Consider the following 144,179-nt stretch of genomic DNA (forward strand, 5'->3'; position numbering starts at 1 on the left):
CAATCTTTCCTATCAGGCCTAACTATTTTCTCAAGAATGTGCTTGATCTCTCTATTGGACACCTCTACTTGACCATTGGTCTACGGATGATAAGGCATGGCATCCTTATGAATAATAGAACACTTCAACAGTAAAGCCCCAAAATTCCAGTGCTTAAAATGGGAGCCACCATCACTAATGATGGCACGTGGAAATCCAAAGCGATTGAAAATTTGACTCTGTACAAACTTAATCACCACCTTGTGATCATTGGTTCTCGTGGCCACTGCTTCAACCCATTTTGACACATAATCCACCGTAACCAAAATGCACTCAAAGTTAAAAGGTGAAGGGAAAGGTCCTATGAAATCTCTACCCCACACATCAAAGATCTCAACAACTAGAAGAGGATTAAGGGGCATTATGTATTTGCGAGACATATCCAACTTTCTAACACTGGACACAATTGCGGCAAAAATCATGGGCATCTCTAAAGATAGTAAGCCAAAAGAAACCACTTTATAAAACCTTAGCAGCAGTTTTCTTGCCACTAAAATGCTCTCAATATGTAAGAGTGTGACAAAGGGTAAGAATACTATGAAACTCACTCTATGGGACACAACTACGAATAATCTGGTCAGGACAATACCTAAACAACTCTGGATCCTCCCAATAATAGAACTTCAGTTGTGAGAAGAATCTATCTTTCTCTTGCTTACTTCAGCCATCGGGAGCTTCCCAATAGCCAGGTAGTTCACTATATGTGCAAACCAAGGAGAAAGAATATGAGAAATCACAAATAATTGTTCATCAAGAAACGAATCTCTAACCAATTTAGTGGTGGAAGGTGACTCAACTAAGATCCTAGAAAGATGATCTGCTACCACATTTTCAGAACCTTTCTTATCCCAAATTTCTAAATCAAATTCTTATAACAGAAGAATCCATCTAATCAACCTAGGTTTGGTGTCTTTCTTTGCAATTAAATTCCTAAGAGCAGCATGAAAAGTATACACCACAACCTTGAATCCCAGGAAATAAGATCGGAATTTCTCAAGAGCAAACACAACTGCTAACAATTCTTTCTCAGTCATAGTATAATTCAATTGAGCTTCTGAGAATGTCTTACTGGTATAACATATGGTAATAGGTTTCTTGTCAACTCTCTATCCTAACACAACTCCAACAGCATAGTCATATGCTTCACACATAATATCAAATGGCAACGACCAATCCGAGGCCTAGATTGCGGATGCTATAAATAATAAATCTCCAATGGTATGGAAGGCTCGAAGGTAGGCATCATTAAAGACGAAATGTGCATCTTTGGCAAGAAAATTGCACAAGGGTCTAGATATAGTACTGAAGTCCTTAATAAACCGCCTATAGAAGCCTACATGGCCTAAAAATGAACGGACCTATCGAACAGAAGTGGGAGGTGGGAGTTTGGAAATCAAATCAACCTTGGCTTTGTTAACCTCTATCCCAATTTTGGACACAATGTGACCTAGAACGAAGCCATCTTAAACCATGAAATGGCTCTTCTCCTAACTCAGAATCAGATTTTTCTCTATACAACGTTTCAAAACTTTGATTAATTTTAAGAGACAATCATCAAAAGAAGACCCAAACATAGAGTAATCATCCATGAACACCTTGAGAAAATCTCCTACTATGTTAGAAAAGATAGACATCATGCACCTCTGAAAGGTGGCGGGTGCATTACATAACCCAAAGGGAATCCGTCTGAAAGCGAATGTACCATAAGGGCACGTGAAAGTGGTTTTCTCTAGGTCTTCAAGACATAGAGACCTGATTATAACCTGAATAGCCATTTAAGAAACAGAAATGGCTTTGGCCTGCTAATTGCTCTAGGATCTGATCAACAAAAGGCAAAGGGAAGTGATCCTTATGGGTGATAGAATTCAATCTCTGATAATCAATGTATACCCACCAATCTATGGTTGTGTGAGTAGGGACCTTGTCACCCTAGTTGTTCTCAACGACAGTAATGCCTGACTTCTTAGGCACAATTTGAATGGGACTCACTCGTTATTAAAGATAGGATAAATAATGCCTCCATCTAACCATTTCACCACCTCTTTCTTGACAACTTCACGCATATTAGGATTCAATCTCCAGTACACATCTAGGAAAGGTTTAGCTCCATCATCACAGTAGATATGATGCATACAAATTGATAATACCTTTCAAATCAGCCACAGACCATCCGATGGCAGCCTTATATTCCTTAAAAACATCCAGCAGTTTACTTTCTTGATCAAGTGTCAAATTGGAAGCAATGATGACAAGTAATGTCTCATTTGATCCCAATAAAGCATACCTCAGTGAATCTGACAATGGTTAAAGCTCTAACACTGGTGGAAACTCAATAGAACTCAATGCTGGCTTCTCAGCCAAAGGAAAAAGGGGCTCAAACTTGATAGTCCAAGAAGCACAATCGGAAAAGGTAGGAGCATCTAATAGAGCATTAACCTTTGCAGTGTAAGAATCAACATCAAAATCATCACCTCCAAAGAAGGTCAAACATTACTGCACTGAGTCATTTGTTAATATCAATTGGGTGTACTCTGCTGCCACCTCATCCATCACATCAATGGAGAAACACTCATCCTCACATTGAGGCCCTAAAGAAGCATTTAAGATGTTCAATCGGAGCTTCTTATTACCAAAGGAAATGTCTATTACACCTGATCTACAATTGATGCATGTATTTTCCATTAGTAGGTGCTTCCATGTCAAGAACAAGGAAATCCACAGGAAAATGCATCTCATTGAACTTAACTAATACATCCTCACTAAAACCTCTAGGGACTTTGATTGAATGGTCAGTAAGTTAGAAAATAACCTCTGTAGATTTCAATTCTCCAAACCCAAATTGATCATAAACCAAGCCAGGAAAAATATTCACACTCGCCCCTAGAACAAGGGGAGCACGCTCAATGGGAAGGTTCCCAATAGTGCAAGAAATGAGAGGTGCTCCTGGATCCTTAAGCTTAGAAGAAAGTTTATTCGACAAGACTGCACTCACTTGCTCAGTAAGATGAACATTTTTTGGAATATAGGTCTTCAGCTTATGCTTTTGAGTAAATAAGGCTTGCAATGCTTTATGGCATCTAGAAGAGGAAGGTTGATGTAGAATTATTTGAATAATTCCATCTCTTCCATTCTCGACCCCCTTCTTGCCAAATACAAAAAAAGAAGGAGATTCTAAACAAGAGGGAAAAGGGGCTTTAGGCATATAAACAATAGGGTTACAACCTCCCCCAACTTGTTCAATCTCATCATCCTTGGAAGCTTGTGGAGCTTTAGGATTATGGTCTGGACTCATCTCTTTCTCAAAATCCTCTGCAGGGGAATTCTGTTTAGGTGTTCCCAATATTTGGCCATTCCTTAGAGTTATGATTGCTTGGGCATGTTGATGGAAAACTTGATTGCTAGGCTGACTCTTGGGATTTTCTATCACTTGATTTGGTAGTTGACCGTCCTCTCCCCTACTGATGGCGTCAGCTAATTGACCCAATTGAATTTCTAACTTAGTGAGGGATTGAGTATGGGAATGTAGAGTTGTGTGTTCTGGTCCAACCCATTCAAGGCATGCATCACCTTTTTTTTCTAATGATGAACTCATAGGTGGTGGTGGAGGTGGTTGCTGCGCATCTTCATAGGCAGTTTACTGATTAGAAAAATTCTTCCCATATGGTGGATTTTGGAAACTATTGAGTTGTTTCCATACCAAATTGGGGTGGTTCTTCCAACCAAGGTTATAGGTCTAGGTGTCACACCCCACTCCCGGCCGACCCAACTTACCATTACGAATACCGGCGGTGTGACTAAGACACGTACCTGTCTTACAAACCTACCAGGATCTCTGATAGCACTACCTTAATATTTTCACAGTCTCACATCACAAACCAGTATAAGCAGCGGAATCAGAGTATAGTAGCGGAATTTATAAATAAAATGGGGAGACATCGAATGGTAATATAATAGCAATAACCGAGTTATTCTATTACATTCATCCATGACATATACTATAATCTCAAGAAAATATACAATCCACGACTATATCCAAAAATATCACAATATAATGTACAATCTCACGATGCGGCATAAGCATAGTGGTCGCAAGCACAATCCTCATTGTACTCCTCCACTTCTGGCATCTACTAGTCGCTCACACCATACTCTGACCCAGAAGATACTGGATCACCCACCATCGGCACCATAATACCTGCATCATCATCTAAAAAGGGGTGTATATGGGGGGTGAGCTTTCCAACTCGCTCAGTGAGGGGTGGGGTCAAGCACATCCGAGCAAGTTAATAACAGCAATATTTATGATGCATGATTATGGAAATTAAACACATAGTCCATGATGCTCGTGATGAAGTTCATTTATTTATTATCCACCTAACAATACAAACTAAGTCTGGTAAATGCTACTACGGCGCATTAGGCCGTATCCCTTGTCTCGAAAACGACATTGACTACGTAGCGATACAAAGCCTAGCCATGATTAGAAGCCTATCGGTCCCCATATGCGTCCATGGGTCACCTAGAAAACCCCTGATAACCCCCTCCTGGCAGTCACAGCACCGGTAACACATCTGCCACACCGGACAGGTTCCCACCTCCGACAACAACCACATCGTACAGCAGGAGTGGCACTTCGGGAAGGCTTATCAAACATACCACAATAGGTTATCCAAAACCTCAACCCCTGTTGGCAAGTGTGCGTAGCATAGGGAGTGATACCTAACCACATATATACTACATGCCTTCATAATGATACAGTTAGTATGGATTACACGATACTGGAGAGTATGGATTACACGATACCGGAGAGACCTTGGCCACAAAGTGTAACCCATCTCCAAATATAGTCCCGGGTACACGATACCAGAGAGACCTTGGCCACAAAGTGAAACCTGAGACTGTTTACCTAATCTAGCATGCAATAACAGTTGAGTATGGACTACGCAACATCGAAAATACCTCTGCCATGAAGTGTATCTATTTCCAAATGTAGTCTCGGGGTACACGATACCAGCGAGATCTTGGCCACAAAGTGTAACCCGCAACTACAACTAACTCTAATGCACATAATCAATGCATGAATGCAATATGCATACAAAAATCACAGCACCGGTACCACCTCGGCCACGTCGGATTTTCATCTCACACACACACCCATCCAAACACATGGAGATCACAGTATCGGTACCACCTTGGCCACACCGGATCGCGTCATACATTTCCATACAATTCATATCATGATCGTAAAATGACAATTTCAATTAAACATATAATTCTAAGTATATAAGCAATTAAATAATTAATAAATATTTTAAAAAATAAACACAGTCCATCCCTCACCTATTTTATGATCGATCGTTCTCAGGTTCAAGTATGGCCACCGATCGATCAATTCAATTCTGGCTTTAGGACACGTGCGAGTCACTGCCCTAGACACGAGGGGATCATACATTAGTACACATCAGAAACATTGGGAGGGACCCACACAGGTCACCCCCCAAATTGTACAGACACTGTCCCTAAGTGACAATACTGTCACCAAAAACAGACACCGAAAACAAGGCAATTTCACCAAAAATATCAGACCTACTTCTGATGGAGGTGACAAAGAGCACATAAGGCTCCAAGTCCACTGGAAATATGCCACCAAAAATAGACCCAGCGGATCCAGTGGACTATTTCCGATGGAGGTACAAGGCAGTCCAACAATATGGGGCTTTCTGGCTTGGGCCCGATTATCAGAATTTGTTCCATGGAGTTTGTAGGGGATGCCCCTAGCATCATTCTAAGCCAAGAAAATTCCACTTATAATAAGCCATTTGGGAGATACATCAATCTAATGATCGAAACCCTAGTTGGTCTTTTGGCATTGCATGTTGTCGGAGCTCACCGGGCTTGGTTCAAGCTCAGCAACAACACTGGGAGGGCAGAACACCCATCCTACAACCCTAACATGGTGTGTACACCAAGATACCACCCATACCTAGCTTTTCCTAGGTCAAAATGAAAAGAGAGAATGGCATGGGAGGTTGCACTTACCTCCAGTAGTGATTCCGGCAACAAGGCGGCAGCTGGCACTAGGGTATGCCTTCAATCCCCTCCTTCTTCCACTTCTTCTTCCTTCCTCTCCTCTTTATCTCGTCTCTTAAATTGGGCACAAGGGAAATGAGGAAAACCTCATTTCCCAACTTATAACTTAAGTTGGGCCTCTTTTGAACCAATCGGCTTAAAATGAGTTTTGGGGCACGAAGACCCGCACATTTAGGTCCATAAGGTGTTCACATCAAGAGGAAGGTGTGGAGGATGATTTGGGATCATCTTGACCCATTTACGACAGTAGCCTGTGGACCAACCAGAAATAGGCACCAAATTCATGCCCAGGCTGCTTCTGGTGGCTTGTTTCCAGTGGTCAAGACAGCTTGCTGTCCCAGGGTTAGTCTCGCATGGGTGGTTACCCTCGGACATGCCCAAGGCTCAACAATTATAATACATGCTGGAAATCAAGTGTGGGGAGTCGGGTCACTTACCGTCTAGGATCGGAAGGTATGAATCCCTCCAGCTAGATAGGCATGCAATGCACGAACATATGGGGTCATCTCTACCCCTTTGGAAATGTGCAGCCGCGAGCCAAAACCTGATCATACCTCAGATCTCCGATCCAAGGCCTGTCACAACAGTTTTAAATTAGATCGGATTAGGGCATGGGTGTAACACTAGGAATATGGGTCATTGCCCAGTTTGGATAAACTCCAAGCAGCCTATGCATGCTCTTGAACATATTCATGGAATTGCACTACTTGAGGGCAATCACCCACATAACTGGCACAAAGGGCACATGCGTCCTGATAAGTGGGAGCTGGGGTAGATTACCTAAGATTCTGCCCCATGGACAACAAGCAGTCAAGGTTTTCAGAAAGCATGTCCACTCTAGTGTTTATAGCCACAGATTGCCCTACCTCATAGAGGCCACCTCTCTTTTGGGATCCAATGGTGGGGGCTTCAATCCTAGAGGCTGACACATGATGTAGGGAATTTTCACTGGAAGTTTCAAATAATTTCTATGCCTCATCCTCACTTTTATGCATAAAAGTGCCTCCACATAAAGCATAAACTATCTGCCTATGTCTATCTGTCAGTCCATCATCGAAATATTGGAGCAACTACCAATTAGGTACAATATGATGGGGACACTTTCTAATTAGATCTTTGAGTCCCTCTGAGGTCTCATGGAATTTCCGACCATTAACTTGTGAAAAGCTAGTGATGGCTCGCTTGATTTGGTTAGTCCTACCTACGGGAAAGTACTTCTTTAGGAACTCCTATTGCATTTGGGCCCAGGTTTCAATCACTATAAAATCCAAAGAATTAAGCCATTGTTTGGCTTTATCCTTAAGCGAAAATGGGAACAAGGTCAACCTAAGGGCATCTTCAGAAAAATTCTGGATTTTGATAGTAAAGCATATCTCCAAAAATTCATCTAGGTGCTTGTAGGGTTCCACATTATTAAGTCCATAGAAAGATGGGAGCATATGAATGATACTAGACTTGATCTCATATTGTGTGGCCTGAACAGTGGGAACCCTAACACATGAGGTAGATGTATACGTTGATGGGGTGAAGTGTTCACTCAGTGGGCATCTTACAGGTCTATTCTCATCTGCCATTTTATTTTTTCGAATTAAACACAAAGTTCTCTTAAATTCGGGGTCCAAATTGGACAAGTTAAGATGACAAGAACGACAACCATGCATCAAGCCAACAACTACGAAAATAAATAAATAACTAAAAATAAAGAATCACAACCAAGATGTGCAAGAGGGATAAATGTGAATTCAACGAGTGGGATGAAGATGTGCACTCTTCTTGCTTTGCAACCTGGGCTACCTACAAAACAAAATAAAAGCAACTTAGGCTGAATTAAACTGAAACTAAAAAAGAAGATTAAAAAATCAGAAATTTAAACTAAACAAAATAAAACAAAACAACTAAATCAATCTTAGTAAACCGCGCTTCGGTTCCTGGTAATGGCGCCAAAATTTGATCGCTGTTGTGAATGAATCAAAATAAACCCTAACTAAACATGAAATAGTTGTAAGAAATGGGTCAAACCCACAAAGAATTATAAGGCTAAATTTACTAAGATTGAGGTAAATGTTGTTTTGAAAATTACAAGGCTAAATTTACTCAAATTAAACTAAGTAAGCCAATTAACAAAGATAAGAATTAATGAGAAGAAACTATCCACAGGTTTCGAATTCATTTTGGTATTATTACCAACCTCTAGTTCATACTTCGGTTCACCGAAACTACAAGTTCAAATACAACCACACAAATCTAGTCTCTAGCTACCTTAAGCATAACCTATCTTGTCAAGCACTATCGTCTATCGCTTTCTCTTAGCACGCTTAGTTTGATTGGTTAAAGGTTATCGTTAGTTTATGCCAAAAATCAACATAAAATAACATTGTTTGAATAGAATAACTGAATCACAAAGACAAATATTCTAAACTAATTTAATTATAAAAACATCATCCACAATGGGAAGTGGTGGTGATGGAACCTCGGCGCAATGGCAATGATTCTATGCATTACTGTCCAGGAAAATCCGTCTCAAAGAAGGTGTGATCCAAGAAGAAAGGAGAACCATAAAAAGAAAGAAAGAACCAAAAAAAAAAACAAAAAAGCAAGGGATAGTGTGTGTGAAGGGTTGATATGGCAGCCTATATCTTAGAGAATGAGTGTGAGGAGTTCCCAAAAGAGAAGGACCAAGAAATATATATGGGAGAAAAACGAGGGAGGGGTGCGCATGTAAGATGTGACCAAAGAGGAGAGAGAGATGAAGGATTCGATGAGATGGGAGAGAAAAGAGAGAAATTATGGGAAAAGATATTGATAAAAGAAATTAGGGATTGGGATTTTAGGACAAGGAGAGAAAAAGTAAAAGAACAGGAGTCGTGAAAGGAGACGGAGTCATGGGCTGAGTTGTATTAGGGGAGAGATTTTAAGGAAAAGAAGCATTCTAATCTATTTTGGACAAGGAGAGAGAAAATAGGAGAGGGAAGAAGAGAATGGCGTGTAAAAAAGGAAGAGAAGGAGAACCATGGGTTTTCTCTCTCTCCATAATTTCCTTTTTTTATTTTTTATTTCTTTTATTCTCTTCTTCTCTTGGAAATTCCAACTCTGCCCTTGATCATTTGCCCTTGCTTTTAGACTGAACCACCTCCATCCATTTAGCATCAACCTGTGCACATCTCTTGAAAACCCTGCAAGCATAAAATATCACATTATATAGCCAAATTAATCATGAATATCCAACTAAAATTAACAATTAAATAGTAATTTCATGAATAATTACAACCCGATCAATGTTCCTATGTATGTGCATTAATTGTAGATTGATGCAAGCATAGTCTGTGATAGTCAGGGAATCGTTCTTCAAGGCAGATCATAACCACCACCTACCTAGGGATTTTTTGAGTCCATAGATATTCTAGAAGGTCACTCCACCTATTATTCAAGACTATCAGGCCATATTTCTAATGGTTGAGTCAGGAGATTCTACCAAATCTCCATTCCAAACCCTAAAGTTGGGTTTTCTACCCTAACCACACAACCTAAGCTTGGGAAGCATATTCTTGGGTTATATGGTGTGCACTGGAGTCCCACAATCACATGGGAGTACACCCATTCAAACTCCAAGCGACAACATTGGGTTTCAACTGAAACCCAACCAAAACCCAAACCTTAGGTCATTCTAAGCCATATAATGAGGAGGGAGAAATGGGGAAAGGATCAACAACCTTGGTTGTGGATGTGTGGACAGAAAGCACAATGGAAGCCAAGTTCTAAGCCTCACCTCCCCTTGTTCTTCCCTTCTCCTTTCCTTTCGTAGAGATTTGAGAACCATAATCAAAGAAGAAGAAAGAAAGAGACAAAAGGATAAGGGAAGAAGAAGGGAGACGGCAAGGGAGAAGAGCAATAGATATATATATATATGCAGCAGCCTCCCTCCATCATATACTTATATTAAATAGATCTAAGTACAATCATAGGTAGAAAATGAAATACAATCCTAGTCTAGCTCTAGTTTAGGAAACTGGAGATCCAATCTAACTAGGAAGGTAAACAACCTAATCTAACTTGGAAACTAACTAAGATAACCATATCACTATGGGGCGAAGGTGCGAAGAATTAAGAACACTATTCGGTCTTTAAAAGATGAAGATGGCATAAAGATATCTAGGAAGGACCACCTGGAAGAGTATGTTAGTGGCTTCTACGAAAACTTTCACAAGCAATTTCCTACCCTGGAACATTTGGAGATGCTTGAATGTGTCCCAGAGGTGCTGACTGAGCATGATAGATGGAAGTTGGACGTGATGCTGTTTAATGTGGAGATCAAAGTTGCAGTTTGGGATCTCGATCCTGAGAGTGCCCCAGGTCTAGACGGATTCCCAGGTATGTTCTACAGAGTTGTTGGGATATCATCTCAGAAGATATCTGTAATGCGGTTAGAAATTTCTTCACTCAAGGCTTTATGCCGCCTGGTTTGAACAGTAACTTCCTTGTTTTAATTCCGAAGATAGAGAGTGCTATGTCTCTTGACAAGTTTAGATCGTTATGCTTGGGGAATTTCTTTTGCAAAATTATTTCTAAAATTTTGGCTATTAGACTGTTTGCTTTGTTGCCAAGACTCATCTCAAAGGAGCAGGGTGTAATACCCCGCTTCTTAAACCCGGTCTGATTTCGCGGTTGAACCGGTTTAACCATGCAGGAACCGAGCCAGAGGATATTAGAGCGGGTTCCTTATGGGCTATGATGGCACGGGTGACCTTTTTAGATGATTTTGCAGGTCATACATCTGAGGAGCAGGGGGTGGGTCCCACACTCGAGTTTCCTGAAGAGGACTGGTGGACTCCTGAGGAGTTTGAGCATGGCATAGACTGCTCGTGCAAGAGTTGTGCTGCAGGACAGCAGTTCTGAGGCCGAGCTGAGCTCCACCCTGGAGGCCGTGCTGAGCTCCACTTCTGAGGCCGAGCTGAGCTCTTCTATGTTATGCCGAGCTGGGCACAACCCTTGATGTCGAGCTGAGCTCCAGCCTTGATACCGAGCCGAGCTGTGTACTCTGATGATTTTGATGATTTCCTGTATATACTTGATATTTGAATTTTATTCTTTTTGTGTATATATCATGCCTTCGGGCCTAAATGTATATATTTATTGTATCACAATTCGGGTATCAAGTATATGGGATTTATTCACAAGTAAAACTTAGTCTTCCGCTGATCTGATGAGCTTATGTTAGTGTGTGTATGCTGTGGTGGAATACAGTATCTGATGATCCTGACAGGTTTGGGTTAACCGGTGTTAACCCGGTCACCGCTCCGGTTCAGGGTGAACGGGGTGTGACATAAGGGGCTTTCCAGAAAGGGAAGATCATCCACTCTAACATTATTCTTGCTTCTGAGCTGACTAATACGATGTTCTATGTGACCAGAGGGGGAGGAATGGGGCTAAATATTAATATCCAGAAAGCATTTGATACAATTTCCTGGAGCTTCCTCTTTCAGGTTTTAAGGAAATTTGGTTTCTCAGAGAAATGGGTTTCTTGGGTTCACCAAATGCTGGAATCTACTAGGCTTTTTGTTCTATTGAATGGAGGGATGCTTGGGTACTTTGGGGTGGAGAGGGGCTTGAGGCAAGGAGATCCCTTATTGCCCATGCTATTTATTGTGGCTGAGGAAGATCTTTGTTGAGGGCTTAATCAGCTCGTGATTGAGAAGAAGGTTCTCCTACTCAAGGGGCCTTGTGGAGCGACTACTCCTGCTCATAGTCTATTTTCAGATGACATTTTCATCTTTGCTAACGCATCAATCAGGTATGTCAGACATTTGAAGAGCTTTCTCCAAAGGTATCAGGATTTTTTTGTTCAGGTGATAAATTTGGAAAAAAGTAAACTTTTTATTGGTCCCATATTGCCTCAGAGGAAGCAGTTCATTGCTGAAGAGCTGGGTATCCCTCTCTGCTCATTCCCCAAGAGATATCTCGGGGTGGAAATTTTCAAGGGTAGAGTGAAAAGGAGAATGTGCTGCCTATCATGGATAGGGTGAAAGATCGCTTGACGGAGTGGAAGGGGAAAATTCCCTCTCTGGCATTGGTTGAACTAGTGAAGTCAATTATTCTGAGCATGCCCACTCATAGTTTCACTGTATACTGGTGGCCAGGGTCTCTTATCTCGGTTGTAGAGAAGTGGAATGCAAAATTTTGCCTGGACGGGTGAGATGGATTCTTAAAAAAAAATTTTAGTCAACTGGGATCAGTGCTGCAAGCCTAAGGAGGAGGGAGGGCTGGGTTTACGTAGATTGAGAGAGATTAATATGGCTATGCTTAGTAAAACTGCTTGGAGAATAAAGCACGAAGACTCAGTGGCTAGTAGTTTTTTAAGAGCGAGATTTCTCAGTAAGGATGGCAAGCCTAATAAAGGATACAAAAATTCCTCTATCTGGCCTGACATTAGAAGAATGTGAGATTACGTTTCCACCAAGGAGAGATGGGTGGTGGGAGATGGCTATGATATAAATTTCTGGAATGATATCTGGGTTGGTCAGGCGGCCTTGGATGATAGTATTGACATGGAGGGAATTGATCCCTAAGCTTTTAAAGGAAAGGTCAATGGGTTTATTGAGAATTTTAAGTGGCGGATCCAAGCTGTGCACCCTCGACTTAGTAACATGATTGAAGTTGTTTTGAAGATCCCCATCCCTGAATATGATTGTCAAGATAGATGTGTTTGAAGTTTAACGCCAACAGTATTTTTAATTATAAATCAGTGTGGGAAGACTTAAGAGCGAAGAAGCCTACAGCTCCTTGGGCATCTTTGGTTTGGTGCAAAAGATAACAACCTAGAGTATCCTTATTAGCTTGGAGGGTGCTTCACGAGAAGCTTCCAATGGATGATTCATTGAAAAAAAAAATCTGTGCCAATTGCTTCGAGGTGCGGTTTATGCTACTCTGATGAGGAATCAATGGGGCACATATTTAAGGACTGCCCTTTCTCTGTGGAGATATGGAGCCACCTTTGCTAGTGCTTCAACTTTAGATGGATAGTCCAGGGGTCGTTGCTTGATATAGCTCAGTGGTGGAAGTGGAAATTTAAATCAGTATGTTGTAGGAAGGCGTGGAATATGGCATTTGTCACAGTTTTGGATCACATATGGAGGGAGAAGAATAAAAGATTATTTGAGGGTAAAGCTCGACTTGGCAGGTATGTTCTGAATATGGTGCTTGTGGACATCAAACTAAACAAACCAAAAGTCAAGGGTGAGATCAAAACCGCGGCAGACCTGATGTGTTATAGGTGCTTGGGAATCCCCACTCAAGAAGAGGTTCAGAGAGAAATACTGGAGGTTTTTTGGTGGAAGCCCCAAGTCAATTGGGTGAAACTTAATTTCGATGGAAGCTCCATGGGAAATCCAGGTCGCTCTGGTGCAGGTGGAATTTTTCGGGATCATCTTGGCAGGGTCCTAAGGACCTATAAATTATTCATGGGCGTTACTGGTCTTCCAGGCTGAAGTGGAGGGCCTCATGGAGGGGTTAATGCATGCCAAGGAAATGAACATCAAGCAGCTATGGGTGGAATCTGATTCTAGCTCGGTAGTTTATGCAATTCAACAAGGAACGATACCTTGGTTCGCTCTTCAGCGATGGTTGTTTCTTCAGCCATACCTGGATAGCATCACTTTGAAGATCTCCCATAACTATAGAGAAGAGAATGTTATCGCTGATTTTCTGGCTAGAGATGTAGCTAAGACAGGAAGCTCGAATGAAAATGTGGGCTTGCCTTCTCATATTTTGGATACCCTTGCCAGAGATGCTGAGGGTAGACCTCACTATCGGTTCTAATGTGCTTTCCTTTGTCCTGCTAATGGCAATGCCGAAGGTGGGAGCCAAGGAACTACTTCTGGTGTAATTTTCTTAAGTTTTGTATTGCTTTGGAATTTCCTTTTTTAATGAAATAATCTCCTTAGCAAAAAAAAAAAACCATATCACTATGGGTACACTCCCTTATTGTGGATACATATACCAACCCTTTTCTTTCTTTCTCCCCCTCTCACGTTTTGGATTGAAATAGATGAGCCATAAAAGCTCATTTCTTATACATAGTCAAAGCCATTGAGGCTTATTTGTTTGGGAGAAGTTATTTTCTCCAAAACCTTTAAATCCTCGGTTGGACTATGCACCCCCACCACCTTGGCCCCATAAGGTGTTAATGGATCTATTACACCTAGCCTCCTATAGGCTAAGGCATGCGGCACTGGATTTCCAAACCCAGTCAACTCATCTCCATCAGGATCACAAAGAACAATCACTTACCTCACAAATGCCACAAGATCACTACTACAAATCAGAGTATGCCTATAAAATCATAATTATATTCTACCACTAGTGATTCACTACAATGTTATCATATCAATATACACGACCCATTTACAATCAACCGACTGGTTAAAATATTACATCATACAAAATTATAAATATAGACATAAAAACAAATATCATCTACAGCTCAGTGTCGCGCAAACACGACCTCACAACAATTGCCAAAAATCAGTATGGCTTTAGCTTCGGTGCCCCCATCTAAAAACAATAATTCACATGGGGTGAGCTACAAGCCTAGTGAGGGGGTGAGCAACCAAACCTACACATCCATCCATGAATGTTTTAGATGCAATGCATTCTCATCCAAACAGAGTACCTGATGCAATAGTGCACAACCACATGATTCCATTTTTATTACACTATTTATCCTAATTACTAAGTTTGTAATTGGGACTTAGTGCTATAAGCAACATAGGTGGTACCCCCTCCTTGGTACGTCGGGGTCAGCGATATAAGCTAGTTGCAAGCAGGAGCAACCAGTTTCGGAAAGAACCTCGGTCCCCCTAGCCAACCTCTAAGAAGTAACCCTGATAGTCATGCGCACAATACGTTGTACCACGTTGTTTGATAGCCATTCATATAGTATGTTGTACCATGCTGTGCCCACCTTGGATACAATACGTCATATGCCGGGCATAGTAGTCTCGTCATACCTACCATTGATTGGGATTAGCCAATACCTCACCCCCAATTGGCAAAGGATTATAGCACCAAGCATATGATCTTAGCCCAATGCAATCTAAGTGCATAGAGTTCAGCCAATGTCATCCATACATCTACATACACAACCCTGGGCACACGGTACTGGAACAAACCTCGACCACATCGTGTCCCAGTTCACCAACACACCCACAGTCAATCCACATCCACAACCACAAGATGAGGAGATCAGTGAGTCTCCTAGCATCATCCCGATCAGCAACTACTATGAAATCCATAGCTTGGAATGGAGTCCAAGTGGCCTACAAGGATAAAGAGTCAGTATTGAAGTAGGTTCAACAAGAAGATGTAATGCAAGTATGAAGAGACAAAGGAGCCATACCTCAGAGAGTCGATTCAATACATCTCTCCCTGTGGTAGAAAGAGGTAAAGGACCGCGGATAGTCTTGCCCTTCCCCCATTTCCTAGTGATAGGAAATCTATCATGTTCCCCATCTACTAGGGTAGGGTAAAGGAAGTTGAGATGCTCATGCACCCATGGCTGAAAGAAAACACAAAAAAATAATAGCATGAAGCAAAGCAATGAAGGAAATAAACACAATAAAGCAGCATATACTTGAAGGATGTAGGAGGCTCCATAAAGACCAGGGTCACCACAGGCCAGGTGGTCCATCATCCTGAGGAAGTAGGCGTAAGCGGCCCCACCCCAATCGTACTTCTGGATCCCCTAGAGATCTTTAAAGAAATAGGTAAGCCGGAGATCGACCTTGTTCGATTGGGTTGCTGAACAAGCACTGGCCAACCCAATAGAAAAAGAAACAGCGAACGAGATCTTTCTGCTCATGAGTGGAGGACATATCAACAGTAATGTTGTCCTAGGCCTTAGGAACAACAATAAGGGTGACAATGGCATCCAGAGAATCAAAACCAGTGAGCTCTAGAATCTCATACCAATCAAAGGGGATGGAAAAGATCACGGGCTCCCCACTGAAGCACAACTAGTCAGTACATGGAAGCATAGCGGAGTGATTGTCATCTCTCCCACCGACAAGTGAAAGGTATTAGGTGCTCGACCACCATCTCTCGGCTAAGGCCTGAGTAAGTTCAACATCCAACTTTTGAGCATCCAAGTGGAGGCATGGACGAAAGGGCAAGTTGCGAGCCAGCCACCGCATAAGGGGTGGAGTTGGTTAAACCACTCCTCATGGATAACCATGCCTCCAATATGAGGGCTCCACCCCGTCCTATCATAACAGGTAAAATCTCAACACAAACATCTTAAGCATAAATTATGCACACACATATAGACTGCTCCTTTTTGGTTTTACGTCATAGAACAACAAAAGTCAAGTTGAAACTTTAGCCAAAATCCTACGTGCTCAGAGAAATTATGATCATTGCAAATTGTATAAAAAAATTGTCGAAAGAAATTCAAGAGTGGAAAATATTATTTAGAATTCGATAAGGAAATGTTGATGGAAGAATATGAATTGGAGATTTTAGGGTTGAAAATGTAATAAGGGTAAAATGGTCTTTATATTTAAGGTGTTTTAGTTCAAGATGTAATAAAGGTAAAATAGTCTTCTCTATTTCAAAAACTAACACCTCACTCACGGTCTTATGTTTCAGGGGACAAAACATAATAAATGAAACACAGGGGTGGATGTAATTAGGTTAAACTACAGGGGAGGTATATGTAATTTTTCCTTATATATATTTATATAGATCAGGGTTAAAATCAGGGCTAAGTTGGGCCTAGGCCTCAACCCAAGCTCGGCCCAACCTTGACATAGGGTGTGTTTTTCAACCCTAACCCGCCCTTAGGGTAAAAAAATCTTAGCCCAAACCTTGTTCGGGCTTAGGGCGGGTTCAGGCCATCAGGGCTGAACTTACACCCCTAGGTCACTAGTAGGGCTACAATAGGGCATGGCAAGCTGGGGTTCTTAAAACCCTAGCCCAACCTTGATTCCCATTAGTTGGGTCCAAGCCCCCCTGAACCATTACTCAGGACTTAAATGCTTCAACCCACGCCCAACCCTGTAAGACTTAGCCTAGCCTAGGCCTACCCTGATTGGCCCTGGGCGAGGCTAGGATGTCCTTGATTGGCCCTGACCCTGGTTTGCCATCTAGAGTCGGGTATACCTTGACCCTAATTTTCCATCAAGGGCTAGGTATACCCTAACCCTGATCTGCCATTAAGGACTTGGTATGACCTGACCCAGACCCTACAAAATATGAAATAACTAAAAATTCATTTGACTTTGCATCTAGATCCTTTAGAATTGAAAAGTAAAATACAAATTAAATCTTAGATAAGAATAAGTAGTTTATACAACCACGGTGGATAATGATTACCAAACTTAAAAAATTGACTATTGAACTCAAGAAATCAGGTTCGGGTAGGGTCACAAACATCAACCCATTACTTGCCCTGACCCAAACTTGATACCAAAATTTTTTTGAGGGCTGGCCCTCAGGGCCAGAATTTTTAGGCCTAGCCCTCTGTGGGCTTAGGGCGGGCCAATGGCCGCCAGGGCCATGCTGGACTTCCACCCCTAGTCAATACTGATGTTGATCAATAGCACCCCCCGGCCTCGCTTCTGAAGATATTGAGATATTTAGATCCCTCTCAACGATCGTCTTAGAACTCCATCTCCTTCCCCGATCTATCTTTGAGTAGGCTTCACACCTAGATCCGACAGGACAGCATCAGTCGAGTGAGCTTTGAAAAAAAAATTTCCCCTCTTATTCCCTTTCGTCAAATACGTGTTCCCATTGTAGTTTTGCGGATCGATCTGTACACGATACGGTACCTGTGAAACTCTCTCTCTCTTTCTCTCTCTCCTCCCTCTGTGAAATTCTCGATTTCTAAAAATGTCTGCAAACGTTGAAGAATCAGAAGTACGAAAAGGAAGGACACCGGAATTGCAAAACGGAAGCGAACCAGAGACATTAATCGTTGCTGATTCCGAGGCTTTTGAACCACAAGTGGGCAACATTGGAAATGAACCAGACATAGTTGCGGTTACAGATCCCGAGCCTGTTCAACCTGAAAATAACAAAGACGGATCCAACGAGGTAGTAGAGGAATCTCCTGTGGTGAAGGAAATCAAGACTTCCGAGAGTCGCAAAGATGAAGGGAACCGGCAATTTTCCATGAGAGAGTTATTGAATGAATTGAAGGAAGAAGGAAATGAAACTCCCGATGGGGAATTGCGGAGAAGCCCAAATGCTTCTGATGGAAAAAGACATGAGGGAGGCTCTCCGTATAGGTACGCTTTTTTTTTTAATCTGCTAATTTCAAATTTCTTCCATTTTAGGAATATTTGAAAGAATGCGATGCTCAAGAGTCTCAGACAGCTCTGTTCACGCTTGGTTTGCTTTTGGATTTCAGTTCTTTTGAGAGGCGTAAATAGCTAGCTCTTAGAAAAATGTAATATAACTTTCATTTATTAGTTGGATCTATAGGCTGTTGATACTAAACTTTGGAATTAATGGAAATAGGATGTCTACACTTGGTCCATGTAGAAATGTGTCTCTCAATGAAGAGTTGGTCTTGTCCTGATGTTATTTTTCTCTTTACCCTGATGTTTGAGTGATGTCAGCTCATCTAAGCATATATTCCTTGTGCACTCGAATGTTATTTGTCTCAAAGTAACTTCTTCAGGATGCTCACCCCATTATAGCAGTCTCTGCAAATGCATTTTTCATTATTACTGTTATTTGGTCCATCTGGAACTCATGATCTATTCTATGGCAAGAACTATTTTTATGCATGTTTTGGAATGTCAAACCAGTGAAAGGCATTGGCTGCCAAATGTTTTTGTAAGCTTGTGTTGTACCTCTATTGTTTGTCACTCCTTTAATTCATTGTTGTCAGGGTGACAAGGCTAACCTACACTGTGGCCAGGTGCCTAGTTGCTGCGAGGGAGGGTGGGGGGGAGCGGTTTAGATGTTAAATATGGTATTTCTTTTAGGTCCCGTTTGATTGGAAGGGTCTTGATAGGGCGGGATGGTTGGGGTCGGATAGTTGTACGAAATTTCCCACCCCAATTAAGTTTTAGGCCGTTTGTTTGTCTGGGGTAGGAATTACAGAAAACATCATCTTTTTCTTGTAGGCCCACGTGGCTCAAGGACTCTCCCACCCCATCCCATCATAAAGTCTTGTCGATTTGGTGGGACTTTGCGGAAAATCTCTGGAATTTGATTCTCCTTGTTCTCTCCCCTTACTTTCCTCTCCTGTCCTCCTCTTTTGCAATCCAGCCTCCACTATTGACCTGCAACTCTGCGTTGAAATGGGTAAAAACAAGAACTCTTCGTTGAACAAATAAGAAAGAGATGTTGGGAACCTACAACTGAGAGAAGCAGATCAAAAGCCAAAAAGAACAAATGCATTCAATTGAAGTGAAGAATCCATAAAAAATGTAAAACCATCACTAGCCAAGGGCCGTTAACAAATTCAGCAGAATCAGATACACCCAAGAATGATTTTTTTTCCCATGTTGAAAACCCAAGAATGAGATTTAATAAGAAGAAATGGAGATACATTAACAATGAAAGACGCAACAAGGTTCATCAAGACAAAATGGTCATAAATCAAACACAACAGGAACACCAAGAATTCTCCAAAATCCAAGCAGAAATTAAACACAATCCCAAGAAAAAAGTAGAGGAAGATGGGAAAAAAAGAAAAAAAAAATCCCCAACACATTCTGATCTGAAAAAAATGTAAGGGAAGTTTGGATCATCGCACCGGCTGAAGATTGGTGAGGAATTTGCGAGTTCAGCAGTTATCATCAACATGAACTTCACCATTTTCCCGAGCTGATTTTGGATGAATGCGCCCCCCCTTCTCTCTCTGGTTTTTACTTTTCTGTTCTTTGCCCCACTAACATGTAAGACCTGGCCTGACAACTAGTCCACCCCACCCTCCCCTCTAGACAAATGGGGCCTTATGGGAGAAAGAATGCAGGCAGGCTACATAATGTATGCTAGCACCTCCTTGTGTCTATCTCTCTCCTCCTTTATATGAAATGACATATCTACCGTCCTAGACATAGGGAGATGTAATTTTGAAGGGGTTTATATGCAAAATGAGATCTTTTTTTCTAACATGTCAATATAAGGGGTAATGATAAAAGGGAGAGGGAACGCTACCTGGTTGTGTGGGCCCCACGCTAGGAGCGTGTGCCCAAGCATCTAACAGGGGGTGGGATGGTCATTTAAGTGCACGATTGGTTGCATTCTTTTCTCCTAAAATAAAAATTATATTCTTTAAAGTGTTAACAATTGAAATCCATTTGGTCTTATTCTTTTATGTCGACGGTGAAAGAGGTGGTGGTGGTTGCAATTTGAGTTTGCGGTACATTCCTCCCTCCTTTTTCTACTATGATGGCGGTGGATGGTGCTGGCTGTGGCTACCACTACAACCTTTGTGGTGGTAGTGGTAGTTGCTATTGCTTTTGCTCATTTTTCTTATTTTTCCATTTTCTTTGGATTTTCTCCCTGTTCACCTTTTTTCCTCATTTTCCCTTTTTCTCTCCCTTATTTTCTATTTGGGTGCCTTGAACAATATGTCAGCCGCTCACCTAGGCTATGTCGTGACAACTATGCTTTATTCACATTTCACAAACATATGAGTTTGTTTAAGAGATTGAGCAGACACCAGTGATATTCTCAAGTTGACACTGAGAGGGAGGGGGTGAAACAAGGTCTCCAAAATTTGTCTCGAAATTCTTGCAACACTAATTTCCTACATACCCTTGGTATTCCCAGCACAAATCTCACTCCCCAACACAGGCACTGACAACCCCACTTTATTTTTCGCAACTCTGATGGCACTAGCACCACCTCTCACACACTGACAGTGTCCACACTCTCGGCGCTGTTCACACTTCCAGCACAGTGTACAAGCATTAACAAGGATTAAAGTATCTGTATCGGTCGCCGTATTGGTCGGCCAAAATTAAGATACGTATCGGAGGGTATTGTATCGTATCGGAGATACGCTAAGATACGCTAAAGATGCGCACATAAATGGATAGGAAACACTTTTTTAAACAATTCTGCATAAAAAATTTGTTAAAAAAAGCTGTTAATATGATGTATTATGCATAGACACTAAATTGAGGATATCACACTCACTGTTAGTTAAAACGGGAACGGAAAAAAAACAGAGACGTACGGTACGGGTTTTAAACAGATAAAAACAATAAACGGTACGGTAAAAAAAGGTCAAAAAAAGGGAATGGCAAACGGACAAAAACGAACGGTACGAGTATTAAACGTGTAGTTTTAAAAAAACGAATAAAAAAGGGCAGTATACTCATGTAATTTGAGAAATTATTACCTGTATACCTGCGTCTAATGTTCTAAACTACAACATAAATTCAGTAATTTTCTTCTATGGGCTACTACTACTGTAGAGTGGTCAGCTGGAAGTATTTTTAGGTTCTGACCATGGAAGAGAGAAGGAAAGATGAGGTAAGCAAAGCTAAAGAGGGACTGAAAAGAAATCTGGGGAGGGCTGACGAAATCTTTGAGCAATTTATTTGCGGTAATAAAGAATCATAAATGCTCAGGCACATTTAGCCAAACTTATTGTGGGGTTTGTAATGTTTGTACGGTGGAAGTGGGTCTCCTCTCCCCTAATGGTTAATGGGAAGCAAAGGAAGGCCTACCTATATCTATCATGCCTATTCATATCTACTTACAGGACTGCACATTTCTCCATGGGGTTTGAACTTTGAATCCTCTACAGGAACTATAGTACTAGTAATGATCATGATCCAACAACTCCCTCACTAGTCTCGAGTCAGCGGATCTAAAAATTAGGGGATGCATGGTGTTACAAATACATTATGATGACTGTAACAAATAATAGAGGGAAGAAGGACCATCAGGTAACAAAACAGGGAAGAGAAGCAGAAAGAAGCTGGAATTTCGATTTTAATGGTGGACCTCAAGCAACCCAGTTCGTTTCAACTTTCAATCCTCTCCGAAAGATGCTTGGAGTTTCGATTTCAATCTCGAGCAGATTTGATGAAGTCTTACTCTTGAGGTTCAGCGGCATTTGACGACCTCTGCAGTAGGAGAGGTTGGGCAATCTGATGGGTCTGAAATCTGAATGTTTGATGGGAAAAAGTGAAAAACCAAAACCCTAGTTACCCTACCGTGTTCCCTCCAAAATAAATAGGGGTTTATTTTTTTCTAATAAATATGTTAAAATTCATATTTTACCCTTAAAATCCGGATACGTGTTTAAAACGGCATTTAAACAGATTTTTTTATCGTTCCCATTTTTTCCCGTATTGTATAACATCATATGGCAAAACACTTTTTAAACTGATAAAAGCGGCAACCGCGTTTTGAACGCATTTTTGCTAACAGTGATCACACTAAGAATTCAAGGTTTGTAGTTGTCCCATAAATGTAAAATACTTGTTCCCAACCTTGATTTCTACTTTAGTTGGAGAGAAATATGGCTGTCAACAACTTTGGAACAAAAACCCCTAAAAAAATTGTGTTTTTCTGAAAAATGACCCCACCTTGGCCATTATATGACCGTAGCGCATTGTATCGGTATGTACCGGTCGATACATATCGATACTCACTGATACATACCGAAATGTACATTTCACCTCGATTTTATATTTTCCATAGAGTATTGGTACGTGTCGGTGCGTATCGTATCGGTGGTGTAGCAGTGCGTATCGGTATGTATCGTAGGATATATATCGATACGAAAGGATTTAAAAAATTCCATGTATCGTATAGGTGTGTATCGTATCGATCGGTTAAATTTAAGATATGTATCGGAGGGTATCGTATCGGTATTGGAGATACTTTAAACCATGAATTTATTATCAAATGGTGGGAGCGGGTGGAATGTGACCCAAGAAAATGGCATCTTGACTGAGTTCTATCATGTTCGAGCAAAGCACTGGATCTAGGCTCGATCTAGTAGAGCGCGGTGCACGAATTCATCAGTCGTTGACCATTAAAATTGCTCACACCAACATATCCTTTATCGACTTATCATTGCCTATATGTGCTTCTTCTCCCATGGCTCAGTGAGAACCATTCGGTTGTCACAACTTACCATCGTTAAACCCATCGTGTCGTGATGGTTTGGTGCATCACGCACCTTATGCATTCTTAGGGATTCTTAAGGGGCACTCTGTGCAACAACAACAACAACATCAACAACAACAACAACAACAACACAACTTGGCCTTATCCCAACTAAATGGGATAAGGCTGTTAGATGCCATACTAGGGTTAAGACCTATCTTTTGCATGTCTCTCCTTACCAACTCATCAATGGTCATTTTCGGCCTGCCCCTAGCCCTTTTAGCCCTGTCCATTTGAACCTGGTCGCTCCTTCGTACTGGTGTATACAAAGGCCTCTGTTAGATATGTCCAAACCATCTTAATCGACATTCTCTGAGCTTATCCTGAATTGGGGCAACTCCCAAATCAGCCCTAACCCGGTCATTCCTCACTCTTTCTCTCAGAGTTTTGATGCACATCCATGTCAATATCTTCATCTCTTCCACACTCAACTTATCTATATTACGCATCTTGACTGTCCAACATTTAGCACCATACATCATAACTAGTCTTATGACTATCTTGTAGAATTTCCTTTAAGCTTTAGAGGAATACGTCGATAACACAACACTCCAGACGCCTCTCTCCACTTCATCCATCCTACTTTAATTCTGTGGGAGCGTCAATCTAACCTTATTTAAGGTAGAGCCCATATATCTGAAATAGTCACTATATGAGATCTCCCTCCCCTCATTTTAAACCCCTTCACTATCAGTCCTCAATTGGCTAAAGTTACATATCATATACTCTGTCTTCGTTCTAATTATCTTAAGACCTCTTGATTCCAATGTAGATTTCTATTACTCCAACTTATCATTAATCCTTGTCATTGTTTCACCCACTAGAACAATATCATCAATAAAGAGCATACCACCATCTCCTTGAATATTCCTGGTTAAATCATCCATTATAAGCGTGGACAGATAAGGGCTTAGTGTGGATCCTTGATGTAACCCGACAGTAATTGGGAACTCATCACCTTGACCTCTCGGAGATCTCACACTAACCACTGCATCCCCATACATGTCTTTAATTATACCCACGTATTTGCTTGACACACCTTTCTTCTCTAATACATAGCAGATTAAATCTCTAGGGACTTTGTTGTAGGCCTTTTCTGGATCTATAAAGACCATATGGAGATCCAGAGATCCCTCATGTATGTTCTAGATTTTTCCATAAGCCTCCTAAGAAGGTAAATTGTTTCTGTCGTTGATCTCCCAGGTATAAAACCGAATTGGTTCCCTGAGATATTAGTTTCCCTTCTTATGCAAACTTCTATTACCTTCTCTCATGACTTCATAGTTCATAGTATGATTCATAAGTTTTATGTCTCTATATTATTGTAGCTCTAGATATCGCCTTTATTTTTGTAGATTGGGACAACAATACTGCTCATCCACTCATTAAGAATCTTTCTCATGCTCATAATCTTGTCAAATAACTTAGTTAACCAAACAACCTCATTTGGTCCCAAACTCTTCCACACTTCAATTGGGACCTCATCTAGACCTGGTGTCTTCCCTACCTTCATCTTTCTTAGAGCTTCCTTAACCTCGATCACTCCTATCTTACATACATATCTATGATGCATGCTGTCAAGAAGGATTCTCAAACCACTCCTACTACGGTTTTCTCCATTAAGTAAAAAAATACTCATCCCATCTCCTCTTTATGTCCTAATTGTTCACAAGCACTCTACCATCATCACTCTTAATACATCGAACATGATCGAGATCCTTTCTCTTCCATTCCCGTATTTTAGCCATCTTATAAATAACCTTTTCCCCTTCCTTGGTATTAGATTGTTGTGCAAGTCATCATATTTCCTTGCCCTTTATAAATAGCCTTTTCCCCTTCCTTGGTATTAGATTGTTGTACAAATCATCATATTTCCTTGCCCCTTGCTTTCCCCACAATCTTCCTTGCCTCGTTCTAGCTGGCTTATATCTCTCTCTTTATCTTCAACCACCCTAGTCCTTTGCTAAATCTTAAAATTATCCTTCTTAATCTTGATGGTTGCCTGGACTTTCACATCCCACCACCAAGTCTCTCTAAGGCCCAACTGAGTACTCCTAGACACCCCTAGAACCTCCTTAGCAACTTTCTTAATGCAATCCGTCATCTCATTCCACATCGTGTTGGCATCCCCTTCACAATCCCACTTCTCATACTTCACCACTTTATCTATAAAAGACCCCACAGACTCTCCATTCAATCTCCACCACCTTACCTTAGGGAAAACAAGTTTCCTTGGTTTATTCTTCGGCAAACAGAACTACATGTCTAAGATCAATAATCTATGTGAGAAGTTTAGCTTTCCCGAGGGATAACCTTACAATCCTTACACATCCATTTGTTGGACCTTCTAGTGAGGAAGAAGTCTATTTGGGTGGAATGTTAACCACTATTGTAGGTAATTAAGTGTTTTTCCCTCTTAGCAAAAAAAGTGTTTGTAATAGATAGATCATAGGCTGTCGCAAAGTCCAAAACTGAGGTCCCATCCTCATTCCTCTCCCCAACTCCATATCTTTCATGAACCTCTCCATAACCTCTCTTATCCCTACTAATGTGTCTGTTTAGATCCCCTTCGAAGATAATATTTTCACGTTGTCCAAAACCATGCATCAAAATATCCATGTGTTTAGAAAATTGTAGCTTACAGCTATCCAAATCCTGCTTGGGGTGCATATACATTAATAATGTTGAACATCTCTTTATCTAACACCACCTTTATGGATAGAATCATATCCCCCTCCCTTTTAACATTCGCCACATCGTTTTTTAGGCCTTTATCCACCACTATGCCAACTCCACCTCTACCACTTTGCTCTCCCAAATACCATAGTTTGAAATCATCCAACATCTTAGCTTTATTAACTTTGCATCTAGTCTCTCGGATAACCTTCTTATAACATCTATCAACTCCAAACTCTTACCTGTCTGTGAACCAATGTTCCAAAAAGTAGATCAAATCCTCTGTTATGGGCAACATTCTTGTTGAATAAAGCATTATTGTAATTAAGACTATATTTGGACTACTTAAGACTTATGTAAGGACTAGGACTACTATTTTGTTATAAAGGAGGGACTGTGCCCATTATGGCACAAGTCCATATTCCCCAATTCTACATAGTATTAGAGCAGGTGTGATCACCAAAAACCCTATACCCATTCTTCTTCTCACTGTTGCCAATCTTATCAATAGGATGCCTTCACGGGTACTTGGTTTTAAGAGTCCCATTGAGTTGTTATCTGGGTCTCGTACTTTTGTTGTTCCTCCCAAGTTCTTTGGTTGTGTTTGCTTTGTTCGTAATCATCAGGTTCCGCGCAAGCTTGATCATTGTGGACTCCGGTGTATTTTTTTGGTCTATTTTTCCACTCAGGAGGGATACCGGTGCTATCATCATCCACCTTCTCGATGGATCTTTATTTCCATGGATGTGTTATTTTGTGAGACTGAGACTTACTTTCCACCTCTTCAGGGGGAGTCCTCTGTTGGTGAAGAGGTGATTCAGATTCCTACTTTTGATTGTCCTTTATATCTTACCATAGATGATGGTACTACTCAGAGGGATACTGGAATAAAGACTACTAGTTCAAAGGTTCCCATTAGTCCAAAGGTTACTGTTCAAGGGGAGCCATTAATTTAGGAGCAGGAGGCTCCCATTAAAGGGGAGCCACAGATTCAACAAAAAATATAGGATGGTCCAGTGATACAGGTTTTCTCTCGGAAAGAAAAAGGAGAGCCGAAACTACTACTCATACTACCATTGCTACTCCATTGCTTCATGATCCTGAGTCTTCTCTTCCAGGTATAACCTTTCTCCTCACTTTTGATCAGTCTCTTGATGTTCCTATTGCTCATAGAAAAGGTAATAGGACTTGTACTCAACATCCTGTTTCTAATCTAGTGTCATAAAATGCTCCCTCCCCATCGTATCGTGCATTTGTGTCTTCCTTGTCCTCTGTTTCTATTACTAAAACCTGGTAGGAGGCTAATGTAGACTAGGACAGGGGTCTAACCAAGTCTTAACTTCAGGATCTTTTAATTAGAATAACAACCAGAACCAGCCCAATAAAATATACGAAATTCATCGGCCTTAAGAGTTCAGAATTTTTGTAACTGAATAATCAGCCAAGGAATTAAGGACTTAAATCACCAATTAATAAGACTAAACAATGAAGCATAAGACCAACAACCAATCAGCGACACACAGCACAAATTGATTCAGAATTCTGGGTAGAAAACAGAACCGGCCGATATAGGGAGAAATTTCAGAACAATTAAATCCCTGGTCTGATGTTCCTCAAACTAGGATCGAACCATCCTCCTACTAGGTAGCACACTCGACTAGAAGATGGGAATCATCAGACGACTGGATAGTCTGATCAGAGAAGGATCGATTGGGAGAAATCTGGGAATTGTAGAACCAGAAATTAAGAAAGTTCAGATCTGTACCTGGCTGTAGAAACACAATATAGTCTTATAAATACCTTGAAAAAAGAAAGAACACTTGAAAGGAACCTCTTGGGCTTCACACCACAAATAGTCAATTGGATCAAACACCAATTCCTTCAGCCTTGATCAAACACAAGACCACCGCTTTTATCACACACAAAACAAACTCAAAAGAGCAACATCAACATAGCTTTTTCAGCTTTTTCATTCATAAAATCGTGGGGCTTAACGGGAGCCTTCTCCTTTATTTATAATAATGATGGTGGTTTACAAATAATAGAAACTCACTTTAGTTTCCAAAACTGAAATAGGAAACTAAATAAAAGCAAGTCCTCTAGTTACTAAAATTAAAAATAGAAACTAGGAAAATACAAAGACTGAAATTAGATACTAACTTTTAACTGAATTTAGAAACTAACTAATGACTGAAATTAGAAACTAATTAACCCCATTAAAGCTCGACTAAAAAGGTAACTAATGAAAAAAAGAAACTAACTAGTAATCCCTTACTCAATCTTAGAGCCCCTCTTTTAGACCTATAAAAGTGGCCAAATACAATCCAAACCATATGGACTGAAGGCCCTACGCTTATTCCTAATAAAATAAGCCTATTTTGGTTATTAATCTGCATCAGAGGCAAATATAGAACCTAAGTAGAAAGAGGCAATGAATAAGGAGATGAAAGCTCTTCACAAGAGTAACACATGGGATTTGGTTGTTCTTCCCCTGCAAAAGCGACTAGTTGGTTGCAAATTGGTGTTCACGATCAAGCATAATGCTGATGGCATTGTGGATCGATACAAAGCAAGATTGGTGGCAAAGGACTTTACTCAAACTTATGGGATTGACTACCAGGAGACCTTTGCACCTATAGCAAAAATGAATACAGTTCGAGTTATCATCTCCTGTACAGTGAACCAAGGATGGGAGCTACAACAACTAGATGTCAAGAACGCCTTTCTCCATGGAGAGCTGACTGAAGAGGTGTATATGGACATTCCACCTGGATACTCTAGTTAAAAAACACAAGGCAAGGTGGGTAAACTGAAGAGAGCTCTGTATGGATTGAAGCTATCTCCCAGGGCATGGTTTGGTCGTTTTCACAAGGCTATGATTGCTGTTGGATTTACACAAAGTTCATACACTATTTATTAAAAAGGTGGGGGATTAGATTACTGTGCTGATAGTATATGTGGATGATGTTGTTGTTATTGACAATGATATAGATGAAATCTCTAAGCTCAAGGCCTATCTTGGTAAGGAGTTTGAGATAAAAAACCTAGGAAGTTTGAAATACTTTTTTGGCATTGAGGTGGCACATTCAACTAAGGGTATTGTTCTATCCAAGAGAAAGTATACCTTATACCTCCTCTCAAAGACTGTTATGTGAGGGTGTAAGCCCTTGGGTACTCCTATTGAGGCTAAGTTTCATCTCAAAAGCAAGGAAGGTTAACCTGTTGATAAAAGTCGGTATCAAAGACTGGTTGGAACTTGGAAGGCTCATATATCTATCCCATATAAGACTAGACATAGTTCATGCAGTAAGTTTGGTGAGTCAGTCCATGCATGATCCCTATTCATCACATATGGACGCTGTGAACCGGATTCTTAGGTACTTGAAGATAGCACCAGGAAACGGCATTTTATTCTCTCCTACAGATCATATGAGGATTGAGGCATACACTGATGCTGATTGGGCAGGTTCTCCAGATGATCGTCACTCTACCATTGCTGTACATTTGTTGGTGGTAACTTGGTTATGTGGCATAGTAAGAAGCAGTCAGCTGTGGCTAGATCAAGTGCAGAGGTTGAGTTTTGAGCTATGGCACATGGGATTTGCGAGCTACTTTGGTTGCAAAGTCTCCTTCTTGACCTGGGTGTGTCTATTCAGGTGCCGATGTTATTATATTGTGATAATAAGTCAGCTATTAGTATTGCAGACAACCCTATTCAACATGATTGTACCAAGTATGTCGAGATCAATGGGCATTTCATCAAGGAGAAGTTAGCGCAAGGATTGATCTGTATTTCTTTTGTACGAAGTGAAGATCAGTTAGCAGATGTTCTCACAAAGGGACTTAGTAGTAAAACTTTTTATTTTATTTTGTTCAAGTTGGGTATATGTGATATCCATGCACCAACTTGAGGGGGAGTGTTGAATAAAGCATTACTATAATTAGGGCTATATTTGGACTACTTAGACTCATGTAAGGACTAGGACTACTGAACTGTTGTAAATAAAGGAGGGATTGTGCCTATTAGGCGCAAGTCCATATTCCCCAATTCTACAATTCTTAACTTGCCCTTGTATATGTTCTAAAGTGAATCTTTGTCATGCATCATTTGTGTGGGATTCCTAGGCAATAGGATAAAATGACATAGAACAAAGAAAAGAGATAATGAACTGTGATAAAAAATTACGGGGATCCATGCAAAGGGTGGGTTGGCTGGATATAGTAAGGTGTTGGTTGCCTACTTAACGCACCAAGGTAAAGCTATAAACAAGAGGATACAAGTGTAGAGAAATGGCGCTTAGCACATTAAACAGGGATTCTCAGCGTATAAATGAAAAGCACAAGACATAAACACAGGATACAACGTATGATACAACAAGATTCTACACAATACATACAACAAACCAAATCACTATATACCATATACAAGACAATATGGAAAGACAGTAAATCTCGATATCAAATATAAGTAAAGAAGAGAAAATGACTAATAACAAAAGAACTAAAACTCTCAAAAGCCTCTCACCAATTAACTCGAATAAAGTTGTAAGAGAAGTAGATAGCACAAATGGCATACATAAAAAAATGATACCCAGACATTGCAGATCAAACAAAGCAAGATGATGTTATAGATAGATACAGAAGTAAACAAATGAGCATTTATCAAAAGCATACAGAAGACAACAACTAGTAATCCAAAAGTAGATATATATGCATATAATGTCAATGGAAAAGGGAGTGAGGGAGGGGGTATCTTGTTGGTGTACGACGTCTTGTATTCCGTCGCAGTTTAATCCAGAGAGTACTGGTGCAGCATCTAGACAGGCAGGACGGCGGTCTAGCTAGCCGGTTAGTTGGCCGTGGGGGTTGCAAGGGGGCAGGACGCCCCCTGCATAGCAGGGGGTAGGGGGCATAGTCCCCCCTCGAATTTTTTATTTGAGGGCAATTGTGTACTTTTCGGATTAGGGTTTTTTTCGCTATATATTTGTAGCGAGGGTTTCTTTCTCTGTAATGCAAGCAATACTGAGAAGTGTGAGGACGAGCGCTGTAATCCTATTCTCCATTGATAGTGAAGCAGGATCTCATCTCACCGGGGATGTAGGCAACCTTGCCAAACCTCGTAAAATCTGTGTGCATTGTTTGTTCTGTTTTTCCATTATCTTCTGCATCGTTTTAGGGTTGCATTTCTACAAATTGGTATCAGAGCTCTAGGTTTCCGTTTTCTAGGGTTTACTATCATAATGGCAGAGAAGGGATCGAATGTCAAGTATGATATCGAGAGGTTTAATGAGAAGAACAATTTCACCCTCTGGCATCAAAGGATGAAGGATCTTCTGATACAGTAGGGTTTAGCGAAAACGTTGTTGGGGAAGTCAAAGAAACCTGCAAAAATTATTGACGAAGATTGGGAAGAGATGGAGGAAAAGGCGGTAAGTGCTATTCGATTAAATCTTTCTAATGATGTCCTACAATATGTTGTGGGTATCGAATCTGCACTGCAGTTATAGGCGAAACTTGAAAGCATCTACGTGACGAAGTCCTTAACGAACAAGTTCATGAAGAAACAATTGTATTCTCTATAGATGGAGGAAGGTACGGATCTATTAGAGCATCTTAACATGTTCAATCAGATCGTAAGTAAACTTGCAAACCTGGAGGTTAAGATCGAGGATGAAGACAAGGCGTTACTGTTGCTGTCGTCGCTCCCAGAATCATATGATCACCTAGTAACGAATTTATTGTACGGGAAGGAGACCCTTGGGATTGATAAAGTCGCAACTGCTCTTATGTCCAATGATACAAGGAAGAAGGCCAGTAGTACGAAATCTCAAGGAGAAGGTCTTTTTCAGAGGTGACAAGGAGCAGGAAAGAGGGAGATCAAATCAGAAGGGATCTGGGAAGAGTCGATCGAAATCAAAAGGAGTAAAGACAAAGGTCTCTTGTTACTATTGCAAGAAGGAAGGTCATCTGAAGAGAGAGTGCTTGAAGAGGAAGGCGGACTTAAAGAAGAAAGGTGTAGATAAGGCATCTGAGGGAGCTAGCGTGGCTGACAGTTCAGATGGAGATGATGGAGATGTACTCTTTATATCATCAGGTAAGAATCAACCTTTTGATTCTGGATGTTCATATCATATGTGTCCACATAAAGATTGGTTTGATACATATCAACCATATAATGGTGGGTCTGTCCTAATGGGGAATGATGCTGTATGCAAGACCATTGGGATAGGCACTGTCAAAATCAAGATGTTTGATGGGATAGTAAGAACCTCAGCAGATGTGAGACATGTACCAGAATTAAGGAAAAACTTAATTTCTTTGAGGGCACTTGACTCAAATGGCTGCAAGTACATAGCAGAAGGTGGAGCTCTCAAAGTTATTAAGGGTGTTATGGTTGTCATGAAGGGACAACTAACAGGAAACCTATACAGACTCATAGGGAGCATAGTTACAGGTGAAGCATCTGTGACTACAGATGCAGTATTTGATACAGATGATACCTATCTGTGGCATATGCGGTTAGGGCATATGGGAGAAAGAGGATTGATGGAGCTTCATAAAAGGAAAATGTTGAAGGGAGTGAAAACTTGTAAACTAAACTTCTGCAAGTATTGTGTGTTCAGGAAACAGTGCAAGGTTCGTATCAAAACTGCAAAACATAAGAGTAAAGGGGTGCTTGATTATGTACACAGGGATGTATGGGGTCCTTCAACAACAAAATCTAAAGGTGGGGATTACACGTCACTTCACGGTTCCAAAGACACCACAGCAAAATGGTGTAGCTGAAAGGATGAACAGAACACTTCTAGAAAGAGCTCGGAGTATGAGGCTAAATGCCGGGTTGAGCAAGAGATTTTGGGCAGAAGTAGTGAACATGGCATGTTTCCTCATCAATAGGTCTCCATCAAAGGCGATTGATTGTAAAATTCCTGAAGAGGTATGGACATGAAAACCAGTAGATTATTCTATTATAAAAATATTTGGTTGTCCAGCCTATGCGCATGTTGAGAGTGAGCAACGTTCCAAGTTAGACTCAAAGTCTAAGCAATGTATCTTTCTTGGTTTTAAGAAAGGTGTAAAGGGATTCAAGTTGTGGGATCCAAGTTCACAGAAAGTTGTGGTTAGCAGAGACGTTGTGTTTGATGAGTCTCATATAGTGAAGTCAAATTACAATTCACAAGCAGTTGATGAAATAAAGAAGGTTCTACTGTGCAGGTGGAGTTAGTGAGTTAGAAACAACAAGAGAGAATGAGTCATCAAGTGACTTACCAGGACAACAGGAAGCAGTAGAAGTTCCCTATACTGTGGCAAAGGGTAAAGGGAAGCGCTCACAAAGCACCTATGTAGGTAAGGTGATCCATCTTCCTACCATGATGCTTTGAGTGATGACACATGATAAATGGATGCAGAAAAACCCAAGGGAAGAAAAATCATTGGGTGTAAATGGGTCTTTCATAAGAAAGAGGCAGCATCTGAGAAGGAGTGTGAAAGGTATAAGGCCAGACTTCTTAAGAGTTTATGGCCTTAACAATCTCCTAGGCAGTGGTAAAGCGCTTTGATTCCCATATGATGAAGATTGGCTACACAAGAAGTGAGCATGATAGTTGTGTTTATTATAAAGTGTCAAGTGATAATTCCATTATTTTGTTGATGCTTTATGTTGATGACATGCTCATTGCTGCAAAGAACAAACATGATATAGTCTCTTTGAAGTCTTTGTTGAGTGCTGAATTTGAGATGAAGGATCTTAGTGCTGCTAAGAAGATCCTTGGCATGGAAATCCTTAGAGATAGAAATGCAGGTAAACTTTGGGTAACTCAGAAGAGGTATATTGAAAAGGTGCTAGAGCGTTTCAATATGGAAAAGGCTAAGCCGGTTAGCACTCCGTTAGCTGGCCACTTCAAGTTATCTGAAAGGGAATGCTCTACAACACATGAGGAGGTGGAGCAGATATCTCAGGTCCCTTTTGCTAGCACAGTTGGGAGTCTCATGTATGCTATGGTTTGTAGCAGGCCGGATTTGTCTCATGCAGTCAGTGTTGTTAGCAGAGACATGAGTAATCCAGGGAAGGAGCATTGGAATGCAATTAAGTGGATCTTCAGATATTTGAGCAAGACTAAAGATATAGGTGTTATGTTCAGTGGCAAGGGAAGTTCTACAGAATTGGCAGGTTATGTTGATTTCGACTATGTTGGTGATTTAGGCAAGAGGAGGTCTACTATAGGGTATGTGTTTACATTGGCTGATGGACCTATATCATGGAGGGCGATGTTTCAGTCTATAATTGCATTGTCCATTACAGAGGTAGAGTACATGGTGGCAGTTGAGGCTGCCAAGGAAGGAGTCTGGTTGGCTGGACTGGTTCGTGAGTTGGGGTTGGAGCAAGGAGGTACAGTGTTACATTGTGACAGTCAGAGTGCCATACATCTTGCAAAGAATTAAGTGTTTTATGCAAGGACAAAGCATATTGATGTGAGATTTCACAAGATCAGGGAGCTTGTGTTAGAAGGCAGTATTCACCTGAGAAAAATTCATATAGATTTCAATCCTGCAGATATGTTTACGAAGCCAGTTACTATAGAGAAGTTTGAGTCCTGTTTGGACTTGATTAATATTACTCGTTGTTGAAGATGAGGGACACACCAAACAGGTGCGGGTTTGTACCTCTAATAAGGTACAAAGATGAAGACGTCTACAGGTTATCTTTGCAGGAGGCTCGACAGAATTCAAGCCAAGGTGGAGATTATTGGTGTACGATGTCTTGTATTCCGTTGCAGTTTAATCCAAGGAGTACTGGTACAACACCTAGACAGGCAGGACGGCAGTCCCGCTAGCCGGTTAGCGGGCCGTGGGGGTTGCAAGGGTGGCAGGAGGCCCCCTTGCATAGCAGGGGTGTAGGGGGGTGCAACCCCCCGCTCGAATTTTTTATTTGAGGGCAATTGTGTACTTTTCGGATTAGGATTTTTTTCGCTATATATTTGTAGCGAGGGTTTCTTTCTTTGTAATGCAAGCAATACTGAGAGGTGTGAGGATGAACGCTGTAACCCTATTCTCCATTGATAGTGAAGCAGCATCTCATCTCACTAGGGACGTAGGCAACCTTGCGAACCTCGTAAAATCCGTGTGCATTGTTTGTTCTGTTTTTCCATTATCTTCTGCATCGTTTTAGGGTTGCGTTTCTACATATCCCTTATGGTCAAGTAAAAACTTTACTGAAAAATCTAGCACATTGTAGGCCACGCCCCGGGTTGTGTCTCAGCAGTAGTGATGCGGCGTTGGGATGCAACACTAACCAGGCAAATGGGAAGTTGCTTGTAGGGATGGGGATGGGAGCAGGGATAGTGTCATGAAAGCGGGAGTGATCGGGGTACCCATGGTAGGCTAAAGTTGAGATCAAGGAGAATCAAGGAAGAGGGATTAGAGCTGCAGGGAGAATCAAGGAAGATAGGGTAGTGTAAATCAGTTGGTGGGGAGGAGGAATCAGTGGTGATGTAGGGATAGTGGTGTTAAAGAGAGCTTAGGGCAGAGAAAGTGTCGGAAGAAGGGTAGTGAATAGAAGAGCCGGGCACAAAGAAACCGTAGGTATAGAATCATGGGGTGTCGAGAGACAAACGGGCTATGGGGAAGTAGGGTAAGTTAGCAGGGGCAGAGTATTGGTGGGGCGAAGAGTTCAGGTGGAGAGTTAGAGGTAGCAGGTTGGTCGGGGGTTATTTGCTGACTCGCAAGAAGAGGAGAGAAAATTGGACGAGGACGAGAGAAAATCGGAGGTGGGAAGAAGAGAAAATCAAGGTGTGGGATAAAACAGAGGAGAAAACAGGAGGGGGTTTCGCGAAAAGAGGGAAAATCGGAGTTGGGAGAGGGGAGAAACTCGAGGGGCATGAGATTTATTAGAGGAGAAATCGGGAGGGAGTGATAGCCAAATACGATGTAACAGAGTATAGGATCAAGTTGAAAACGAGGATCCAAGAGAGGAGCAGGGGGAGAAGAATAAGCCTCATTTTATGTCCTCATTTCTAACCATTACCACTCATCCTTCTCAACTATTACCACTTATCCTTCTCTGACTATTACCACTCATCCTTCTCAATGTCCTCATTTTAGCTACACTAAGTTTGTTTATATTTTGTTTCTTTATTACCCAACATTCAACTCAATACATTGTTATTGGTCTTATAATTGTGCTATAAATTTTCCTTTGAGTTTTAAAGGAATACATTGATCACACAACACTCTAGAGACACCCCTCCACTTTATCCATCCTATTCTAATTTTGTGTTGAGAGAAAAATTGGAGAGGATGCATGAGTGATGTAATTGATCACCCAACCGTTTTATTTATATAAGAAAATTAGAGTCATAACAAGAATAAAAGTCCTAACCCAACTAGGAGTACATGTCCTAACCCAAAGGAGTCATAACTCATCCAGGAGTACAGGTCATAACTCAATTACAAATACCCTCTCCCATCCAGCTGCCCCACTCTAAATAGGGTCGGTGAAGGGGGATATCCCCATAGCGTCCTATATTCTAACACTACCCCTCAAGTTGGCGCATAGATATCACACATGCCCAACTTGACTAAACAAGAATGAAATATCTTCCCAGCTAAACCCTTAGTGAATACACCCGCTAGCTGATCCTCAGATTTCACAAAGGGTACACAAATCAAGCATGCGTCTAGCTTCTTTTTGATGAAATGTCTGTCAATCTCAACGTGTTTGGTACGATCATGCTGTATTGGATTATGGGAAATACTGATAGCCGCATTGTTATCACAATAGAGCATTATAGGAAGACGAACATGCACACCATTTTCATCCAAGAGTGTGCGTAACCACAACAACTCACAAATCCATTGTGCCATAGCATGTAACTTTGCTTCAACATTAGAGCAAGTTACCACATTTTGCTTCTTGCTACGTCATGTGACAAGATTCCCACCCACAAATGTATAATAACCTGAGATGGAATATCTGTTAGGTGATCCAGCCCAATCAACATCTATATAGGCTTAAACTCTAATATGATTATGAGGAGATAAAAGAATCCCTTTTCTGTTGGTGTATGATGTCTTGTATTCCGTCGCAGTTTAATCCAGGGAGTACTGGTGCAGCACCTAGACAGGCAGGACGGCGGTCCCGCTAGGGTTTTTTCGCTATATATTTGTAGCGAGGGTTTCTTTCTCTGTAATGCAAGCAATACTGAGAGGTGTGAGTACGAGCGCTATAACCCTATTCTCCATTGATAATGAAGCAGGATCTCATCTCACCGGGGACGTAGGCAACCTTGCCGAACCTCGTAAAATCCGTGTGCATTGTTTGTTTTGTTTTTACCATTGTCTTCTGCATCGTTTTAGGGTTGCGTTTCTACATTTTCTTGGAGCAGATCAAGTACCTCAGGATACTTGGGACTACTTCCATATGGGAGGAATAGGGATAATGCATAAATTGACTCACCAAACTATCAGCCACAACAATATCAAGCCGAGTATGAGAGAGATAGATCAGTTTTCTTACCAAGCGTTGGTAATGCCCTTTGTCAACAGATTCACCCTCATTTTCCGTGAGTCATATAATTAGCTACCATAGGTGTATCAGAAGGACGACAGCCCAATAAATCTGTCTTTGACAATAAATCAATGATGTACTTCCTCTAGGATAGATAGATGCCTTTAGAAGATCGAGCAACTTCAATCCCAAGAAAGTACCTTAGCTTCCCAAGATCCTTTGTTTCAAACTCTCGACTAATCTCAACATTGTCATTCCCTATCACCACAATGTCTTCCACATAAACAATGAGAATTGTAATTTTATCACCAGACCTCTTTATGAACAATGTGTGGCTGAAAAAAACTAAATCAGAAACTTAGCTTTGATACCTTGTTGAGAGCGAAATTGGGGAGAATGCATGAGTGATCTAATTGATCACCCAAGCCCTTTATGAGTACAAGTCCTAACCCAAACAAGAGTGCATGTCATAACTCAATTACAAATACCCTCCCCCATCCAGCCGCCCCACTCTAAATAGGGTATGTGGAGGGGGGAAATCCCCATAGTGCCCCTGTGGCACACATATCCTATATTCTAACAATTGTGTACCATCATCCTCTATTTTTCCCTTTTTATTTATGGTTAAACCTAGGTACCTAAAATTTTCATTTTGTAGTATCTCCCTATCATCAATTTCACCACATTCCAGTCCTATTGTTACTAAAGTTACATGCCATATATTCTATTTTTGACACACTTATTTTCAAACCTTTTGATTCTAAGGTTGATCGCTTTAGTTCAACTTTGCATATCTCCTTGCTTTTGTTTCATCCATTAAAAGAATATCATCAGCAAAAAGCATAGACCTCTAGGGATTTGATCCTGAATGTCTCTAGTCAGCTTGTCTAGGATTAGTGCAGATAATTCAATTGTAATTGAGAATTCACTACCCATATCTTTAACTATGTCCACATAATTATTTGAACTACTTCTTCCTCTAAGGACTCTATCATTATATTTTTCTAAGTTAAAAAAGGCCATCTTATATTCCCTAAATCTTTCCATTGGTCTCTTAAGCAAATAAATCAATAAAAATCTATTGGTTATACGAAATATTAGTTTCATGTCTCAGGTGGGGGTTTCAAGTACTCTCTTCCATAATTTTATATTATGGCTCATAAATTACTCTATATTTATCACAGCTTTGAATAACACCTTTGTTTTTATAAATAGGAATCACAATGCTTATCCTCCATTCATTTGACATTTTTCTTGTGCTCATTAGTAGAGTTAGCAACTTAGTTAGCCAAGTTATTTCACTATTCCTAAGCTCTTCCAGACCTTTAATGAAGTACCATCTAGACCAATTGCTTTACCTACTTCGATCTTCTTGAAAGTATCCTTTACTTCAAGTATCCTAAATTTTTGTATATTATTAAGACTTCTTTTTTTTTTTTTTTTAATGGTTATTTTAATCTTGTAAAACATGTTTTCATTTAGTAAGTTGTAGAAATAGTTTTCCATATCTCTTTAATATCCTCATCATTTAATAATACTTTATTATCTTCACTTTTAATGCATCTAATATGGCTGAAATATCTACCCTTCATTGCCTTATTTTATCTAGTTTATAGATATCTTTTTCCTACTCAGATTGTTATAGAGATCCTCATATTTCTTATTCTTTGATTTCTTTATTTTCTTTGTAGCATCATTTCTAGCAAATTTATGCTTTTTAAAATCCTCCTCATCCTTAGTCCTTTGCCAAGTTTTAAACTATATTTCTTGGCCTTAATGGCTGCTTGAACTTCATCATCCCATTATCAAATTTCCCTAGATGAATATTGTTTTCCTTTGGATTCGCCTAAACTTCTTTAGCTACATTCTTAATATAAGTGTAGCCATCTTGTTCCAAATCATATTAGTGTCTCCATCAAAGTCCCACCTTTTCTTTTTCTTTTTCTTTTTTTAGAAAAAAGATTAAACAGTAAATTGTCTAAGATTTCGTCTTTAAAGTTCCACCATCTTATCCTAAAAAATAACCTCACATTTCCCATGATTCTGGATTTTAAAACACATTTCTATGACCAATAAGTTATGTTGTATGGTTAATCTCTCCCCTGGTATAAACTTGTAGTCTGTATATAATAACTTATCGGTCCTTTTAGTTAGAAAGAAATCTATTTGGCTACTATTTTACTGACTTTTGAAGGTTATTAAATTTTCTCCTCTCTTTCCAAAGCTTGTGTTTACTTTGTCTATTGATAAATCATAAGCCACAACATATTCTAAAACCAAAGTTCTCTCTTCATTTATCTCTCCAAAACCTCATCCTCCTTGAATTCTTTCATAGCCTCTATTATCTCTTCCAATATTTTCATTTAGATCTCCCCCTATAATATGTTTTCTCCTTGACTAATTCATCGAACTATCCATTGATGTGTTCCCAAATATGTTTTGTAGTATTTTCATCCAATCCTTTTGGGGTTTGGAAGCACTAGTTATATTGATTACCTCTTTTCCTAACACAAATTTAATGGATATTATCGTATCAACAATTCCTTTAACATCTACAACATTTTTTTTTTATTCTTGTTAGTATGTTACAAATATTTATTTTTACCATTTGTTATCTTTAATTCTGAATATTGTGATATCCCAAATGAAAATTCTAAAATTAAAAAAAGAAAAAACACGGCTTTGATTGTTATAAGAAATGTGTGATCTGGAATCTGGACCTGCCAGAAAATGGAATTTATTTTGTTAAATTATTTTTATATTAAGAAAATAGCTTGACCTTTTCCTTTCTTGCTTTATGTTATGCTTTCAGCCAAGAAAGTACAAACCAACAATATACGGGTCAGAACAGTGTTGCCATGGACCTGATCAATAGTGTTACTGGTGTGGATGAAGAGGGCCGCTCTCGTCAGAGAATTCTTACTTATGCTGCTAAAAGGTATGGCTAACCTTTCTTGTTGCCATTGTTTTTTTCGTGGAGGGATACTAATAGTCCACGAGTCGTATGATATTAGCTTATATGCTTTTTGTAATGATCATGTAAAAATGGCTGCAATGTTTCTTTTGTATTTCCATTCTTGAGAGTTTGTGTTGTGTTTTTCTGGACAGTATAATGAGTTAACAACTAGAACAAATACTATGTGAATGTGCAATTTTTTAATTATTGAATCTTATGAGGCCCCTAGAATTTTATAAGAGGAAAGGAATGCAACATGTTAGTGGAACAGTTTAGGACTGTAATGCTTGGATCAGCAGCCAAGCTCTTTATTTATAATAAAAAATAAGGGAGAGAGATTACAGTAATACCCCCAACCATAACCGACTCACGTAATTAGAGTAGGCTATGGTGGAGTGGACCAATATGCCCCTGCGGCATTCAATACACTAATTCTACACAACATTTTCTAGGGATGCAAATTCTTCTAGTGGTTCAATTGTGCACATTTTTTCAACCTAGCTTCTACAGGTTGATTTAGAGAGAACAATGAACTTCTCTGTCATGGGATCAAAGTTCGAAACTCGGATTTTAGTCTTGTTTAAGCCTGTCTGGAATGACCAAAATTTCGTTGAAACAGTGCATTTTTTTGCCGTGAGTTTCAATTGGTCATTTCCCCCTTGGGGGTTGGGGGGTGGGGTGGTGACGATGGCTGAAATGACCAAAATGATCGAAATTTTAACTGAAAAAATGCAATGTTTACATGGCCAAAATTTTGACCTAAACAGTGCCTATTCCTTAATTCGCCTATTATTTGGTCTTGGCCTTGTCAAAGTCGCTAAGATTGCCGAAATTTAGAGAGTTTTTGAACTATGTATGGGATACAAATGTAATATACTGGTAAAAATGTAGCATAGGAATTGGGATGGGCACTAAGCAACCTTGCTCTGATCTTATATGTGCTGTTTAAAATAATGCCATACATATTGATCTTTCCTCACTTAGCCTTAGTGTATTTAAACTATTTAATGGGAGAGCTTAGAGTTACCTATTAAACCAAAATGCATATTCTCCCTAGGATTTCAGCACTTGATCAATAGAGCAATCACAGGAGCTGGAAGAACATTCCACTAGCAACAATTGCTACGCAATGCAGCTTAGTTCTCTCTTCACAGTCAAGGGTTTAAAACCCTAAATACAAAACCCTAATCACATGAGGAGAGAGAGAGAGAGAGAGAGGAGTGGAAGCACCAAAACGCAGGAGAGGGGGAGATTTTCTGTGCAGATAAGGGTGATCTTCTCTCCGACAAGCTGTTGTTTTTATGTTATTATTATACATTTCCACAATATCTCTAAAATTGCTTAATCGTGGGATCCTATTGTGATCCGATTGAGGTTTCCTCAGCTGAGTGTATCTTTATTCTAAAATAAAGATGATTACTCACAAGGACATCTCAAATAAGATATAACAGTTCAGCCCCCCTAAACATATAATTTCCTCACAATTTAGTCCTTCCACTTTACAATATTACGTAATAGATCTATGGGCATGGAAATAATTATTGTCACCAACCAAGTCCATCGGATCACTATATATAGAGAGTTTGAACCATCGATTGGACATAAAAAATACTTTCTCAAAGTGCATACCCAGTGCACATGGCTCCCGCCATTGGGGTTTCTGGGGAGGGTCATAATGTACGCAGCCTTACCCCCACTTCGCAAGTTGTTTCCCGACTCAAACCCGCGACCACTGTGTCGTAATATAGCAACCTTACCGTTACACCGAGGCCCACCCTCTATAAAACCTTTAAAAAGTATTTCAAATTCCTTTTTAAAACTATTCTCAAATCGTGCCAGCACACCCTATAATCTTTGTCCAATAATCAAATATCTCACTTTATATTCTCTCACTCCGGGCAATGAAATCCTTATGAAGCATATGTTACATTTACTCATCTTTCACCCAATGCACTGATATATAGTTCAATGGCATCAACCGTTAGTTCGCCAAAGTTCATATTATTTAACTACAACGATAAGGATCTCCAGGTCAATAAAAAAAAAAAAATCTTATTCTTAAACAACCGACAATAATCCATTTAAGATTCTGAAGCAATTGAAACCGATGTATGATTTGTACATTCAAATTTATGTTTGGAATCACCATTCTAGTCAATGCACAATGTGACAACCAGGTGAACAAAGTGTCCAATAATGTCCCTAATTGCGAGAACTTATGGTATTAATCTGAGGGCATTCGAATGGCCAAGTATTACATTACAAATTAGTTATTATTTAAATTGTTTAAATTAGGTTTGATGGACACATAAATCCACTATCTCCCACTTGTACATTAAATCCAACCTCCCACATGCTTTAAACCTATGTTCTTAATTTTTTTTTTTTTTCAAATACATTTTGTGCCAACTCCTTAGCTAAGGGATCATATAAATTGTCCTTGGAGTCAACCTTAGTAGTGGCAACATCACTATGCTGTATTATCTCTCTGATAAGGTGATAACTCTGCTCTACGTGTTTGTTCTTCTGATACGCTCTAGGTTCCTCAGCTTGTGCAATAGCTTCCTTTGTTATCACAATATATCAGAATGAGGTGCTTGACAAGCTCAGGTACTACGTCCAGTTCAATCAAAAACTTTCTCAACAAACTCTTGTTAGGGAGTGTGGCTAACTGGGTGGGTGGTTGACTAAGTGATTACAAAAATTCCTTTTCACTATCCAACGATCACCACGACTACTTCTTTGATAGTATCAACTAAATCTGTTGAATAGTTGTTTGATTGATCAAGAATGTGTTTTGGTCACAGACCCACATATGCTTAGAATGAATTGGTTGTCATTGGCCTTTTTATTGGTCGGATACATAGCCGTGTAACACACCTTACCTCTCTACGACAGGCACACACAACCCTGTGGCAAGGTCTACCCTATGTGCACACGCATTCTACACAGAGCACTTCAATATGTCCATGCAAACAATCAAGCACACAAACACCAAATTTTAGGTTTGACAGTATGCCTACATTTACAATGCAATTGGTCACTTGGTTACAACCCAACTATGACCTTTGTATAATGCACAATACGATTTTGATAGCTACAACTACCATGAAGCACCCACCCAATTTATGCAGCTCTAATTGCAAGGGAGCACCTACCCCCAACTATCCACCGTCCATTTCCTAAATCCCAGTTGACATAAGTATGCATCAAGTCCAGAGCACCACGCTTTGGGAGCTGTTTCAATCCATATAATGCCCTCCTTAGTCTGCACACCACGGTTGAGTCTTCACTGAACTAGAACCCATCTGGATGTTCAATATATACCTCTTCTTCCAGTGTCCCATTAAAAAATGCGGATTTAACATCCATCCGTGAACCTTTGAAGCCTTTGTATACATGTAGTGCCAAGAACGTCTGGATTGCTTCAAGTCTTGCAATTGGAGCAAATTTTTCTTCATAGTCAATTCCTTCAATCTGTGCATACACTTTACTCATAAGTTATGCAGTTATTCCTAACCACTTTCCCATCTTCATTTAATTTGTTTAAAAAAACCATTTAGTATCAATGGCATTTTTATTTAAGTGTTTTGGCACTAACCCCTAGGTTTTGTTCTTCTCTATCTGGTTCAACTCTTTCTCTATTGCTTATACCCAATTCTCATCTTTGAATGCTTCAGCTACTATCTTGGGTTCTATGCATAAGAGAAGTAAGTGTTTGTTTTTGTTGTAATAATGAGTTTTAGGGAAAGTGTCAGTTGCCAAACGGACCCTAAAGGGTTTAATGGTCTTTGTAGTTCTCTAAAACTCTCTCTCCGTTGTTATAAATAAAGAGGGATGGTGTCGTATTTGACATAAGTCATTACCCCATCCAACATGGTATCAGAGCTATAGGATCCGAAACCCTAAGAGCTCTCCCTCTTCTTTTTATTTTTCACTCTTTCTCTCTCTCATAGCGCCTCCTTCCATCTGCGACTCCCTCCATCCTCTTTATTTGCCTCTCTCTCGTGGTGGGAGCTTCTTAAACCACCAAAAGGGTTTCTAGCCTCCATCCATCCTTCCCCTGGGCTCTCAGACTCTCTTTTACAATGATTTGAGAAACCCAGACCTTTTTTTAATTGATTTTTCAAGGGTTTTCATGTTGAAATTGTTTTTTTCATTGCCAGGATGATTTTCTCTGCTCGATGCTCCGATTGCCTTGATGTTTGTTGCGATTAGTGCTCCTTGTCCTTGTAGTGGTATGTATCAACCGCTTTTCCATTTGAGGTCTCTGTTCTAGAGTTTATCCCCAAAATCAATTTCTCAGGGTTTTTACCCTTTATCGATTTTTGTGTTTTCTAGCATTTTTTGATTTTTGGTGCTTCTTTTAGCTTCAGCTGGTGCCTCTTCCATTAGCACAACCCTCTTAAGTTGCAACTATGTCTACCAGCTCTTCTGCATACACTGGTGGAGACACCTTGACTCTACCCACCTTTGCTCCTTGTGCTATTAAGCATGATGGCACAAACTACCTTATGTGGTCATGTTTGATCTGTATCTCCATCAAGTCTTGTGGCTATTATGGGTACCTCATTGGAGCCATGAAGCATTTGACCATCGGTCTTGAGATTGACAAGTGGGAGTATGCCAACTCTCTGGTTATGACATTCCTTGTCAACTCCATGCAACCACAACTTTCACATGGCTACCTCCTTAATTCTGATGTGAAGATTTAGAAGTCTGTGTACGATATCTATTTGCAGGCGGGGAATGATGCCTAGGGCTTTGAGCTTTTCCAGAAGATTCATGATCTGAGGTAGAGAGGGCTCACTCTGTCACAATACTATTATGAGTTGCGAACACTGTGGCCTGAATTGGACTTCTATGAGGTGTATACTCCTTCCATCCCTGTAGATATCACCAGTTTTCAGAAGTGAGAGGACAAGATCCTGGTTTATGACTTTCTGGCAGGTCTGAATGTGGAGTTTGAGGAACTGCGGTCCCAGATTCCTACCTTGGATCAAGCCTATGTTATAATCCAACTCGAGGACAACCGACGTACCACTATACTTCCCCAGCATGCTGCCACTACTACTTAGAAATCAACACTTCTCTCTGGCACTTAGTCCCTTAGTGCAGCTCCACAGTCTGGTGGCTCTTCTACCAGGACTCTAATGAAGTGCGATTACTGGAAGCTTAATGGCTGTCCTATTGATACATTTGGTAAAGGGCGAGGGAAGGGTCATGTCAGTAGTCCTAGGCAGGCCAACCATAGTGAGAGCCCTGTCTCTGACTTTGATCGTAGTAGCTCAGTAGCCTCGCTATCATCTGATGAGCTTACTACCCTCCGACGCCTTTTGACACGTCCGGACTCTCCTGCACCAGCCACTACGAGCTTTGCTCATTCCACCCCTTCTGGGTCAAGTATCTCCTTCTGTGGCCATACTACGTCTATCCCTTCTACCCCTTAGATTATAGACTCTGGGGCATTTGATCATATAACATGCCGCTTGCCTCTTTTCTCATAGTACACTAACTTCCCTAGTAATGGTAAGGTCAAGTTGGCTATACAAGACTTAATCCACTATTCTGGGAAAGGGCTTTGATAGCTGTACCCCTTCTTTATCCTTTTCTACCGTATTGTATGTTCCTTCTTTTCCCACTAACCTTTTGTCCATTAGTAGTCTTACTTCCAGTCTTAATTGCAAAGTCATATTTTTCCCTCCTCATTGTATTTTTCAGGATCTAGTGACAGGGGCAATGATTAGCTCTGGTAGGGTGCGTGGTAGTTTATATCTGCTTGATGATGACTCGGCATTGGTCTCTGGTTAGGCTTTTTAGACATCTTCTGCGTCACCTCCCATCTCTGAGTTACTACAGTGGTATCGTCGGTTGGGACATTCCCCATTTGGGAACTTTAGCTAGGGGTTTTCCTTTTAAAAATTGTAATTCGAGTCATTTTTATATGAGGCATGTGTTTTGGTCAAACATCAGATCACTTATTTTGTTCCTCGAAATAAAAGTGCCGCTCCTTTTTCACTGGTACATTTTGATATTTAGGGTCCATCCCGTTATGTGTCTGTCAATGGTTTTCGGTGGTTTGTCTCTTTTATTGATTGTTATTCTCGGACCACTTGGGTTTATATGATACGAACCAAGGGACCTTATATTGCTTTTAACAGTTTCACTGAATGGTTTAGACTCAGTTCGGTGCTACCATTAAGATCGTTCGAAGCGACAATAGCTGTGAATATTTTAAAGGGTCCTTTTAGGGCTTACCTTTCCGATTATGGGATGATCCATTCGACTAGTTATGCGGATACTCCGGCTTAGAATGGGGTTGTTAAGTGGAAGAATCGCCACCTTTGTGAGGTAGCACGCTCTCTTATGTTTGAGATGCATGTTCCTCCCCATTACTGAGTGACACGATTCTCACTGCTGATTTTCTTATCAACCCATGCCTTCTCGGGTCCATTCCTTCTGCTCCCCTCTAGATCTTCTCCAAGGATCCGTTGCTTTTCCTATTCCTCCTAAGGTATTCGTTAGTGTTTGGTATGCTCGCGATCATCATCCTCATGGAAAGTTTGATCTTTTTTGTCTTTGGTGCATTTTTCTGGGGTCTGCTCCTGCTCAGAAAGGCTATTTGTGTTTTCATCCTCCCACTCGATGTTGGTTTGTGACTACGGATGTTGTCTTTCACGAATTTGCGTCATACTATACTGCGACACCTCTTCAGGGGAGTACTTCCGTTGTGGAAGATGTGTCGCTTCTTGAACTTGCTATCTTGCCAGTACCCGTTTCAGGGTGAATGACACTCCTACTTCACCTCGGCCAGAGATACGTTATAGTAACAGACAACAGACTTAGAGCACTACACATCCAGCATTTTCCCTATCATGCTGGCTGTCTCCTATAGAGCCTGATCTTAGTCTCCTTTGACCTAGGTAATTCTCCTTTTGTTGATCCATCCCTTGAGCTGCCTATTGCTTTTCGTATAGGCACTAGGTCTTGTACTTCACATCCTATTGCTAAAACTGTTTTTTATGACTCACTTTCTCCTTCCACTTTAGTGTTGTGTGTTCTCTTTCCTCTGTGTCAATTCCCCACACCTGGCAGGAAGCGAGTACAGACTCACAATGGCAGGTAGCTATGGCTGAAGAGATTCAGGCTTTGAAGAAGAATGACACATGGGATCTGGTGTGTCTTCCCTCACAAAAGTAGACAGTTGGGTGTAAGTGTGTCTTCACACTAAAACAGAATGCTGATGGTACAGTGGATCTGTTCAATGCCAGACTTGTTGCCGAGGGCTTCACTCAGACTTATGGGATTGACTACTTGGAGCCTTTTGCACCAGTTTCTAAGATGAATACAATTTGTGTTATCTTAGCTTGTGCCAGTTGAAGCATGCATTGTATGGGTTGAAGCAATCCCCTCTACAATACTATACTGTTGTGGTGTTCATGTAGTTCATGTCTGTCTCTTGATACCATGTTCATAGCAGTACTCCTTAAAGTTAGTCTAAATGTACTCTCCAACTATTTTTTGGATGAATAAATAAATTCATTACCAAGAGGAAGAGCATATAAAGGAGAGAGAGAGAGAGAGAGAGAGAGAGAGAGAGAGGTGGAACCAAAAGGAGCCAGCTGTCAAAAGAGGGAAAACAACATCAAGGGGTAGAGAGCCCACTAAAAGAAAGGAAACATCAAGGGGTGGGGGGGGATAATAAAGGGGGAGGCTTTAAGAGACAACAATGAGTCTGTTCCTTGGGGAATCGTGAAGTGGACAATGGCGGAGCAACCAAGTTTGGAGTTGACATCAAAGTAGATGGCTTTCCAAATCTAATCAAAAGAACGAGAATTGGAAGTCCATCTATGAAGATTTTGCTCCATCTAAATATGGTTGATGGTAGCACTAAAGGCAACCTTCCCTACAATATCACAGATGGTAGATCCACCAAAAATCATGTTAGCCTAGATCCATTCTCTAGACAAGGGGAGGATAATCCTGCGAGACGTTCAGCAGGAGCTAAAGACCCTCTTCCAAATAGATGCAGGGTCAGGAGAAGAAAAGATCATCAGCATCTTTAATGCTGTTCCAGTAAAGATAACAGGAGGAGGGACACGAATGTGTCGGTAGATGAAGAAAGACTCCTTAGGGAGGCAGTTGGAGATGCCTTGCTAGGTAGTGAATTTGTGGCAAGGGATGTGACCTTTAAACTAGATAATGTTGTGCCAAGGCATACGGCCTTTTGAACTAATGAAATCCCAAGTAGAGGCAGAGGTGAACAAACCCGAGGGGGAGAGAAGCCTAAGAATCTTATCCTCTCTTCCCCGGTGTCCCAAAGGGATGGGGGAGGGAGGACTAGATATCAGCAATGTGAAGGGGGGGGGGCTAGGAGGAGACCATCCTCCGGGGGAGAGGATGGAGGTGACTGAGATAGATTTGCTTAATCTAGAGGAATAGATGGTTCTAGGAGTAACCAAGGAGTGGACAATACCAGAGGAGTGCCAAGGGTCTAACCAAAGGGAGGTGGAGATTTCCAATGACGTAGGAGATGTCACCAAGAATTTTGCGCCAAATCCAAGAGGCATCAGAGGAGGGGGAGGCAGTCTAGAGGGAATTATTTTTGAGAGGGGAGTAGTAAACCCAAGAGACCCAAATACTACAGTGCTTTAAGGCAATTTTCTAGATGAGCTTTAAGATGTCCACAATGTTGACATCTTTGATTTGCCTCAAGCCTAAGCCGCCTTCAACTTTGGGACGTCAAACCTTAGACCAACTCATAGGATGAAGAAATTTCGAGGGCTCTGCTCCTTTTCAAAGGAAGGAACGGAGGACGAAGTCAATGGCTTTGGAGGTTGCAGTAGGGAGGACAAAAATGCCAGACCAATAGAGGTACACAGATTGGAGAACCGATTTGATGAGAATTAGACAACCAGCATAAGAGAGATGCTTGCCTTTCCAAAGTTGGAGTCTCCTTGCTCTTAATTGATGAATTCCCATTGTGTTTGAGTCTATAATTTAAGATAAAAGTGGGGAAGCATAGGATAACAGAAGAAAAGAAATAGGGGATAGGAAGAAGGTGGTAGCATAAGAGGGAAGGGAGAACAATAAGAGTAGGGGAAAAGAAAAGTACAAGATGAGGAAGAGGGAGTAGGGAGAACAAAAATCGAGAAAGAGAAGAAGAGAAATTAAGAGAGAGAGAGAGAGAGAGAGAGAGAGAGAGAGAGAGAGAGAGACTTACACTGCAAGAGGGGAGCAGTTTCTGTTTTCATTCGTTTTCTTTCCATCATGAATACAAAGGGCCTTATAACATTACACAATAAAAAAACAATTTCCTAAAATAACTAGACATGTAACTGCATATTAAACCTCTAAACAATTATTTCCTACAACACTACCCATATAACTACAACATAATAACAAAATGTTGTATAATGGTTTTGGAGTCCAAACGGGTCCTTAAAAGGTGTTTTTGGTCCTTGTAATATTCTGAAACCATCTCTTGATCATTATAAATAAGGAAGGGCTGGTCTCTGTGAATGGGCGCTCTTGGTCCAACGGTAAGGTACGAGTGTTCTGACCTGGTGGTCAAGCAGTCAAAACAACCTCTCGACATTCTTGGGATAAGGCTGCGTAGTTCTCGCCCCCCTGTGGACCTTGCACATGCGGGAGCCTCATCCACTGGGTACACGCTTTTTTTAAGGGCTGATCTCTCTGAGACAAGCTCAATTCCCCATATCAACACAAAATAAGATAATCTGACCCCAACTAAAAGTACTGATAACTACACATAAATCTGGTCATCTAGCTTAATGAAGTGACGTGGTAGCATATGTTTGCATCTCCTCTAATAAGTCCTAAAACCTGGAATAATGTCCTCATCACGACTCCTTGACAATTATGTACCATTGATTATTGTACGTTTGTTGGTGGTTATCTTGTTACTTGGAGGAATAAGAAACAAAATACAATGGCTAGGTCTAGTGTTGAAGCCGAGTATAGAGCCATGACTCTTATTGTAGTTGATTTGATGGGGTTAAACTCACTGCTGAATGAGCTCGGTTTTTTAGTTAATAAACCTATGTATATGTATTGTGATAATCAATCTGCTCGAAGGTTTAAAAACTCGTATTTCGGTTAGACTGAAATTCGTGACATATCGACCGAAACAGTGCATTTTTCATATGAGTTTCGCTTGGTCATTTCATGGGGCAAACAGCCGAAATGACTGATATTTTCATCCGTAATGACCGAAATTTCAACAAAACAGTGCATTTTTGTGACCAAAATTAGAAAAATTTCAACAGAGATGCCCGGGTTAGCGAAAGTTTGACCAAAATAATGCTGCTTCTGGGTTTCTCTTCTTGTTTCGTCTCTGGCATGACTAGTGAAATTTTGCCGAGATTTCGGTGAAATTTTAGACCATTGTCTGCTATCGATATTGTTAGTAATCCTGTCTTCCATGAAAAGACCAATCATATGTGATGGAAAAGTGATCTCCTCACCATTTGGCAGCTCTAGTTGTCAATTTGGTCACTTGTTTACCAAAGCTCTGTTTTGTAATGTATTTCTTCAAGGTTGATCCAAGCTGGGCATGTGTGATACTTATGCTGCGGCTTGAGGGGAGTGTTGAGATTACTGCAGTATACTGTACCACAAGGGCTCTATTATAAGGGAACTTTTGTTTCAGGGGCTTATGGGTAATTACCCATATTCTCAAGGGGCTTCTTGTAATATGTTGAACTTCTTTATCATAAATACCACATATTGCTCATGGGGGTGAGATATCCTAATCATATAGCTTCTATTATCTCATATTCTTTTTTCTCCTTGTCTTCCGTTTTCTCCTTTCTTCTTTCTTTCTTTCTCTTCTTCTCTGCGCAGAGACTGGTTTTCCTGTTTTTAAACTTGTCACACTGTCTACTTTGAAACCCCCTAGCCTGTAGCACCTCCATTGTAATTACTTTTTCAGGAGAAACAACCCATAAAGATATATGGACTCGGGGAAGCTTTAGGTTTCAGATAATAGGTTTGTCTTTGTTATCTGGCCCAAGAGGATACATTATAATCAGCATAGAGTTCACTACCTTCTGAAGTGATGTTTTATATAATGCTTGTCAAATCCCTTTTAAGGCTTTATGCTGGTTTTTCAAATCTACTAAACAATGCTTTGGCTGTTTAATGTAGGTATGCTAGCGCAATAGAGAAGAACCCAGAAGACTACGATGCTCTATACAATTGGGCATTGGTTCTTCAGGTTTGTAATGATTTGCTTGAATAATTTTTTGCAAGATATTTTCTTCTGTATTCTGATAAACTGGGTGAATTTAGATGCAGAGAGAAAATTCTTGGTTCTTCTCTGCACACAATGTGTCACTATGATCAGAGTCACCATGCTACTTCTCTTAGTTCTCTCTACCGTAGTATTAACATAGTACCAGAATTTTTTGCAATTGCGATAGATTAGACATCTCACTACATTATGGTATCTCCTGACGTTGGTTTTTCCATTTCTTGCTTTGGAATCTGTATCACATGTATTTTACTTTTCCGTTTTTTATTTGATGCATTATAAATGTTCTCTCTAATCATGTACTTAGGATTGTACTTCTCTGATACACTGTTTTTTCCAGTGATAATGTGCTTATGTTCTTATAATGAAGTTGATCAAGGATACTACATGATCAGACCTTCAGCATATTCCATCAATTATAAAGAGCATCGAACTTCAGCTACTCATTCTATGTGATTTAACTTGGCATGCAGGAAAGTGCTGATAATGTTAGTTCAGAATCCAGTTCTCCTTCAAAAGATGCTTTGCTTGAGGAAGCTTGTAAAAAGTATGATGAGGCCACTCGTCTTTGCCCTACCCTCCATGATGTATGTATGGATATCCTTTTCTTTTTCATTATGTTGTTTAGAATGTCTCAGCTTTGGTTTGAACTAGCGCCTATGGTGATATACGGCTACAAAGGAAAACAGTAAAACCCACTGTTGAGCACCCAACTGTGCTGAAGTGGATGTTAAAATTGATAAAGTTGATACTTGAAACAGATAACAAAACAGGTGGAACAGTACATTTTTTTAATACAAAGTTAAGTTGAATTTTGAAATTTTGATGATTGAGGAGAAAGTAGTGAGTTTAACACGAGACTTGAAATATGAAAAAAGACTGAAAAAAGGTTTGTTGCTTTTTTTAGATACAAGGGTGGGTTGTTTGTTGGACAAAAATATTTACTCATTGTGGTTTCTTTAGAAGTGTAGTTGTCAAGGAGCAAGGCAATGGAGAAGGGTAAAAAATTAAGACAACACCAACAAGGCACCTAGGTGCCTAGGTGATGCCTTGACAACCTTGTTTAGAAGCGCACAATTGGACTGAGTTTGAGGCTGAGATGTTAGCTGTTCTGGTGATAAATCTGGGCATAGTTCCGTGCTAGGATTTTGTCTTATTGCTGGTGTATTTCCTTTTATGCCCTTGTAGGGTTATGCCTTATCATCTATATTGAATGAAGTGGTCTCAACTTAAGGTTGACTCCAAAAGGTTGCAGCTCTCTCTCTCTCTCTCTCTCTTTTCCCTTTTCTTCTTCTTCTAATTTACAAGAGTGTTATGACTAAAAAAAAAAAATTATAATAATACCTTCCCATTGAAAGTTTTTACTATATATCTCCTGCACCTGACCTGCTAGAACAGCTGAAAGGCCCCAAAAATGAGGTCTTGTTGGTTGTTAGTGGACTTGGATTTGACCTTAGGCTTGCAACCAGTGGTTGACCTTATCAAACCACCCAATACTATGTAATTGTCTTGCAAAACTTTTGATGGAATAATGATGACCAACTACAACACCAACATGAGAAATTACAGATCCAAGATAAGAAAGAAAACAAGATAAACCAAGGATGTAAACATTGGAACATTCTCTGCTGATATCTTTCTGGAAGAATTTGTGATCGGCTGATCCGCTGTATGATTGATTGGATTCATTATATCTGATTCTACTTCTAATCAGGTGTTCTGGACCAAGTCATCTAATCTTGAAGCTGTTAACTTAACAGGAAAATTTATGAAGTTTTTTTTTTTTTGGATGAATAAATAATTCATTACCAAGAAGAAGAATATATAAGGGGAAAAAAGGGGGGCAGAACAGATTACGTAACCCAGAAAGGCCTAAAAAATATGGTCCTAAGGCCTAAAGAGCCAACTACACGGGGAGCATATCCGGAGGGGGGGAGGGGGGAAATGATGGAAGGGAGAAGACCCCAGGAGACAACAATGAGCCTGTTCCTTGGGGTATTTCTGGCGGGGCTGTGCTTGATAGTGCCAATTTTGGAACTGACCTCGAAGTAGATGGCATTCCAAATCCTTTCAAAAGAACGGGAGTTGGATGTCCATCTCCAGAGGTTCCGCTCCATCCAAATGTGGTTGATAGCTGTCGTAAAAGCGAGTTTCCCTATAGTATCGCAAGTGGTAGAATTGTCGAAAGTCATATCAATCCAGATCCACTTTCTAGATAGAGGAAGGGTGGGTTTATAGGATGGCCAAATGGATCTGAGAGCCTTCTTCCAGACTGAAGAGGAGAAGGGGCAAGAGAAGAAGAGGTGGTTGACATTTTCAGTGCTATTCTAGCAAAGGAAGTAGGAGGGGGAGGTCTGGATGTGCCTATTGATAAGGAAAGATTGGGTGGGGGAGACAATTGGTGAGGGCACGAAAAATAGTAAAGCTGTGGTGGGGGATGTGGCCTTTAAACCATGCGGTTTTGTGCCAAGGAGCAATCGGAGATTTGATACGAATGAATTCCCAAGCTGAGGCAGAAGTGAAGGAGCCCGTAGAGGAAGGCTTCCAAAGGACCTTATCATCCCTGCCACGATGGCCAGGAGGGATGGGAGGGAGGCCGGCCAAATGTTGGAGAGGGGGGGGGGAGAACGAGGAGGGGACCAGCCAGATAGGGAGAGGAGGGAAGAGACCAGAGAAGATTTGGGGAGCTCGGAGGAATAAATGGATCTAAAGGAGATGAGATTGACAAGGATGTTGGCTGGGTGCCAGGGGTCGAGCCAGAGGGAGGTGGAGGAGCCGTTGCAGATGGAGAAAGAGAGACCTCTGAGAGCAGTAGGCCTGGAGTTGAGAATGGATCTTCAAATAGAGGAAGCATCCGAGGAGGCGGCAACTGACTGAAGGGAATAATTTTTTAGGGGAGAGGAATAGATCTAAGAGACCCAGATATTGCGATGCTTGGAAGGGATTTTCCAAATGAGCTTGAGGATACCAACTCTCTGTTGGCATCCTTAATGGATCTAAGACCAAGACCTCCTTCAGATAGCTGGTGGGATGCAGGAATTTGGAGGATTTTGCTGGAGGGAATTATTAGCTTTGGAGGTGGAGGTGGGATGGAGAATATTCTAGACCAGAAGAGACACATGGATTGGATGACTGATTTGATGAGGACCAGGTGGCGAGCGTAAGAGAGAATCTTACCTTTCCAAAGCTGGAGCTTTTTCCTGATCGAATCAAGGATAGGGGATGATGTAGATACAACTACACTTACCTGGTTAGACCAGCATGACTGGCTGTGGGAGGCAAGGGCCAAGAAGAACTGGTCCAACCCAGGTTTTTGGTCCAACAAGGGTTGGTAATAGTTTAGTTTAATAATATGTCTTTTATTTTATCACATTTGTTTTGGGATAGGATACGTAAGAGAAGAGAGGAGTCAGTTTCAGTTTTAGAGTCCAAGTAGGAGTCATATTATTTTCCTTTATATACTTGCACATACTCAATGTTGAAAAGAGGTTAATTTATTTGAATGAAAATTATTTTGGTTTGTGCTTGTGATGTTCATTTCCCCTTTCTCCCCCTACTATTCTAGTTCTTCCCTTCTTTCCTAAGGCCCCCTCCGTCAATTTGGTATCAGAGCCGAATGATCCCCATTCCTTCCCCTTCATCTTTCTTCTTCCCTTCCCCATTCTTTGTTTTGGTTCTTCTGAGACTGACAACAAAAAAAAAAAAAAAAGAAAGAAAGAAAAAAAAAAGAGGAGTCGATTCTTCACAGAATGAAGAATCGACTCTCTCTATCTCACTGCCTCCTCTTTCCCTTCACCACTTCAATCGATCCCTCTCCTTCCCTGTTTTAGGGTTCTGGCGAGTGAAAAAAAAAGAGTGGCAGAAAGAGAGAGAGGACAAAATCACAAGACAAAAGAAGAAGTAAGAAGACGAGAAGAGAGAGAGAGAAACAACAAACAAGAGAAGAAGAAGAGCAGAAGAGAGAATAGAGAACCGAACTAGACTCTCCACCGACTTCTTCTCAGTCGCACCCCTTTCTAGGGTCCCAACAGAAAAAAGGGCAGCAGAAGAGGCGATAAAACCAGAAGAGCAAAATTTCAGAGAACAACAAGAGAAGACGAGATGAGAAGAGAGAGGCAGCAAAATACCTAAGTCGAAGCCGTTGCGAGCCACCCTACCTCTCATCGAAGTCGGGATGCCTTCCTCCTCTTTCACCGACTTCCTCTGGTTCCATCGCAGAGACCTCTTTTCAGTTATGGTATCACACCTAAATCCCCATCGATTTTTATTTCTTCTTTCTAATTTCTCTTTTCCAGAATTACCCCTCTTTAATTTTACTTATTTCCCATGCTACCCCTTCCCTTTATCTTTTATCCCTTTCTCTCCCATATTCTTACTTACGTCCAAGTATACCCCTGCACCCACACATGATATCCTTTGTGGTGTAAAGTGACCTTCCAATATTTACAATTCTACCATCCTTGCAAAAAAAAGAAAAAAAAAAAAAAGAAAAGAGTTATTTACCATTCTGCCATTGCTCTTTAAAACCTCCTTTATTTATAATTTTGCAATTATATTTGAGTGTAATCTTGCCTATCTCCACCATGGTAGCCAACAGTGAAGTTGTTCAACAGTTGAACTCCTATAAGGGAGAAACTGATGCAAAAATTGATGCTCTCACTGCTATTGTCACTTCCCTTAAGACAATGATGGAATCCATGCAAGTTTCTATTGATCGTTTGGTGGCAGTAGATAAAGGAAAAAGTCCTATTCAATCTGGGGATTCTTCTAACACCACTCCACAGGATTTACAACTTAGAGACATTCTTCAGATGGTACGGGTTGACTGAGGCCCGAAAGATCTTATTTGCAGAGGCTAAACTGAAAGGCACGGCTTGAGTCTGGTGGATCAAGCAACAACAACAGAACCGAACCCAAGGCATTGGTTTAATCACTACTTGGGCTGAAATGCATGAAGTTATGAACAGGAGATTCTTGCCTTCAGGTTACAAGCAACGCATGCATTTTAGGTTTGCACAGTTGAAACAAGAGAATTTGACCGTTGAAGAGTATGTTGCTAGATTTATTATTTGGCTACTCGTTCGGATTTTGAGTGGATAAAATATTGGTGGCACAATTCAGCTCTGGTTTGCACCCTCAACTAAATGTTGCCCTTGCATCTAGCTGACTGCCTACAATGGAAGATGCCGTTCAAGTAGCATATCAGGTTGAAGAATGTCTGAAACGCCCATACAATTGAAGGCCATTTACCAATGCTTTTCCTAGGTGTTCTAGTTCTATTTAACCATAGTCATCCCCACATGAAAAGTCAATCAACAGACCACAGGCTAGTGCTTCATCTATGTCATCTTCACGACCTAGCCGACCATATTCTCCACCTCGACGTGACTCAGACCGGCCTTGCTCCCCACCTCGGGGTGATTATGACAGGAACTCAGTATTTCCAAAGGAGGCTATTCAATGTTTCCAATGCAAAGGGTATGGGCATCGAGCTAATCAATGTCCTAACCGGTTGTTAGCATACATCGACAAAGACAATTTTATACCTTATGTACCAGAAGAGCAATCGAATACAGAAACAATAAATCTGGAGGCTGAATGTGATCCTAAGCCTAATGAGATTAATGATGGTGACAATGATGGTGAGCCTCAACCGTTCAATGTGATTCACCCTCTTTTGACTACACAGAAGATTCTCGAAGAGGACGATTGGCACTGTAACAGTATCTTTCAGACCAGGGTGCGATACAATGATAGCTTGTGTAATATGGTGATTGACCCCGGTAGTTGTACCAATGTTGTTGCTGAAGATGCTGTTTGCAAGTTGGGTCTGAAAACTGAGCGTCATCCGACTCCCTACTAGGTTGGATGGGTGAACAACAATAATCTGAAAATTAATGAAAGGTGTTTGCTCACGTATTCCATTGGTGGACTAATTGATCAGGTTCAGTGTGATGTTCTCCCTCTGAAAGTCTGTCACATCTTTCTGGGGCACCCATGGCTATTCGACAAGAAAGCCAAGCATTGTGGATATGAGAATATATACTCTTTTCAGCATAGTGGACTTGAAATGAAGTTTCTTCCAGCAAAGGATCTCTCCCCTCTCAAGCTCAAGAGGACAGTTGGTACTTTTCTCATCAAGTGCATTGATTCTAACGGCATTCTTGGACCTCATCCAAACTCGATGGAGTCCAATTCTTTTTAGAGGAGGAGATTTGATTCAGATACAGCTGCACTTACCTGGTTGGACCAACATTACCGACTGTGGAAGCCAAGGGCCAGGAAGAACTGGTTCAGCCCAGGTTTTTGGTCCAACAAGGGTTGGTAGTAGTTTAGTTTAATAATGTCTTTTATTTTATCATATTTGTTTTGGGATAGGATACGTAAGAGAAGTAGGAGTCAGCAGTTTCAGTTTTAGAGTCTGAGTAGGAGTCATATTATTTTCCCTTTATATACTTGCACATTCTCAATGTTGAAAACAGGTGAATTTATTTGAATGAAAATTATTTTGGTTTGTGCTTGTGATGTGTGTTTCCCCTTTCTCCCCTTACTATTCTAGTTCTTCCCTTCTTCCCTAAGGCCCCTCTATCAGGGGAGCAGTGGTGAGCAGAGGCCAGAGAGTCTGGAAGAGATGAGAAGGCCCAGGTTTTTGACCTGAAGAGTACCTAGGGAGAATCCCGAGATGGTAAGGAGCTGGGATCAACGATCCTCAGAGACACTCGAGAGGAAGATGTTAGATTTGAGGAGATTGATGCAAAGGCCCGAGAGGGATTCAAAGAGATAGAGGGAGGACATAATGGAGGAGATGGAGCGGGGGTTAGCCTTGGAGAATATCATAAGATCATCAGCAAAAGCAAGGTGAGTGAGCATGAGAGCTTTGCATTTGGGAATGGGAGAAATAAGATGGAGGTCATTGGAAGATTGGATGGAATGAGAGAGGATTTCAAGGAAAGAGAAAAGAGGAAAGGGGAAAGGGGACAATCTTTCCTGATACCAACAATAGAAGAGAAGTAACCAGCAGGGTTGCCATTGATGAGGATGGAAAAGCGAGGAGTGGAGATACATGAGTGGATCCAGTAGACGAAGGAGGGGGGGAAGGACGTCTGAAGGAGGACATTAGAAATGAATTCCCAGTGGATGGAATTGAAGGCTTATGGATATCAATCTTGAGAAGGGCCGTGGGAGAGTGAGATTTACGATCAAAGCCCCTGACAATTTTATGACAAAGGATGATATTATCTGCAATGCTACGGCTGGCAATGAAGGCCGATTGATTGGGACTGACCAGAGAATCAATGACAACCTGAATCTGGTTAGCAAGGATTTTGGCTATGAATTTATAGAGAATGTTACAGAGAGACAGGTTTGAAGTCCCCCATCGAGTTAGCACCATCTTTCTTTAATATGATGCAAAGAAATTGTGATTGATACTAGAGATTTGGGAGGGATTGAGGAAGAAGCTTTTGATGGCAAAGATTAGGTCATCCCGAATGATATGCTAGTAGGAGGAAAAGTATCCCATGTTAAACCCATCAGGGCCCGGGGCTTTGTTGGATATATGGGAGAGGATGACAGCCAGAATCTCATCATTCGAAGGGATGGCAAGGAGGGAAGGGATAAGGTGAACAAGAACGAATTTATTCTGGAGGTTAGGAGGGAGGGGGGAGAGGGTGGATGGCTGAAAGAGGTTATCAAAATAGGAAACGGCTTCAGATTTAATCTGAGAAGGGGAGGTTAGATCAATTCCAGAGGAGGAGATGAGATTGGGAATGGAATTGGAATTGTTTCGGGATTTGAGAGATCAGTGGAAAAAAACGGAGTTGGAGTTCCAAGCTCAAGCCATTTGATTCTAGATTTCTGATGGAGGAAGCTTTCTTCTTGAGCAAAAAGAGAGGAAAGCTCTGTGGTGATAGCTTTTTCCTCCTCAGTGAGAGAGACAATGGAGAGATCATGCTGAATTCTACCTTGGATGATGTCAAGCTTCCCTTGACAATCTTTGACTCTTTCAGAAATGTTCCTAAAAGTGGAAGAGTTCCCTTGATGTCAAGTTATTTTGTAGGATAGTTATGAAACCATTATTGCTATATGGATCTGAATTTTGGGTGACAAAGAAACAATAAATAAACAAAATAAGCCAAGCTAAGATGAGGATGTTGGATGGATGAGTAGCAAAACTAGAGAAGATAAAATTAAAAATGATGGAAGAAAAAATGATCAACATGATTTAGGAGTGCGTGACGAGTAGGGTACTTAAATGGACTAGGGTTTTAGCCAACATCTGGGCACCACGGTATTGATGATAAAATTCTTTGGCTTCCCTCGCCCTCTGGCAAGTTCTCCACTGCCTCTGCATGGGATTTCGTTAGATTCAAAGGTCACCTTATTCCCTGGAACAAGATTGTTTGGTTTAAAGGACATATTCCCCATCATAGCTTCATTGTCACCTTAATGTCCTCCCTTCCTATTGTCTTTGCTGGAACGACACCAAAGATATTAATCATCTCTTCTTCTCTTGCCCTTTCTCCTCTACTATCTGGAAAAAGGTTCTTAAAAGCTGCTAGCCGGCTTCCAGATGAACTCTTCCTCTTATCAATGGATTTGGGTTGATATGACTTTTGGTGGTTCTTCCATTTGCGATATGGTCGGTAAGCTTGCCTTCTTTGCTTCCATCAACCACATTTGGACGGAGCGAAATCTTCGTAGATGGACAGCCAATTCTAGGCCATTCGACAAGATTTGGAATGCCATCTACTTCGATGTTAGCTCCAAACTTGCTTCCCTCCCCCACTGTAGTGTTAAGGATTCCTCAAGGAATAGGCTCATTGTTGTCTCTAGTGGTCTTCCTCCTAGTTGTCTTTCTCCTGCTCCCCCTTTGAGGGCGCTCCCTCATCTCCTCTTGTACTAGTTGTGATCCATCTTTGATTTGTGCTGTTTCTTTCCCCCTCCCCTTGGGCTTGTCCCCTCTCCTAGCTAGCTTTGCCTCCCCCCTTGTATAGTTTCTTTCCCTTGGTAATGAATTATTTATTCAGAAAAAAGAAAAAAGAAAAAAAGGGACAAGAGTTAGGCTGAAATTGACCTGGCAAGAAGTAGTGAGAAAATCTACAAACATTTGGGTAACAAGCATGGCTTTAAATAGATATGAAAGGTGAAATATGATTTGTGTCACTGATCCCATTTAATTTAAATGCGTCTATGTTGCTTTGCAATGAGTTGAGTTGTATCAATGATGTGTGACTGTAACATGTCAAATCCTTATCTACATGCTTCCCCTGCCCTACCTCTTCTTTTAAAGCTTTGATTAAAAAAAAAAATTCTTTTGGCTTATTAGGATAACTGGTTACTTATCTACATGCTTCCCTGCCCTACCTCTTGTTTTAAAGCTTTGATTGAAAAAAAATTTCTTTTGGCTTATTAGGATATCCGGGTTGTTCTTCTATAATAGTATTGTTTCACTTGAAGTGATGCTTGGAATCTTAGAATAAAGTAAAAGACCTAACATAGAGGGTCTTTTGTTCTTAACTTTCACAAAAGGTGGCCGCATAAGTGTTGGAATACATTTATGTACATCCTTTCATAAACTTATGCCAATACAAGGAAATAGATAACATTTAAGAAAATAAGGTTTCCTAGTTCATCCATTTGTTTGGATAATTCTTGTCATCCATGTATTGTTAGCTATCTATTATTCTATTTTTTAAGAGTACAAGTTATGAACCATAAGGGTATATGTATATCTGTGATATTCTTGTCCTTTAAGGGCTTATGTACTGGATATATGTCTCAGTGCACATAAGTATGGGAGGAGGGAATCTATGTACCCTAGGATAAGGTGCTGGAGATTAAAAGGTGAGACCCTAAATACATTTACTGATAATGTGATCAAACAAGGAAAGTGGGACATTGAGGGAGACACCAATGAGATGTGGATTGAGATGATGACCCGTATTAAGAGGGTTGCTAAAGAAGTGCTAGGGGAAGCAAAGGGTAGCCGCCAGAGCCCTAGAGAGACATGATGGTGGGATGAGGAGGTCCAAGCAGCGATTGAGACCAAGATATTTTTTTTTTTTTTTTTTTTTAATTTTTTTTTAATTTTTAAGACATAGCACAGAACTAAAGATGCTGAAGATGAGAAGAGATATTATGATGCCCGAAACGAAGAAAGGAAGATTGTGGGGATAACTAGGATGAAGAAATATGATGATCTTTATACTAACCTAAATACAAAAGAAGGGGAAAAAGCTATATATAAGATAGCTAAGATGAGAGAAAGGAAAAGGATTTCGAACAGGCGAGATGTATCAAAGATGATGACGAAAGAGTGTTGGTAAGGGATGAGGTCATTGTGAAAAGATGGGATGAGTATATTAGTGCCCTACTAAATGGAGATAGTGCAAGTAAAAATGACCCGGAAGATGGTTTTGCTCAACAAAACCCCACATGACATAGATATGTATGAAAGGTTAGCATGGTGGAAGTAAAAAAAGCCTTAAGAAAGATGAAAACAGGCATGACATCAGGCGCAGATGAGATCCCAATAGAAATGTGGAAAACCTTGGGAATATGTGGCATTACCTGGTTGACAGAGCTGTTCAACAAGATTATAAACACAAGGAAGATGCCAAATGATTGGAGGAGATGCGTTACTGTTCTAGTATACAAAAATAAATGAGATATTCTGAGCTGCAATAACTATAAAAGCATAAAACTAATAAGTCATCCTATGAAACTGTGGGAGAAAATTATTGAAGCTTGCCTAGGAAAAACGGCAAGGTCCAATCAATCTTTATAGCATTTTAGATGATGTCCCCTGGTGTATGCTCTTCACAGATGACATTGTTTTAGTGGATGAGACAAATGCGGGGATCAACACTAAGTTGGAGCTTTGGAGATCAAAATTGGAAACAAGAGGTTTTAAGATTAGTAGATCAAAGACGGAGTATGCCATATGTAACTTTAGCCACATGATGGATAATGATATGGTAGAAATTAAGGAGACGAATATTCCTCAAAGTGTCTGCTTTAGATATTTAGGGTCTACCATAAAAAAAGAAGGTGACATAGAGGATATCACATGGAGAATTAAAGTGGGATGGATGAAGTGTAGAGGTGCATCCGGAGTCGTATGTGATCGGCGTATCCCTCTAAAGCTCAAGGGAAAATTCTATAGGACTGTTGTGCGTCCAACTATGATGTATGGGGCGGAATTTTGGGCAGTTAAGAAGTCATATTGAGAAACTGTGTAGCTGAGATGAGGATGTTAAGATGGATCTGTGGTAAACTAGGAAGGTTAAAGTAAGTAATGAGCATGTTAGAGCTGTTTTGGGAGTGGCTCCGATTAATGACAAGCTCCGTGAAAGTTGTTTGAGGTGGTATGGCCATGTCCAAAGGCGGGCTGAGGATGCCCCAATAAGGAGGAGTGATTGGATACAGATTGAAGGAGCCAAAAGAGCTAGGGGCAGGCCTAAAATGACCATAGACGAAGTGGTGAGGAGTGACATGCATAACCTTGGTCTTGTCCCTACTATGACCTTGGATAGAACCTTTTGGAGAGCAAGGATACATGTAGCCGACCCCATTTAGCTGAGATTCTCCCAACTTCTGGGCTGTTCTTCTTTCCTCTTACTCTCAAATTTCTTTTCTCATCTCTCATCTTCCCATCTCTCCCCTCCTCCACTCTTGTTTGGACTTTTTCAATTTTGTTTTGTTTGGATCCATGTAGCCAACCCCATTAAGTTGGGATAATGCTAAGTTTGTTGTTGTGTGTGTAAATACATGGAAGCAAGGGTTTCTTGTAATTTCCTAATTATATTTTGTAATAAATGAAGTTGACTATAGCTGGTGGGATACACTTCTTTTCTACCACTCCATCTGGTCTATTTTCTCCCATCGTCTTCTCTTCCTTCTTTCTTCTTCTTCTTCCTCTTTTGCACAATGCCGCAACCTTAGACACTGGTTAGTTTGTGAACTAATTCTTTTACAAGGTAATATAATAATATATTACATCTAAATATCTAATCAGAGAAATGTAGCTTCTTCAATTTTTGTTTGAATCTTTAAGGAAAACATGTGGGGTGTGCAGCAACTATTGCTTCGTGTGTTTGTGATGGTTTCCCTTTTTGGTTAAAATACGGAAACAATGTTGATGCAGTACAGGGCTACCATAAGAGCAGGGAACCCAATTGAACTAGCCACGGTGATGTAAGGACCCAAGGATTAAAGTATCGGTATCGGTCGCCGTATCGGTCGGTCAAAATTAAGATACGTATCGGAGGGTATCGTATCGTATCGGAGATATGCTAAGATATGCTAAAGATACGCACATAAATGGATAAGAAACACTTTTTTATACACTTTTGCATAAAAAAATAGTTAAAAAAAAACTATATATAACATGTATTATGCATAAACGATAAATTGAGAGTATTGTAATAAGAATCCAAGGTTTGTAGTTGTCCCATAAATGTAAAATCCTTATTCCCAACCTTAATTTCCACTTTAGTTAGAGAGAAAAATCGTTGACAGCAACTTTGGAACAAAAACACCTCAAAAAATTGTGTTTTTTCTGAAAAATTACCTATGACCATTTTATGACCGTATCGGTGTGTATCGGTCGATACAAACCGATACACACCTATACGTACCGATACATATCGAAACGTACATTTCACTTCGATTTTGAATTTTCAATAGAGTATCGTATCGTATCGGTGCGTATCGTATCATATCGGTGGTATATCAGTTCATATCGGTATGTATCGTAAGATACGTATCGATACAAAAGGGTTTTAAAAATTCCATGTATCATATTGGTCCGTATCGTATCGGTAAGGCCGATACCGTACGATATGGACCGATACTTTAAACCCTGTGTAAGGTGGTTTACACTAGGTAACAACCCCAAGAAAACAATCACTCCAACACAATAGTCAGATCTGAACCACAGAATAGGGAACCACAGAGTATGCACAAGTTCAGGATAGTACATAGTAGGGCTGAAATGAGAGAGAGAGATGGGTATTCACTAACCGAGGTTCAACAGAGCCTCAAGCCTGGTCAAAGGAGGGTGTAACAGCCACAAAAAGTCCTCCAAATATGGTGAACAGCAGGTCCGTCTATGGGCAGCAACAGGCAGTAGAGAAAACCCTGACACTAGGGTTTCAAGGGCTCGAATTGGAGAAACTTTGCAGCAGCTTCAGCAGGCCTCCAAAGGCCTCCCAGACCTGGTCCAGTGTCTCTTTTGAGGGCCTGAATCAACCATCAAAAGGACTCTAGAAACTGGTCTCAGATCTGTGAGATCTGAGAAATTGATCCCAGACCAAAACCCTGACTCCTTGCTGAAATCGATCCCTTCCTTTGGCTGTCTTCAAGTCTGGTCTTGTGATTGGCCTAGCATAGGTGACAGCCACGATGGAGGTTCGTTGGCCTTGCAAAGGTCAACGGCAAAGCGGCTGCCGGCCAGACATAGCTGGCTGCCATTTGGCTGCTTGCCATGCAGCTGGAAGCAAAGCGAGCCAGGCAGATCGGGTGGCTGGCGGCGAGCAGGGCTGGCGGCGAACGGCTGCTGACCATGCGGGGTGGCTGGTGACCAAGCAGCTGTGGAACAAGCCAGGCGGAGCATGATGACAACTGGCGCAAGTGCAGGAAAATGGGATCAGAGGTGAGGAGGCTGCTGGGCGAGCGGGAATCCAAATGAGCATAGAGATCTAACAGGGTGGTGATCTACGGGGCTGGTGGCCAAGATGTGACTCCAACCGATATGAATCTCCAGCAGGGGATGAAGAAGCAGAGTAAGGAAGGAGAGGTGGAAGAAGAGAGAGGGAGAGAGGCAGGGGAGCAGGCCAGGCTGCTCCAAATTGGCAGCCGATTGGAACTTTCCTTCGCTTAGAGTTTTCAAGAGGGAAAGGGGCTCTCGCTGAGTTGATTTGAACTTTTTTTTTGGTTTTTTTGATTGAATATGTTACTTGGGCATATCCTGGAAGTCATACACTGCATTATCACCTGGGTGTATGAGAAATGGGCAAGGTCGCCTTATTTTAAATATGGTTTTCCATAGTTTCTATATGATAGTATGCGTTTGTTACATGTGTGTGACTGCACTTACCACTCTTAGGTACTTGCTACATGAAGCTCTGCAGCTAAGTAGCTAACCTGCAAAAAGCTGGACACTAGAAATGATACCATTAGCGATTCTTTCTTATATGAATTTGCATCTTCCACCTCTTAATTCTTTTATAGTTACATGGGCATTATATGTATCAATTCTATTCTATCCATAAATGTTAAAACTGAACCTATCTTATTTTGCATGCTTGGGATTATTCTGTCATTTTATCTTAGGCCTTCTATAATTGGGCAATTGCGATCTCTGATCGAGCAAAAATGCGTGGTCGCACTAAGGAGGCAGAAGAATTATGGAAACAGGTTTGAACTCGACATCAACTCTGTATTTGTTATACACTTGTTCATAGCATTGTTCTTAAATGTTTTGTGGATGGTTTAAGATGATAGAAGCCTGGAAATTATTTATCCTGGGATTTGCTTTCTGCACCATAGGTAAGCTTTCTCCTACTTCTTTCTCAGATTCCCCTTCCCTATAATTTCTTCCTTTTACTTTCTGTGAGGATATTTCCCCCCCTAAATGTAACAATGTCTACGGGTAAATTAAGTAGTGGGGAAGTAAAATTAACAGAATGGTTTACTAGATGAGATTTAAAACTGGCCAGTTTGCACAGTTTGCAAAAATCCATGAAATCGAAGCATCTACTTGACATAGTTTCACCCTCCGTATTAGTGTGGGAATCATTGAATGGTGAAGGTGCCCCAGTTCCAGTCAAACTGGTTCAACGATTCAATCTGTTTCAGTTTGTTAAACTACTGGTTTTGGTCTCTTTGGACTCCACATTGGCATTTAGCTCCGGGTGGGATCTTTGGTGAACTTTCACTTGTGGTTTGGGACACTGTATTTTGCATTATGTTTTGGTGATCACTAATATGCGTCTGATTGATGAAAATGTTTGTGTTTGATTTGATTAAAAAGATTCTACATAAATAATAAAAAAGTAATTCTTCGGAAGCATGTCAATTGGTATTCTTGATGTTTTAGCATCTATCTGGAAACATTTTCCCAACATCAAGTCAAGCAAGCGGAATTGAGTTTTTGAGCAAAGCGCCAATGTGTAAATCTCGAGGATGTTTATTGCAAGCTTGCATCCTTAGAAGAACGTTCTTCTAAGCTCGGATGACAAAAGAAGCATGAAGTGTCGAAAGTGCATAATGGAAGATCAAGCATTAACGAAAGATACTTTACAAGCTGAAGCGCCTCAGAAGCGAAAAGTGTTAGTGAGCGCTCTTCAAGGGATGCTTCACAGAGGCACAAACACTTAGGCTCTGTTTTATATTTGAACATTTCCTGTAATCCAAGTTGTAAGGTTCTCACACTTCAAGAAACCCTAAGGTTTAGCCCAAAAGTCACCTAAGAATGGCTAATGGAATGACCACACTAAATTGGGACTTGGCCATACCAACCGGGGACTCTGTTGGACTGTGATCGTTATATTTGGACAAGGCTGAGGATCAACTATGGTCAAGGTGCCTCTGAGATAGGTAGTGGGCAAAAAGCATTGACCATTTGTGGTCACCTGAATGTTTAGTTGGTCAATTGGATAAGCCTAGCGTTCAATAGGCCTGATTGAGTGGCTAGGACCCAGATAATGCTTCTCGAGAGTATTGCAATTACATTTTTGGGAAGCCAATCGTCGTCTTGCTTTGCGGTCGATCGGATTAAGTTATTTTACATAAATCATTGCAATGATCATATAACAGTTATATCCTCTATTTGGCGATCGACTGTAATGCAAAGTCAATTAGGGTTAATATTGTAATTTTATTTATTTATTAATTTTTTTAAAGAGTTAGAAACAGGTCACATTACTTGGGAGTTGAGTTGTAGTCAATTTTTTTTTTGGGGTGAATAAATAATTCATTACCCAAAGGGGAGGGGGAGGGGGAGGGGGAGGGGGAGGGGAGGAGGGAAGTCCCCAGGAGACAACAATGAGCCTGTTCCTTGAGGAGTCAATAACTAGGTGATGACGCAAGAGCCGAAGCTTAGAGCCAACCTCAAAGTAGATGGCAAATCATGTCATAAGAGTGGAGTTGGAAGTCCATTTGTAGAGGTTTTTCTCAATCCAAATGTGGTTGATGGTGGCGTAGAATGCAAGCTTCCCAGTTAGGTCGCAAATGGAGGAGCTAACGATGACTTATAGCATTCAGCATTCAAGTAAGTGTTTATAGTTGTATAGTATCAATTTCCTTCGTGACTCTCGGATCGAAGCAAGTAGTTGCCGATCGACTTGTTCCGTGCCGTCAGTGACATTTCTTTCTAGTTTTTTGGTCTATTCCTTTGTTGGTGGTCAATAGGGGTCATTCCCTTGCCCCGGAGGTAGTTTTGAAGTGTTGGGAGCGTTATTTACCCGAGGTGCTCCACAATTTTGTGGCATGGTATAAAGTATAGTCCCCTCCGCCTAAGTGGATCAACACCTGACTCGGCATTTCAAAGCCACGGTCCCTTTAGCCTAATGTTGAATCACCTATGTTTGTCTCTGTTTAGAGACAAACACAGCCTAAGAAAAGAATATGAGGTATTGTATTTTGAAATGTCTTTTGAAACACTATCCTTTCAATGTTGGTGGGTCGGCACTCAACTAAAGGATTTGGGGCTGACGAAGACAAAGATGTATTGCTATTTGGGATTTCTTATTACCAGAGCACAATGGATGTTGGATTGACTATACCATGCCATGCCATGCCATGCCAATGGGCCTATATTTCTATTCAAGAAGAAGAGGGGGACAGAACCATGCCTTATGATAGAAGGTGAGAGTGAAACCTAGAATGATACCACTCCGAGAACGAGACACCCTGGACAGAAAGCTAGCAAGAGTGAGACTCAGAGAAATTTCCCACTTCCCATATCACATTGTTCATCGTACCTAACAAAAGTAGTGGCTTGCCTACTTCTACCTTTTGCACCTACATCCTTGGACCTACTACCCAGACACATCATCTGGAAACAGATCCATCCATCGACCCCTCACTTGGTAGGAAGCCTATAACCAGTTAGAATGGGCACTCATTGGTAGTCAGCCTTCGCGAAAGGAATAACCTAGCTTATACAGATAAGGAAGAAAGAGACACTCTATTGCCTGAAGGACCATACACTAAATAATGACATTAACCAGAGAAAGACATTGCTGAAAGACCATCTATCACACGTACTGTCAAATTTGGATCTTGACATGGTGGTTTTTAACCGTAGGCATCTTGCTAGGAAGTTGGTAGGCTCATCATTGATACACCCGAATTAGTCACAATGTGAAACAAGGACACGTGGAATCTGAGGGAAGGACACGCGTCGCCCAACCGGTAGAGGCTGCAAGGATTCAAACTACGTGAGGAGAGGAGACCCGGATAGGGAAGATTTCCCCCCAAAGGGGGGAGGGCGTATCTGAGTAGGACTCGGATAAGGGGGAAAACGCGTCCGGGTGGGACTCCCTAAACCCTATAAGAGGGAATTGAAAAGGAGAGGAAAGGTAAGTCGGCACACACACCATTACTCTTGGAAAAAACTGTTCTTCCGGTCTCTAACTTGAGTGTCGGAGGACTAATCTAGGGGACACCTCCGGGCCTCTGCCTTCTGTGTTTGTGTAGGATCGGTGCTCAGCCTCGTACAGATTTTTGGTAGGAACAATCGTGAATTAGGTGGGGTGGCTGGTGGTTTCGGGATCCCTTAGAAAATGTTTCTTTTATGCCTCAGGTATTAGCCACAGCTTGTATTCATTCAGTAATCCTACCCCTTCTGAATTCTTGGATCTTGCTTCTTAATATTGTGACTCTTCCATAACTGAATGCTTGGTCAATTCATCAAACAAGCTCAGTGGCCATTTCGCACTAATGAATCAAATAGCACGATCGAAGGGTTGTTTGAATGGTATAGATTTTGCACCGCTCTAGTTACCTTTGCTTCTTCCTATAGGGAGTGACAGAAACTTCATTTCTTTGAATCCCTCTGCAAAGTCGAGCTCCCCCCAATCAGAATAAACTGGCACACAATGATATACAAATACCACTATTGCACCCCTAATAGAGTTAAGGCAACAGTGCTCTACGGTCAACTTGACCACCGGGATAGAGTGCTTTACGGTCAACTTACTCAAATAGGGGCGAAAGGACTTTCTTGTTGCTTTCGTTTGCTTATTCGCCAATTTGGCTACAACTATAGGTATACGGAAGGAGCTTACCCTGCTTTTGCCAGTATGACAGCTAGCACGGACTGGCAGCAAGGTGCCGTTAGCCTGAATGACCAAAGCCTCGGTTGCTTCCACTTGTGGCCTTCTTCGACCGACATACAAGGAACCCACCTCTTCTTCTCTTCATGTATGTGGACTACCTGCCCCGTCCCGAATAGACGAACAGGAACAAGCTACTAGAACATATCGGACTAGGTATTGGATATCACATATCTGCTAACCTATAATCAAGTTAGCATTCCTCACCTTTCCCTAATCGGATCTCTTTCCCGAACCGTATGTACCTTAGTAGGGTTATGTCCCTTTCCCAATCCGGAGCTATAAAAAACACATTTTTTTAGTGGGCCTTGTATATGCCCATAATTCACATTCCTTTTCATCTTGCAATGGAGGGTGGTTGTAGATCACAAACAGTGCAAATGGAGGGTGGTCCTAGATTAGCAGCTTTCGTGCAAGTCGCTCAAGCGAAGAAAACTACAAGGGTGGTCGGAGACGAACTCGACCGTAGGGTGGTCTATGATCAGGCTGATTGTAAATCAGGGCGCAAAGAAAACTCTCTATTACTTTGAGAATAGAATCGTTGGTTTGACCGACGAACTACGTGGGAAAATGGACCTTCTTTCTTGGGCAAGCATTTTTTTTAAGTAACAATTCAATTCAGTTAAACTTCAGAAAACTTGCCGGTCGCGGATTAGTTCGTTTTGCAGCGCCGGAGGCATAAAATCAAAGGCGCAGGTTGATCTGATGCGGTGGAGGATTTAGTGATGATGAGCTTCAACCTATGTACCCTGTAGGGAGATTCAGTTTTAAGGAGGAAGGAGCAGGTAAGGTTCGTGTATTTGCGATACCTAATGCCCTTAAACAGGCTCTGCTTCGACCTACCCATGATTGGTGTATGGAAGTGTCTAGAGTCAACATTTTCCAAATTTGGATGATGACATGCTTACATTCCAACTCCTGTAGGGTGTAAAGCTATGTTCTTCATTATCATGTTCAGTTTCCCTTAGAGTATCGAGCCGGTATGTTGCTTTTTGGAGATGAAGTTGCAAGAAGTACAAAGTCGATGTTCTAGAAGATTTTTGGACATTTGCACGTGGAGAACTAACGGAAGTGCCAAAAGTTAGTTATATGCACATGGGGAGAGGATCCCGATTAAAAAAAAAAATCTTTTGAAGGAAAAAAAAGCGTGACAAGAAAACGAAGAAAAAGATGTTAGGGAGTGGTGTTTGGGCGTTAGGGGATTTTTGGGCTTCCTCTTGACTGCTATCAAACATAAATAGAAACCCACATTATCCTCCTATGCTGGGGGGGGAGGGGGTGCTCCTCAACCTCCTTGAATGTTCCCAATTCCATAACCTTATTGAGCGCATGAAAATGCAAGCATGATTCGAGATCTCCTTTTTTTAGATTAGCGAGACAAGATCATAGGCGAGGTGTAAAAATGACAAGATCTCGCCAAATCTCGCAAAATCTCGCCAAAATCTCTCAAAATCTTGCCAAGATCTCGCCTCTCTACTTTTTTGAAGAAAAAACACTAAGGGGCATGAATTTTGGTGCTTTTGCTTGAGGATCTCCATTCCTATCTTATTTCGTTTCAAATTTTCAAATGTATGTAATGTGACTCATCAACCATCAATGTTGATTGTTAACATAGTTGTCAGGCGGCGCCAAGTAAATGTTTTTATATTTTGTTATTTCATTTACTTAAGATATTATTCATAAATAAGAAAATACCCCCTATTTGAATCCAATAAAAATAGTTTAAAAATTAAATTCCAAAAGGATAAAAAGTCAACCCCTCGGTCCAAGAACAAAAACTAGATTTTTGGTTGTAGGGCGATTTTCAACTTTCGAATGATAAGGTTTTTCTCAATTCTGAAAATTTTATAAATCTTATCATAGTAGAACATTGCTAAAAACCAAAAGTTCGGTAAAATAATCTTTTGTTTTGATGTCAATAAAATTATTTCCATTCAGGCGATTTACAACATTCGCACACTTTAAAATAAGTTTGACTGGAACATAACTTTGTCATAACAACTCAGATTTAAGTAATCTTAGACTTGTTGGAAAACTAGTTTTGTGTTATACCTAATACAAAAAGTCTCATCTAAAAATAAAATTATTTGACCAATAAAAAATATTATAAAAGAAGAGCATTTCTCTAAATGGCAATAAGTCATGTTGATTTTTTATTACTTGATGTGAGTGTGACTATGTTGATTTTTATGACTTGATGTTGCTTAATGTTGATTCGTTTTTTATGTCATAGGGTATATATTATAACATACAAAATAACTTTAGAAAATAAGGGAAATAAAAAATAACACATAGGCGATTTGATCGCCATGGCAATGCCATAGCGGGCGATTCATCTCCAAATCGATTAGCCACCCCTCCACTGCCTTGGGTCGCCATGACGCCGTGACAACTATGATTGTTAATCAAGTAATTATCTATTATGTCTTTTAAATTCTTAAGATTATGGTGTGTCATGTGTTGGTTGTGGAATGTGAATTGTGGAATAGAGCATACTAGCCTAGGGTCCGAAGAGCCGGAGACTACTTAACATAGGGTACAAAGTCAAAGTACCATTTTAAGTTTGATTTTTAAAAAACTGATGTTTCCATTTTGTTTGGAAGTCCTAAAATAGGGTAAATACCTAGTTTCAGGGACTACAAAGACCATATGACCACCTAGACCAACCAATCCGTGGTTTAAAGTATCTTCCATACCGATACGATACCCTCCGTTACGTATCTTAAATTTAGCCGACCGATACGACGACCGATACCGATACTTTAATATTTGATCTTTGGCATATCTTTTAGTGTATCTCCGATACGATACCGTCCAATATGTATCTTAAATGTAGCCGACCGATATGGCGACCGATACCGATACTTTATTCCTTGCCAACCACTGAGTTGACTGCGAAAAAAATATATGATCTTGGCGAGATCTCTCTTTTTTGGATTAGCGAGATGGGGGGCAAGAGCGAGATCTTAAACCATGAATGCAAGATGGAGGCTTTTCTAAATGAAAGGAAAATCATCGCTTAGGAAAGAGGTCGGCAATTCACTTAGGTGGTTAGTTGTAATTGAGTAGGCAAATCTTCTCGTTGCCCTTCAACCAATTAGTCCGCTATTTCAGATGGTTCCGTTAAGACTGGACCGTGCGCTGGTACCTTACTTAGCTTTGAAGATTGTTAAGGATTGGAGTGGACAAGCATACTAGGCCAGGTGCTAATGTGTATGTAGACTCGATCGATATAGGGAGCCGATCGTCTAGTTTCTTCCAATCCCTTATCGATAGAAGCCTTCGAGTGAAGGAAGACGACTATTGAGGACAGGTTAGCATTTCGGTCAGATAGGCTCTATTGGGCTGAGGTTTCTCAAGTAACTAAGATCATGGCATGGAATCCCACAACATCGAGACTTCTCTCTTAAGGCTTTTCCAATAGAACAAAAGTGAGATTTGTCTGTAATGACTACTTATTTCGAACGAGGAAAAGTCCAATGAGCTCTAGCACAATGGATGAAGTCTCATCACTTTTGAGTTGGTAACCTCTTTCTTTGGTAGTGATAAGCAGGAGTGAGAGGGTGATGCAAGTGAACGTGTATGAAAAAGGTATCATAAAGTTTTGTTGTTCATTCCATCGTCGACCCTATCTATGTTTCTATGATGGCCCAAGAACACGCTCATTCTTTAGCCGTAGAGACTTTTGAATTGCGAGGTAATAATAGCATTCTATGGAAAGAAAGCTTGTAAAGACCTTTGCTCCGTGCACTTTGCCCCTAATTCTATACGATTTCGTCCGTAAATCCGAGTGTGGTAGTGCCCTAGATGGGGTGCGCTTCGGATGCTTCCTCCGTCCCTATATATGGATCGAATCTGGAAAACATACAATCTGAGATGAATTCCAACCACCTATATTAGTATTGGATCGATTGGCTTACAAGCCTTCTCGTCGATTCGATTAAAAGTGTGCTTTTTACCGGTCTCATTTAATGTTTGAACTCTTTAGCCCTAGAACGATAATAGTAATTGGATTGTTCAATGAAAGCCTAGGGCATCAATTCATGCTCTCAGATGGCTCTCCTTGTAGGCAAGTCCGGAATGAAAGCCTTCTCGACCATTGATTAATTAATCTAGCTTCGTCTCCGAACTTTTAGCTTCTAGCTTCTGAGCTCTAAGTCCCTCGCTTCACTCAGTAGTTGACGGCTAGTCAGATCATGCTATCGAAGTGCGTTCAGGTATTTTTGATAATAGCTTATATAAGCTATCTGAAGAACCTTCTCCATTTGTGCTCAGGAACTCAATTGGCTTTTCTTATTGATTTTGCCTACCTGGAATGAGGTAAAGAGAAATTCGCGTTACCAGAAAACAGAAGTGCGAGCCACAAGTTAAGCTTTAAACCTCTAGTAGGTATCTTCAAACTCTTCCATTGACCACCCATCCAAAGGTGTTTGAGGTTCTAAGAAATTTGAGTTTCAAATTACGACATGGGCTTCTACTTGCCCATAACTTGACTCACCTACTAGAGGAGACCTTCCATTTTTAACCAAAGGCCTACCACCATCCCGAAAACTGCTTGATTTATATGAGCCACTTGAGAGTATCAAAAACAGGTTATAGGGCTGTCTTTCTCTATGAACCACTGGCTAACGGTGAGGAACGGAAGAGGAACATCCATCCAGATCCACTCTATACATAAAGGCAGAGGACTTCTTCTAGCAGGCTAGCAAAAATAGAGAGCCTGTTTTTGAAATGGAGGAAGAAAAAGGGCAACTGAAGAAAAGGTGGTTGGAGTTTTTGATACTAGACCAACAAAGGCAACAAGCAGGGGGGATAAGGATATGGCGACAAAGAAGAAAGGATTGGGTTGGAAGGCAGTTAGAGAGATATCTCCAAGCAGAGAAACTATAGGGGGGATGAGACCTTTGAACCAAATGAGCTTGTTCCAAAGGGCCTGGGGGTCAGGGTGCGGATGAGTTCCTAGCGGACGAGGAGTTGAATGCACCAGAAGAGGAAGGAGACCAAATGATTTTGTTTCCCGGGGAAGGGGAATTGGGGGGAATGGGAGGAAGAGAGGACCAGATGTGGGGGAGGGAGGGAAGAGAAGGAGTGGACCACGAGCCATTGGAGATGATAAAAGCAACAAAGGAGTTTTTGGGGAATGCCCGAAGATTAGGCAGATCTGACTCCAACCACGAAAAGGAGACCAGAGGGAAGTGGAGATGCCATCAGAGATGGATGAGTGATTGCTTTGAGGGCAACGCGTCGAAGGTTTAAAATACTACGCTAGACACAAGAGACATCAGAGCAGAGCAGAGCAGTCCAAAGAGAGTTGGAGCAAGGGAGGTAGGATTTAACCTAAGAGACCCAAATGCTGTTGTGCTTAAGAGGCAATCTTCCAGATAAGTTTTAGAGTGCCAGCAGCATTGACATCTTGGATGTAGCGGAGGCTGAGACCACCTTCATATTTGGGGTGACAGATGAAGGACCAACTGATGGGGTGGAGAAATTAGAAAGAATCGACCCTTTTCCAAAGGAAGGTGAGCATAAGAGATGCAACAACTTTCACAGTAGAAATAAGCAGCTTGAAGATAACAGATTAATCACTGAAGCATGATTGGAGGACATATTTGATGAGTTCAAGGTGCCCTGCATAGGATAGGAGCTTGCCTTTCCAAATCTGGGGCCTTTTATGAATGAGGTCCAGCATAAGGGTGCGATGGACAATGGTGGGGGGAGAGCCTGGAAGGGATAAGCGGCAAACCAAGATATTTGACTAGAGAGAGCCTAAGGAAAAGCCAGAGGCCTACAGAAGGGAGGCTTTGAGAGAATCAGAGACTCCTAAGAGGAAGATGTGGGATTTAAGGAGAGTGATTTGGAGTCCAGAGAGGGATTCAAAAAGACAAAGGCAAGAGAAATGGATTGAATGGATTATGGGTCAGCCCTAGAGAAGATCATAAGATCATCAGCTAAAAAGCCAAGTGGGTGAGGTTGAGGTCGTTGCATTTGGGGAGAGGGGAGATGAGATGGAGATCAGTGAAAGATTGGATAGATTTGGATAGCACCTTCAGAGAAAGGGAGAAGAGGAAGGGGGAGAGGGGGCATCCTTTCCCAATGCCAACAGAAGAAGGGAAGAATTCAGTTGGTGAGCTGTTGACAAGGATCGAGAAGTGAGGGGGAGGGGATATAGGAATAGAGCTAATGGATGAAGGAAGGGGGAAAGGACATGGCATGAAGGACTTTAGAGATGAAGTCCCAACGAATAATGTCGAAAGACTTGTGGATGTCAATTTTGAGGAGGGAAACGATAAAAGTGGGATTATCTTATCGAAACCTTTGACAATTTCTTGGTAGAGAAGGATATTGTCAGAAATGCTTCGGCCAGCTATGAAGGCAGATTGATTGGGATTGACGTGGGAATTGACAACCGGTTGGATCTTATTGGCAAGAATCTTGGCAATGAATTTTTGAGGAGGTTGTAGAGGGAGATAGGTCTAAAGTCCATTGTGCAGGAGGCACCTTTCTTTTTGGGAATGAGACAAAGGAAAGTGTGATTGATACCTTTAATTTGAGAGGGATTGAGGAAGAAGCTGCGGATGGTAGAGAAATGATCAGGTTTGATGATGCCCCAACAGTATGAAAAGAATCACATACTAAAGCCATTAGGTTTGGGGGCTTTTTGCTTGCTTTTCAGGCAAGGATAGTAGCAGAGATATCATCGGAGGGAATAGGCAGAAGGCGGAGAGAAGATGAGAAGGGACAAATTTATTAATGAGGCCCGCTAGAATGAGGGGGGCCAACGAAGGAGGGCATTGGAAAAGATCAGAGAAGTACGAAGAAACTTTAGATTTGTTGTTATCTGGGGAGTAAAGTATGGTTCCATCCCTAGCAAGGAGACTAAGGATGGAGTTGTGACTGGTTCTGGCTTTCAAAGAGCAATGAAAATAAGCAGAGTTAAGAGTCACCCAACTCAAGCCATTTGATCTTGGAATTCTGCTTAGGGAAGCTTTCTTCTTGAGCAAGGAGGGAGGAGAGCTCTAAGGAGACAACTTGCTCAGTAGAAGCGAGGCAGGGCTTTTGGAGATCAATATCGAGATAGCTTGGATGGAGGAAAGCTTGTCTTGACAGGCGGAAACATGTGAAGAAATACTGCCAAAGGAGGTGGTATTCCAGTGCTTTAGAGCCAGCTTAACAATTTTTAGCCTTTTGGAGAAGGCAAGGAGTGGGGAGGCAAATGATTGCACGGAATGGACCAGGCTTCCCTAACCAAGGGGATAAAGTCATGGTGTCAGGACCACATAAAAATACTTGGAGCGTTTGGGACCCAAGGAGACGTAGAGTTGGATAAGGAGCAAGATGGGGCTGTGATTTGAAATACTGGGGAGCCCAAAAGAGGCATGGGAAGAGGGGTAGCAGGAGAGCCAAGCTTTATTGACAAGAATTTTATCAAGTTTGTAGGTGATTCTGTTGGAACCATTCCTCTTATTATGCCAAGTGAACTTGGCTCCCGGCCATCTCAGGTCATGCACGTTAATTGCCTTAATGCATACATTGAAAGCTTCAACAACAGAAGGGTCAATACTCAATAGGAGACCCTCCTTGTTTCTCATGAGCTGCATGCACAACGTTGAGATCTCCTCCCAGACCCCAGGGGGTGGAAGCAACCTGGGAAGCAGTATAGAGAAGATCAGCCTAAAGAAGGGATCTGTCAGAAGCTCTGATGGGGCATAGATCACATTGAAGGCAAGGGAAAAGGAGTTGAAGGAGTCAAAAACAGAGAGATGAATACATTGGGAGGAGGAAAAGGAGGAGGAAATATTGAGCTTAACTGGGTTCCATAGGAGGACCCAAATGTGACCAAGGGGGGAGAAGGGATAGTTTGTGGTTTTAGACCAAGAAGGGGCTATGAAGGCGGCAATGCGGGAGGCTGTCTTCAGGATCTCTGGTTTCAAGAAGGTAGACAAGGTCAAGGCGAGAAGATTTGATGAACGAACGGATCTCTCCATGCTTGGCTGAGGGGAGGGCTGCAAGAGCTTGGGAGAGTTGGAGAGAGTATTGGCCTTGCGAGAAGTCCTCTTATGGCGATGACAGTACTCACGAATGGTGGGAGACTTCTTGTTAGCAGTAGACTGCGGGGTGCTGTCTTCTTCAATGGAGGAAGAGGTGAAGGAGGTTTTCTTCTTGTTGTTAGTAGCCTTGGTATGAAGAGAAGACCCTTTGGTGCGACTGGAGGAGTGTTGTGGGATCTTCTCCATTGAAGGAGAACCAAAGTGGTCAGAGGAGACGTCTGTAGTGGCAGGGAGGAGCATAGCTTCAGAGGAGATAGTGGGGGAGTCACCAGTGGCTTCGGCGGAAACTGAGGAGTCTATAAGGTTGTGAAGGGAAGCCTCGCATTGTTGATCCACAAAGACAAGGATGGCGGGACTGGAGGGGATGATGGAATCCGTGTGGCAAGGGTCGATGTCGACTGAGGAGAACTGGCAAAGGGTAGCCTCGCTGAGGAAGTTTTCTGGTAGAGCCTTGGGGCTGGAAGTTGACGTAGGCAAGACGGGGGAGCCAAGGGGAAGCTCGATTGAAGCAGATGAGGGATCTTCACATCGTAGCTCAGTAGCAGCAGAGGAGGGGTGGAGAGGGGAAGCCTCACCAAAGGTAGTGATCCTCGGAGTCGGGGTGGGCATGGAGATGTAGCATGCCATCCTAGAGACGTCGGGACAGGTTCCAGGATTGTATGGACAGAACTCATGTTGATGCCATTAGGGGAGGTATGGTTCCAGGATTGTATGGACAGAACTCATGTTGATGCCATTAGGGGAGGTATCTTCGGATGAGGAAGGAGACTTCGAACCCGAGTCTACTGATGGGTTAGAAGGGACCTGTTGGGAGAGAGGTGGGTTAAGAGGTGCCCGCATGGAGCAAATGGGTGGGTCGGTAGGATGGGGACGGATGTAAGGGCTGCGATGATGTAGATGGCCATGATGAGCTGGCCGAAATGATTAGGGTGGAAGGAAGATGAAGAGGTGGGTCTAAGGTGGGCAGAGTGGGAGGAGAGGAGAGGAGAGGGGGCCCAAAGGGGGGAGTAGATAATATAGGAGGGAGGGTGGAAGTGATAGGAAGAGAGAGGAGGGTTCTGTGATGAGAAAGCATGAGAAGAGGATGACGCCACCGACAGAGGGGGTTGGGGGCTGGCAGACACAGAAGCGTGGGAGATGGAGTGAGATGTGTTAAGGGTGATGTGGCTTGTCGAGTGGCCAATGGGAGAGGAGGGAACTGGAGGATGCGAGCTGTTTCTTGAACGAAGAGAAGCAGCAGGGGAAGGGTGTCACCCATCTGAGAGTGCGGGGAACCCAACACTTTGAAGGGTTTACGAATGACAGAGAAACCGTGATGGACTGATGGTCCTAAGGAGCTGTCACTCATAAGGGAAGACTCATAGGAAGAAGTCTTTGGACGGAACAACGAATCTGGACAAGCAACAAGAATCCCTGGATCTTCTCCAACCACGACTAGGATTGCGAGAGGGAGGAAAGCCATGGTGGACAGGTGGAGGATTCACCAAAGGAGCAGCAGAAGGGAGATCATCACAGGTAGCTGAGGAGGGAACATTTTCATGGCCAAGAGTGGCGGTGGAGGTAGTCATTTGAGTTTGGTTAGGGCAATTCTCATTTTGATCGCCAAAGACTTTGCAATATAGACATTGTGAAGGGATCCAATCGTTGCAAACATGCTGATGAAAGGCTTGACTTTCATCATCTAAGATGGTCACCATAGAAGGGGTGAATATGATCAGCTGAGGCCTCAACTCAAATACGGGCAAAGGAGAGCCTATCTTTCTTTCTTGTTCTGGTATCGGAAAACAGGGTGGCACAGATTAAGGAGCCAATTATACTAAGCTCCTGAGCACACCAAAAATGCAATGGAACGTTAGGGAGAACAACCCAAAGGGGGATGGTCTGCAGGTCGACTTTATGGAGTTTGGAGAGTTGGCTCCATTGGAAAAGGAAGATTGGCTTCTTCCCTACCTGCCAAGGGCCACTTTCAAGCACTTTGATTTTGACCTCTTCAAGGGAAAAATTGAAGAGGAAGATGCCGTTATCCAGAAGGAGTCACGGGATCCTTGAGGTCTCCATTGCTTGGTGGTGAGGATTTGACTGAGGAAAGGGGGTCTGCTACCCAGAAAATGACCAATCAAGCAATGCTGCCATTTGGCGATTTCAGAGGAGAGAATACTGAAGGGACAGAAGCCGACTGATAGATTGTCGACCACTGAGGGAGGGATGTAGTGGAGGGCAAAGCGATCAGTGGAAGAAATGGACGGTTGGAAGGAGTTCCAGGGGATGGGCTCAAGAGGAGAGGGAGAGACAAGAGAGTTGGAGTTAGCTGGTGGGAGAGGGAGGTTGGAGGAGGGTGCAGTTCTGGTGGTGAACCCACCAGGGGAGGGAGGGCATCAGGGAGGGGTCGGCGCGTCATGGAGAGAGGGCATCGAGTTCCTTGACTAGCTTCACTCGGTCAGGCTGACTTTTGTCAGGAGTTCTTGGTTATTTTGACCTTTATATACTCGTGTAACCATCAGATTATTATTGTAACCTTTGGCGTATCTGGTTGCTACAAAGCTGATTCAGTTGTTTGATTTCCATCTGCGCAGATTTTTTTCCCGTCCCAGACCCTGTAGTAGCGGGAGCCTCATGCACTGGGTTGCTCTTTTTCTGCGTAGATTTTTTTCCCCAGCTGCTATATGGAGTTGATAATTTGTTGATGGATTTGAATTTAGAAGTTTAAGAGGATAAGCATTTTCAAATTGAACTTGAATACCATTATGCTTGATTGTGATTGTTTTGCTACTTAGTATTTAATGAATAATTACTCGTTGAAATGTCACTCTGGGGCCAACGAATTTTAATTTCAGTACAATGTAGGATTACTGTTATATTTGGTAGTTGAAATGTATCATTTAATAGTTCATGTCCTATCTTAATGAAAATATTTTTGAAACATTGACGTGTTCTTTCCTGATCTTTCAGGCAACTAGAAATTATGAAAGAGCCGTCCAACTGAACTGGAATAGCCCTCAGGTTTATTATCAGAATTTGTCTATTTTGCTTTGTTCCCATAGTAGTTCCAGTGTCTTACATTCTTTTTCTCTTTGTTCCTGTCATTCTCTTATTATATTATGCTTGTCATTTTCTTGAGACGTTGTTACTAACTTCAGTACTTTTGCTAATTCGTGGTTTTCAGCTATTACACTACCATTTTTCCTCATACCTCTTCTTGTTGATTTCAGGCTCTTAACAACTGGGGGCTTGCTTTACAGGTACTTTATTTATTATAGTTTGCATACTTCTCTTTTGTTTTTTGTTTTTTTCCCTCTGTCCTGATACTAATATTTACATATTCTTTTCACGTCCTTTTTCTGGTTAAATTGATTAAATTGTCTTATGTATTTGCAATTTAGGAACTCAGTTCAATTGTTCCTGCAAGGGAGAAGCAAACAATTGTAATAAGTGCAATTAGTAAGGTACAGATATCAGTTCGGAACATAAGAATTACTGGCTATTCTGTATGGTGGTTAAGAAGCTATTTTTCTTCTTTTTTTTTTTTGGCGATATACTGATCCGTTTTATTTGGTACTTGGCAATTATTGTTTGCAGTTCCGTGCAGCAATACAATTGCAATTTGACTTCCACCGCGCAATATACAACCTTGGCACTGTTCTGGTTGGTTTGCTGCTGCTTCTGCTTCCAAATTTAGAATTGGAAGCTATCTTTTTGAATTCAGGCTATGATGGATTATAAACTACCCTAAAATAACATGAGATCATGTGCACTTATGCGGTTTCCCATTGCAAGTTAATAAACTCATAAAAAGACTAATTTTATTCTTTAATTTTTTTCTCATATATAATGTCACAGTATGGATTAGCGGAGGATACATTAAGAACTGGGAGACCAATCAATGCAAAAGAAGTCTCCCCTAATGAGCTATATGGTCAATCAGCCATCTATATTGCAGCTGCTCATGCCTTGAAACCAAATTACTCAGTAAGTACCTTGCATTTGGAGTCCTTATTTTGTTTTCCGTTGGTAGCTCAATATGTAGGCTGCCTGTATAATCTTAATCACAGCCTCCCATAGCTTCCTTCTACCTTTTACCAACACCAGCTAAACTGCCTGTCTTCATTGTTCCAAGTAGCTAGATCTTTTACCCAAAAAAAAGAAGCTAGGTTCTGCATATCAATTCACTTTGGTAGGTCAGTATTGAGATGTTACACCCTTAGTTTGATATTACATATGAGAGGGTGGGAGGCTGTTTGTGTGTCTTGGAAAGTTATTAATTGTTCTTGATGTCTACCTCACTGGGTTTCTGATTTTATCTTCTGTTGACTAAAAACAGTTTTTATCTCTGCTAAAATAGATGAATGTTTTGATTTGCTGTTGCTTTATGCAGGTCTACCGGAGTGCCTTGAGACTTGTGCGCTCTATGGTCAGTATTGATTTTTCTGGATGGTATTTATGGTTTAATAAAATTTCATGCGGTGCTTTTGAAGGCATGCCTCAGATCTGGGGCAAGATGCAGCATGCCTCGGAACCACTCTGACTGCACCCACATATTCAGCTTCAGTAAGGTGTTCACCTGCTAATGTGTGTGCCTGAAGCTGTGTGTGTCAGACAAAAAATTCCCTTTGAGTTGTGCATGTGAGGGTCTGTAGATGTGTTTAGGGCATGGCTGATGCAATGCCTCAGTTAAGGTGAACTGAATCATGCCTAGGTCCACTGCCTTGAACCCACATGCACAAATAAGTTTGGTCCCACCTTTGCATTAAAAGCGCATGCCTGAAGCAAGAGAGGTGCCTGACAAGTATCATAATGAAGTTTCTCTATGAAGTGTACATGCATGGGTATATAGGAATGCCTATCAATTTTAGTGTTTTCTTTTATCTGAGTAAATTTATGCAGTACACTTTTGTTAAGGTTATTATGGTCAGTGTACTACAATTCCCTTTTTTTTTTTTTCCATTGTGTATTGCGGTACACTTCAGGAGAAGCCCTAACCCATGAATTATGAAATCTATGAAAAAATAGTATTAATGAAATCTGATATTTATGGCAAAAATGGGAGCTACTCAGTATCTTCTTTACATGAGTCCCTCTTCTTATTGATCTTCCTTGACTGACCTGGCAATGCCATTAATGGTGATGGTTCAAGGAGAGGCAATGGTGGTGCCAACATCTTCTCCTGGTAGAGGCAGCAGCTTTTTGTCTTCATTCTCCCTCCCATCACCCGCTCCTTCGTTTTCCTGCCTCTCTTTGTAGATTGTTCAGCAATCTCTACTGTGACTCCAATGACAGCGACATGGTTCCCATAATAACTGGCAACAGTTAAAGGTTGGTTTCAGTCATTTCCAAATTTCACATTTAGGTTAGGTTTCATAGTTTATGCCTTCAATGGTGATGGTTCAAGGAGAGGCAATGGATGTGCCAACATCTTCTCCTGGTAGAGGCAGCATCTTTTTGTCTTCATTCTCCCTCCCCTCACCCGCTCCTTCGTTTTCCTGCCTCTCTTTGTAGATTGTTCAGCAATCTCTACTGTGACTCCAGTGGCAGTGACATGGTTCCCATAATAACTGGCAACAGTTAAAGGTGGGTTTAAGTCATCTCCAAATTTCACATTTAGGTTTGACAGATTTAGGTTAGGTTTCATAGTTTAATATTTTAGGTTTAAAGCTTAATATTTTCAATTTTCAAGTTTCAAGGCTTAATATTTAAAATTTTAAGGTTTTATGACAATTTGTTGTGAAATTTCTGCAGAGAAGAATATTGAAAGCTTAGCTCATAAATGGTCCAGATGGATTTTCATTTATAAATGGACAGCTAGATCTGATAGTCACAAATATTTGTGGCGCTAATAATATGCATAGTTCAAAAACTTGCTGAAAATTTGGAAATTTTGGTGATTTGATTAGGTGAGACGAAATGATAGGCGAATTAAGAGATTTTGGTCGAACTTTTGGTGTTTAGCCAAAATTTCGACCTTATGTCATATAGTTTTGGCGATAGAACTTTTTGGGGTTTATATATAACCATATTTCAAAAGTTTTGGTCGAAATCAAATGTTTCGACCAATGCTTATTAGTGTGACGCTCGCTTACAATTATAGATTGGATCGTCCTTTGTGGACAACTCTTATCCTACCCAGCCCGCCAGTCGTACATGTTTGCAACACTGTTAAGTCACTGTGGCTGGTTCTTCGATGACCTATACCATAGGATAGATTATCTCCAGTATGTAGATGAAGCCATTTACGGGGCAGCTTTGCAGGACTTCAAGCATTTCGTCTGGCACGTGGCCTGCAGTTTTTATTTTTATTTTAGGTTATAATAATGGGTTATAGGGAAAGTGTCAGACTTCAAATGGGTCTTTAAGGGTTTTCCCATCTCTTTCTCTTTCTCGATTCTTCTCTCTCCAAGCGTCTCCTTCCATTTGCGCTTCCCTCCACCTCTCTTCTTCTACTTCTATCTTGCGGTGGTAGTTCCTTAAACCACCAAAGGAGTCACTAGCCTTCGTCTTCTACTTTCCTGGGCTCTCAGACTCTCTTCCACAATGATCTAAGAGACCCATCTCCCATCCCATCGACTTTTTCAGGGTTTCTTCCCTGATATCGATTTTTTTTTTAATGCTAAGACGCTTTTGCCCTGCTTGATGCTCCGATCATCTTGATGTTGGTTGCGATGGATGCTCCTTATCCTTGCAGTGGTATGCTATAGCCACTTTACAATCTTAGGATCTGTTCCAAAGATCGCCCCAAAATCGATTTGTTAAGGTTTTTACTTTTTATCGATTTTTGTGGTTTTCAAGTCTTTTTCCAGCTTTTTGGTGCTGCTTCTACCTCCAGCTGGTGCCTCTTCCATTAGCACAACCTTATTAAGTTGTTACCATATCTACTAGCTATTCTACTTCTAGTGGCGGAGATACCTCCGCTCTTCTAACCTTTCCTCCTTGTGTCATCAAGTTTGATTGCACAAACTACCTTATGTGCTCACACTAGATCTGCATCTCCATCAAGTCTCGCGACTATTACAGGTACCTCACTGGAACCACGAAGCGTCCGACCACCGGTCCTAAGATTGACAAATGGGAGTGTGCCAACACTCTGGTTATGGTCTTCCTTGTTAACTCCATGCAACTACAATTTTCATATGGCTATCTCCTTTACTCTATTGCGAAGATCTGGAAGTTTGTCCAGGGTATCTTTTCTCAGGCGGGGAATGATGCTTAGGTCTTTGAACTACGCCAAAAGGTTCGTGACCTGAGGCAGAGAGGGCTCACATTGTCACAATATTACTATGAGTTGCACAAACTATGGATTGAGCTGGACTTCTATGAGGAGTATGTTCCTTCCACCCCTGCAGATGTCATCGGTTTTTAGAAATGAGAGGACAAAATCCAGGTTTACGACTTTCTGGCAGGTCTGAATGTGATTTTTGATCAGTTACGGTCCCAAGTTCGAGTCGTATCCCCTTTCCTACCTTGGATCAAGCCTATGTTGTGATCTAACTTGAAGACATCCATCATACTGCTATGCTTCCATAGCCTATTCCCTTTGAGAGATCTGCACTTGTCTCTGGCACTCAACCCCACAATATGGTGGCTCCTCTACCAGAGCTCCAATGAAGTGCGATTACTTTGGGAAGGATTGCTACGCCAAGGAGCACTGTTGGAAGCTTTATGGTCGTCCAGCTGATGCATCTGGTAAAGGATGAGGGAAGGGTCATGCCGGTGCTCCTGGTCAAGCCAACCGTACTGAGATCCCATACTGACTGTGCTCCTAGCATCTCTGCAGCCTCATTATCATCTAATGAGCTCACTGTTATCCGACTCGTTCTAACACGTTCGGACTCTCTTGCATCTACTACTACGAGCTCTAGCCATTCCACCCCTTTCCACCCCTTCTAGGTCAAGTATCTCTTTCTGTGGCCATACCATGTCTCTCCCTTCTACCTCTTGGATTATAGACTCCGGGGGCTTCCGATCTTATCTTTTCTCACAGTATACTACTTGTCCTGGTAATGGTAAGTTCAAGTTGGCTAACAAGACTTATTCCACTATTTTGGGAAAGGGTGCCATTAGTTGCACTCCTACTTTATCCCTTTCTACTTTATTGCATGTTCTCTCTTTTCCTACTAACATATTGTCCATTAAAAGTCTTACTTCCAGTCCTAATTGCAAAGCCACATTTTTTCCGTCTCATTGTGTTTTTCAGGATCTGGTGTTAGGGGCAAAGATTGGCTCCGGTAGGGTGCATAGTGGTCTGTATCTTCTTTATGATGACTCAGCGTTGGTCTCTGGTTAGGCTCTTCAGACATCTTATACGTCACTTCTCGTATCTGAGTTACTACAATGGCATCGTCAGTTGGGACATCCTCCTTTGGGAACCTTAGTTAGGATTTTTCCGTCTTTTAAGCATTGTATTTCGAGTCATTTTTTTGTGAGGCATTTGTATTACCCAAACAAACTTGAACCACTTATTCTGTTTCTAGAAATAAAAGTGCCACTTCTTTTTCAATGATACATTCTGATATTTGGGGTCACATCCCACTATATGTCTATCAATGGTTATCAGTGTTTTGTCTCTTTTATTGATTGTCATTCTTATACCACTTGGGTTTATACGATGCAAACCAAGGGCGAGACCTTCCATTGTTTTTCAGCAGTTTCATTGGATGGTTCAGACTCAGTTCAGTGCTACCATTAAGATCCTTTAAAGTGATATTTGTCACGAATACTTCGAAGGGTCTTTTCAAGCTTTACCTTTCCGCTCATGGGATGATCCATCAGACCAATTGTGTCGATACTCCTACCCAAAATGGTGTTGCTAAGAGGAAGAATCGCCATCTTTTTAAGGTAGCCCGCTCGCTTATGTTTGAGATGTATGTTCCTCCCTAGTACTGGAGAGACATGATTCTTACTGCAGCCTTTTTGATGAATTGGATGCCTTCTCGGGTTCTCACCTTTTGCTTCCCTTTGGATCTTCTCCAAGGCTCCGCTGCTTTTCCTATTCCTCTTAAGGTATTCGGTAGTGTTTGTTATACTCGACATAGTTGTCACGGCGCCAAGGCGAACCAAGGCGGTGGAGGGTTGTTTAAGCGTTTAGGCGAGAAGGCGCACGCCTTGAGGCAAACAAGGCGACAAATTGTTATTTTTTATTTTTCCTATTTTCTAACATTATTTAGTAAGCTATATATACCTTGTATCATAAAAAAATCAACATTAAGCAACATCAAGTCATTAAAAATCAACATTTAGCCATATTAAATTATAAAAAATTAACATTAAGTCATTTTAAGTTATAAAAAATCAAAATTTAGAGAAATGCTCTGGTTCTATAACAAGTTTGACTAGTCAAATGATATTATTTTTACATGAGACTTTTTGTATCAGTTATAATATAAAATCAGTTTTCCAACAAGTCTAAGATTACTTAAATCTAAGTTGTAATGACAAAGTTATGCTCCGGTCAAACTTATTTTTAAGTGCGCGAATGCTGTTAAAATCGCCTGAATGAAAATAATTTTATGAATATCATAACCAAAAATTATTTTACCGGACTTTTGGTTTTTAGCAATGTTTTAACATGATAGAATTTATAAAATTTTCATAATTAAGAAAAACTCCAGCATTAAAAGTTGAAAATCGCCCCTATAACCAAAATCCAGTTTTTCTTCTTGGACTGGGGGGTTGACTTTTTATCCTTTTGGAATTTGGTTTTTAAACTATTTTTATTGGATTCAAATAGGGGGTATTTGCTTATTTATGAATAATATCTTAAGTATTTACTTCAATGATATTTGGCATAAATAAGTGTCAAAACACAAGGCGGTATGTAGTGCAATAAGGCGAATGTCACCTAGGCCCTAGGCAAACCGCCTGGACGCTTGGCGACGCCTTGAAAACTATGATACTCGAGATCATCACCCTCATGGGAAGTTTGATCCTCGTGGTCTCCGATGCATTTTTCTTGCATATGCTCCTACTCAGAATGGCTATCGGTGTTTTTATCCTCCTACTTGATGTTGGTTTGTGACTATGGATGTTGTCTTTTACAAATTTGCTTAATATTACACTGTGGCACCTCTTCAGGGGTAGTCTCCTTCCATTGTGGAAGATGTGCTGCCTCTTGAACATGCTTATCCCTGCCGGTATCCCGTTTCAGGGGGAGAGTGATACTCCTACTTTGCCTCAGCCAGAGATACATGTTTATAGCCGCAGACAGCAGAATCAGACCACTACGCATCCAACATCTACCTTACTATGCACAGTTGTCTCCTCTTGAGGCTGATCGTGGCCCCTTGAACCTAGGTAATTCTCCTTCTTCTGTTGATCCATCCCTTAAGTTGGCTATTGCTGTTCGTAAAGGCACTAAGCCTTGTACTTTACATCCTATTGCTAAAATTGTTTCTTATGACTCACTTTCTCCTTCCTACTATAGTTTTTTGTCTTCTCTATCCTCTGTGTCCATTCCCCATACTTGGCGGGAAGCGAGTGCAAACTCAAAATGGTAGGCAACTATGGTTAAAGAGATGCCTCCAAAGTCACATGGGATCTAGTGTCTTCCCCTATAGAAGAAGACGGTTGTAAGCTGCTCTTCACAGAGAAACAGAAGGCTGATGTGGATCAGTATAAGGCCAGACTTGTTGCTAAGGGCTTCACTCAGACCTATAGGACCGATTACTAGGAGACATTTGATCCAGTTTCTAAGATGAACACAATCCGTATTATCTTAGCATGTGCTATTAACTTAAATTGGGATCTCTAGCAGCTAGATGTGAAGAATTCCTTTCTTTATGGGGAACTTGAGGAGGAAGTGTATATGGACATTCCTTTTAGGTTCACTTGCTCCAAAACCAAAGGGAAGGTATGCAAGCTGAAGCGTGCATTGTATGGGCTGAAGCAATCCCTTGTGTTTGGTTCGGGGGTTTCCATAAGGCTATAATTGCTACAGGCTACTCCCAAAGTAATCCATTCACACTCTATTCATCAAGAAATTTGGTGGGAAGTCTTGATAGTCTATGTGGATGATATTGTTGTTATTGGAGATGATCTGGCAGAGATCTCTCGCCTCAATATATACTTGGGCAAGGATTAAAGTATCGGTATCGATTACCATATCGGTCACTGTATCGGCCGGCCAAAATTAAGATACGTATCGGAGGGTATCATATCGTATTGGAGATGCGCTAAAAATACGAACATAAATGGATAGGGAACACAGTTTTATACACTCTTACATAAAAAAACAGTTAAAAAGGCTATATATAACATGTAGAATGCATAAACACTAAAATAGAGGGTATCATATTAATAGACAAGTATATTGAGTTTAAAATGGTCAAAATGATGATGTTTCTTACAGTTTTTTCTTTTCTCATTGCCATTGCCACTGTGATGAGTTTCATGAAGAGTGTCATGGTGGTTCAAATCTTTGGCTAGGACCTTCTTCTTGAATAGGAGCAACTAAGATGATGTTCTGCACTTGTCGAATATAGGCACAATTTTTACCCTAGTCGAAATATTTATGGTAGTGGGTCTCCCATTCATTGTAGAATCTTCTGTATTGCTCTGGAGTGGCCAATGTTGGTCCTGCATAAGTCCCATATCCATAGCCTGATGAAGCACCTGAAGATACATGGTGTCCATGTCTGGATGAGGAACCAACGTGATCTGAACTTCTGTACTTCTCTGGATTGGCAAATGATTGTCCTGTATAAGTCCCATATCCATAGCCTGAAGATGCATCTGGAGATTCATGGTGTCCATGTATAGATGAAGAACTAGCAGGATCTGAACTAATGCTCATTGACTCCATGCTACTCATCAACGTATCAGTAGCACTCGGATTGTGGGATTGCCTACCCCTCCTCTGACTATAAGACTTTGGTTGTGTGCGAGCACCGTGATGATTATCTTGGGTTGCATGTGTAAATGCAGCCTCCTCTGTGAAATGTACTGGTACATAAGTTTGGCCACCACCACTATAACCACCTTTACCACCACCACTGCCACCACCATCATCGTCGTCGTCATCATCATCATCATCATCATCATCATCGGCATCATCCTTGTTTTGATCATCATCATCACTATCTGGTTGAGTTACACTATATGTAGCACCTAATCTCGTCCTCCTGATTTCGCCATCATCGAAGCTATCATCATCCTCTTTATAATGGATCATGTGTGGTTTCTCGTCGATCTTCAGATAATTTGTCCATCACCAAAACCTTTTCAACGTCCTCAATCCATCCCCTAACTGGATCTTCCTCGTCGAGTATGTGGGTGATGTCAATTGGGTTGAGATCAATATCATCCCCTGATTTCTCCAATTCTAAGCATTTCATCTTCAATTTCATGTTGTAGTGCACATACACTAGCTTCTCCAGCTTCTCATAACTCGGACGATTCCGAGGTTTGGTGTGTATCAATCCGAATGTACTCCAGTTATGTTCGCAGCCACTTGAGGATGCCGTGCATGATAATATTTCATTGCGATTGGCCTTAAGTTTGGGGCGCTCCATCCATAGTTCAGCCACCAATCAGCTGTACAAAGATAATTGCAACATTACGAGTTTGAAATAAATTTGAAATACAAGGATAGCTGATTAAACCTAAATTACCAAGGCGTTGTGTTCCTCTAGCACAAATAGCTAAATGATCAACAAACCCACCAGTGGCCTCTCGGAAGTACTTCACCTAAGGTATTTAAATATTAATATGCCACTCAATGTATTAATATTAATCAATATGTAAGATTAGTAGATTACTAACCTCTTCAACCGCATCTTTGGCCGCATCAATATTAGGAGCTAACTTGTTGATGACATTCTTCAAAGATTCCATCAAATCTTTCCTAAACCTTAAATTGTTTGTGTAGTGAAGATCCGGATTCAAATAATAGGCTGCACATGGGGTTACATATTATTTATTGTTAACGATTAAGTATATTAAATTACTAATAAAGTCACTTATAAATTTAATTGAGAAATTACCTACCCGATGAAGGTCTTGAACCTAATTAGTTTCCAATCGATGATTTATTATCTTAAAAAATGCCTTGAATGTCTTTGGGTTCTCCTCTTCTATCTTCTGCTTGACAACTTTCATACAATGCACTATATTTCCCATGGTGGTTTGTGCCTTATCACCATCAACTACTTTAAGTATCACAAATAGTGGTTGCATAATCTTAGTAAGTCGGTATACGCTTTCCCAAAACTTTGTTGAGGTGATTAGGTCTTGAACAACTTTTCCAATTTCAGTGGTTGCATATCTACTAGTGAACCACTCATTAGAGGTGAATGACTTAACCAGACATTTCTTCCGTTATTGAAGACTATCAAGTGCAATATAATTTGTTGCAAACCTTATTGCTGCGGGCCTCACCAAGTCACCTTTTGTATACTTTCTTATCAATGCCAACACCCAGCTGTGATTGTAGATGAAGTTGGTGATAATCTTGTTATCAGAAACCAATGTGTGCACTTTGTTCATTTCACCAATGTCCTTGAACATCAAATCAATACAATGGACTGCACAAAGTGTCCAATATAGGGTGAGATACTTCACCATAAGTAAGATACCAACCTTTTTGAAATTGGTGGCATTATCAGTCACAATCTAGACAACATTATCTGGCCCAACGTCCTCCACAACTTCATCCATTAATTTAAATAAATACATTGAGTCCTTGATATCTGAGGATGCGTTGAAAGACTTATGGAATATTGTTTTCCCATCACAATATATGAGAAAATTGATGATAGGAATCCTCGTCGGTCCACTCCACCCATCACACATGATGGTCATTCCATGTTCAGGCCACTTGTATTTAAACTCTTCAATGTATTCATCCACCTCTTTCACAATAGCATTTAAGTATGACCCCAGCAATTTCATGAGGTGTGGGTGGCTTTACATTTTTCCCACATGCCTGAATCTCCTTCACCATAGCCTTGAAGTATGGATCTTTAGCTTTGTGAGGTGGAATCATAGAACTGTGGAACCACCTAGAGATTGTTTTCTCAATTTTCTTACTCAATGTCTTTGGTTGCAAAGCCTCGTCAATTCTTTATTGCCCTTCATCATGAGGTTTGTATGGTGCATCTCTCATATCTCTAATTTCTGGGCTCCTTTTCCCCACCTTTACCACTAGAGGCGAATTTGTCAAACATGCCCTTCACAGTGCCTACAATATCTACACTTGGACAACTTCTTGAGCCAGAACCTTGTTCATAAATCATCGGGCCACCACGCCTAGGTCCTACAGATTGACTTCTTCTCAGCTATTCTGCTGTCCATTGTTTTTCTTATACTTCTTCCCTTGAAATATGCATCGCTCATGCTAGCTGTTGATCTTCATCCTCTGCCTCCATATCGGATCCTTCATAATCCTCATGATTTCTTAGATTCTTAGCCAATCTATCCTCATCTTCAACAACTTTTTTTGCTTTATCTCTACTTCCCCTTAAGTGCTTCCTCATTGCTTTGCTTACTTCATCTGGGCACTTTGTACACTTGGCAACATTAGAAAATCGTCTGGTAATTCCACCTCCTAGGTGGATAGCATCACAGTAGTTGCATTTTGTCCACAACCTATTGCCTTGTACTTTCTCGGCTGTAACCCATCCAATATCCCTAGACCGTTCTTTAGGCGTCATCTTCTTACAAAGATATATAATGAAACTTAATATGCATATTTATTGATTTAGTTATTAGTAAACAATAGCATTTTTTTTAGAAACTAAAATGAAATGCATTCAAAGAAAAAAAGACTTTATATTTTTCCTAATTTGCATAAACTTGAAATACACACTTTTGGGGAAAAAAGTGTGCATATAATTTCACTTCATGGTCATTGGCCAAGTAAATTATACTTTTTTTTTTTAAAAACTAAAATGAACTGAATTTTATAATATTTTTCTTAATTTTTAATTAGTTTTTGAAATAAAAAAAATACAAAATACAAAAATTTTAGAATTTTTTTTTATTTATAGAAATTGTAGATTAATCATTTTTATAGAACATGTAAAAAATCCACATATTGTTGACCAATAAATTTGAATAGATCTAAGAAATAACAAAAAAAATAAAAATAAAAATTGAAACCCTCACTTTTTTAGGGAAAAGTGTGTGTTTCATTTCAAATCATGTATTTAGTAATTATAAGTTATAACATTATTTTTAAGAGTTGAATGAACTAAATTTTCTTTTAAAAAAAATATTTTTTTGTATTTTTCTTGTTTTTTAATTAATTTCAGAATAAAAATAAAAATAAAAATTTTTGAGAAAAATCTAAATTTTCCATAGAAGTAGTAGATTACTTGTTTTTACTTAACATATAAAAAATATAAACATTTTTTACCATTGAGCAGGAGTAGATATAAGAAATTTGAAAAACTCATTTTCTTTTGAAAAAAGTTTGTAAATGCTTTTGCATGCCGCCTTGTGTTTTGACACTTATTTATGCCAAATATCATTTAAGTAAATGATCATTTACTTAAAATGTTATTCATAAATAAGCAATTACCCCCCTATTTGAATCCAATAAAAATAGTTTAAAAATAAATTCCAAAAGGATAAAAAGTCAACCCCCCAGTTCAAGAAGAAAAACTGGATTTTGGTTATAGGGGCGATTTTCAACTTTTAAATGCTGGAGTTTTTCTCAATTATGAAAATTTTATAAATTCTATCATATTAAAACATTGCTAAAAACTAAAAGTCCGGTAAAATAATTTTTTGTTTTGATAGTCATAAAATTATTTTCATTCAGACGATTTTAACAGCACTCGCGCACTTAAAAATAAGTTTGACCGGAACATAACTTTGTCATTACAACTCAGATTTAAGTAATCTTAGACTTGCTAGAAAACTGATTTTATATTATAACTGATACAAAAAGTCTCATGTAAAAATAATATCATTTGACCAATCAAACTTATTATAGAACCAGAACATTTCTCGAAATTTTGATTTTTATAACTTAATATGACTTAATGTTAATTTTTTATGATTTAATATGGCTAAATGTTGATTTTTAATGACTTGATGTTGCTTAATCTTTATTTTTTATGATACAAGGTATATACAATTTACTAAATAATGTTAGAAAATAGGAAAAATAAAAAATAACAATTGGTCGCCTTGTTCGCCTCAAGGCGTGCGTCTTCTCGCCTAAGCGCTTAGACAACCCTCCACCACCTTGGTTCGCCTTGGCGCCGTGACAACTATGGTGTGAATCCTTATAAATCTAATGTTTTTTGTTATTATGATGCACAAAATGTGATTCTAACCATGATGAACCTTAGATTTGTAAAAAAAATTGATAATTTTAGCCTAAAGTTCAAAAAAGTGTGTAAATATACAAGAACTTACTATTCATGTTCAAGGTTCTTCAAGAACAAGAGCTTTTTTCCTTGCTTGCATGTTGGAAATCCACAATATTTCCTTCAATCCTTCAATTGGAGTCTCCAATGCTTTGAATCAAGGGGAAAAGAAGAAGGGAGATGGAGAAAAGGGTTGGGAAGAGAGGCTGAAGTTGTTTGTTTCAAACAAGTGTTGAAACAAAACCAAAAAATGGCCATTTCTCACTTAAAGAGCCAGTATCGTACCATATCAGTATGGTATGTATTGATACTTAAAGGAATTTAATTTTTTGTTCAAAAGTTCGTATCGGTACCAATATGGTACACCGATACTACGATACACAGTGTGTCCAAAAATTCCCTGTAGTGTATCGGTAAGTATTGTACCGATGACGACCGATACCAATACGGTACGATACATACCGATACTTAAAACATTGTACTTGGGTGAGATATTCGAGATCAAAGGTCTAGGATAGCTTCGTTACTTCCTTGGTATTGAAGTTGCAAGGTCTTCTCATGGGATCTACTTGTCTCAGCAGAAGTATGTGCTTGACCTTCTTTTTGAGACAGGCATGCTGGGATGTAAGCTGACAGACACTCATATTGAAACTAACGATCACTTGAGTAGCAAGGAAGGTGACACTATGGATAAGGGGAGATATCAGAGATTAGTGGGGTGCTTGTTCTATCTTCTCATACATGGCATGGCATATCATTTTCTGTCAGCCTGGTTAGTCAGTACATGTATAATACCTACTCGACTCACACAAAAGTTGTGCTGCGCATCACCGTTACTTAAAATCTGCCCCAGGATGTGGCATCTTTTTTTCTCCTCATGATCACCTTAGGGTGGAGGCCTTCGTGGATGTTGATTGGGCAAGTTCCCCTAATGACTACAGGTCTACTATTGGTCATTGCACTTTTGTTGGTGGAATGTAGCCTAATTACTAATTCTCTAAAGATCCTGAATGCTAAACAAGAGGAGTTCTTGGTCCTAATTGAAGCCCATCACTGAGATTAAGGTTCCTAAAGCTAATTTGGGGGTAAAATAAAATAGGAATAAGACATGATCGGACGCTTTGGCTTGTACCTAGACTATTTGTCAGGATCTCGTAGGCGGATCCCTTTTTATTTACGATTCAGGATCCTGAGAGAATTCATGAATAGATAGGAGTTAAAGTTAATCAGGTAACCTTGTTACATGGCGAAGCAAGAAGCAAGCCATGGTTGCCATTTAAGCGCCGAAGCAAAGTTCAATGCTATGGCACATGGCATTTGTGAGCTTCTATGGCTCATGGTCTTCTCACAAATTTGGATATCCTTGCCACCCTTCCTATAAAGCTCTCTTATACAGCAAATCTGGCCATTAGCATTGCTCACAACCTTGTCTAGCATGATCGAATCAAGCATGTGGAGATCGATCGATACTTAATCAAAGAAAAGCTGGATATTCCCCGCCTTAGCTTCACTGTTTGGAGATGCCTCTCCATATGCCTCCCAACCCAATCCTTCCTCATTTACCGCCACATCCCTGTGAATCCCTCTTGCTGCCTTTGCCCCCTTGACTCGGAGGACATCTCCCACCTTTGCTTCTCCTGCCCCCTTTCCTCTGTCTGGAAAACTGTCCTCGCGCTGCTGGCCCTCCAGTAGATCTATTCTCCTTTTTGATAGGGAATGGATCTGGATCGATATGACCTTTGCGGGCTCCTATTGGAAAACTTTCCTTTTTTGCAACCGTAAATCACCTTTAAATGGAGCGTAACATCCGTAGATGGTCATCTAACTCCCGCTCTTCGGACAGGATTTGGACAGCCATCTTCGTTGATGTTTGCTCCAAAATCCAATCCCTTCATAACCGCCCTGTCCCAAACTCCCTTCGGAACATGCATAGTATTGTCTCCTGGAACCTTCTAATTGACATCATCCCCCACTTGAAGCCCCTCCACTCCTCCCGCTGCCTCCCCTTTCTCCTGGATGCTTCCCCCCCGCCTCTTTGTTTAGTGGTGCTTTTCGGTTTTTTATACTTTATTGTATTGTTCCCCCTGGGGTAAGCTTCTCCTTGTTGGCTTAAGCCTCCCCTCCCCCCTTTTCCTTTGTATTTTCTTCTCTTATTTGGTAATAAATAAATAAAAAAAAAAAAAAAAAAAAAGCATTGTAGTCCTTGTACTTTTTTTTGCGAAACTTATGAACTTGCTAAACACACCAAAACTTCTTATTCTGTTTCTTTTAATAAAAGTTAGCATCCTTCTCTGTTATTCATTCTGATGTCCCTTCTTCATGTGACTTTGTTCACTGGAACTTCCCTACGCCAATCCCCTTTCCCCTTCTCGTCCAAGCAACCCACCCCTCTTTCCCCCACCATCTCCAACCACACACCCCTCCCATCCACCACCTCTTTCCCCCAATCTCCTTCCTCTCCTCCTCCTCCTCCTTCCACTTCAAAACCTTGGATCTTTGTTGTCCGTCCTATTCTCCTTCCTTCTCAAGTCAGCCATTCCCTTCAGTTTGTTTTCCTTTTGTCGTTAATGACAAGAAAGTGGGACTTTGGCCCCGGGATTACTTGAGCTTGAGATTACTAAATGGCAGAATTGCCCGATTGGCCATTTTCTGCGAAGCCGACCTCCCTTCAGCATCGTTAAATCCCCTTTTACCAAACAATGTAGGATCAATGGACTTTTGTTAATTTACCTACTTGACAATGGCATCTTTAGCTTCAACTTCTTTGAAGCTTCTAACAAATTCACAGCCCCTTAGGTGGTCCCTAATTACTGGGGAAGACGCCTATTTTCCTTTGCCAGTGGGATCAACACTCTAGTTTAGCAATATGAACCTGCATTCCATACCCATTTGGATTGCTCTCCATAACCTCGCCCTTCATTTTTGGTATGCAAATGGCCTTAGCATTGTCTGCTCTATAGTTGAGAAACTTTTGTATTTCAACCAACGAACTAAATTGATGGATCAACTCACCTTTGCTAGGATCTATATGGAAATTTTGGCCGATGAACCTCCTCCAACTTCGGTCACCATCACTGATGTTGAAGGTTTCTCTCAATCAAACTATCCACTTCTAATGGCTCCCTCAGTGTACCATTTACAAATTATTTGGCCACTAGACCAAGCAGTGTACCCCTTATCTGAGTCTATGCATGATGAACCATCCAAACTCGAAGATGCCTTCATCTATGCTTGTTAACAACCAAATTAGGGTAGAATGCTTGAATGATCTAACTGATCATGCAAGCCCTTTATTCATAATAAACAAATGAAAGTCACAAAAGAACTACAAGTTATACTGCAATTACAACTATGACTCCCATCCAGCTGCCCCACCGTAAATGAGGTTGTTAGAAGGGGAAAGTACCCTAGAGCTCTTACAGCACACTTAAATATATTTTCTAACACTCCCCCTCAAGTTGTGCATAGATATCACACATGCCCAACTTGACTAAACAAGGATGAAACACCTTCCCGACTAACCCTTTAGTGAACACATTAGCTGACTGATCACCAGACTTCACAAAGGGAACACAAATTAAACCAGCATGCAACTTTTCTTTGATGAAGTGTTTGTCTATCTCCACATATTTGGTACGGTAATGTTGTACTGGATTATGAGCAATACTGATAGCGGCCTTGTTATCACAGTAAAGGTGGGAGAGCATCATAGGAATACGGACAGGTACACCAATATCACCTTTCGGCATGTGTAACCACAACTCACAAAGCCCCTATGCCATAGCATGAAACTCTGCTTCAGCACTGGACCTAGCCACCACATTTTGCTTCTTGCTGCCCCAGGTGACAAGATTCCCATCTACAAATGTACAATAACTTGAGATGGACATTCTGTCAGGTGAACCAACCCAATTAGCATCCGTATAAGCTTCAACTCTGAAATGATCATTAGGAGATAAAAGGATCCATTTTTCCTGGAGTTGACTTCAAGTACCTCAAGATACGTGTAACTGCCTCCATGTGGGAAGAACAGAGATAACGCCTAAACTGACTTACCAAGCTTACAACCACGGTAATATTAGACCATGTGTGGGAGAGATAGATCAACTTTCTACCAACCGTTGATATAACGGCCTTTGTCCACTAGTTCACCCTCCTTTTCCTTGAGCGAGTGTTAGTTTCCATGGGAGTATCAGAAGGATGACAACCCAACAATCTAGTTTCATATTGTTGAATGGGGTAATGACTTGTGTCTAATATGACACCAGCCCTTTTTATATATAACAATGAAGAGAAGGTTCTAGAGAATTACAAAGACCATTAAACCCCTTAGGGTCCGTTTGGTAACTGACACTTTCCCTAAAACCCATGAAACCCATTATTGCAACTCCCCTTCATGTTAGTGCATAGATATCACATATGCCCAACTTGTAGATAATCGGATGAAACATCTTACTACTAAGACCTTTAGTAAATACATCAGCCAGTTGTTCATTATTGGAAACAAGAGGCACAATAATAAGACCCATATCTAGCTTCTCTTTGATGAAGTGTTGATCGATCTCCACATGCTTGGTTCGATCATGCTGGACAGGGTTATGAGGAATGCTAATGGCAGATTTGCTGTCACATTCATAGGAAGAGTAGCAGGAGCAGCCAAATCAGTGAGAAGACCATGAAGCCATAGGAGCTCACAAATGCCATGTGCCATCACGGAACTCTGCTTCAGCATTTGAACGGGCAACCACAACTTGCTTCTTGCTACGCCATGTAATAAGGTTACCACCAACAAAGGTGCAATAACCAGTAGTAGACCTGATGTCATCAGGGGAACCTGCCTAATCCGCATCTGTGAAGGCCTCCACCCTAAGGTGATCATGAGGAGAAAAAAGGATGCTATGTCCTGGGGCAGATTTTAAGTACCGGAGAATACGCAACACAACTTCCATCTAAGTCGAGTAGGGATCATGAATGTACTGACTAACTAGGCTGACAGCAAATGCTATGTCAGGGTGTGTATGAGAGAGATTGATTAACCGCCCCGCTAATTTCTGATATCTCCCCTTATAGATTGATTAACCGCCCCGCTAATTTCTGATATCTCCCCTTATCTACTAGATCACCTTCCTTACTACTTAGGTGACCATTAGCTTCAGTAGGAGTGTCTACCGGCTTACACCCCAACATGCCTATCTCAGAGAGAAGATCAAGCACATACTTCCGCTGAGACAAGTAGATCCCACGAGAAGACCTGGTAACTTCAATGCCGAGGAAGTATTGAAGTTGTCCTAGGTCTTTGATCTCGAATTCCTCACCCAAGTATCTCTTGAGGCAAGAGATTGTTGCTAGATCATTACCAGTAACAACAATATCATCTACATAGACTATTAGGATAGTAATCTTTCCACCAGACTCTTGATGAATAGAGTGTGGTCACGTTGCTTTGAGAGTAACCTGTAGCAAGTGTAGCCTTATGGAAACGTCCGAACCAAACACGAGGGGATTGTTTCAGCCCATACAGAGCATGCTTCAGCTTGCATACCTTCCCTTGGGTTTTGGAACAAGTGAACCTAGGAGGAATGTCCATATACACTTCCTCCTCAAGTTCCCCATGAAGGAAGGCATTCCTCACATATAACTGTTGGAGATCCCAATTTAAGTTGGCGGCACAAGCCAAAATAACACGAATTGTGTTCATCTTAGCAATTGGAGCAAAAGTCTCCTAGTAGTCAATCCCATAAGTCTGTGTGAAGCCTTTTGGCAACAAGTATAGCTTTGTATCGATCCACTGTACCATCAGCCTTCTGTTTTATTGCGAAGACTCATTTGCACCCAACTGTCTACTTTTGTGAGACAATACAGACCAAATCCCACGTGTCATTCTTCTTCAAAGCCTGCATCTCTTCAACCATATCTTCCTGCCATTGTGAGTTTGCACTCGCTTCCTGCCAAGTATGAGGAATGGACACAGAGGAAAGAGAAGACACAAAACTATAGCAGGAAGGAGAGAGTGAGTCATAAGAAACAGTTTTAGCAATAGGATGTACAGTACAAGACCTAATGCCTTTACGAACAACAATAGGCAACTCAAGAGACTGATCAACAGAAGGAGAAGGAGAATTACCAAGGTCCAAGGGGACAAGATCTGGCTCGAGAGGAGATGACTGGCATGGTAGGGTAGGGTAGATGCTGGATGTCTAGTGGTCTAAGTCTGCTCTCTGCGACTATACTAGAAGGAATAGCAATTTCAAGAGACGGTGGCACATCTTCCACAATGGAAGGAGACTCCCCTGAAGAGGTGTCGCAATGTAGTATGACGCAGATTCGTGAGAGACAACATCAATACTCACAAACCAACACTGAGTAGGAGGATGAAAACACTGATAGCCTTTCTGAGTAAATAGGAGTATACCACAGAAAAATGCATCGAAGACCACGAGGATCAAACTTTCCATTAGGATGATGATCGCGAGCATAGAAAACACTACCGAATACATTAGGAGGAATAAGAAGAGGAGCGGAACCTTGGAGAAAATCCATAGGAGGGCAGAAGGCATGGACCCAAGAAGGCATTCGGTTGATAAGAAAGGCAACAGTGCGAATTGCGTCGCTCCAGTATTGGGGAGGAACATGCATCTCAAACATAAGAGAGCGTGCTACCTTACAAAGGTGGTGATTCTTTCGCTCAGCAACCCCATTCTTAGCCGGAGTATCCACACTAGTTTGATGAATCATGCCATGATCGAAAAGAAAAGGTAAGTTTGAAAGGACCCTTTAAAGTATTCCCAGCCATTGTCGCTTCGAAGGATCTTAATGGTAGCACCGAACGAAGTCTGAACCATGCGGTGAAACTGTTGAAAGCAATAGAAGGTCTCACCCTTGGTTCGCATCATATAAACCCAAGTAGTCCGAGAATGACACTCAATAAAAGAGAAACCACCGATAACCATTGACAGACAGCGGGATGGACCCCAAATATCAGAATGTATCAATGAAATAGGAGTGACACTTTTATTTCTAGAAACAGAATAACTGATTCGAGTTTGTTAGGCCAAAACACATGTCTCACAAAAAAACTAACTGGAATTACAATTTTTAAAGGAAGGAAAAACTTTAGCTAAAGTTCCCAAAGGGGGATGTCCCAACTGACGATGCCATTGCAGTAACTCAGAAATGGGAGGTGACGTAGAAGATGTCTGAAGAGCCTGACCAGAGACCTACGCCAAGTCATCATCAAGCAGATACAGACCGCTACGTACCTTTCCAGAGCCCGTTGTTGCCCCTGTTACCAGATCCTGAAAAACTCAATGAGACGGGAAAAAGGTGACTTTGCAATTAAGAGTGGAAGTAAAACTACTAATGAACTAAAGGTTTGTGGGAAAAGAAGGAACATACAATACAGTAGAAAGGGATAAAGATGGGGTATAGCCAACGGAGCCCTTTCATAGAATAGTGGAATAAGTCCCATTAGCCAATTTGACCTTACCATTACAAGGACAAGTAGTGTACTATGAAAAAAGAGACAAGTGGCCTGTCATATGATCAGAAGCCCCAGAGTCTATATCCGAGGGGTAAAAGGGACAGACATAGTATGGCCACAAAAGGAAATACCTAACCCAGAAGGGTGGAATGAGCAAAGCTCGTAGTGGCAGGTGCAGGAGAGTCTGGACGTGTTAAGAGGCGTCGGAGGGCTGTAAGCTCGTCAAATGATAGCAAGGCTACTGAGGAGCTCAGAGCAGAGTCAGAGTTAGGGCTCTCAGTATGGTTGGCCTGCCCAGAAGTACCGGCACGACCCTTCCCTCGCCCTTTTCCAGATGTATCAGTAGGACGACCATAAAGCTTCCAGTAGTGCTTCTTGGTGTGACGCTCCTTCCCACAATAATCACATTTCACTGGAGTCCTAGTAGAGGAGCCACCAGACTGTGGGGCTGCACTAAGGGACTGAGTGCCAGAAACGAGTGCAGATCCCTCAATAGGAGTGGCAACTTGCTGTGGAAGCATAGTGGTGCGTCGACTATCCTCAAGTTAGATCACAACATAGGCTTGATCCAAGGTAGGAAAGGGGTCACGACTCAAAACCTGAGACCGCAACTGATCAAACTCCACATTCAGACCTGTCAGAAAGTCATAGACCCTGATTTTGTCCTCTCTTCTGAAACTTGGTAGCATCTTCAGCGATGGAAGGAGTATACTCATAGAAATCCAACTCAGTCCATAGTGACCACAACTCATAGTAGTATTGTGACAGAGTGAGCCCTCTCTACCTCAAATCACGAACCTTCTGAAGAAGCTCAAGACCTGAGCATCATTCCCTGCCTGAGAATAGATATCCTGGACAGACTTCCAGATCTTCGCAGGGGAGTCAGGGAGGAGATAACCACACGAAAGATGTGGCAACATGGAGTTGACAAGGCAGGTCATAATTAGAGAGTTGGCACACCCATTTTTCAATCTCAGTACCGGTGGTCAGACGCTTCGTGGTTTCAGTGAGGTACCCTTAATAGCCACGGGACTTGATGGAGATGCAAACCGAGCGTGATCACATAAGGTAGTTTGTGCCATCAAGCTTGATAGCACAAAGAGGAAAGGTAGGAAGAGCCGTGGTGTCTCCGCCAGTAGATGTAGATGAGATGGTAGACATAGTTGCTACTTAAAGGGGCTGTGCAAATAGAAGAGACACTAGCCGGAGATAGAAAATACCAAAAAAAGCTAGAAAACCCAAAAATCGATAAAGGGTAAAACCCTGAGAAAACGATTTTGGGGATAGCTCTAGAACAGAGACCTCAAACGAAAAAGTGGTTGGTACATACCATCACAATGATAAGAAGCACCAATCGCAACAAACATCAAGACGATCGGAGCATCCAGCGGGGAAAAAGCATCCTGGCAATGAAAAAACGTTCTCAGGGAGAAATCCCTGAAAAAATGATGAAAAAAAGGTTCTGGGTGGAGACTAAAAACCCTCTTGGTGGTTTAAGAAGTTCCCACCACGAGAGAGAAACAGATGAAGAGAGATGGAGGGAGGCGCAGATGAAGGAGACGCTGGGAGAGAGAGAAATGAGAAAGAGGCAAAGAGATGGAGAAGAAGGCCCGTAGGGTTTCGGATCCTAAGGCTTTGATACCATATTGAATGGGGTAATGACCTGTCTAATATGACACCAACCCTCTTTATTTGTAACAATGGAAGAAGGTTCTAGAGAATTACAAAGACCATTAAATCCCTTAGGGTCCGTTTGGTAATTGAAACTTTCTATAAAACCCATATAACCCATTATTACAACACATAACAGATCGAGGATATACTTCATCTGAGAAAGATGCCTTTAGAAGACCAAGCAACTTTAAGTCCAAGAAAGTACCTTAGTTTTTCAAGATCTTTTATCTCAAACTCTCGACTAATAGAGCTCTTGCGACGACCAATCTCAACACTGTCATTTCCTGTTACCACAATGTCATCCACGTGGATAATGAGGATCGTAACTCTATCACCAGACCTCTTAATGAACAATGTGTGGTCAACATTGCTTAGCCTATAACCCACAGAAACCATTGCCTTGTGAAACCTTCCAAACCATACCCAAGGTGACCAAGGATTAAAGTATCGGTATCGGTCGGCTAAATTTAAGATATGCATCGGATCTCTTTCATTTTCTTCTTTAAAGTTTGAAACCCCCAACAAGAATGGAAAGTGTGAAGTTCCAGCATGTTTAGCCCTCATTCTTCCTTGGTCTTTCCCTCCTTCTAGATCAAGAGTAAGCTATGATTTCTTAATTTCTCAGGTCACTAGAAGCACCAACTCCTTCCTCCCTTTTTTAGATATTCATTAAACAGTAGCAACACAAATAAAGGCTTGTGTATAGTAGCAGCACCAACAGAAAAATGGATCAGCAGTAGCATTCATAACATAATTCTTCACGTTAAACCACCATTGAACCAGTAAAAAGAAACACAACAGATAATCTCTCTTCTTTCCAAAATTTTCTGTATTTGGTAGGTCTTCTCTATTCCTTCTTCCCTCTCCAGATTATGGAACAGTCCTCTTCTCCTTTGTCCAATAACCTCATTAATTTACAATTAAGCTAATTACCTTGGTATGGAGACCGCATACATAATTGACAACTCATCCATAGGTCCAATCACCATCTAGCACAGATTAGGATTTTGACACCTCAAATCCATTTGCACTAATTGGTGTTTTATTAATCTTATTATTTTACTACCAACTCCACTAACAAATAATATTTGACCCGGTTAGTTATTTACAAGAAAACCCAAGGCAACAATCATATCTTTCCCTTAGTGGCCACCTCATCAATTCCACTAGATATCATTGTAATCTTTTTCTGATTCTTGATACCCTTCAATAGTGAAACCAAATCCAATGAAATTCCAATTTTACCCCTACTTTGTGAAATGTCGATTTTTCCCTTAACCCATCTAAATATTTACCTGTGAGAACCATTCATACCTTGTAAACTAAAATCAAGGGAAACTCTCCATAAGAAGACTTGAACCCATGACCATTACATAAACAATCAACAATCTAACCACCAAGCTATCATTTCACATGTGAATTGAATGCGCAATTTCTAATACATATACACTATCCCTTGATACCAGAATTACATATCAACATCTGATATATCATTCACACACACATAAGAACAGATATGGTAAATAGGCCTCAAGCACAATACCTCACATCTTCACTCCACGAACTCCTCGAATCGCGAGGCGGATCTCCACAAATATTCTGGTACTGCGGAAAAATCTAAAATAATAAAATCGGTACCAAAAAAGAAAAATGACAGGATATTACAATAAAGATCTTCATATTTTTTCGCCCTTGTTTTTTCACACAATCTTCTTAGATTTATTTCTAAAAATTTATACCTTTGTAGATCCTCTACATCCTTAGTCCTTTGGCATGTCTTAAAACTTTCATAGACTTAATGGCTTCTTGAATCTTGACATCCCACCAAGTCTCCCTAGAGGAATGACATGTTCCTTTCAATTTGCCTAGGACATCATTAGCAACATATTTAATACAAGTAGTCATATTGTTCATCGTATTAGCGTCTCCCTTAAAGTACCATTTTCCTGCAAATAATCTCACCTTTCTTACAATTCTGCATATTGAGGCACATATCCATGACTACTAATCTAGTTGTGTGGTTCAGCTCTTCCCTGGTATCACCTTACGGTCCTTATATGACGATCTATTAGATCTTGCTAGGAAGAAATCTATTTGGCTACTATGATGCCCACTTTTGAAGGTAACTAAATGTTCCTCTCTTTTCAAAGTAAGTATTAAAAATAGATAGATTATAAGCCACAGAAAAATCTAAAACTAATATCCCCTCCGCATTCCTTTGTCCAGAACCATATCATCTATGTACACTTTTATAGCCTATATGATCTTTCCCAACATGTCCATTTAGGACACCCCCTAGTATAATCTTTTCTCCCCGACTAAAACCCTGAACTAATCCATCCATGTGTTCCCAAAATTTTTAACTTACTACTTTCATCCAATCCTACTTGAGGTGCGTAAGCGCTAATTATATTGACAACCTCCTTCAACACAAGTTTGATGGATATTGTCCTATCTCCAAATCTTTAATCATCACCACATCATTCTTTATATCCTTATCAACTATTATGCCTGCTCCATTTCTATTACGTTTATCCCCAGTATACCAAAGTTTAAAGTTGTCCAACTCCTTAGCTTTTTTACCCTCTCTTGAAAACAGGTTATGGTAATCCTTTTTTTCCTCGTAACATCTATCAATTCTAGATGCTTACCCGTTAAAGATCCAATGATCCAAGATGTTACTCTAAGCCTACGCTTTTGGACTAGCTTCTTTATCCACACTTTTCCACAGGGCGAGAACCCTTGCTTACTTGTCACTACATCTGGGTGCGGAAATGGTGCGTTGCTTACAGGGCAATGCCCTAGCTAACCCTTACTTTTCACTACATCAGGATCATAGTGCGACGCTTCGCTTACTTTGGTGGGGAAGGCCTTAGCCTTATGTTTATAATATGAGGTTGTAGAATCCATGTAAAAGGGTATAGTTAGGGTTTTTTCTGGTGCCGGTTGCCAACCTGACGCACCAACTCTTCCTCTATCTGGGCTTGGAACCAGCACCAAACACTGGCAGAGTTACCCTTGTGAAATTAATATTTCCCCTATTACTATTTTATAGACACTCTACTTCAATTGATTATGCACCTCATTTTGCACCTTTGTTTGAGGTGAGAGGATTACCTAGTGCCTCAGTTTCACCTGTTGCATTAGCTATAGTCTTGTCTGATCAGATAGTTATTTTTCCCCTGTCAAGTACCCCCAACTCTACTCAACTCAACTCAACTATACTGTCTTATCCCATCTAAATCGGGTAGGCTACATTGATCATCTTTCACCAATGAGCTTCATATCCTTTAGCAAGAAAAAGAAAAAACTAAAGGGGAAAATTCCTTGTGTGAGGAAGCAAGTACCTTAGTAGAATATACTTTCCCTAACCATTACTAGTTTGTATGATACTGACTACTGTACTTTGGTTCAGTTATCCTAGTACTCTGATGAAACTTTGAGAAATTACAATATTTTGTGATGTTGCTTCAACTTTGAATAAGATTATAATTGATCTTTAAATTGTATTAGGACATATCTATAGATGCATCCAATTCTAAAACTATTATTAATATGTGAGAGACCTGCACTATTTACATTTTTTGCTTTCTGTAACTAATTAAGTTATTTATTTCTGGAATCCAAAAAAAAAAGTTGGGTGTGGGGTTGGGGATGGGTTGTGTGGTTGTGATGATTCATTCTATGTGAATTTCTGACCGAAGTTATTTCACTACAGCTCCCTCTGCCCTATCTTAAGGTGGGTTACTTGATCGCACCACCAGCAGGAAACCCAGTTGCACCACATAGTGATTGGAAAAGATCAATGTTTGTTTTAAATCATGAAGGACTCCAACAGGTAAGCCTTTGCTTATTCTTCAGTTTCAACTGTTGATGTCAATCTGGTTTTTACTGTTTATGGAAGATTTTCATATATTAAAAGAAATTTTTGTTATTTCCTTGATATATGTATTTTCTCTTTATAACTGAGTATATGTCCCAAAATTATTTTATTAAGTTTTGGAAACCTTGATCCATCAGGATAAACCTCGAAAGGTTACCCTCCATATATTTTCCCCCATCGATTTATGCATCCATTCTTATCAATTTTTTCAATCTTTGTTCATATGATCTTTACTCATTTAGGAACTTTTATGTGGCTTTATAACTTTTTATCATCTGTGCATGTTTATCTTATCAGAAACCATTTTGGCCCCATTTGCTTTGTATGGAAAATTTTATAGTAATGGTCTTAAAAGTAATGTAAGGTTTCTCCATTGCAACCTAGTGGTTGCAGGTTCGAGTCGGGAAAAAGCCTCTCCACAAAGCCGGGGGGTGGGGCGAGTAAGTCAACATACATTATGATTCTCCCCAGATGCCGTAGTGGCAGGAGCCTCATCTGTATCCTTTTTTTATTTTTTCTTGTGTTGTAGATATAGGTATATGGGTAAATCCGTCCTTTGAGGGCATTCTTGTACTTGTACCTTATTTCACTTGTTATTAATAAAGTTGGGCTGTTAGTCTAGACAATCAATTATTCCTCTCAATCGAGCATGGTATCTAAGTTGGGATTTGACTGCGGTCCCAACCCTAATCTCTCTCTCTCGGTTCTCGGTTCTCGTGCCTCTACAGCTACTTCTTGCCTCTCGATGATAATCTCTTAAACCACTGAGAGCCTTCTCCCTAGTTCTCCCTCTTCTTTTTGGTCTTTTAGATCCTTCCACATGATCTTGAGGGACCCCTTTTTCTTGGCAAAATCCTTTTTTTTTTTTTTCCCTCTTTTAGGGTTTTTTTACTTGAAATTAATTCTTGTAGGGATTGTTTTTTCCCTGCTTTGGTATGTGATGTTGATCGTGGTTGGTGCCTTCTTTGCTTGCGACATGTTTTAGCCTCCTTTCGTCATCCTCCATGCAACTATTGATTGGTAACTAAGTCTGACCTTTTTTTTTATGAATAAAATATCATTAACAAAAGGAAAAAAGAGAATATACAGCCCCAAGGGGAAAAGAAAAGAAAACAAGCTAAAGAAGCAAAACACAAGGCAACCTAGGGGAGGGGTGTGCAAGATGGAGATGGGGAAACCCCATGCAATAGCAGTGAGCTTGTTCCTTGGGAGTCCCTGATATAGTGATTGGGAATTAACGCAAGCTTGGAGCTAACATTGAAGAAGACGACTTTCCAAATCACGTCAAAGGATCTGAAATTGGAAGTCCACCTACATAGATTACGCTCCATCCAAATGTGGCTAATCGTAGCATAGAAGGCAAGCTTCTTAGCAATGTTGTAAATAAAGCTACAGGCAAGGTTATGTCAACCCAAATTCATTCTTTTATAAGGGGGAGAAAGGGGTGAGAGCGATGCCAGCAAGTGGAGAGGACTCTTTTCCAAATGGAAGAGGAGAAGGGGCAACTGAAGAAGAGGTGGTTAGAAATCTTCGATCTCAAACAGAAGCAACAAGTTGATAAGAGAGGGATGTGCCTATGAATGAGGAAGGATTGAATAAGGAGGCAATTGGAAAGGGCTCTCCAAGTAGTAAAGCTATGACCGGGGGGATGGCCTTTGAACCAGACAATATTGTACCAAGGAGCAAAGGGATTGTGGGACCTGGTCAGAACCAGGTGAAGGAGGAAGAGAAGGAACCGGAAGGGTCAAGAGACTAGATGAGCCTATCTCCTCTTCCTGATGCCCAAGAGGAATGGGGGGGAAGGGAAGACCAATTGTTAGAGAGGGGGAAGGGTAGGAAAATTTGGGGGGGGGGCAAGAACCACTGGAGATGATGGACGCAATAAAGGCATCCTTAGAGAAACCGGAAGAAAATACGACTCTAATGCAGAAGTAGGTTACAAGTAAACTATCCTAGTAGTGTATTACAACTCCAAACAAGACAAATAAGACTCACCTAATTAGCTTGACAATAATCAGAAGTAAACCCAGGAGAACAAGGGAATAAGACCAGCAAATAAGCCCCCAAGGATACAATAGCCATGCAGCAGCAAAACCAGCCCAAAAACCAACCCGATAGGAGAGAAAATGACCTGCGATAGGACTGGAGAGAGAGAGAGAGAGGTGCGGCTGGGTCTGTGGGGCTCCAATTGTGCTGCAAACTTGGCTGATTGCAGGGCCCAGGGAAGGTACGAAAACCCCTAAATATGAAGAGCTTCTAATGGCTGGTTTGAGAGTTATGTGCTTTCTTGATTTTCAGACCTAGGAGAGAGAATCTGAGAGAATTCTTCAAGAACTATAGTAGGGCTGCTTGGGCAGCAACAATAAGAGGATTGAGTGATCCTTGGGTGGTTGAACACCCCCTGAAAAGGCTAGACAGATCAGAGATCAATTGGGGAAGGGAGAGGAGATCGATCTCTCTCCTAATTCCTCCATGGGTGCTGGTTGGTTTTAGCTTTTGAAGTTCTGAACAGATCTGATTTTCTTAGGATTCTTCATGTTAGTAAGCAGTAATAGCAAGCACTAATAGTAGCAGTAAATAAAGAATAGGAGAAAAAAGAAACAAGACATGTGTGGGTGGAATTGGCTATCTCGGCCTAGGCATCTCACCCACAGTTATCCCAGCTGTTTAAGCAATTGACTGCAATCATTCATTATTCAAATCTCATAATTGAGAGTACATAGGCTCCTCTATATATAGAGGGCAGATTAGCAGTAATACCATAACTAGGAGTTAGACTCCAAATAGGATTAGACCTTACATAATATGAGTTGGACTACATAACCCAACCCAAGGCTTATTATTTGCAATAAAATAAGCCTAGTGACTTATCTACATTAGACTCTAGCTCCAACCATAGAGAAAAGGCCTCTGGAGGGGTGCCAAAGAGAGGTGGAGAAGATAGCCTTGAGGCCAAGAGGGTCTCAAATTCAGGATTTGGCGCCAAACCTAGAAAGCGTTAGGAGGGAGGGGAACAGTCCACAAAGAATCTTTCTTGAGGAAGAAAGAGTGAACCCAAGAAACCCAAATGTTGTTGTTGGAGGCAATCTTCGAAAGAAGTTTGAGGATACCAATGGAGTTGACGTCCTGGATCCACCTCAAACCACCCTTCCATCTTGCGAAGAGAAACAAAGGCCCAGCTGAGGGGGTGAAGAAATCTGGAGGAATCTCTTCCTTTCCAAAGAAAGGAGCAGAATGGGGATTCAATTTTCTTAATGGCATAGTGGAAGCTCATAGACACCCGACCAATAGATGCACAAGGATTGGAGTACCAATCTGATAAGCTCCAAGAAAAGAAGCTTGCCTTTCCAACGTTGGAGTCTTTTCCTAATGAGGTCTAGTAGAGGGGTGTAGTGATGGGCAGTCAACCTAGCAGAGATGAGGGGAAGGCCAAGGTAATTAACGGGAAGGGATCCCAGGAAGAACCCTGTGAGAGCAAGGAGATGGACCTTTGAGTCGTTAGAGACACCGGAGAGGAAGAGATGGGATTTGAGAAGATTGACATGGAGACCAAACAAATTCTCAAAGAGGTGGCGAGAGGACATAATGAACTCGATGGAAAGAGTATTGGTTGTAGAGAAGATCATCAGCAAAAGCAAGATGGGTGAGGTGGATGGATTTGCACTTAGGTAGGGGGGAGAGATGAGATGGAGGTCCGTAGAAGCATGGATGGATCTGGAGAGGACCTCAAGAGCAAGGGAGAAAAGGAAGGGGGAGAGGGGAAAGCCTTGACGGATACCAACCGAGGAGTGGAAATATCCAGCCAGGCTACCATTGATAAGGATAGAGAAGTTTGGGAGAAGAGATGCAAGAGTAGACCCAGGAATATGTAAATGTGCATCATATGCTTGCAAAATTTCCATCAGATGTTTCACATTGAATTTTTTTCCTCATGATTGCTTATTAATTTCTTCAATTTTAGATGGTACAACTTGTTATATGCCATTGAATTATTAAATTATACCCAAAATGGGGTTGGTTATACAGATCATGTTCATTTATGAACTGTCCAACTTTGTTCATGCAGCTTAACAAAGTTGATCAAAAACAGTCACCGCAAGGTCTTTCTGGAGTGGCAGAAGTTGCTGTGAACACAAATATATCAACTCTAAAGGTTGATGTTGCACATATTGTTTCTGTGTCAGCATGTGCAGACCTTACGTTACCTCCTGGTGCAGGTCTTTGTATTAATACAATTCATGGACCAATTTACTTGGTAAGTGTCTCCGTAATCAATGTGAGACATATTGTATATATGCTTGGGAGATTTGGGATTTTATTTGATAGGTAAATTTTGAATTTATATTAGATCTGCAACATAATTAATTATTATGTACCTACCACTGGGAAGTATCTCATATGATTTGCAAATTGGTTTCTTTTGGCTCTGTAATTTCAAGATTGAATATCTATTGCATATATCAAAGTTGGAAAAGGACAATTCATTACATTCATCCGTCTTGCCACTTTTTCACCTTTTATTTGGTTCATCAATGCCATTCTGTTGGCCAACTTCTTATCCCATCTTACAAAATCCCATTGGTTTTGAGATTTTTTTTTTCTTTTTTTTGGCTCAACATTAGCGAACTCAGGGTGGTTATAATGGATTGTATGATAGCATCTCTTTCTCGTCCCTAATTTATGATCTCTTGTATGTGGTGAGCATGCCTTCAAAATGAATTTAAAATCCAACTAATGGAAAGGATTGTAGTTAATTTCTGTTATGTGATACACAGGTTTCTGACACCTGGGAGTCCTTGGACTGGTGGCTTGATGCAATTCGTCTTGTCTACACAATCTATGCCCGAGGAAAGAGTGATGTACTTGCAGGCATCATAACTGGCTGATTGCATATAATGTGACACAACTGGCTGATTCCATATAATGAAACACTGGTAATCAACCATGTTCTTGGAGATATATGGCTCCTAGGAAAAAAAAAAAGCTTAATGATCTATTTGTTCAAATCAAAGTTACATATATCATTAGATTGTTCTAGCTGTCTTGGGGTTGGTCAGATAACCTTGCCTTATAATTGGTTTTGAGTTACTGAAGCGTTGCTATTTTCTTGGTCCCCATTGTTGAATCTCCCACTTACAAGGCTCTCCACCCCCCCCCCCGGTATTTTCCCCGTTCCCCCAGAAAAGAGTAAATTAGGCTACTGTTTGCAATTTTACGGTGTTCTGGTGAGGAAACTTTGCAGCTATGGAGCAGAAATTCGTAATCATTCATCAGGTTGATAATTATGCTGGTATATTTGAAATGATTGGTTTGCTGATAAAGAATGAAGACGCAAACAATGCTAGGCTATCTTTGTAATCATTTTTTTTTTTTTTTTTTTTTTTTTACCTGTTTATAAAAAATAATGATTAATGAAAATCATTTCCGAAAATATCATTTGGTAAGCATCAAGACAAATAGTATTGTAGAATGAGAAATACATTTGGTATAAGTGTTTTAACTATGTTGAGAATATTTTTTAAAAGAAATGTACCCAAACCAACAAAACTCACAATGGATAGTTTTATCCCCAGTAAGATTGTAGGTCCAGAGCAGCTGCAAGAACAAGGGAGGGGTGCAGGGTTCCCTGTTGAGAAGAAGTTTGATCTTTTAGTTTTATAGAGTGGGATCGTTTCCCCTCCTCATCTGGGCTAGAAAAATCTGATTCCCTTTAAAATTGCTTTTCTACCTATGATTATGAAGGCATGCATGCATTTTATCTGGTTCGCCCCCAATTGACTTCTCAGGTTTGCTTGCTCTCTCCCTCTGTCAACATCGATGAATGGCAAAGATGATGCCTGGGATTTTTATTGGGATTATATAAGCATAAAAATGACCAAAAATAGGTTTCAACAGTTCCAGATTTTGTATTCTATTGATTTTTCTTTTTCTTAGATAGAAATAGGATATATATATAAGTGAGATATCAAACACACAAAAATGTTTTTTTGTGCCAGAAAAACAGAAGTAAAAAATGATCAACAAAGAGAGATTAGGGAACAAAGAAAATGTCTCAAAATGAAGGAAATAATAAGCCTCAAGTCTCATTCGGATTCGTCTGGCTATTGAGAATTGGTCGTGCTGATCTCTTTGATATGATCTGGACTGGGGGCCTGCATTATTTTCACAATTGAACGAGGCCATAAAATGGTTTTTACCTAATGCTCTACTACTGTAGGAGGATTGTTCTTTTTTAATTTTTCTTGTTCCAGATAAGATCTTATAAAATTGTTTACCTACATTTCTATGTCATCTTCAAGAATTTATGCCAGTGATATGTCGATGGCAGTCATACCAGTTACAATGTGATAACTAGAATGAGGCAATAATTTTGGCTTAGCTTCCCAAAATTCCTTTCATAGAACTAACTCCAATGGCTCTGACCTGGTACAAAAACTAGGAAGACAAGTAATGAATCTTGTTTAGCTAAAAATTGAAGTATAAATTATAATGGAGTTACTATTACAAAGGATGTGAATTATTATTATTATTTTTTTCATAAACTTGAATGAGTGTAACCACATTTATAGTTAGAAAATTCATTGACCGGTAAAAAGGAAGGGAAAAACATTTATACCTTAGAGTTACTGTATCAATTAGAATGGATCTCATGGAATTTTTGTATCTTTGTTTCATCCTCTTTTAATATTCGTTAACATTCGAGCTACTTGTGCTTGATGGTACACAATTAATCGAACAAATAGTAAATTAATTATAATGAAACAAGTAGCTAGGGATGGAGTATAGTTAGCTGTTGGTCTTGTTTGAATGAGGACATGGAGATGATTACAAGTGTGTATTCTTTCTTGGGATGTGTTTTGGAACCATCATAAATAATCCCATGGTTGCGCACAGCCTTTTCAATATCGTAATTTGGCAATTTGTTGAGTCATCTCTCGTCAATAAATTGTCATTCAGAGTCGGATGCAATCGGAAGCAACCTTTCAACCAACAGAATAAATAAATAAAATCAGAAGCACTAGCCGCCTCCACCATTCCCTTGAAGGTCACCAACAATCAATCCTTCTTCCTTGAATCTCTCAATTTTTTGTTAATTAATATGGGTCGGATTAGGTTTCGATCCGATTCCTTCATGGATCGTTCATTTTGGGTAATCAAAGATTCATTAGGATTGGGAACCTTAGCTAGTCAATTATCTATAAATAAGAGGGTTTTAGCCATAAAGCTGCTAAGGGTTTTGACCTAATCTCTAAAACTATCTCTCCCTATTCTTTTCTGTCTCTCCCAATTAAGAGTGTGTCTCCAAGGATCTCCATTACAATCATTGGATTTAGAGGGTGGAATATTACCTAGTGAGATTGTCGAAACCTTTCGTTCATCGTTATTCGTGCAGATCGACGCGTGGTACAATCCGATCCATTCCGTTGTTGTGAGGAAAACTATACTGAGGTATTTCCCGATACCCGTTTACTTTTCGTTTAATATTGGTATGAGAGCCTTGATTATTTGGTAGCGCCGTGACTTGCCGCTCCTGGCCTTGGCCGTGGCCATGTCTCACCATGATATTGTTATTGTGCGATTTTTTCTGCGCATTACAATGGTGACTGCAGCCCCTTAACATATTTTTTTTTATATATATATTTGGCTAAGACTCCATGGTGCGACATACAACCTGATCCGAACCATCCCTTTTGCTAACCTGCCATGACCGTAGGATGCGTTTTGGCCATGGCTTGCATCCATCTGTTATTAGGATATTTCTTTAATAAATTGGTTGACTTTTTTTTTGTAAAAGTTTATCTATATATTCAATCACTTGAACAAAGAAAGAGCAATGTTAGTGAACAATGCTATTGAAAAAAATTATATATATACTTTCAATAACAATCATTAACTTTATGTCACTGTTTAGTATAGTTAGAAAATCCGATCGGATTGGTTGAGGCCAATACTGAATCAGACTTAGATCAAATTGGGTCGGATTGAAATCAAAGTTTTATTATATATATAGTTTTTCTTTTTTTACCCATTCGGCTTATCTATATATATTGGGATTTGATTGGTTAGGAATGGGAATTGGCCAAGGGCCAAAACCGATCTGACCTAACTATTAGAATTATGATTTAATTCATATTTGGTGGATTTTATATGATGGATTTTATCATTATGGCATATATTATGTTATGGATGGCTATAATGATAGTATTTGGATTGACAAGTATTGGAAAGTATTAATTAAGTGTTTGGGTTTGTGTAACCGTACCTAAAATTACATTTTTCCCTTTATGACTTAGGTCAAAGGGAGGGTAATTTCTCAAATGATTTATTTTATTGTTGTTGATATGATGATGCATATTTATATTGTTTGCTTTACATTATTGGTTCTATTGGCATGACTCGAACATCCGACCTTCGCATTATTAGGCCAGACATATTATTACTTTAAAATGTGTTTTGGCATGTATATGTATATATATTGACAAATCATCATACCTTCCCATGACGATTTTGACTTGAGACTCTCTCCAATTGTTGGGATGCATGGTCGATCTCCACCCACGGACCCATGGATATTTATTTATTTATTTTTCCAGGCTAGAAATTATGATTGGTATTTAATTTAAATGAGCATGTTCATGTATGCATGTTAGAGGTAGTCTTCGTGCATGATGTAAAGTGTGGCGCTCCCTACTAGTAGATTGATGTAGTAGGACTTTTTAAATGATGTAATTATTTTTGAGACAATGTAATTAATTTTTGAAAAGCCTTGTAAAGGGAAAGTACCTCGCACTGCATATCAATTGCCACTTTAAGTACCAATCGGGTTCCTATGTGGGATCCATGCGCATCCGTTTGTATGGCGCAGTTTTGTGGATTGGAGATACCTGATGCTCCTTATATTGTTCGAAATCGATTACAATTATATGTCCCTGATCCACACATGTGATATTTGATTATCACCGTATGTTGAAAGGAACCATTAATTTTAATTAGGGTTTTTGAAACAAATTCTTAATGTTTACCTTGCACATTTTTGTGTGTAGTGATATGGCCACTAATCATGTTGTTACGGACCTCACCAAGGGTGACAAATTGACTGGACCCAACTCTGACATGTGGCATCGAAAGATTCAATATTTGCTCAATGAGAAAAACTATCTTGAATATTTGTCCAATGTTATGGACAAACCTGTTGAGGGTACTACCGCTTAGCACCGTCGTGATATGGAAGCCTATAATCAATGGGTGAATAAAGATCACAGTACACGCTTTATTATGTTAAGCGCTATGCATGATGAGTTGATTGGTGATTATGAGAAACACACCATAGATAAGTCCATATGGGACCAGCTGAACATTGACTTCGGAGGTACATCTACTACAAGGTTAAGGGGTATGACCTTGAAGTTTGAGATGTATAAAATGGATCCTAAGCGCACTATGCCTGAACACCTTAGGGTGGTCAAAGACATGATTTGGAAGCTGAAAGATGCTAAGACCACTCTCACTGATGAGCAGTAGCAGGTTCAAGTTGTCATTAGGACATTACCTGATTCTTGGAACCCCATAAAGCTTGTTCTCACACATAATGATAGCATTAGAAATTTTGCTGATGTTGCATAACATGTGGAACTTGAGGCGGAGCGTCAAGAGGCAAACCGTCTGACTGCCCTAGTCGCCCAAGGAGGCAAGCGTAAGTTCAAGTGCAAAAGACAGGGCAACCCAAGAAATCAGGTATGGCTCAGAACCAGGCACCAAAAGAAGGCAAGCCCGCCAAGCGCAAAAGAGGCAAGCGTGACGGAAAAAAATATTTATCTAAGGTCAAATGCTACAACTGCTAGAAGATGGGAGAACTTCGCTCGTGATTGCACCAAGCTGAAGTAGGTACCATTACTATTCCTTTCTCTATACTTTTGTTTGTACCCATGTTTTGGTTGCCCATACACAGTCTGATTGGATTATGGATACTAGAGTAACAAAACATATAGCGCGAGATTGAGGGGATTTTGTAGATTACCGATACGTACTGGATGCACCTTGTTTCTTCACGATGTGCTTTACGCACCAGATATTCAACATAATCTACTTTTAGTTTCTGTATTATTACCTTTAGGATATTCTTTCCATATTGACGGTTGCATTTTAGAGTTTTATTGAGTGGTACTTTTGTTGGATGTGGATCCTTACTTGATGGATTTTTTAAATTAAATTTAATTAATTCTGCTTCATCTATTTCTTATGTAGTTAATACATGTGATGATTCTGAATCTATTACATGGCATGCTAGATTGGGACACATAGGGTGAGACAGGATGACTAGGTTAGCTAGAAAAGGCCTTTTAGGCCCACTCACTAAAGTTAACCTCCTTGTGTTCGAGTCCTGTCTAGCAGGTAAGGCTCATTGGAAGCCTTTTGGAAAGACAGTCCAAGCTATCCAACCTTTAGAACTTGTCCACTCAGATATTTGCGAACCTATGAATGTAAAGGCATGCCATGGCACTTCTTATTTTCTCACATTTATTGATGAATTTTCACGATATGATTATGTGTATTTGATCTTTCACACCCCGTTCACACATAACCGGGCCAGTGACCGGGTTAACATCGGTTAACCCAAACCTGCCAGGATCATCTGATACAGTATTTCACCATAGCATACACACAACTAAGAAAGTGCTCATCAGTTTAGCGGAAGACTTGGTTTACCTGTGAATATTCCTATAATACTTGATACCCAAATTGTAATACAATAGTTAAGTACATGTGGGCCCGAAGGCATGATATTTACACAAAAAGAATACAATTTACATATCAAGTACTCGAAAGGAATCATCAAAAATCAGATAGTACAGCTCAGCTCGGTATCAATGTAGAGCTCAGCTCGGTATCAAAGGGTAGAGCTCAGCTCGGCATCATGGTTAGAGCTCAGCTCGGTATCAGAACTGCGGTCCCGCAGCACAGCCCTCGCACGAGCAATCCGTGCCGTGCTCTAACTCCTCAGGGACCCACCAATCCTCTTTAGGGAACTCAACTGTGGAACCTGACCCGTGCTTTTCAGATGGATGACCTGCAAAATAATCTAAAAGAGGTGCACACGTGGGATGAGCTCACTAGCTCAGTAAGTGGAAAGAAGGACCACACCGCAGTCCACACAACAAATCACAACCATATGCACTATATGCTATGCAATACATTTTAAATCACATCCACCTAAGCAACATTACTAAGTCTTTGGTTTAGTGCTACTACAACCACAATGCACGTATACTCCAGGTACGAGCCGCGAACTCCATCCCACGATACGCCCATACGACAGTCGAAGAAGGCCCACCGTGAGTACTCGAAAAAATAAAACATGCCGACCACCGGCTCTCAATATAAAGTAAATGACAGAAATTAAAGGTGCTGACTCCAGCAATTTAAAAGCAGTACGATTGGCCCTCTTGAATATACCACCGGGGTTGCTGACTGTCCTAATGACCAATCGGGCGTATGTCTAACCGCCACAGTGACCCGACAACCGCGACCATTGCTTCCCCCAAATGGTAACCCAACACCTTAACCCCTATTGGGAAGGGTCGTAGTACAGGAAGATGATAATCCTAAACCACATGCTCCTATATGACAATAGTACAGTTGCATAGTGCCACCGCATCTCATACCACGGGCCACCAATGCACTCGTTTCCAAGCCAACTACGGCATCTAGTCTATTAATGCATCATGCACAATGATGTCAGCATTCACCACATAAGCATATCATCACTTGGAAATTAGGAAATAAACACAACACCCATGGCATAACAATGTGAGGATGACTAATCTACATAGCATTTTCATAATGACATGGCTAGTCTAGATACAATTAAATGAATGCCAAACAATGCCTTGAAACAAGGCCAAACGTCCTCTCCCCACTTACCTGTAGCGTACAAGGACTCACGCTCGGTACGGGTGAGATCCGGTGCGAGAAGCGTAAGATTTGGTGAACCTATCATGAGTGAGTGGGGTTAGTATTTTGCCATTTTGGGATCAAAATTAAGAAGATCCAATGATGAAATCATGTTTAGAATCCTAGAAGAAGGTCGCACGTCCGTTTTGGGTCCAATCGAACGTAAAAATCACGTTGGGAGCCTCTCGGGTGGGTCGGACAGCCCACCTGTCTGACCCACCAGTCAGACCCACTGGTCCTGACCGGCGGGTAGGTCGGCCCACCGGTTGACCCGTCGATCTGACCCACCGGTTGGGCCCGAGGGTCCTGCTAAGACCCGCGGGCAGGTTAGCCCGTCGGTCTGGCCCACCGGTTGGCCCCGAGGGTCTGCCCTCTTAGGCGGGTGCCCTCAGGCGGGCCAAATGGCCCACCGGTCTTGGCGGGAAAATGTCATTTTCACTTGAAACCTTTCCCAACCTTTGGGGAATCAAATGGGGCTCATCCAAACACATTCTCTACACATTCAAGGTCTCATAAGGTGGTTCTAACCTAGATCTAGGTTAGATTTAAGGAATGAAAAGCCATCTTACCTTCTTTGCTCAAGAACTCCTTCAAAATGCCAAAATCACTTCAAATCAACAATGCTTCTCCAACCTTGTAAACACTTCTTCAAATCCTTCAAAATCAACACATAGATCATCTATTAAACCTTAGATTCATCATCTCAAGGGGGATTTACAAGACCTCAAGAAACCCTACCCAAATCAAGGATTTTACTTGGGTATGGTGAAAGTTACGTTTAAGGAACCTAGCCTTTGCTCACCTCTAAACGTAGATCTAGTGTTGGAGATCACTCTTCCGGCGTCAGAATGGGAAGATTAAGCCCCGGTGCCACTGAAATCCACCTCTTCTTCCTCTTCCTTCTCTTATCCTCTTCTTTCCCTTCTTTTCTCTCTCCTCTTTACTCTTCTCACCAACGTCCGAGTGTCATAAATGAGAAAAGAAAAAGGAAAAGATAAATGTTATTTATACTTTCTAAAATAACTAAGTAATCACATGGGTGGGTCACTGAGGTGGGTGGATGTGCCCACCTGTGACCACCCACCTGAGGGCCAAAACTTGGCCAACAAGTGGGATTTTGACAGAATTCGGCCCTCAGCATGAATCTCACTCTTGGCATAAGATGTAATATATGTATGCACCTTAATATACGGCTACATAACTGTTTTATCCGTACATGGCCTTATGATATGTGCATGTACACGGCTTGGGAACGCTCGTCTCCTCTGGCACTGGCTCGGACTTGTCTAGCCAGCCGGTGTTTAAGGTCACCCTTGCCATCATGGTCCATAAGGAACCCGCCTTAACTCTCTCTGGTTTGGGTCCTGCATGGTTAAACTGGGTCAACTGTGTAATCAGACCGGGTTTAAGAAGTAGGGTATTACATTTACCCCCCCTTTTTGAAAATTTCGTCCTCGAAATTGGCGTACCTGGTTGATAAAAAAGATGAGGGTACTTAGCTTGGATTTCATCCTCTTTCTCCCAAGATGCTTCTTCAAGTGAATGATTAGCCCATCACACCTTTACGTAGGAAATGGAGCGGTTGTGATGGGTCTTCACCTTTCGGTCCAAAATTTCAGTCGGCTGCTCTGTATAGGTTATGTCACCTTCTAGATATTCTGGTTCCATGGGTAATACATGAGAGGGATCATGAATGTATCGCTTCAGCATGGATACATGAAATACGTTATGAACATCCCCGAGTGAAGGTGGCAGAGCAAGCATGTAGGCTATTGAGCCAACCCGGGCTAAGATCTCAAATGGTCCAATGTATCTTGGGCTCAACTTCCCCTTTCTGTGAAACCTTTGCAACCCTTTAGTAGGAGAGATCTTGAGAAATACCTTTTCTCCTGGCTGAAATTCAATGTCTTTTCTGCGGGTGTCTGCATAGCTCTTTTGACGAGACTGAGCTGCTTTAATCCGTTCTCGGATAACATCGACCTTGTCACAAGTCATCTGTCTCATTTCAGGTCCTAACATTCGGCGTTCACCCACCTCATCCCAATACAGAGGAGTCCTACACTTCCTACCATATAATGCCTCATACGGAGCCATCCCAATTGTAGCTTGGTAACTGTTGTTATAGGTAAACTCCATAAAGGGTATATATTCTTCCCAACTACCACACATTTCCATTGTACATACCCTGAGCATGTCTTCCAATATCTGTATGGTTCACTCTGACTGACCATCAGTCTGTGGGTGAAAAGCAGTACTCAAATTCAACTGTGATCCTAAGGCATGCTGGAAGCTTTTCCAAAATCTGGAAGTGAATCTTGGGTCCTTATCTGACAAAATGCTCACTGTCACTCCATGCAAGCACACTATGTTATCCATGTAAAGTTGTGCTAATTTGGCCATAGAGAACTTGGTCTTGATGGGAATGAAATGAGCAGTTTTAGTAAGCCAATCAATGATCACCCATATCGCGTCCATCCCCTTAGGTGTACATGGTAGTCCGGTGACGAAGTCCATTGTAATCCTATCCCACTTCCATTCTGGTACTGGGAGTGGCTGAAGAGTACCTTAAGGTCGATGCCTCTCAGCTTTTACTTTTTGGCATGTAAGACAAGTCGCCACATACAGAGCTATTGTGACTTTCATGCTTGGCCACCAGTAATTTTGTTTGAGGTCTTTGTACATCTTTGTACTTCCTGGGTGGAGTGAGTACTCGGAGCTATGTGCTTCTCACACAATCTTGTCTTGTATATCCAAATCATCGGGTACACACAATCTGCCTCGAAACATCAATGCCCCATCACTGGCTAAAACAAAATCTGGGTCGTTCATTGTTTGATCTTGAACCTTAACTCTGATCCGCTGCAATTCAGGATCCAAAGGTTGTTTCATTATCACCTCTTGCCTAATAGTCGGATGCACCTGTAGAGCCGTCAAGGATACAGTCAACCATTTAAGGTTTTCTGGTTGACGTTCAAACTCTAAGGTTGCTCCTTCATATAAGAGAGCTTCATCCATTAGCGTCGCCTCTTGTACAAGAGATGGGCTGACTGCTAAGTACGAGAGTGACACAGTCTGTGCCTTCCGACTCAACGCATCTACCACTACATTCGCCTTGCCGGGATGATACTGAATGTCGCAGTCATAATCCTTCATGAGCTCAAGCCATCTCCTCTGCCTCATGTTCAAATCCTTCTGGGTGAAAAAGTACTTAAGGCTTTTGTGATCACTGTATATCTCACACTTCTCCCCATACAAGTAATGTCGCTAAATCTTAAGGGCAAAAATGACTGCGGCTAGTTCCAAGTCATGAGTGGGGTAGTTCTTCTCATACTCCTTTAGTTGTGGGGAAGCATACGCTATCACCTTTCCGCGTTGCATGAGAACACAACCCAATCCAACTTTGGAAGCATCAGTGTAGACTGTCATTTCACCTGTGCCTTCAGGGATGGTCAACACAGGGGCTGACACCAACCTCTTCTTCAATTCCTGGAAACTCTTCTCACATTCCTCTACCTAGTCGAATTTCACACCCTTTTTGGTTAACTTAGTCATTGGTGCTGAGATTCGGGCGAAATTCTCAATGAAGCGCCGGTAGTACCCAGCCAAACCCAAGAAGCTTCTAATTTCAATGACATTTTTAGGGCTTTCCCACTCTACTACTGCTTTCACCTTATTAGGATCCACCTCGATTCCAGCTTTAGACACTACGTGCCCCAGGAATCCAACTTGCTCAAGCCAAAATTCACATTTGGTGTATTTGGCAAACAATCGTTGTTCTCTCAACCTTTGTAACACCATTCTCAAATGTTGAGTGTGCTCCTCTTCTGTCTTGGAGTAGATCAAGATGTCGTCAATAAAAATAATTACCCATTTATCGAGGAAATCGTGAAATACTCGATTCATTAAATCCATGAATGCTGCCAGTGCATTGGTTAACCCAAAAGATAACACTAGGAACTTATAGTGACCATACCGAGTCCTGAATGCCGTCTTGGGTATGTCACTGCTCTTTATCTTGAGCTGATAATAGCCTAATCTAAGGTCTATCTTTGAAAATACCTTGGCACCCTGCAGTTGGTCAAATAAATCATCAATGCGTGGCAATGGATACCGGTTCTTAATGGTTAGCTTATTCAATTCCTGGTAATCAATGCACATACGCAAGCTGCCATCTTTCTTCTTGACAAATAATACTGGGGCACCCCAAGGTGAAACACTTGGGTGAATAAATCCCTTTTCCAATAATTCCTGCAACTGCATCTGCAACTCCTTCAATTCGGTTGGTGCCATCCTGTATGGAGCTTTAGACACTGGAGCTGCTCCGGGAACCAAGTCTATGGCAAACTCCAACTCTCTATCAGGCGGTAAATGCATCAGATCATCTGGAAAGACGTTGGAAAACTCTTTAACCACCTTTACCTCTTCTAGAGGTGTAATCCTTGCATCAACATCAAGTATCGATGCTAAGTAGCCCTGACATCCACTCTCCAACAACTTTACCGCTTGAAGAGCAGAGACAAGGACCTTTCTAGTTCGTTTCACTTTATCTGCTCGGTATACCAATTCTCTTCCTTCGTCATTTGTCACCCTAATCAGCTTTTCAGCACACTTCACATTAGCTCGATGAGCCGACAACCAATCCATGCCCAGTATAACATCAAAATTCTGTAAATTGAACTTAATGAGTTGTGCATCAAAGTTCTTCCCACTAATTTCCACTGGGCACGACCCATACACCTCCTTCAACTGTGTAACTTTACCAGTAGGCATACTAACAATCATTCCATGATCTAGGATCCTGGGTGGCATCCCAAGTTTCTCGGAAAATCTCTTAGATACGAATGAATGTGTAGCTCCTGAATCGAATAAAACATAGGCTGGTATGCCCGATATAGATAGGACACCTAGTGTAACAATGCATATAATTTCAGCAGGTCATCAATATTTAACATAAGGAAATTCTTAAATTTAAAATGTACCTGCTACCACTTCTATGCTGGCCTCAGCTTCCTCAGTCGATAGGGCATACATCCTTCCCTGCGGTTGATTTCCCCGAGTTAAGGGAGGTCGGTACGCCGAGGGCTGGCTGGAGGGCAAGGCTGGTCTGACTCGACAGTCTTTTGTATAGTGCCCATAGGAATGGCAATCACCTCAAATATTTTCTCTAGCTCCTGGATCCACTGATCCGGCTCCAGAGGATCACTCCCCACCTTAGAGAATATAGGTGGCAAGTTCCTCTTGAATGACTCCACTACCTTTGACGTATTATTCGTCGGTGGGTAATTAGGAGCATAAGCCGGATAGTAAGAGTATGGAGGGGGCACCCCATACGGAGGAATACTGAATGGCGGAATTGGAGGTGTACCTCCCACTTGTGGCCCCGTACCAGACCCTACAGGCGGGTCCTGTGGAGTAAGTATCCGGGGAGTTTGACTTGATTGAGAAATTTCCAATTGTTGCTGAATAGCAGTCATAAATGCTTGCTGTTGCTGAAGCATTTGTTGCTGGAAAGCTTGTTGTGACTGCTGAATTATGGTAGTAACATCCCCCGGAGTAATAACCGGTGGAGGGTTCGGAGGTGTAGTCATAGGTGGGTCCTCTTGTGCCCCACCCTGACCGAAGGTCTCTGGAGGTTGTGGAAGTGAGGTTTGCCCCACAGAGCGGGACCTCCTGGGATTCGGTGGTCGACCGACCGGACGAGGACCACGCTGGGTACCTCGTGCATTGCTACCCGATCTAGTACATACCATCGTATCCCTGTACCTGGAACATATCATACACCACATTGGTTAAACTCCATAGAATTGATATCAGCACATAATTTTATGCCAACACACAGGGTATTTTAGTGTATGATAGTTTGCAACTAACCGCAACTTAATTCTAAAAATACAGGGTTAGTGCTTCAACAAGTATGTCAATGGTCCGACTTGACCATAACATATTATTATAAGAATAATAATAATATTAATAATACTCATAACATATTAACAATCCCATTTTTCAGGTTTTCTCACAACTAGTGGGCTACCACCGGCGGGTAGGTTGGCCCGTCGGTCTGCCCGTTGGTCCAAATCTTCAACCGGCAGGCTGACACCGGTGGGCAGGTTGGCCCACCTGTCAGCCCGTCGGTCCTACCCGAGCGGGATTTTCGAACAGGGCATTTAAACCCCTGTTCTTCCTTATTTCTCCCATTTCCCTCTCTCCCTCTCTCTCTTCCTCGGGCGATCTTGGAGAGCTTCTTGACGCTTCCACTTGCGATCTCACTCAACAATCCGACGCTTTTGAGAAGATTCAACCCCTCTTCTTACAAGTAAGTTTCTTCTTCATTTCCTTCTTAGAACTTGCATTTTGGGGGTAGAACTCATGAGTAGTCTTCATTCTCACTTCCTTTCCATGATTCTTTCCATAGAACAGTGATTTCATGTGAATGTGATGTTTCTCTTGTGATTCATTTCTAGTTTTTTAGGATTTACTTCTCCATTTTGAGAAAAACCCAAACCGTGCCCTAGTTTTCTCAAATTTGGGGATTTTTTTCAATTCCTGCTCTTTTTCCCCAATAAATGAATCAAATGCAATGCATTATGTTTGATTTGTACTTAACATGCTGTAGAGATCATAGAAAGTCCCTTATGTTTGAAATCCCATATCTTCCCATGAAAATCCATCTTTTGTGTTGGGTTTTCTTTGATTTTCTTTACATCCTTTCGTATTTGTGGACCTCAATAGCACATTAGCATATGTTTTTGCATGTTCTTGATTGCACTACAATGACATTTCATCCATGAACTTGTAAGCTTCATGCTTCACTCTATTGTGAGTCTTTTCATTTTTTTTTCCTTAGATTAAACTTGCACAATGAGAATTGGGATTTTTCTACCATTCTTTACTTGCCATACTATATATGCCCTTTTCTGTCACATTGCTGTTTTGCCATAATCTCTATCTTGTCACTGGCCAGGAATTTCATTCATAGACTTTTTATCATTCCTCACTTGTCACATTTTGTCACATTTTATTTCTTTCCATGATTTTTGTTTTGTCACTTACCCTTCTTTCCTCTTTTTCTTGCCAGGATGTCATCTCACAAAGGCAAGGAGCCCGCATCCTCTGGCACTCGGCGTAAGACCATCGCTTCTAAGCGGAAGAGTGTGAGGACTAGTTCTCCAGCCCCCTGCACAGGGCGACCCGGACTTGCCCCCATTGATCATTCTGACTATGACGAGGAACTCTTTCTCTGCTCAGAGGTAGCAGCCAACTGGCAGGCCTTCCTGAAGAGCTCTGTAATGATGGAGAAGACTGTGGTAGTTGACGACTTCCACAAGATTCAGCTTCAGGAGAGGTTCATAGCACTGGGCTGGCAGTCTATCCTCCACATAGACCGTCCGTGCTACGAGCAGTTGGTCCGTAGATTCTACTGCAACCTGGAGGTTTCCTACCAGTACGGAGAGTACGCGATCATTAGTATGGTGAAGGGGGTGGACATTCAGCTGACCATGGACACCCTAGCTAGTATTTTGGGCATCTCTTCCGCTGGGCACCGTTTCTACAGTCCTCCCAGGAGTAAGCCCATGGGTCCGCTCATGAGTTTGGAGACACCGGACTACATCTATGAGACCATCTGTGGCAGCAGTGCGCATCTGGAGTCTGAAACATCATTTTTCCCAGAGGTTCGTGTGTTTGCCCGATTGGTTCAGTTCAACTTGCTCCCCAAAGGAGGTCACCGAAACCAGGTGGGCTTCATGGCAGCCTTTTTAGCCTTCTGCATCTATAAGGCTTTAGAGGGGGATGACGAGCACTTGTGCTTGCCTTACGTCATCCTCAAGACCATGGAGCACCATACTTCTCACCCTGAGGATGGAGGATTTCCATATGGCAGGATCCTCACTAGGATCTTTGAGTTCTTCAGAGTGGACCTGAGTAGTGAGGAGGGGAAGACTCCAGCGGACAAGTTCGACAGGGAAAATCTCTTGAGGATGGGTCTCCACACCCTTATGGATGTACCTCAGAGAGCAGGGGCTCAGAGAGGTAGGGATAGGAGGGCTGCCCCTATGGAGGATGTTCCCATAGAGGAGGAGTCTAGTGGGGAGGATGAGGACTATGTTCCTCAGGATGAGGAGGATGATTTGGTGGATGAGGACATCCTTGAGGAGGTGCCTCAAGAGTCGAGAGGTGCTGATCCTGGCTTCACCAGAGCTGTAGGCCCACAGCATAGAGCCCCACCACCTGAGAGTGGTGCATATGATTTTGACGGCATGATGTCCACCATGAGGGATTTGAAGGAAGGGCAAGATCAGCTGTTAAGAAGACTGGACGAGAGTGCTTCCAGGGAGGAACGCATCCTAGAGAGGCAGGCTACCTTGGAGAATTCCTTCCTCAGACTGGGCCAGGACTTGGATACAACGGCTAATGCCATCTCAGCGGATTTTGGCCGACTTCGGAGGGATGTACAACTGGTGAACTAGAGGTTCGACTACTACGACCATCGACTCAACGTCAACTTTAGACCTCAGGTGAACGGGGTAGTAGTATTGGACGATGACGACGACGATGATCAGTGAGGACTTAGCTCATCCACACCAGCTTCTCACCTGTTCCATGTTGTCTATCCTATTGTATTTTTCCTTTCTTTTCTCATTCTTTGTACTTTCTCTCTAACTGGACTTATTTTTGGGATGATGTGTTTTGACAGTGGTCTGTGGTGGATTTGTATATTTGATAACTTGTGTAGTTTAGTTGTGGTGTCATTGTTAATTTTGATCATTGTTATATATATGGATATGTTGTTTATCAGGTGTTTGTGTGAAAATTTTTGGAAATCTCATTTCACGCCGTTATGCTGCCGAAATTTCGTCAAACTTGTACTCGATGGTTTATGACACCAATTAATTAACCTTTTTAATTTTTTCTCACGCATGCCATGAATGCAATATCTAAATGCAACCAGTTTTATTCCTTTCTTTCTTTGGTTTTTAACTCTTTAAAGTTTTTACATTAACCCAATCCCATTTCCTATTATAGATTCTACGGGGTCTAAACGGTATGCTGTGAGTGGAGTAGAGCATCCCGCTCTGATACCACCGTTGTCACACCCCGTTCACACAGAACCGGGTCAGTGACCGGGTTAACACCGATTAACCCAACCTGCCAGGATCATCTGATACAGTATTCCACCACAGTATACACACAACTAAGAAAGTGCTCATCAGTTCAGCGGAAGACTTGGTTTACCTGTGAATATTCTCATAACACTTAATACCCAAATTGTAATACAATAGTTAAGTACATGTGGGCCTGAAGGCATGATATTTGCACAAAAAGAATACAATTTACATATCAAGTACTCGAAAGGAATCATCAAAAATCAGATAGTACAGCTCAGCTCGGTATCAATGTAGAGCTCAGTTCGGTATCAAAGGGTAGAGCTCAGCTCGGCATCAAGGTTAGAGCTCAGCTCAGTATCAGAACTGCGGTCCCGCAGCACAACCCTCGCACGAGCAATCCGTGTTATGCTCTAACTCCTCAGGGACCCACCAATCCTCTTCAGGGAACTCAACTGTGGGACCCGACCAGTGCTCTTCAGATGGATGACCTGCAAAATCATCTAAAAGAGTTGCACACGTGGGATGAGTTCACTAGCTCAGTAAGTAGAAAGAAGGACCACACCGCAGTCCACACAACAAATCACAATCATATGCACTATATGTTATGCAATACATTTTAAATCACATCCACCTAAGCAACATTACTAAGTCTTTGGTTTAGTGCTACTACAACCATAGTGCACGTATACTCCGGGTACGAGCTGCGAACTCCATCCCACGATACCCCCATAGGGCTGTCGGAGAAGGCCCACCGTGAGTACTCAAAAAAATAAAACATGTCGACCACCGTCTCTCAACATAAAGTAAATGACAGAAATTAAAGGTGATGACTCCAGCAATTTAAAAGCAGTACGATTGACCCTCTTGAATATACCACCGGGGTTGCCGACTGTCCTAATGACCAATCGGGCGTATGTCTAACCACCACAGTGACCCGACAACCGCGACCACTGCTTCCCCCCAAATGGTAACCCAACACCTTAACCCCTGTTGGGAAGGGTCGTAGCACGGGAAGATGATAATCCTAAACCGCATGCTACATAGTGCCACCGCCCACCAATGCACTCGTTTCCAAGCCGACTACGGCATCTAGTCTATTAATGCATCATGCACAATGATGTCAACATTCACCACATAAGCATATCATCACTTGGAAATTAGGAAATAAACACAACACCCATGGCATAACAATGTGAGGATGACTAATCTACATAGAATTTTCATAATGACATGGCTAGTCTAGATACAATTAAATGAAAGCCAAACAATACCTTGAAACAAGGCCAAACGTCCTCTCCCCACTTACCTATAGTGTACAAGGACTCACGCTCGGTACGGGGGAGATCCGATGCGAGAAGTGTAAGATTTGGTGAACCTATCATGAGTGAGCGGGGTTAGTATTTCGCCACTTTGGGATCAAAATTAACAAGATCCAATGACCAAATCATGTTTAGAATCCTAGAAGAAGGTTGCATGTCCGTTTTAGGTCCAATCGAACGTAAAAATCACGTTAGGAGCCTCTCGGGTGGGTCGGACAGCCCACCAGTCAGACCCACCAGTCAGACCCACCGGTCCTGACCGACGGGTAGGTCAGCCCACCAGTTGGCCCATCGGTCTGACCCGTCGGTTGGGCCCGAGGGTCCTACTAAGACCCACGGGCAGGTTGGCTAGCCGGTTGGCCCGCAGGTTGGCCCCGAGGGTCTGCCCTCCCAGGCGGGTGCCTCAGGTGGGCCAAATGGCCCACCGATCTTGGCTCACCGGTCTTGGCAGAAAAATGCCATTTTCACCTGAAACCTTCCCTAACCTTTGGGGAATCAAATGGGGATCTTCCAAACCCATTCTCCACACATTCAAGGTCTCATAAGGTGGTTCTAACCTAGATCTAGGTTAGATTTAAGGAATGGAAAGCCATCTTACCTTCTTTGCTCAAGAATTCCTTCAAAACCCCAAAATCAATTCAAATCAACAATGCTTTTCCAACCTTGTAAACACTTCTTCAAATCCTTCAAAATCAACACATAGATCATCTATTAAACTTTAGATTCATCATCTCAAGGGGGATTTACAAGACCTCAAGAAACCCTACACAAATCAAGGGTTTTACTTGGGTGTGGTGAAAGTTTAAGGTACCTAGCCTTTTCTCACCTCTAAACGTAGATCTAGTGTTGGAGATCACTCTTTCAGCGTCGGAATGGGAAGATATCAAGCCCCGGAGCCGCTGAAATCCACCTCTTCTTCCTCTTCCTTCTCTTCTCCTCTTCTTTCCCTTCTTTTCTCTCTCCTCTTTACTCTTCTCACCAACGTCCGAGTGTCATAAATGAGAAAAGAAAAAGGAAAACATAAATGCTATTTATACTTCCTAAAATAACTAAGTAATCACATGGGTGGGTCACTCAGGTGGGTGGATGCGCCCACCTGTGACCGCCCACCTGAGGGCCAAAACTTGGCCAACAAGTGGGATTTTGACAGAATTCGACCCCCGGCACGAATCTCACTCTTGGCATAAGATGTAATATACGTATGCACCTTAAGATACGGCTACATACCTACTTTATCCGTACATGGCCTTATGATAGGTGCATGTACACAGCTTGGGTACCCCCGTCTCTTCTGGCACTGGCTCGGACTTGTGGGGCCAGCCGGTGTTTAAGGTCACCCTTGCCATCATGGTCCATAAGGAAGCCGCCTTAACTCTCTCCGGTTCGGGTCCTGCATGGTTAAACCGGGTCAACCGTGTAATCAGACCGGGTTTAAGAAGTAGGGTATTACAGTATATGCCAATCTTGACTGGATTTCCTTATGTCCAAATCCTTTACTTACCAAGCTTGCCTCTGTTGGTTCGGACCATAGCCCAATTGTCCTTAACACTAAGGGGCCCACCTCCAAAACCAAAAAACTTTTCCATTACCACCATGCATGGATGTCAAACCCCGAATTCTACTCGTTTTGTGCGGGAAAATGGCTCTCTCTAGAGCGTGATAATTTATCATCAAAACTCGCAGCATTAAGTAGAATCTTGGCCAAATGGAACTGGGAGACTTTTGGACATATCAATAATATTAAAGTTAACCTCCTCTCGGATTTCTTCTATGGAAAATAATAAATTAATTAATTTTGATGATACTAACCCCAAATTGGAGTGGATCCATAATAAGGTAGGGTGGATTTTGGATACGGGAGAAAGATTATGGCATCAAAAATCAAGACAGGCATACATCATGGATGGTGACAGGAACACCAGGTATATATGTGGTTACCAAGGTAAACCAACATGAGAGAAAGATTGATTTATTATGAACGGGTTGGGGAAAAACTTTCCTCCCCTTGTGATATTGCCTCAGAATTTGTATCTTTTCTTTCTCAACTTTTCTCTACCACCAATCCATTGGATCCCACATGCATTGAAAGCCTTTTCTCTCCTTTGGACCCAAACCAAATCAATTTGTTAACTTGTCCACCCTCACCAACAGAAATTAGGAACATTGTCTTCTCCATCGGCCCCTTCAAGGCTCAGGGTCTGAGGGGTTTTACGCAATTTTTTTCCAGAAGTGCTGGGATTTCCTTCTAAGGACATTTTCAGATTTGTGATGGATTTCTTTCAGTCGGCCACCCTCCTGGCTTCCGCCAATCATACCCTGGTCTGTCTAATACCAAAAAAGGAGAATGCTCATTTGGTTAGTGATTTTAGACCCATAAGCTCTGTAATGTATCCTACAAGATTATTGCAAAACTTCTTGCCACAAAGCTAAAACCCATTTTGAATACGTTCATCTCCCCTTGCCAGACTGCCTTTGTTCCTGGTAGACAAATTATCGACAACATCATCATAGCTCATGAGATTTTCCATTACTTAAAGAGGAAAAAGGGCAGGTAAGGGTTTGTTGCAATAAAACTCGATATGGCCAAAGCTTATGACAGGGTTGAATGGGGTTTCCTCTTGGCTCTTTTCAGATTTCTAGGCTTGGAGATAAGTGGATTGCTATGGTCAATAATCTGATTAGTACCACTTATTTCTCCATTAAAATCAATGGCTCAGGATTCAATCATTTTACTGCCTCTAGGGGAATCCGACAAGGATGCCCCCCTTAGCCCCTTTCTCTTTATCATTGTCATGGAAGCTTTATCTAGGCTTTTAACAACTTATGGAGATCGTAATCTCTTCTGAGGAATTAAAGTTGCTAGGCATGCACCTTAAATTACTCATTTATTCTTTGCCGATGACAGCTTTATTTTATGCAGAGCCAATAAGGAAAACTTGTCAACCATCAAATGCACTTTGGAGCTGTTCTCTGACTTATCGGGCCTCACCATAAATTTTGATAAATGTGGTATGGCTTTTAGTAATAATATTGATGACCGCTCAAAGAAGGATTTATGTAAGGTCATTGGCATCCATGAGATGGACAAGAATTCGGTCTATCTAGGGACTAACTTGTTTCACCCAAGAGCCAAATCTCTCTCCTTCCAAAAGCTCATTCAGAGAGTCAAAGGAAAATTGGGTCTGTGGAAATTGAAATTGCTTTCCTTTGCTGGGAGAAGTGTGCTTCTCCAATCGACCTTGGCCTCCACCCCTACATACTTAATGAACTGTTTTGCCCTCCCAAAAAAACATTTGGAAAACTTTAGATTCCATAAACCTCCATTTTTGGAATGGTGATATGGTGGATGAGAAAAGATGCCACCTCATTGGGTGGGGGAAAATTTGCCAACCCAAAGCGGCTGGTGGCCTTGGGCTCAGGGATTCTGAAACACATAATAAGGCCCTCCTTCTCAAATTGGGATGGAGGCTATTATCCTGTGAAGATGAAGTTTGGGCAAGAACCATTAAGGCTAGATATTTCCATAATAGATCCCTTTTCAATCAAAAAACCATGAAAATAAGGGGATCTTTCTGTTGAAATAGTATAGCCAAGATCATTCCTCTACTCAAGAAAATTATCATAAGGAAAATTGGGAATGGATCAGAGACATTCATATGGGATGACCCTTGGGTGAGAAGGGGGAGGAGCAATCTTGATCTACCCTAGTCTAACCCACCATAATACCCCATTGACCTTTGTAAGCGAACTTGCATCTTGTGGTAATTGGGATATAGCTATGCTTAACTTCCTTTTGCCATCTTTTTTTTTTTTGCAGTCTCCCTATTCTTAACTTCCTTTTGCCATTTCATTTTGTTGAGAGTATTGTCCAAATCGTGTTATCTCAACAAAAGGATAAATGGCTGTGCCTTCTTACAAAGGATGGGGCTTTTAAAACTAGCTTGGCTGTGGGTTTCATTTTGGATCGGTCTTTGGTAAAACTGACTGGTGGTCCCCACAAGTGTTGGTGCTCATCGCCTTGCCCTCAGTGGTGGTGGTTTTTATGGAAAATGAAAATCCATCCAAAATTCAAAATCTTTCTCTGGAGGGTTATCAGTAATGGACTTCCTACTAAAGACAGATTATCAAGGTGGGTAGACATCGACCCTACTTGTGGAAGGTGCCACAACAATAGGGAGACTTTGTACCATGTATTTTTTGAATGCGAAGAGTTCAAGCATATCTGGCATGCTAGTCCTCTAGGCTTCAAATCAGACCGTACCCCAGTGACAACTGTGAACTCTTTGGTAATGCATTGTTTCAACTCCTACCTAATCTCCAAATCAAACCTAACATGGTTCTTCTCCATCTTCATGTTTATTATCTACTTCATTTGGAAACATAGTAACCAGTGTGTTTTCAATGCCCAAAAACCAGAGTGGACACAGATCCTCAAGCAAGTAGAATTCTGGGTATCCTATGGGATACCAAACAGTTGACCCAAACATCAGGTAATATCCGATCCACCATCCTCAAATCATATCACCCCATCACACATAGATAAAAACATAATCATCATCACTAGTGTAACGGAATTTAGATCAAAAAGTGCAGCATGGGCACCAAGTCTCATCTCATATGGAAATTGTTTACTAATGGAAGCAAATTTCTGTGTGGCAGAAGAGGATGGTGAGGCGGAGGCACTAGGACTGCTCCATGGACTGTCAAAAGCAAGGAGAAATTGTATGAAGATAGATCATATCTAGAGTGATGCTAAGGAAATTGGATGATTACTGGAAAACAAGCATGATGTTTTACTTAATATATGGCCTAAAACTCTAGTTTCACTATGCTTAGAACTAGATAAACATCCCAGTTACCCTAGTAATAGATATATAGGGACCTAAAAGTATTAGCGAAATAGGTAATAGATATATAGGGACCTAAAAGTATTAGCGAAATAGGTAGTACGGAAAAAACAATATATTTGTAGGTCGGATATGTTATGTAATAGCTTTTAACCATGTTTGTTTTCTTTGAATAAAAAAATAAAAATAAAACCTCCAATAGAATATTGCAAACCCTCCATTAGGATCTCAATTAAGAGTGCTGCAAGCGTATAAGTACATCTTCTTTGGAAACTAGAAAGACATTAGAGGTGTTCTTCCTTTTATTGAGGAACCATAAAGATATGATCTTCAATTTCAAATATTAACTTCAAGTACCTCTAAGAAGCAGCTGCAAGGAGGGTGTGTGGATTAAGGATTTAGGGGACCATATCGGTATCGGTATGGTCTACAGATACTGATCCGATATCGATCTGGATCTGATGGGATCAGTGAGTATCCATCTATTTTACCCCTGAAACAATCCGAATAACCAATCTAGATCAGTATCTGATCGTCAGCCAATACCGATCCAATATGGCCGATACGATCGATCCCAGACCGATACTTAAAACCATGCTGTGAATGGACAACTGGTTACAAAATTGGTAGAAGCACATAATTTATGAATTACTAGTCATCTTGATATCTGAAGAAGGGCATAAATCAACAATATTGTACTACCAACACTATACTATAGCAATCTGCTTGATATTTGAAGAAGGGCATAAATTAACAATGTTGTACTACAGGAGCTTCACTATTACCATGTTGATTATCAAAGAAAATTTATCATTCAGGTTGTAACATTTTAAAGATGATGAGATAACCACTCTTATCCTTTTAAGACACTTCTTGCTACCAATAAATTAGTGGCTAGCAGTTGATGTTGGAGATATAATCATATAACACGATGGAAGCACTTGAACACTTCACAGAGAACTTGACTATTGGGACTGAAACCTAGAGCACATCAATTAATGTTGTGGATGTAAAACATATTGTTTATAGCTCTTGATTTGTATTTGATGAGTTTAGCACAAATACTCACTCCTCTATTCTCCATCCATCTGTCAAATAGTTAAAGTTACTATATAAAATTTCGAATCCTATTTTCTAGTAAGGTATATCCATGTGGCTCCATCTGGTTCCAAGTAAAGAGAGAAAAGGGAAATAAAAACAGTTTAAAAGAAAAAAAAAAGGGCGTAAATACACTCTTTGACCATGTGGCCCTTGTGCCCACACACAGAGCAGGTGGGTGAAATTGACACCCCCACCCCTCTTGATGCCCATATGCGTCATCTCATTGGCCCTCATGTTGGTGCAGGGGTTATGTGACTATGAACGTTCTTTTCCCCTTAAAATTTTATGTAATAATTACTATATAACTATCTTAAGGTAAAATGCATTTTGAACCAATGTATCCTACACTCAAAGACATTCAATTATTTATTTATTTTTTGTAGATAAATAATAAACTCGATATATCCGTGTGTAAGGCACGTTGTTAATTCAGTGAACCCGTGCCCCTACTTTAAACTCTCTCATTAAAAAATAATAGCCATACTTTTCAAATAGAATATTTATTTTTCTTCTTAAAAACTAGGAATTTGGTTTCAAAAGAAAATAGAATTTAGGGAGAGGTCCCCTACTTGTCAATAGGGGGCCCACATAATCAATGGGGAAGTAGAATAGGAGAGGATGTGGGAAACACACTCGACATTGGCAACATGGGTGTTAATTTTCCTAAATTTTAATAACCAAATTTAGAATGTTTTAAATTTAGTAATACAGTAATTTTAGTTTTTATTTTTTATTTTTTTTGATAAAAACATAATAATGTTAATCAATGATTACAAAAGTTTTCATTTTAGTTTTGATTTTATTTCACTTTCCTTGCAATTTATCGGAATTGTGGGCATAGACATGCGATTCGTTAAGTTAAATGGGCTTACCATGAGGTATTCTAAATCAAATTCAGGCCTGGATTACTTAATTGATTGGCCATGGCCACCAAATAATAATTGTTCATAAATTTTTTTTTTTTTTTAAATAGAGAATAAAGAGATCATTTTATGAGAGGTATAGCCTTGGAGATTCTGGTGCATTTGGTGCATTTGGTGACCAGGTAGACAAGTGGAAGATGAGCAATAAGGGGGAACAAAAGGTTTTCGCTAAATTAACGGGAACTTCATANGACGCTCCCACTCGCAATCCTACTCAATGACCCGGCACTTTTGAGAAGATTCAACCCTCCACTTACAAGTAAGTTTTCTTCCTCATTTCTTCTCAGAACTTGCAATTTGGGGTAGAAACTCATGAGTTGTCTTAAATCTCACTTCCTTTCCATGTTTCTTTCCATAGAATAGTGATTTCATATGAATGTGATGTTCCTCTTGTAATTTATTTCTAGTTTTTAGGATTTACTTCTCCATTTTGAGAGAAACCCCAACCGTGCCATAGTTTTCTCAAATTTGGGGATTTCTTCAATTCTTGCTCTTTTTCCCCAATTAATGACTCAATTGCAATGCATTATGTTTGATTTGTACTTAACATGCTTTAGAGATCATAGAAAGTCCCTTATGTTTGAAATCTCATTTCTTCCCATGAAAATCCATCTTTTGTGTTAGGTTTTCTTTGATTTTTCTTTACATCCTTTGGCATTTGTGGACCTCAATAGCATATTAGCGTCTGTTTTTTGCTTGTTCTTGATTTGACTACAATTGCATTTCAGTCTTAGACCCGTAGCTTCAAGCTTTCTCTATTGTGAGTCTTTTACACTTTTTCTTAGATTGGACTTGCACCTTGAGAATCGGGGTTTTCTCCTTCCTTAATTGTCATGCTTTATATGCCTCTTGTCGCATCGCTGTTTTGCCATAATCTCTGTCTTGTCACTGTCCAGGCATTTCATTTATAGACTTTTTATCGTTTATCACTTGTCACATTTTGTCACCTTCTATTTCTTCCCATGATTTCTATTTTGTCACTTACCCTTCTTTCCTCTTTTTCTTGCCAGGATGTCATCTTGCAAAGGCAAGGAGCCCGCATCCTCTGGCAACCGGCGTAAGACCACCGCTTCTAAGTGGAAGAGTGCGGGAACTAGTTCTCCAGCCCCCCGCACAAGAAGACCCAGACCTACCCGGTTTGATCCTTCCGACTACGATGAGGAGCTCTTCCGCTGTTCGGAGGCAGCAACCAACTGGCCGGCCTTCCTGAAGAGGTCGGTAATGATGGAGAAGACTGTGGTAGTTGACGACTTCCACAAAATTCAGCTTTAGGAGAGGTTCACAGCACTGGGCTGGTAGTCTATCCTCCACGTAGACCGTCCGTGCTACGAGCAGTTGGTCCGTAGATTCTACTGCAACCTGGAGGTTTCCTACCAATACGGGGAGTATGCTATAATCAGTATGGTGAAGGGGGTGGACATTCAGCTGATCGTGGACACACTGGCTAGCATTTTGGGTATCTCCTCAGCTGGGCACTGTTACTACAGTCCTCCCAAGAGTAAGCCCTTGGGCCCATTCATGAGTTTGGAGACACCGGACTACATCTATAAGACCATCTGTGGCAGCAGTGTGCGTCCGGAGTCCGAGACATCATTTTTCCCGGAGGTTCGTGTATTTGCCCGATTGGTCTAGTTCAACTTGCTCCCTATAGGAGGTCACCAGAACCAGGTGGGCTTCATGGCAGCCTTTTTAGCCTTCTGCATCTATAAGGCTTTAGAGGGAGGTGACGAGCACTTGTGCTTACCCTACGTCATCCTCAAGACCATAGAGCACCGCACTTCTCACCCCGAGGATGGAGGATTCCTATATGGCAGGATCCTCACCAGGATCTTTGAGTTCTTCGGAGTGGACCTGAGTGGGGAGGAGGGAAAGACTCCAGCAGACAAGTTCGACAAGGGAAATCTCTTGAGGATGGGTCTCCACACCCTTATGGATATACCTCAGAGAGCAGGAGCTTAGAGAGGTAGGGATAGGAGGGCTGCCCCTATGGAGGATTTTCCCATGGAGGAGGAGTCTAGCGAGGAGGATGAGGACTATGTTCCTCAGGATGAGGAGGATGATTTGGTGGATGAGGACATCCTTGAGGAGGTGCCTCAGGAGTCGAGAGGTACTGATCCTGGCTTCACCAGAGCTGCAGGCCCACAGCATAGAGCCCCACCACATGAGAGTGGTGCATATGATTTTGAGGGTATGATGTCCACTATGAGGGCTTTGAAGGATGGCCAAGATCAGCTGCTAAGAAGACTGGACGAGAGTGCTTCCAGGGAGGAACGCATCCTGGAGAGGCAGGCTACCTTGGAGAATTCCTTCCTCAGACTGGGCCAGGACTTGGATACCACGGCCAATGCCATCTCAATAAATTTTGGCCGACTTCGGAGGGAGGTACAGCTGGTGAACTCAAGGTTTGCCTACTACGACCATCGCCTCAACGTCAACTCTAGACCTCAGACGAATGTAGTAGTATTGGACGATGACGATGATGATCATCAGTGAGGACTTAGCTCGTCCACACCAGCTTCTCACCTGTTTCCTATTGTTGGATCTTATTGTATATATTTTTTCTTTCTTTTCTCATTCTTTGTACTTTCTCTGTAACTGAACTTAATTGTGGGATGATGTGTTTTGATAGTGGCTTGTGGTGAATTTGTATGTGTGATGACTTGTGTAGTTTAGTTGTGGTGTCTTTGTAAATTTTGATCATTGTTATATATATGGATATGTTTATCAGGTGTTTGTGTGAAAATTTTGGGAAATCTCATTTCGCGTCGTCATGCTGCCGAAATCTCGTCAAACTTGTACTCGATGGGTTATGACACCAATTAATTACCCTTTTATTTTCTCGCACGCATGCCATGAATGCAATATCTAAATGCAACCATTTTTATTCCTTTCTTTCTTTGGCTTTTAACTCTTTAAAGTTTTTACATTAACCCAATCCCATTTTCCTATTATAGATTCTACGGGGTCTAAACGGTATGCTGTGAGTGGAGTAGAGCATCATGCTCTGATACCACTATTGTCACACCCCGTTCACACAGAACCAGGCCAGTGACCGGGTTAACACCGGTTAACCCAAACTTGTCAGGATCATCTGATACAGTATTCCACCACAGCATACACACAACTAAGAAAGTGCTCATCAGTTCAGCGGAAGACTTGGTTTACCTGTAAATATTCTCATAATACTTGATTCCCGAATTGTAAGACAATAGTTAAATACATGTGGGCCCGAAGGCATGATATTTACACAATAAGAGTACAATTCACATATCAAGTACCCAAAAGGAATCATCAAAAATTAGAGAGTCAGCTCAGCTCGGTATTAGAGGTAGGGCTTAGCTCGGTATCAAAAGTACAGCTCAGCCCGGTATCAGAAGGTAGAGCTCAGCTCGGTATCAAGAGGTAGAGTTCAGCTCGGCATCAAAACTGTGATCCCGCAGCACAACCCTGGCACGAGCAATCAGTGTCGTGCTCTAACTCCTCAGGGGCCCACCAATCCTCTTCAAGGAACTCAACTGTGGGACCCGACCCGTGCTCTTCAGATGGATGACCTGCAAAATCATCTAAAAGAGGTGCACACGTGGGATGATCTCACTAGCTCAGTAAGTGGAAAGATGGACCACATAGCAGTCCACACAACAAATCACAACCATAAGCACTATATGCTACGCGATACATTTTTTTAATCACATCTACCTAAGCAACATTACTAAGTCTTTGGTTTAGTGCTACTACAACCATAGTGCGCGTATACTCTGGGTACGAGCAGCAAACTCCATCCCGCGATACACCCATAGGGTTGTCAGAGAAGGCCCACCGTGAGTACTCGAAAAAATAAAACATGCCGACCATTGGCTCTCAACATAAAGTAAATGACTAAAAATTAAAGGTGCTGACTCCATCAATTTAAAAGCAGTACGATTGGCCCTCTTGAATATACCACCGGGGTTGCCGACTGTCCTAATGACCAGCCGGGCGTAATGTCTAACTGCCACAGTGACCCGACAACCGCGACCACTGCTTCCCCCCAAATGGTAACTCAACACCTTAACCCCTGCGAGGAAGGGTCGTAGCATGGGTAGATGATAATCCTAAACCACATGCTCCTATATGACAATAGTACGATTGCATAGTATCACCACGTCCCATACCACGGGCCACCAATGCACTCGTTTCCAAGCTGACTACGACATCTAATCTAGTAATACATCATGCACAATGATGTCAACATTCATCACATAAGCATATTATCACTTGGCATTTATAAAATAAACACAGCACCCATGGCATAACAATGTGAGGATGACTAATCTACATAGCATTTGCATGATGACATGACTAGTCTAGAGACGATTAAATGAATGCCAAACAATGCCTTAAAAAAAGGCCAAACATCCTCTCCCCACTTACTTGTAGTGTACAAGGACTCACGCTCGATACAGGTGAGATCTGGTGCGAGAAGCGTAGGATTTGATGAACCTATCATGAGTGAGCAGGGTTAGTATTTCACCACTTTGGGATCAAGATTAACACAATCCAATGACAAGATCATGTTTAGAATCCTAAAAGAAGGTCACACGTCCGTTTTGGGTCCAATCGAACGTAAAAATCACGTTCAGAGCCTCTCGGGTGGGTCAGACAGCCCACCTGTCTGACCCACCAGTCAGACCCACCGGTCTTGACCGAAGGGTAGGTCTGCCCACCGATCAGCCCATCGATCTGACCCACCGATTGGGCCCGAGGGTCCTGCTAAGATCGGGGGCAGGATGGCCCACCAGTCGGCCCACCGATTGGGCCCGAGGGTCCTGCCCTCTCAGGCCGGTGCCCACAGGCGGGCCAAATGGCCCACCGGTCTTGGCGGGAAACTGTTGTTTCTTCCCAAACTTCCCCCAACCTTTGGGGATTCAAATGGGGCTTTTTCAAACTCATTCTTCACACATTCAAGGTCTCATAAGATGGTCCTAACCTAGATCTAGGTTAGATTTAAGGAATAAAAAGCCAACTTACCTTCTTTGCTCAAGAACTCCTTCAAAACCCCAAAATCACTTCAAATCAACAATGCTTCTCCAACCTTGTAAATACTTCTTCAAATCCTTCAAAATCAACACATAGATCATCTATTAAACCTTAGATTCATCATCTCAAGGGGAATTTACAAGATCTTAAGAAACTCTACCCAAATCAAGGGTTTCATTTGAGTATGGGAAAAGTTTAAGGAGCCCAGCCTTTGCTCACCTCTAAACGTAGATCTAGTGTTGGAGATCACTCTTCCGACGTCGGAATGGGAAGATCAAGTGTCGGCGCCATTGAAATCCATCTCTTCTTCCTCTTCCTTCTCTTCTCCTCTTCTTTCCCTTCTTTTCTCTCTCCTCTTTACTCTTCTCACCAAACGTCCGAGTGTCATAAATGAGAAAAGAAAAAGGAATCAAAATGCTATTTATACTTCCTAAAATAACTAAGTAATTACATGGGTGGGTCACTCAGGTGGGTGGATGCGCCCACCTGTCCGCCCACCTGAGGGCCAAAACTTGGCCAACAAGTGGGATTTTGATAGAATTCGGCCCTCGGCACGAACCTCACTCTCGGTATAAGATATAATATACGTATGCGCTTTAAGATACGGCTACATACCTGCTTTATCCGTACATGGCCTTATGATAGGTGCATGTACACGGCTTGGGTACCCCCATCTCTTCTGGCACTGGCTCGGACTTGTCGGGCCAGCCGGTGTTTAAGGTCACCCTTGCCATCATGGTCCATAAGAAACCCGCGTTAACCCTCTCCGGTTCGGGTCCTGCATGGTTAAACCGAGTCAACCCTGTAATCAGACCAGGTTTAAGAAGTAGGGTATTACAGAGAAGCTGATGTGGACGGGCGAGCTAAGTCCTCAGAGACCCTCGTCATCGTCTAACTCCACTACTCCGTCCCTCTTAGGTCTCGATCTAACCTTGAGCCGACGGTCGTAGTAATCAAACCTGGAGTTCACAAGCTGTAGATCCCTCCGGAGTCGGGAAAAATCTGCTGAAATGGCGTTGGCTGTTGTATCCAAGTCCTCGCCCAATCTTAGGAAGGAACTCTCTAAGGTAGCCTGCCTTTCCAAAATGCTTTCCTCTCTAGAAGCACTCTCATCTAGTCTTCTTAGTAGTTGATCTTGCCCTTCTTTCAAGGCCCTCATAGCAGTCATCATGCTCTCAAAATCAAATGCACCACTCTCAGGTGGTGGGGCTCTGTGTTATGGGCATGCAGCCCTCGTGAAGCCAGGATCAGCACCTCTCGACTCAAGAGGCTCCTCCTCAAGGATATCCTCGTCCAGAAAATCCTCCTCCTTGAACTGAGGAACATAATCCTCATCCTCCTCACTAGTCTCCTCCTCCATGGGAACATCCTCCCTATGGGCATTCCTCCTGTCCCTGCCTCTTTGAGCTCCTACTCTCTGAAGTACATCCATGAGAGCTTGGAGACCCATTCTCAATAGGTTTCCCCTGTCAAACTTGTCTGTTGGAGTCTTTCCCTCCTCACCACTCAGATCCACCCCAAAGAACTCAAAGATCCTGGTGAGGATCCTACCATATGGGAACCCTCCGTCCTCGGGATGTGAGGTATGATGCTCCATAGTCTTAAGGATTATGTAAGGCAAGCATAAGTGCTCGGCACCTCCCTCCAAGGCCTTATAGATACAGAAGGCTATGTAGGCCGCCATGAAGCCTACCTGGTACCGGTGACCTCCCCTAGGGAGCAAATTGAACTGAACCAAACGAGCAAACACACGAACCTCTGGGTAAAATGTCGTCTCAGAATCCGGATGCTCCTTGCTGCCACAGATGGTCTCGTAAATATGGTCCTGCGTCTCCAAACTTAAGGATGGGCCCATGGGCTTACTCCTTGGGGGACTGTAGAAATGATGCCCAACTGAAGAAATATCCAAAATGCTCGCAAGGGTGTCCACAGTCAAGTGAATGTTCACCCCCTTCACTATGCTAGTTACTGAATACTCCCCATACTAGTAAGAGACCTCCAAATTGCAGTAGAATCTTCGAACCAGTTGCTCATAGCACGGATGAGCTATGTTGAGGATTGAATGCCAACCCAGTGCGATAAATCTCTCATGAAGTTGAACCTTGTGGAAATCACCGATTTCCACGGTCTTCTCCATCATCACAGACCTCTTTAGAAAGGCCTGCCAGTTGGTTGCCGCCTCTGAACTTCGGAAGAGTCCCTCATCGTAGTCTGAAGGGTCGATAGGGGTAGGTCCTTGTCGCCCTGTGCGGGGGGCTGGGGAACTAGTCCCTGCACTCTTCCGCTTGGAAGTTGTGGCCCTACGTCGAGTGGAAGAGGATGCGAGTTCTTTGCCCTTGCGAGAAGACATCCTAGTAAGAAAAGAGAGGAAATAGTGATAAGTAAGGATGTTGCATAACAAAGGAAACAAATAGATGGGTGAGCAAGTGCATGTAAATGCACCTAAATACATAATGTGGATTATGATAGAAAGAGGAGTGGATAAATCATGGAGAAATGAATA

At 41.3% G+C, this 144,179-nt stretch overlaps 1 protein-coding gene across 3 annotated transcripts; it reads left to right on the top strand.

The window, feature by feature from the left end:
* Window positions 1-17,722: 17,722 nt before the first annotated feature.
* Window positions 17,723-112,529, top strand: LOC122058296 (protein HLB1). 3 transcript variants are annotated; one of them, XM_042620918.1, is made up of 15 exons: window positions 17,727-17,947; window positions 18,038-18,410; window positions 40,266-40,391; window positions 51,579-51,648; window positions 52,158-52,271; window positions 66,022-66,105; window positions 81,026-81,076; window positions 81,286-81,315; window positions 81,457-81,519; window positions 81,653-81,718; window positions 81,914-82,042; window positions 82,449-82,484; window positions 107,250-107,369; window positions 111,481-111,669; window positions 112,190-112,529. In XM_042620918.1, the coding sequence occupies exons 2-15, from the start codon at window positions 18,295-18,297 to the stop codon at window positions 112,298-112,300; spliced, it is 1,305 nt and encodes a 434-aa protein (XP_042476852.1). In that variant the 5' UTR covers window positions 17,727-17,947; window positions 18,038-18,294; the 3' UTR covers window positions 112,301-112,529. The 3 variants fall into 3 exon arrangements, with proteins under 3 accessions (XP_042476851.1, XP_042476849.1, XP_042476852.1); XM_042620915.1 differs by having other exon boundaries at window positions 17,726-18,410; XM_042620917.1 differs by lacking the exon at window positions 111,481-111,669 and having other exon boundaries at window positions 17,723-18,410.
* The last annotated feature ends 31,650 nt before the right edge of the window (window positions 112,530-144,179 follow it).

This window comes from Macadamia integrifolia, chromosome 12, assembly GCF_013358625.1.
Source record: "Macadamia integrifolia cultivar HAES 741 chromosome 12, SCU_Mint_v3, whole genome shotgun sequence".
Taxonomy (NCBI): Eukaryota; Viridiplantae; Streptophyta; class Magnoliopsida; order Proteales; family Proteaceae; genus Macadamia; species Macadamia integrifolia.

Excerpts from the sequence above, each read along its gene's own strand:
- LOC122058296 (XM_042620915.1), top strand. The coding sequence starts at position 18,013 with ATGTCTGCAAACGTTGAAGAATCAGAAGTACGAAAAGGAAGGACACCG. Across the intron at positions 40,392-51,578 it reads CTTACTTATGCTGCTAAAAG|GTATGCTAGCGCAATAGAGA; the intron begins GTATGGCTAACC and ends TGTTTAATGTAG. Across the intron at positions 52,272-66,021 it reads TTTGCCCTACCCTCCATGAT|GCCTTCTATAATTGGGCAAT; the intron begins GTATGTATGGAT and ends ATTTTATCTTAG.